General features: G+C 42.7%; 1 protein-coding gene across 1 annotated transcript; it reads right to left on the bottom strand.

Annotated features, from left to right (window-relative positions):
• Positions 1-43,682: 43,682 nt before the first annotated feature.
• Positions 43,683-126,532, bottom strand: TICRR (TOPBP1 interacting checkpoint and replication regulator). The gene is made up of 22 exons (XM_075858181.1): positions 125,705-126,532; positions 117,487-117,736; positions 113,081-113,319; positions 103,949-104,171; positions 101,691-101,820; positions 79,400-79,533; positions 79,009-79,194; positions 75,990-76,141; positions 75,811-75,908; positions 75,631-75,721; positions 71,561-71,640; positions 68,732-68,965; positions 68,542-68,629; positions 67,658-67,739; positions 64,552-64,692; positions 63,705-63,795; positions 62,904-62,965; positions 57,513-57,647; positions 57,294-57,424; positions 46,265-48,383; positions 46,064-46,183; positions 43,683-44,376 (listed from the first exon to the last, which is right to left on the bottom strand). The coding sequence occupies exons 1-22, from the start codon at positions 126,410-126,412 to the stop codon at positions 44,237-44,239; spliced, it is 5,634 nt and encodes a 1,877-aa protein (XP_075714296.1). The 5' UTR covers positions 126,413-126,532; the 3' UTR covers positions 43,683-44,236.
• Positions 126,533-144,179: the final 17,647 nt, after the last annotated feature.

The following is a 144,179-nucleotide window of genomic DNA, read 5'->3' as shown; positions in this document are numbered from 1 at the left end:
TATTCTACCTCTCACTGGTAAAATTAACCTAGCCTAAAAATTCTAGACTGTTCATGACTTTGACAGTGGGCAAACTTACAAAATCAGCAAGGGATCAAATACTTATTTCCTTCACTGTATATAACTCCACTACTTTGACAATTAATGGATTGCCTGATCTCATAGGTTTTACCATCAAAGGGATTACAGAAGTTTTTCACTGCAGGGTTAAGGGTACAAAAGGAGTATCTTCCACAGGGATGAGATCCTATAACTGGAGATTTGAGCCAGATATTCCGTGGCAAAAATTGTCTAGAATAGTGACTATGTACTAGAAAATCCCACAGATTTTTACCTCAGCAGTACGTGATACTAGGAGTAGTTGAAATTGCATTCCTAAGGTTTGGATCAGCATGAAGAATAGGCCAGTGTTTTTTTATTATCTTAGAGACCTGGGAGGAACCTGCATCAAAGGTTCCTATGCACCTTATAGTGGGAGAGGGCTTAATGGATTTAAGACTTGCCATACAGAAGTTAGTCACCCGGCCCTGGCATAGGCCATGTGTAGGCTCTTTTTAGGGTATCCACGAGCTAGAAACTTTTGATAAAGACTGTCAAGTTCAAGTTGAAAAGATTGCTCATCAGAGCAATTTCTCTTGGCCCTTGATTTTTAAATCTGTAGTACGTGATACTAGGAGTAGTTGAAATTGCATTCCTAAGGTCTGAATCAGCATGAAGAATAGGCCAGTGTTTTTGTAATATCTTAGAGACCACATTCGAGTTGAAAAGATTGCTCATCAGAGCAATTTCTCTTGGCCCTTAGGCATTGTCCTATCCGGATTCCTTTCTTTAGCGCCGGTGGATGTAAACTATCCCAATGTAAAAAAAACTGTAGCTGTGGCCTTTACGTAAAATGTCTGTATGGACACTGCCACCAGGGTCCAGGGAGATTTTGAGAGCGAGAAAATTAACTACTTTATCGTGACTCTCATGGGTAAATTTCATTCCGACAGAGTTGTTATTGAGTATGACCATGAAATCTGAAAACAATGACAGGTCCCCATCCCAAAGTATAAGAATGTCGTCAATGTATCTACCCCAAAATAACATGTGACAGGTAAAACAAAGTAAATCATCAGTGAAAACAATAGTGTCTTCCCACCACCCTAAAAATAAATTGGCATACGTGGGTGCACAAAGAGTACCCATGGCAGTCCCTTTTAATTGGTGATAGAATTTGCCGTCAAAAATAAAATAATTGTGTGTGAGCAAAAACTTAAGTAGTGATAACTTTGGTGCTCAAAAAATGTTTAACGGCATGAAGGCCGAAGCTGTGCTGAATATTTGTATACAAGGGTTCAATGTCAATACTCGCTATCAATGTAGTGGGGGTAACATTAATCTTCTGGACCCTGGTGACAGTGTTCTTTGTATCCCTCAGGAAAGAAGGCAAGGATGTTACAAAGGATGAGAGCATCTCATCTACATATAAACTGATACCTTGTGTGAGATTTTCATTGCCAGACACAATGGGCCTGCCAGGGACAGGGCGAGAGGCCTTATGAATCTTAGGCAAGGCATAAAAGGTTGATAAGGTATGACTCGGGTTGTACATGCATTTGAATTCATCTTGTGTGATCAGGTTTTGTGTTTTAGCCTCAGTTAGGCGAAGATGTAGTTCAGACAGAAAGGAATCAGTTGGAATCCCTTCTAAAATGATGTATGTAGCAGTGTCATCCAGTATTCTATGGACCATGTGGACATAGTCGACATGGCCCATGACCACAATGTTGCCCCCTTTGATGGAGGGCATTAGGATTATTTCTTGATTTTTACATAATTTATCTAATGCCAATATCTAAAATTTACTGAGGTTACCAAAATCTTTGGATTTACTAGATTTCAATTTTTGCAGGTGTGCACTGAACATTTTGCTAAAAATATCAATGTGGCCGTACTGTGAGAATAGAGGAGTCAGTTTAGAGTTAGGGTGTAATGTAGAAAAGGGGCCAGTGGCACTGACAGCTCCAAATTCATTTTCATTTAGTAAGTCCTCAAGGTCTCTAAGGGTATCAGATTCTTCACGATTCGGGTATGTTACATCCTGTGTAAAATTCTTGAAATATTTGTGTAGGGCAAGCTTCCTGGCAAACAGATTTATGTCCTTAGTCCAGGTGAATTTGTCAAAGACTGGAGTGGTGGTGTACAATAAACTCCTCCATAATAACATTTCTTGATGGGAACTCAACTGGACAGAGGACATATTATAGATCTGAATTTCATCTCCCCTAGTGTCCCCACATGGTATTGTTGTTGTCATTATTGGTTTTGACCCCATCATAGGTTGGGTGGCTCTAAAAAAGGGAATTTGAGGTAACCCATAGATGAATTGACGATACTCGTCAGGCATGTAGTGTTCCCTCCATCCTGGATTATATTCGTGCCCATAGCGTAGGGGGTTGTTGGCATAGTTTGAGTATTAGATGTAGGTAAGGAGAGAGAGAATGAAGAAGTAGAAATAGGGACAGCAGAGAAGCCTGCCTGTGTATGGTTTCCCTGACATACTGAATGGGATGACCAAGTGATATTGGAGTTCTTTTTGAAAAGTTATGTCTGCTGTTCTTGATTTTGCGTTTGGTACCTAGTCTAGAATTGTCACTAGGCTGCCTAGGTTCTTCCGTACCCGAAACGTCAGATTCTGAAAAATTGGTTGATCTGGTGTCACGTGTATAAGTGGGATATACTCGTGCTTTATAAGTATAGGCTTGGCCTGTATCAAAATCTCTACGATCGTATATATTTACGCTATTTTCTCTCTTTGATTTAATCTTGTTATATTTCAATATTTTTTTTGTAGTTTAATTTCACAATTACTAAGTTCAGGCAAGGAGTTAAATACTTGAATGTCCACTATTTCTTTTTCTAATTGGAGACGGGACTTATTGAGGTCACATTTTTCAATTTCCAAAAGGGAAATGCGTAGGGAATTGTCTGTTAGGAGTTCATCTCGGCCCTTTGTAAAGACCACCACATAAGACACCAGTACAATAAATTGCACATGGTAAGTGGAAAGCCCCATTACAGATTTTGCATTGGAGCTTCAAGTTATGCTTCTGTGTTCCTTATTAGTCAAGCAATTTTTAGAAACTAGTTTGAGTGGTTTCATTTAAATACAAGTACTAAAAAACAATAAACAGGTTCCATTAGAGAATTTATATGTTGTAGGAAGAATTGTCCTTTGATGAGAACTATCCACAAACCCAAATAGTACCAGGAATGAAAGTCACATAGATCTCCCTGTGTTTGTGTGTTTATTCACAAAACATATGCAGAGGTTACCGCTTTCTACTAATCTTATCATATCTTGTTTGAGTTCGGATCATAAGTACCAATAAAACTGTAGCCAACCCAGTCATATCCTACCAAAGCGATCGCAAACCATACACCAAGTTTTCATCAGTACAAGAATAAGGACCAAAATGTACTGCTGCCCTTGTGCTTTTACAAGCAATAGGTTGGTTTTCTAGACTTTTTGTATTATATTAAATTTTTTATAAATAATCCTTAATTCAGGTGGCAGTTAATGTGAAATTTACTGTGTGTGCATTATAATAACAATATGTTTAAACATGGCTTTAAAATGTTGTCATGTGAAAAGATGCAGTTTAAACCACTCAAACGTTTATTAAAGAAAATGCAAATTTCAATTTTGATAAACAAATAATGTAGTGAAATCCTCCATACCCAATTGTGCAGCAATTCAGTCAGAAGCGTTACGGCCCTACCTCACAGTGGACTGGTAAGAGAAATACAAGCGCAGTCTCACCAACAGGGGTGTATGCAGGATGTTGTCCAGCGAGGTATCACGAACACACGTCCAAACACAGACATGTGTTTGATCTTCAATCAGTGCCCCTAAAACATTCCCAGCCATAGCCAGTGCCATTTTAAAGGTGTCAGCCACTACTCAATAACGCCATGAGCCACATGGCCGCAATACAGTACCTGCTAATTACCACCTCCAGCTCCTCTTCCCTTCACCGCTAATCGGAAGTTATGAGTGAGCAGTCAGGCCAGAACAGGAAACTCACATGTAACTTTCTCTTCAGAGTGGAGTAGCACTGCAGAGAATGTTTTACCTACAAAAGCAATCTAACGTTGCCCAAACAGTGTAGTGTTGGCTAGTAGTCTCAGTTTAGGAAGATTAGCTTAAAATCGAATGTGTATGGGAGCATCCCAACTGTACCATGACGGCAGATGTTGGGGGAAGCGAGGATCGGGCATGTTGGGTTTTTTCTGCCAGGACATATGCCACTATCAGAAACGTCTGGTAGTTGCTTGTCTCTCTTCCCCCATATTGGGGAGGTTGGGGAAGATAGCTGTTGGTTAGTGTATTGCCAGCCTAGTGTATTGCATCTACAGAGACAAAGGCATTGTGTCCTGAGCCATCGCAACAGTTCTGAACCCAATACTGTCCTGGTGACCCTATAACTTAACTAAATCTCTTAACCCTATATCTATTTTAGCTTATGGGTAGGAGGCATAAATAGAATTCCAAGACTCCTTTTTGTTTATTTTTTAAATGTTTAGTATTGCACATAGGATCACTAATTTGATCCCTTGTTTTATGTTTAAATATGCTCTAGAAAAATGAAACCTTAAATCTGGTTTCTGTGGGCAACCCAATACCATATGTAATGTGGGCTATGTGAGTTACTTTATCACCATGGGTTTATGTCTGTAAGGAGCATGTACTATTATTAGCTTATATTCACATTTGGATTAGTGCATACAGTGCTATTTTTGCAAAACAATGGAAACATTGACAAAACCCCAACAGACCCCGTTATAAATCAACAGGGTTTATCGGGCACCATTTGGTTCCATAATATAACGGATCTGGCAAAACTTCATGGCCTCCATTATAAATGGAAGCCATGAGGCCATTGTGAACAACGCCTTATTTATTTAAAAAGCACCATAAACTTTCACGGCACTGTACATGTGAAATAGAGTGGGAGCAATACATAAATGAGCATACTCATATAGCAGTTAAATGAGCTTATACAGTAGAGCCAAGCGCTAGGCAGCGATAGCTACAAGTACCATCTACATTTACAGATTGTGCTGCTGATAATGATCATTTTAAGGCGACATGGTTGATCAAGATTAACTAAACACTAGTTTTATTATTTATCGCTTATCGTTTCCTGCATCCACACTGCCCATTTATTATTACAAGCAAGCAAATCATGCCAACATATGATCTGGTATCTGGAGATGAGGGCAGATATGTATGGAGGGACTAGCTTGTGAAGCGCTTTTTATATATCATTGTACTGAATTTTACAATGTATTCGCTTGGCGATGGGCAGGGCCGGACTGGCCATCTGGCAGTTCTGGCAAATGCCAGATTGGCTGGTGCACAGTGGTATGTTGGCTGCCACTCAAGCATTTCTTTTAAATTATATCTGCGGATTAAAGCCTATTCACACTGGGTGTCTGATCAAGCTTATCTGTTAGCGGCTGTAAACCAGACAGTTTGACGGAAAAAAATAGTGGTACTTGTTGCATTATTTTTTCTTTCATAATGATGAACACCACGCCACAGCCCGATAAATCTCATTATTTGTCAATGTCCTAGGTTTAAGTGTCGGTTGTGCGGCATGTGTCCCAGGTTATTCATGCGTAAAGTTTATATGGTGGGATTATTCATGTGTATAGTATATAAAGCAGTACAGGATTCACTTAATATTGATAACATCTAGCTTAGATGTAATCGATATTAGGTGGGTCATGTGTGTCAGAGACTAAACTGAACTGTTGGAATGGGCTAAAAGAGAATGATACAGATTCTATGTATACAGGATATGTAGAAGCTGTATCGTAAAAAGTAAAAAAATATTTTAATAAAAGTAAATGAGAAAATTGCTTCAAAACGCAAATCATAAGAATTAAATACAAAAAAAAAATCCATTCATAGGTTAAAATAACCTTTAAATTCATCCACCTAGTAATTAAAGGGTACCTACACTTTCACTGAAGAACTATTATAGGGCAGAAGTGTGCACTATAATAACTTTTCTAAATAACTTGTATTACTGATTTGGCTTCTAGCAGCAGCATGGATTGTGTATAGTCCATGCAGACAGCAGCTCATAACTCTGCAGTGGGAGACAGAGCGCCCTTCTCGTCCACATGGCTCCCGTATACAGAATGGTCGCCGGCTTTACAGGATTCTATAGTGCTGGCAGCCGTTCTGCATATGGAAAGTGGAGGCATGCCTTAAATAATATCTCATTTATCTTTACAGCCAAAAATTTATTTAGTAAATGAATTACGAACACATTATATATCCTGGTGGTGTATGATGTATTATATTTATCGCACAAATATTTTTTTTAATATTTCTGCAATATTCTATTTATTACTAGAAATGGAAATATGATTGGGAAGAGTTTTTTCTCCGGGTACTGTCACCATCTCGAGTATGCTTCATTCCTGCTGTACTTCTCCTGTGCTGCTCAAACATTTTATAACGGATAATCAGTCACCGTTCCTGTATGTGAGTCGTGACCGGTGTATACATTCAGCCCATCACATGCTGCACAGTTTTGTTGGATTTATGGATTTATGAAATATCAGAATTCCACAAAAGGAAGGCAGCATTTCAAGGAGCATCAGACACAATGTACAATGTTTTTGTATATATGGAGGGTGGGCTCGCAATTGCGCATACAGTTGGACAGTAGATGGGCCTGTGTGTTTTAAAATGCCAGGACTTTTTATGTCCCAGTCCGGGCCTGGCAATGGGTAACTAGTGAAGGAAGTGGCAGAGAGGAGAGAGAGGAGAGATGGGTCCTGTGGTTTCCGTTTGCCTTTCTGTTAATGGGTTCCTCCGACAGAAAGCTCAGACGGAACGTATCAATGGAAACCGAACGCTGATGTGAACAGGCCCTTATTTAGGGCAAAAATAGCGAAATGTAAAACGAGAAGGTATTGAAATACCAAGTCACCACATTGCCCTCTTGTGGCATACAAAATATCTGCAGTTTTTAAGTAACAAGACTGCAATTCATGGTTCCTACAGTGGTTAATCTTGGAAAATGGTATGTAGTATGTATAAAAAAAATAAATGCATGGATTAAGAACAGAACAATCTTTCAGAAGAGAATACAGACGTGTTTTCAGGACTGGCAGGCTGGCTCCAAAAGGAAACCCCAACTATGTCTACAACTCTGCAGTTTCAAACAGCTTGGCATCTCTGACCTGGAACAGTCATTGAAAATTCTGGATACAAAGTATGAAAAACGCTCTTGGTTAAATAAGAGTATGTGTTTCCCCTCACAACGTCCATCTGTAACACAGATTCACAATGTATGCAAAAAGAAACGTGTGATAAATGGAGTCCTTCCATCCCACAAACATTGATTCATACCTAGACCTCAGAGCACTTCAACCCTACTATAAAATACTTGGCCGATAGGCTTCTGAATGTGCTTTACTAGACTTGATATTACTCGCATTATCATAGACTCGGACATGACCTGTACATTTATATCAAATTTGGGCACAAAATCTGGTTGCCTTGAACAAATTTGTTTAACACTGAATGCATATTCCACAGGGCAGTAAAGTAATAATATACGGAAATCTTAAGGCTGGGTTCACACGACCTATTTTCAGACATAAACGAGGCGTATTATGCCTCGTTTTACGCCTGAAAATAGGGCTACAATACGTCGGCAAACATCTGCCCATTCATTTGAATGGGTTTGCCGACGTACTGTGCAGACGACCTGTCATTTACGCGTCGTCTTTTGACAGCTGTCAAACGACGTCGCGTAAAAATACAGCCTCATCAAAAGAAGTACAGGACACTTCTTTCAGACGTAATTTGAGCCGTACTTCATTGAACTCAATGAAGGGCAGCTCAAAATTTACGGCTGTCAGACAAGCCTCGCAAAATGCGAGGAGGAGGAATTACGGCTGAAACGAGGCAGCTGTTTTCTCCTGAAAACAGTCTGTCATTTCAGACGTAAAAGCCTCTCATCGTGTGCACATACCCTAAGCACTTCAATGCTGGACTATACATACCCTCTTATAGGTTCCTGTTGTACAAACAGCAACATCTCTTTACAAATCGTTGGGGGTCACATAAAATCTATGGGCACTTCCAGTTAAATTGCTGTAAAAAGTTTAGAAATAATTATTTTAAAACAGAGGTATGGAGTGTAAAATATTTTCTCCAAGTTAAAGAAGTTATCTTACTGAACATTATAGGAGTATATTCCATGATGAGACAAAATACAAGCAGACAGGTACTTTATTATAGTAGATCTATAGTCCAGTGTCTATTGTTCAACAGGGTAACTTTGACTCTGAACTGAATTTAGTTAGGGAACCTCTATAAGTAATTTTCAATATCATACTTCCAACATTATTGGCCCTTAGAGTCAATCATAGACCCTCTAAACAAAGGTAAAAACTGCTCATTTAGTAAATATTTCCATATTACAGATACATCTTTGTCATCTGTGGCATACTTAGAAGACAAGGGGCACCATAGCAAAGATCAACATGGGCCCCCCAATTTTGGCTTTGGATCTTGTCACTCAGAATAGAAGGGCCTGCTATCTTTGTTCTTAAAGCCCTTTTTAAGACCAGTGGGCCAATTTCCCCATTATGCAGCGCCTCTGGAAAGTTAAGTCCTGATGTAATGTACTTACTTCTGTGCGGTTCATTGCCATCCTTCCCTGCCAGTCGCCGCATTGAAACTCTTGTTGGGGTCGGCAGGGATGTTGGGCGATGCAATAATCTGCTGGGGAACCCATGCAAACTGGGGTTACGATACCCACAACTGAACGAGCAGCTTCTACTATGGTGAGACTGGACACCAAATCATCACCTATTCTAGACGACAACAGGCAGGACTTCAACACTTGGGTAAGTCCAGGGAAGCTTACCTAGGCGCACAGGTATTCCCTAATAATAATTCAAGAATTCTATTGCCTGTCAAGCTGTCACAGAACTCTAATTTGGTTTAATTAGGGCAGTGGCATAGTTATAGGAGTCACAGTGGTCACAGTTACGACTGGGCCCTGAAGCCACGTCTGTCCACAGTTATTGTATTAACTGGAGACACTGCAGTAAACTACACAGGCCCCTGTTACTCCATATACTTACCCTCCTTGCTCCTGAGTTGGGTGCTCTTCGATTTGGGGCGCAGCGATGGGTCCTGATGGTGTTCAGCGTCAGAACGTTGTATGCTCGATGCACATAGCGTCGTGTATGAGGTAGGTCAAAACATATGTCTTGGGGTTTGTGCCCCATATCATTTAAGACCCTAGCAATGCCCATGGCTGCAAGTGAAACTTACAGGTGGGCTTCAGCCGTCAGTCATAAAGAGAAGTTAGGAGGGGCTCAAAAATAACTTTTGCACCTGGGCCTATGAGCCTTTAGCTACGCCCCTGCACCAGCCATGCAATCTCCTCAGATCAACATTGCTTGTAGTATGGGTACTGAAGAGCTCAGTAACTCAACTATAGGGGCTCCCTCACACTTGCTACGGATAATTTTGATCCAATACGGATGAGGAATACAGCTTTTTTTTTTTACAATTTGTTGTTTTTGTTTCTGCATTGTATCTGTTTTTTTCTTTATTTTGTTAGTTATTCGTATTTTATCTGTAATTGTTACATTGTTTTTGTTAAAGGATTTACTATTTTTTTTGCCGTTTTTGTAATGTTGCTGAATTACAGATATAAAAACGGAAACAAATACGCACATGTGAACTATGCAAAAAACGAATGTCTTTTTAGAATCAACCAATTGACTTCTATGGGCTAAACGGGATGCAAGCACATAAACAAACGTGATAATCAAAAATGGAAATGTGAATAAAACCATTTAAATGTATTGCCACTGCTTTTCAATAAAAAGCGACTTGTCTCATTTAGGTGTCGTTTGGATGCTGCAAAGCCTAAATCGCATGTGATTCGCAACCAAATTGTATTCTTAAATAGCCGCACGACAGCAAGACACAGACAAATCAAACATTATTCTGCTGCGCAACTTACATGCGACCGAAGACGACTGATAGCCCTAGCCTCATAAACATTGGACCAACTGCTAACCCCACCAGATTCAGACAAACATTGTAGAGCTCCATATTCTGCTCCCTAATCACAAAAAATGTACACAGATGGAGCAAGGTAAACTACCCCAAAGGAAGGTTGAAAACTTGTTTGTCTGGAATCATAATGCATCAAAAGAAAAGGACCAAAATTCATAGTGGAGTGAGAGGTTATGTCAGAACAGATCGCAACTTTATGTGCAGTATAAGGCCGGGTGCCCACGGTTCGGATTTGCTGTGTAAAACTACGTAGCATATCCGACCTGGAACCCGCAGTAAAGCAGCTGTAGAAAAGAGAAAAAAAGATTCATACGTACCATGGCCGTTGTCATGGTGACGCGTCCCTCCTTTGATGTCCAGTCCAGCCTCCCTGGATGACGCTGCTGCTATGTGACCTGTGATTGGCTGCAGCAGTCACATGGGATGAAATGTCATCCCAGGAGGCCGAACTGGAGGAAAAAGCAGGGAGTTCTGGGTAAGTATAAACTTTTTTTTTTTCTGAGTTGCGACAAAATTTGCATCACTTGGCTATTCATTGCAGGTTTTTCATGGGGAATGGGGAAAACCTGCAACAGAAAAGCAACGAAAATGCAGCATATGTTGACATGCTGCAGATTTAAATTCCACACCGCAGGAATTTATTAATGTTTTCAATTTATTGATTTATTCAGTTCATTAACGTTTACGCTGTGTGGGCATGACATTTTCAAAATCTCATCCACTTTGCTGCTACTGTAAATGCTGCGGAATTTCTGCACAGAATTCCGTAGCGTTTATGCTACGTGGAAACCCGGCCTTTATGTATTGGTGTTAGAGAGGTTGAATGTGCTTACTTAGCAACTGACAAAAGTTTGATCCCCAGATCAAAACTTAAATTTAAAAGTGGGAAATGAAAAAACATTTCTGGCAGTCAGGGTACAAAATAACAGCCTCCACTTTATTACAAGTCACTGAAATATTCCACATCTATTTATCATCTCCTAGAACCTCGAGAAGGTTGTGCTGGCTAAATATGTGCAGATTGAGTGTCCTGAATTACCCAAACCCCTCTAGTAATAGAGCAGCAGTGCCACCAGATAGTCAGGAAAGGGGACCTGTTGCAGATTGAAAAAAAATGGTGTGAGCAGCTGTTGATAGTGACTGTTAACGCAATCATGGGCCAAAATATATTAGACTGAAATTAGTAATGGGTGTAATGTCCGTGGCTGCGGGCTGTCAGCTCCAGCCTCCCGCTGACAGCTGCAGCCACGAGTCGGCAAGCGCTGGCCCCAGCCTCCTCCTCAGGAGACGCCAGCGCTTGCATCCACTCACCACCGCCGGAGCCCGCAGGGTGCGCGCGCACGCTCCTCCCCGCTCTTAAAGGGGCAGCGCGCGCACCGGACATCTTGAACGACCTTTGACCCATGAGTACCCTGGGCTATAAGAGGGGTACAGCCCCCTAGTTCGATGCCTGAGCGTTGTTAGTTTTCCCAGTCTGTCTTGCAAATGGTCCCTTAGTGTTTCCCGTTCCTGTTGTTACCCATACCTTGTTCCCCGTTCCGGTTTCCCGTGCTTTGCCCTAGTATCTAGTCGTGCCACGTCCTGTGTCATCTGCCACGTCCAGAGGAATCTGCCACGTCCTGTGTCATCTGCCACGTCTGGAGGAATCCGCTACTTTCTGTGTCATCTGCCACGTCCGGAGGAATCTGCCACGTCCTGTGTCATCTGCCACGTCCGGAGGAATGCGCCACGTCCTGTGTCATCTGCCACGTCCGGAGGAATCCGCCACGTCCGGAGGAATCCACCACGTCCTGTGTTATCTGCCACATCCGGAGGAATCCGCCACGTCTGGCGCAACTTGCGGCTCCTGTGTCATCTGCCACGTTTGGCGCCATCTGCTGCACCCATCTCATCTGTGCCAGAGCTGCGGCCACCATCTGGACTATTCAGGTACCCTTGTGCGGGACATTGTATTTCTGGGGTGTCCTGTTGTTTGGCCAGCTGCCTCCCCGCTGCGGCGGTACGGCCTAGTGGGTCCACTAACCCGCTTCGTGACAATGGGTATGTCAACCGATACCCACCCTCCAGTGATTTATCCAGTTTCCAAATCATAGGTAATAGATATATATATCTGAGAGAAAAGATGACACAAGAGACCATGCTTGTATGCTCAAAATCCTTCTCTGCTCTTTATTGATCCAAACAAGTATATAAGTATAATGACAGGAAAGGTGTAGGCTTTGGTTTCAGCCAATCATCTACAATATGATAATGACTCTGATTCAGCCAATGAGAATATTTCAATGCATTATAATAATTCTTCACCCTCCAAGCCAGAGGTGGCCTGAACTTTGTCCTATGGGAAGACACACATTTCAGATACACAAGTTAATTTGTCTCTACTTCTTATCTCACTAGAGAATGGAGACTGCAGAGAAGTTTAAATTAATTAAACAGAGCACTTCTTCCAGGGCTGAATCCCCTCCCTCTGGTAAACAATGTCATTGTCCATTCGGCCAAGGCTATTTGATCTGCTCCTTACAAGAGTAATAAAACATTCAATTCAAGAACACATAACATAGAATTGCTTCAGGACATCTGCTGACATTTACTTTTTACTTATTAATCTCAAGATGGCTCCTTCAGGCCAAAAGATGGATTCCAACTATCCAAAATGGACGCCTACCATACAAGATGGAGTCCATGCAAAATGTTATCTTTTAAACATATTCTAATCACTTTCACATTTCCCACCTTTTGTTTATATGAGGACATTTTGCATCTACGCCAGCTACTTAAAGGAGAGCTTAAACCCCCTTGAGGACTTACCTAACCATTTTACCTCATCCCCTGGGCATGTCAACAAAATTCCTTCCCATAATTGTTTCACTCATAGGGTACACTTAATCAAAAGATCCAGGATGGGGGGTAATCATTTTAGCCTTTACTGCGAAGCATTGCCAAAGTTTTGTCAGGCCTCAAAATATGAGCCTCAGAAGCAAATATAATGCAATACATAATAAACCTGCAGGACACTCTGGAGCAGACCCATTACCCATCCCCCAACACCCTTAATAGAGTTAGAGGGATTGAGTCATGACAACCAACCGGGCCACTCCAGGGTCCAATCATCTTTAGAATTGGCTTTCCTGAACTCTTCCTTTATTTTCTCAGCTTTATCTATGTCTTACTCGTCCTGCATAATGCCAGTAGGGTCTATATAATGGCAACAGGCTGTATCAACTACTTGGCACATGCACATTCCCCCTTGGGCAGCATTCAAAACATCAAACACATAATCTGTAACAGTGTCCAATCTGTCGGCCACTTACTCTATATTATGAGCATTCTTTACTGTTAAACCTACTAATATTGGCAATAATCCAAACTTCTCCTCCACGGCACTTGTTTTGGTCATAATTGTCGCAATGTCACTTACTGTCCTAATGGGACTTTTACCCCTGCAGATAAAACAGGTCGTGGGCAGCATCTTTCTCAAACCTAAATACACCCAAGTCACATAACCTCCGGGCTATCATTGCTGCCATGTACTTCTTACATATGAGTGACAACAACCAGTGACCTTCACCTCACACCTCCACATAAAACTCCTCAGATTGTTATTTGCAGTACCGTGGCATGTTTACACACATTATAACTATAAACCTCAGACAATATAAACAATAGGGCCTCAACTAATAAAATAATACTATAACCAATCTCATGCTAGTCAGACCGCACAGTGGTGTCCAGTGGGGGATTTATTATTATCCTCCACCTGGTCACTTACTTATTAAAACACTTGATACTGCTGACGGATTCGCTCAGGTCTTTGGTCTTTGCTTTGATCTTTGCTGATGTCATCAGGACTTGGTTTGGTCCTTCTCATCTGCCAGACACTGTCTCTTTTAGTATACGTCACCGGGCTGTACATAGCACCTCATGCTGTGAGCCTGGGGTGAGTTCCCACGTAGACGGATTAGTGGAGTTTTATTGTGACTACCACAAACCCTCCGTATCTGTCCTCTTCCTCTGGCAAGTTACTTGTCTGCACGGCTGCTTAGAATTGTGACACTGCCGTCAGTTCAGGACAGGCGCGTTGTACTGGCTCAGGCTGCGCCTGCCGCATCTCAGTGATGGAGTTCATCATATTAAAAGTCTTCTAGTTCATGTTTACTGGCACTTGCTGGGGACCCAACCCTTGTCAATTGTTAAAATAAATGCTAATCTGGTGATAACATAATCCGCATACATTATAAAAGTTGTTCTAAGTACATACAATAATAATAACAGGCCCTTAAACTACATCAAACCAACACCTTTATGTAAGAAAAACTTCTCTCTTCCACTGGACAGGGCACCTAGAAGATGTGTAGTTACTGGGTACATTTTATGTCGCACTTGGGGTTACACATTTCAGCAGGATTTATATCTTATTCTCAGCTAATTACCTTTAACAGCTCCAACTCACAGAAATAAATACAGATACCATACGTTTTATCCGACAAGTGTCTCAAACCAATTTTTCTTACTCTAATTTGTATTGCATGGGAAGGCCTCTCAAGGTCTCTTCTCTTTGTGGGAGGCGGGTATGATAAGGTTGGCACCGGTCTGCCAGGACTGTTCTGTAGGCAAATCAAACAGATCTAACAGAATTTAACAGCAACAGATGTAAAGCCTGGGACATACCAATTAGATCTTACCAAATCAATCCTTGCAGTCTTTGGGCATATGTGAGGTCACACACCATCAATGCAAGTGCCATCAAGAATGCCTTGGGTGCTACCGGTTTACCTTCCTTTATCCGTCCACATTCTGTTAGAATCTGGTTTTCACGCCTTCCGCTCCCAGTTGGACTCTTCCTGTGGAGAACAATCTTTTTCATCGGATAATCATTAATTGATCTTAATCAGATAATTCAATTGAAGAAAAACTTTAACAATTACATATTTATGTTTAACGTTCACACTGGGCAGTAACTAAAACTGATACATACAAACTGATTCTTCTTCTTTATATATTTTTACTGCACAGAATCCTTTCACAACAAAAATATTTTCAAATGGGAATCTTCTTGCACTAAGAAGTTATCATTTACACAAAAATAATACTGACACATGCCTCCAATAGTCGAATACTAAGGCATGCTGATCCAGAACTTTACATAAAACGTAACCTCAGTATTTAATATTCCCACAACACTTCTTGAATACCCTTATTAAACAAACTAACTTTGGGATATCATCTGGAGAACTGCTGACATCTTATCATTGTACAAACACCAGGTCAATACTTTGGATAACACTGTCCCCCTGTCACTACACACAACGTCTGCAGTGGGGAAGATACCGGCCGGGCTTCAGTCCTCCCTGAGAACAGGTCTACACACACGAGCACTTTGTCATACATTTCTATCTCGGGTAGTTGTATGTTCTGCAGTCGCTGGGATGGGTAATCTGGCCGGGCTGCACTTTTCATAGGTACCTTTGCTGTTTTACCTATGTCATGCAGTGCGCACATCATGCACTCTGCTACAAACCTAGTGGTGGCATTATTGAATCCAGGGACAAGCCAATTTACTGACACCTGGCTGCACATACCCCTGTTGTCAGGTCTGTCTTCTCTTGCTCTCTCTAATGGCTTACCCAATGATCCAATAAAGTTCCTACTACCAATTGGCCCATAATCGTGGGCGATGCCAAAAGCGTACCTAGAGTCAGTGTAAATGTCGGCCGTCTTACCTTCTGCCAGGTTACAAGCCTCAGCGAGCACCTCCAACTCCGCTCCTTGAGATGAACAAGAAGGTGAGAGTGGTTTCTGGGTAATTTACCTGGTGCCTCGTATCCTGTCTTGCACATACTGTATGAAGTATTTCTATATTACAAATTTACATTAAAAACCCATGTCACATATAGATAGAACATTTCAAAGGGGTGGCGTCTTCATTCTCAAAAATAAAACAAATGTTATACACTTCTCCACACTCATCTGATAATCCAGAACACTTGAGAATCCCACCCCCATCAGATCCTATAGATACCTGATTAATACCACAATAAAAAATATTTTTACTAAAAATCTTGCATAAAATTATCAATGTTCAGATCATTTTCACCTCCTTCCCTACTAAATCTGTAAAGACTCATCTGTGAGTGACCTCGGCCTCTTGTGTAAATTTGCTGGAGGGGGATGGTCTCTTACACAATACCTCATATTGAGTGGATACTACAGCACAGCATACCCAGTGCCATATTTACCATTCTGGAAGGATCTACACAGAAAAACCTCAACATTTTAGGTTACTCTCATACACATTTCATCTGGATTACTCATTGGGGTCTCATACAAATTTTGTAGACCTCCTCGAACCAAATTCATTAATTCCAAACAAAATAAAATTGTACCTGATCAGTTCCCTCCTACTCCCTCCTTTTTGGACTCTGCGAAAGTAATATAGCAGGGTTCAAAACTACATATCTCAACCTAATAAGGTTGGGCACTCTATCTGTGCGGCACTCGTTTGGCCTCCTATAATACACAATAGCCTGAAATAAAAACGTCCTCCTGACAAAACAGCATGTTCTTTTAGATACCTTGCAACCATTTACTTTTAAAACCTCATACATTTAAAAAAAAATAATTTAGGCAGTACTATACCACTTCCTATGCATATGTAAAAACAAAAATAACAACTATAATTCTTTATCCAATAAAACAGAAAATAATATATCTGCTAATATTAATTACTGCAAACCAATAAACTATATGTGGTAGTAGGGAACAGTAGGGGTACATACATCTTAAAGACTCCGTGTCTCACAATATCTGTATTTTAATTCATTTGAATTAAGTTCAAAACATTACGACATTAAATCTTATCACATTGTAACACATAAATATGCAGAGTAACTTTTATCTTTTATGCAGACAAATTCTGACATAATATTTTACACACTCGGTACTTACGGACAACAGCGCATACGCAAAGATAAGAAACATTCCTAACCACTGCAACCAGCGAGCGGCCTTCTCCTGTCTCACACACAAAACCCCCTTTCCTTCAGACCAATGCTTCCTAAAATGACTCCACTTTACCCCTATACACAAAACACTAAAAATTGGACACAGTACTGCTATTAAAAATGAGAACATACAATATAGATCTGCTTTATTGTGGCCACTAGTTTCAAACTTCACACATGTTACATTACACACATCACACATATGTCACATAACACCTGTTCACATTACACTCCCCCCGTTCTGACCCACATTAGTCACTGCAATGTACCCGGCTGCTCCGTTTTCTTCACTCTTCCAATAAAAATTTACACCAGTATTCAAATTGTTCTTTCTCACATCAACTTACTTGTAACCACCTGTAATCACCTACTTTGTCCTTTTAACTTCTCAACTTTCCACAAACCATTCTATTTATCACATGCAAACATCCATCTTACGGCTGCCAGCCTCTTCAACAATTTTTTTTACAGTGTGTTATTTTGCCTACACATACTTTACAATTGAAGCCCCAGCTCCTTTTGCTCATTCTACTATAATGATGGCCGGGACCCGTGCCCCAAAGCATTTTTGTCTCATTTCCTCCTGACCCCATGGTCGGAGAGCAATTAGGGTGATTTCCGCTAAATCCCCCACCTCCAGGCAAACTGGCCACGTTTGCCGACAGATATCTCAGACCAGTCTATCTCCTAGACTGTCTTACCAATACGATATCAAAAGTCGTTCCTCCAGACATTCTAGCAGTAGGATCCTCTGATCCTTCACTGTATGGAACATCAAGAACAGACAAAATGCTGCCAATCAACAATTACAAGAGAAAATTCTTCAACACAATCGACATTCATGAACCTCCATTGATTCAAGCAGGAGTTGGTCACATTCATTTATGCAGAACACTTGCTGCCGGGGTGTGTCTTTCGGTTCATACAGCCTGTGATGTAGCATATATCCCAAACTCTTTCCTCTAGCACTTTGCAATGGTTTCACATGCAAATTATATTTGGTAACATATATGTTATCCTCCCCGCTCAGCCATTCTTTGCTTTGAACACAGATTGTTATGTTACAACAGTATTCATTTCCACCGGTGTTATATTAATACAGACTGACTGACTTGGATGTTATGCTACATCAAAAGCCCATGCCGGATTATAAAACGCGTGCTAGAAATCAGTCTGTACTGATCCCCACCTTATGCCAGTCTGACAATGCATACAACTGGTTGTTGTTAAGGACCCTTACACATAATATTTCAAGCTGGCAGTGTGTGCTAAAAGTGTATCAATGATTATTCAAAACAACATTCAAAGTTTCCCCTATTACTGGGTAATGGTACATACACCCTTATCACACGTCTCACATGCACTTTCATATATATTCATTTGACTACTACAATCCTGACAAAGAACCTGATTATTACAGAACCCCTTTTAGTTGTTATAGCGTTATCCTCCCCTGTTTGTCACAATAATCTTTGGCTGTATATCACACTACGGAGCTTCCCCTGTTGCTCTGCTCTCCAAGTTCTCCATTATCAGGACTTAACCGCAGAAGTCCTAATGATACTACTGGATATCACCTCTGAATATCCAACTTTTCTATCCGCGACTCTCTGCTATACACGCGCAGTCTGTCGATGTTCGCAACTCTCTGCTATAAACGCGCAGTCTGTCTATTCGAACAGTTGCCAAGTCAGGCGTCCCTGATACTCGGCTCCCTCAGAACAACCAGGCAGCAGAAAAACATTCCCCTTTGCACAACAGCCAAATAATAAATACAATTTTCAACAGACCTATAACAATTCACAGTTCATTGCAGGTTCACTACAGCATTCAGCTTCCTCATCTTACACAGACAGATGTACGCCATGGATTCACACTACTTCTACACACGTTTCTCTCTTTTTTTTTTTTTTCTTCCACGTCATCACATTCCACAGGAGGGGGTCACGCACTCACTCCTTACATCTTCTGTTCTTAATCCTTACAATTTCAATGCCGGCAAAAATTCTCCCATACCATGAACCTCCAAGATTCACACATTTGTACAACAACTCAAGATAACGTACGTATCTGCAATCATTCATCACACTAAAAGCTTGGATAAACACTGCGTCTCAGGAGATGTGACGTCATGACCGCTAATTCCGGCCTCGGCAATGAATGAGTGAACCATGTTTGTAAGAATAAGCTTCTTACATACCCGCCGGTTTTTGATATTCACTGATGCAAATACCGTCAGGCCTCCAGCAACAGCGTATCAGACGAGCAATCTCCTGCATTTTCGGCACCAAAAACTGTTAACGCAATCATGGGCCAAAATATATTAGACTGAAATTTGTAATGGGTATGTCAACCAATACCCGCCCTCCAGTGATTTATCCAGTTTCCAAATCATAGGTAATAGATATATATATCTGAGAGAAAAGATGACACAAGAGTCCATGCTTGTATGCTCAAAATCCTTCTCTGCTCTTTATTGATCCAAACAAGTATATAAGTATAATGACAGGCTTTGGTTTCAGCCAATCATCTACAATATGATAATGACTCTGATTCAGCCAATGAGAATATTTCAATGCATTATAATAATTCTTCACCCTCCAAGCCAGAGGTGGCCTGAACCTTGTCCTATGGGAAGACACACATTTCAGAGACACAAGTTAATTTGTCTCTACTTCTTATCTCACTAGAGAATGGAGACTGCAGAGAAGTTTAAATTAATTAAACAGAGCGCTTCTTCCAGGGCTGAATCCCCTCCCTCTGGTAAACAATGTCATTGTCCTTTCGGCCAAGGCTATTTGATCTGCTTCTTACAAGAGTAATAAAACATTCAATTCAAGAACACATAACATAGAATTGCTTCAGGACATCTGCTGACATTTACTTTGTACTTATTAATCTCAAGATGGCTCCTTCAGGCCAAAAGATTGATTCCAACTATCCAAAATGGACGCCTACCATACAAGATGGAGTCCATGCAAAATGTTATCTTTTAAACATATTCTAATCACTTTCACAGTGACCTTCCTGAGTACTCTGAGGGATCGTGTACACCCTAATACCAGCTGAAAGTGCCTAAAGTGCCTGCGTGTGTACGCTTTGTTCTTATATCTTCCCTTATATTTACAGAACACAAACGGTGACCTGTGACTGTGCTGCTATTTTTGTCATTGCACAGTGTGTTGTCTTTTTTTTTTTTTATGTAATCTATATTTTCCTTTTATAAAATTGAAATACCATATACAATATAATTATCATAAGGGGAAAAACATAGAAAGAAAGAGGACTTAAATAATTTGGAACACAGTAAGGCCTTATTTACACGAGCGTGTGCGTTTTGCGCACACAGTTCCGTGTGTCATAAGTGTTTGGTGCGTGGCTGCGTGATTTTCACGCATATGCCATCGTTATGACATGCGGGTTTGAGGTTTAGAAAAATAAATTAATACGGTGGTTTTACTTTTCCTTTCATTTCTTGATCTATTGTTGCACGAATGACGTGCAGCACACGGAAGTGCGGCCGTGTGCTGCGCGTGATTTTCACACACCCATTGACTTCAATGGGTGCGTGATGCGCAAAAAACCCTCAAGTATAGGACTTGTGAGTTTCACGCAGCGGACACACGCTGCATGAAAAACACGGAATGTCTGAATGTCCCCATTGACTTACACAGGTCTGTGCGACGCGCGTGATTTTCACGCGCATATCACGGACGTGAAATACGTTCGTGTAAATAAGGCCTGAATGTAGCATTTCTGAGGATTGCACTGACCCCTCAGCTTTAAAAGAACACTCATAATTATAAATGTTACACAAATGTAAGCCAAGCTTCACATGTTAATAAATGGGTGGGTATCCATTTTCTCGCTATAAGAAGCCTTGCCAAAAAAAAGTCTTGTGACTATTTTCTTTTCATGTGTAGAGTTAAAGGACAATTCAGACTTATCACCTAAAAGATAAATCTGAGATATTAAAATTAGTTTAAAGAGGACCAGTCTCCTGGCCAAAAAACTGCAGCTGACATCTTAGCTAGATTGGATGGGCCTCACAGATTCTGCCGCTTTTTATTTCTTTCTTGTAGCCCCCACTGTTCCTGAGATATCGGTGCCGTTAGTTTTGGTGTCCGATATGCAGAAAAGGCCTTTGACTGTGAAGTGGGCGGTTACCTTTTATCAAGTGACAGGTGTTACCCGCCCACTTGACAGTCAAAGGCCTTATTTGCATATCGGGCACCAAAACTAACGGCATCTGTGAGGCGCCTGCAATCTAACTGAGATGTCAGCTGAAGTTTTTTGGGCAGGTGACAGGTTCTCTGTAATAAGACTTACATAAATCAAATTGTAATGTACTTATCTTAGTAATTCTGTGCCATTCCTACACCGCAGGTACTTGCCTGTTCCCAGTCCTCTCTGTTTACCTTTCTTACACAATGACGTGATGTGTTCATGTCACATGATTGTGGCAGCCAGTCACTGCCGTACTAAGTAAGGGTTCTGGCGGTGTGGGAACAGCACAGTATTTACAGTAAACACAAATACAATTACCTTTATTTTTAAAGTTCTAGCCCTATTGAACCTAATTTAAATGGAATCTGACACCAGGTTTATGCTGCCCTATCCTATAAAGTAGTGCCGGAAACCCTGATTTCATTGATGTGTCACTTGTCAATATGGTGTAGTTGTCAGAAAATCAGATTATTAGGTTCAGCACGAGCCAAGCCAGGAGTCCTCCTAATGATGTGCACGAGCGAAGTCTGGAGCTAATTCTCCATATTCATTATATGCAGGCTAATCACACCCACCGCTGTTGATTGACAGCTTTCTTCTCTACGCACAGTAATAGGGACATAGCTGTCAATCAGCAGCAGGGGGAGCACGCTGCGCTCAGCTTGCCCTGCAACTGGTAAACAGTAATTTTCTGAAACCTACACGATATTGACAAGTGATAGACCCCTGAAATCAGGTTGTCTGGCGAGCCCTGAAGACTCTCACCTAGCTTTTTAATAAACTTGTATTACATAGTGACGCAATCAAATCACATGACATTGCTAAGTTCACCATGGAGATGGAGACAGCGGCTGGAGCCTGGGTGGGCCTGGGTGCAGGAGCATAGCTAATGGCTCCTGGGCCCCTATGCAAAAGTCCTTCTTGGGCCCCCCCCCACCTTTTTCTCATGGCCGACAGCCCACAGCTTTCAGCTGCATCGCTGGGTCTCCTAAGTGACCCAGCAATGCAGCACTGGCAGCCAGGGACGTCACTAAGATCTTAACCCTTTCAGGGCGCAGACATTTTTTTGATTTTTGTTTTAATTTTTTCCTCCCCACGTTCCAAAAGCCATAACGTTTTTATTTTCCGTCGATATAGCCATATGAGGGCTTGTTTTCTGCGGAACGAGTTGTATTTTTTCACGGCACAACTTATTGTACCATATTATGTATTGGGAAACTGAAAAAAAATTCCTTGTCGGGTGGAATAACAAAAAAACAGCGATTCCTCAATCTTTTGAGGGGTTTTGTTTTTACGGCTTTCACCATACAGTAAAAACGGTATGTTGACTTCATTCTACCGGTCAATATGATTACGGCGATACCAAATTTATAGAGTTTTTTTGTATGTTTTACAACTTTTACAGGGAAGAAACTAATTGTTAAAAATAAAATGTGTTTTCTTGCCACATTCTGAGAGCCATAACTTTTTTATTTTTACGTTGATTGAGCAGTATGAGGGCTTATTTCCTGCGGGGCGAGCTATTGATTCTATGGGTACCATTTTGGACTACATGAGACTCTCTGATCACTTTTTATTTCATTTTTTTGTGGGATATGAAGTGACCAAAAAATTGCGATTCTGGCGTTTTATATTTTTTTATTTTTACGGCGTTAACCGTGCACATTTAATAATGGTATATTGTAATAGTTCTTACTTTTATGGATGCAGTGATACCAATTTTGTATATTTTTTATATTACTTCAGAGGAAAATTTTTTGTAACTTTAAATTTTTTTTACACTACTAGAAACTTTATTTAACTTGTTTTTACACATTTCATTAGTCCCCCTAGGGGATTTGAACCAGCGATCATTATACTAATGTATTGCAGTATATTGTAGTTTTTACAGGCTCCTGTTAGGCCCTGCTAGAGGCAGGGCTTAACAGGAGATGAAGAAAGGCAGTCCTGGGGGCCTTCATTAGGCCCCTGGGCTGTCATGACAAACCTTGGCGCCCCTCGATGGTGTTGCGGGGGGGGGGGGCAATGAGCTGTCATACGGGGGCACCCCCTCTTTCTAACATCTTAGATGCTGCGATCGTGGTTGATCGCAGCATCTAAGGGTTTAAACGGCCAGGAACAGCGTGATCGCTGTTCCTGGCCGTTAGTCCCGGGTGTCAGCTGTAAAACACAGCCGACCACTGCTGCGTACGGAGCGGGCTCAGCAGATGAGCCTGCTCCAAACATCACCCACCACACCACGACGCAATAGTACGTCGTGGTGCGTGAAACGGTTAAAAGTCACGGGAGACCGCATATCTCTAGTACTAGGGCTTCGTTCACATCTGCGTCACAGCTCCGTTCTGACGTTCCGTCTGAGCTTTCCGTAAGGAATGGAGCCCTGACTGAAACAAACGGAAACCGTAGGTATTTTATTTATTTATTTCAATGGTGACGGATCTGGTGCAAATAGTTTCCGTTTATCTCAGTTGTGCAAAGGTTCCGTCGTTTTAACGGAAGCAATGCCGTAGTAGACTACGGTATTCATTCCGTTAAAACGACGGAACCCTTGCACAGCTGAGACATACGGAAGCGGTATTGCTTCTATCATAACGCTGGAACCCTTGCACAACTGAGACAAACGGAAAATCATTTGTACCGGATCTGTCACTATTGAAATCAATGGTGATGCAAACTATGGTTTCCGTTTGTTTCAGTCAGGATTCCGTTCTGACAAGAAGCTCTGACGGAACACCAGAACGGAGCCCTGACACAGATGTGAACGAAGCCTAAGACCCTATAGCTATGGATAGTATTAGATACAGCGGTTCAGTAGACTTTATCACATATGCTAGGCAAAGATATAAGGTCCAGCTGGGTGACATTGCAGTTCCAGTGCTGGACCCAGGAAAGGTAAGTATAATAATTGCTTTGCTTTTTTATGTGTTACAATTTATTTTTTTGTTTTGAGTTTTTTTACTGGTTCGGTTGTTGGACTTCGTCGAATTCTAGGACTACTTCGATGATGTTTGTTTTTTTATTTTCAATGGTTAACGAGGATTGTGTGTGGGTTTTTTATTTCAATAAAATAATTTTGTCTCTATTTTTTTAAACTTTATTACTAACGCCTTAGTAATGGCCGATGGCTGATTTACAGTGTCCATTACTAAGGCGGGGCTTAATGTCAACCGATGAAACGGCTAGCACTAACCACCATTATTACCCAGGTACCCACCACCACCACCAGGGTTTTTGGGAAGGGCTGGGTACGATCCAGTACCTGACCATCTGTAGTGATGGACAGGCACTCGGACGGCCGCAGGCTGGTATTACTAGACTGGGAAAGGCCAGAAACCTTGGTCATTCCAATCCTGGTAATGCTAGCCTGCTGCTGCTATGTTGTATCTGGCTGGTTATGAAAAACGGGGGGGACCCCAACATCGTTTTTTTCCAATTATTATTATTATTATTTTTTAATTACGTGGGGTCTCCCCCATTTTCAGTACAGTGCCTATCAGACAGGACCCCACATGGGCCATGTATCTAAGCCGACCATGTGGTAGGCTTAGATACAGGGCCCATCAGACAGGATCACACATGGGCCATGTATCTAAGCCTACCATGTTGTAGGCTTAGATAAAGGGCACAGCAGGCAGTAATCTTATACAGTATAAGATTACTGTCTGCTGGAGCCCTGTATCTAAGCCTATCATGTGGTAGGCTTAGATACAGGGTACATCTGACAGGATCACACATGGGCCATGTATCTTAGCCTACTATGTGGTAGGCTTAGATACAGGGCCCACATGTGATACTGTCTATTGGATCCTGTATCTAAGCCTGCCACAAGGTAGGCTTGGGTACAGGTCCCAGCAGAAGGATCACACAATGTGTGATCCTGTCTGATAGGCCCCGTATCTAAGCCTACCACATGGTAGCCTTAGATACAAGGCCCCAGCGTACAGTAACATGATACTTACCTTCCTCTTCATCGGCCCCAGGCGAAGTGGAGGTCCTGACGCCATCCAGCATTGTGACGTTGTGCGCGGCGCACAGCGTCGTGACGTCACAGACTTCAGGACCTCAGCTGCGCTGGGAATGAGGAGGCTAAGTATACTGTTACTGTAACGTCTATGGCCACGGCCCGTCATTCTGACTTAAACCTCGACGGCCGTGGCCATGTACATCTTACCTGCGTGCAGCGTCGTCCTCCTGTGAGGCGCCGGCACTCACTTCCGGACATCGAGACTATTTCCGGGGGGCCAGTGCGCGCATTTAGCAGGAAGTCTGCAATCTAGCCCAGGATGCCCTGGGCTATAAAAAGGGCTCTGCTCTCTTGCTCTGTGCAAGAGCGTTGTTTGTTACCCATAGTTTGTCGTGCTGATGGTCTCCCAGTGTCTTCCAGTTTCCCAGTGTACCTTGTTCCTGTATCCCGTATCCTGTTTCCGTGTTACCCAGTTCTAGTGCCGTGCTGTGCTGTTGCCGTGCTGTGCTACAGTCTACGCTTGATTTGCTACGCCTCACCTGACGTCTTCCCGCCGCCTGGTCCAGGATATGCCTTCCTCGCTACTGTCTACATTGCCTCAGGTATCCTCGCTGAACTATTGAACTCTGTACTTTACCTGTTTGGCCAGCTGCCATCCCGCTACGCGGTACGGCCCAGTGGGTCCACACCCCGCTTCGTGACAGTTACTATAGTGGCTATGGGGCCCGGTCGCAATTGCGACCCCTATAGCTACGCCTCCAGCGGTCGCGGCGGGACCCTGTTAGCCCTGGCCCCTGATGTGGGCCTGTACTGACTTGATGGCGGCCCTGAATAGGAGCATGACCCCGATAAGACAAAGTGCCGAAGCTGTGAGGCCAGGAAATATTTCAGGGATCCAAGATGTCCCCAAATCTTGTGTAAGCTCATACTCCAATAAATAAATATTTGTGCAACCACAGAGTTTTACTGCAAGATATCTGAACAATAGAAGAGCCAGGTAGATACAGCCCCTTTACATACTAAGAGGTAACATCATGTGATGTCAATGTAACCATTAGTAGCAGCTGATTATTTGATATTCCTTCACACTCTTTTAACAACAATAGAATAACAGGATTTTTTCAGAACTCTTCATAAAATCCTTTTCTTGTCCAGTTCATTGGGGGATACAGACCGTGGGTATATGCTGTTGCCAGTAGGAGGCTTGACACTGAGAAATAAAGTGGCTCTGCTTACAGGTTATACCCTGCCTATAGACACTGAACTCAGGGGCGTAGCTAAAGGCTCATGGGCCCGGGTGCAAAAATTTAGCTTGGGCCCCCCTACCCCTCCCCAACACCACCATCATCAGACCCCTGCGCGCGCCTATGCCCAGACGCCTTGCCCAACAGCCCCCATAGTATAATGCCCCCACACAGTATAATGCTCCCATAACTGCCCCCACAGTATAATGCCCCACAAAGTATAATGCCCCCCATAACAGCCCCATACAGTATAATGCTACCCATATCAACCCCCACAGTATAATGCCCCACATAGCTGCCCCCATATAGTATAATGCCCCACATAGCTGCCCCCATAAAGTATAGTGCCCCCCATATCAGCCCCCATGCAGTATAATGCCCCCCATATCAGCTCCCCATACAGTATAATGCCCCTATATTAGCTCCCCATACAGTAAAATCCCCCCCCCCCATATGAGTTCCCCATAGTTACATAGTTACATAGTTACATAGTTAGTACGGCTGAAAAAAGACACATGTCCATCAAGTTCAACCAAGGGACGGGAAAAGGGAAGGAAAAATTTCTACACATAGGAGCTAATATTTTTTTGTTCTAGGAAATTATCTAACCCTTTTTTAAAGCCATCTACTGTCCCTGCTGTGACCAGCTCCTGCGGTAGGCTATTCCATAGATTCACAGTTCTCACGGTAAAGAAGCCTTGTCGCCTCTGCAGCTTGAACCTTTTTTTCTCCAGACGGAGGGAGTGCCCCCTTGTTTTTTGAGGGGGTTTTACAAGGAACAGGATTTCACCATATTTTTTGTATGTGCCATTAATATATTTATATAAGTTAATCATGTCCCCCCTTAGTCGTCTTTTTTCAAGGCTAAATAGGTTTAATTCTTTCAATCTTTCCTCATAACTTAAATTCTCCAAGCCCCTAATTAGTTTTGTTGCTCTTCTTTGTATTTTTTCCAACTCCAGGGCATCCATTCTATGAACTGGAGCCCAGAACTGAACTGCATATTCTAGATGAGGCCTCACTAATGCTTTGTAAAGTGGCAATATTACATCCCTGTCCCGTGAGTCCATGCCTCTTTTAATACACGACAATATCCTGCTGGCCTTTGAAGCAGCTGATTGACACTGCATGCTGTTATTGCGTTTATGATTTACAAGAACACCCAGATCCTTCTCAACAAGTGAATCCGCAAGTGTAGCTCCCCCTAGGACATATGATGCATGCAGGTTGTTGGTACCCAGATGGATAACTTTACATTTATCTACATTAAACTTCATCTGCCAAGTGGACGCCCAAACACTTAGTTTGTTTAAATCTGCTTGCAATTCATGAACATCTTCCATAGACTGAACTATATTACATAGCTTGGTGTCATCTGCAAAAATAGAAATAGTGCTATTAATCCCATCCTCTATATCATTAATAAATAAGTTGAATAATAGTGGTTCCAGCACTGAACCCTGGGGTACACCACTTATTACCGGGGACCATTCAGAGTAAGAATCATTGACCACAACTCTCTGGATACGGTCCTTGAGCCAATTCTCAATCCAATTACAAACTATATTTTCTAAACCTATAGTCCTTAATTTATCCATTAGACGTCTATGAGGGACAGTGTCAAATGCCTTTGCAAAGTCCAAAAACACTAAATCCACAGCGGCCCCTCTGTCTATACAGTATAATACCCCCCATATGTGCTTCCCATACAGTATAATACCCCCATATCAGCTCCCCATACAGTATAATGCCCCCATATGAGCTCCCCATACAGTATAATGCCCCTCCATATCAGCTCCCCATACAGTATAATGCCCCCATATCAGCCCCCCCATACAGTATAATGTCCCCCATATCAGCTCCCCATACAGTATAATGCCCCTATATTAGCTCCCCATACAGTAAAATGCCCCCCATATGAGCTCCCCATACAGTATAATGCCCCCCCATATGTGCTTCCCATACAGTATAATGCCCCCAAATCAGCTCCCCATACAGTATAATGCCCCCATATGAGCTCCCCATACAGTATAATGCCCCTCCATATCAGCTCCCCATACAGTATAATGCCCCCATATCAGCCCCCCCATACAGTATAATGCCCCCAATATCAGCTCCCCATACAATAGTGTCCCCCATATCAGCCCCCATACAGTATAATGCCCCCCATATCAGCTCCCCATACAGTATAATGCACCTCCATATCAGCTCCCCATACAGTATAACCCCCCCATATCAGTTCCCCATACAGTATAATGCCCCCCCCCCATATTAGCTCCCCATACAGTATAATGCCCCCATATCAGCTCCCCATACAGTATAATGCCCCCCCATATCAGCTCCCCATACAGTATAATGCCCCCATATCAGCTCCCCATACAGTATAATGCCCCCCCATATCAGCTCCCATGCAGTATAATGCCCCCCATTTTATCAGCCCCCATGCCATATCAGCCCCCCATGCAGTATAATGCCCCCCCCGTGCCATAACAGCCCCCCATACAGTATAATGACCCCCCTGCCATATCAGCCCCCATACAGTATAATGCCCCCATATGTGCATAATAGAAAAATAGCATAATTACTTACATATCCCCGTTCCCACGCCGGGTGGAGGATCCTTCGCCTCCTCCGGTGTGTGCTATGAGTGACTCGGCGCAGACAGGCGCGATGATGTCGCTACATCCCACCTGCCTGCGTCGAGACACTCAGGGCACAGCGAATGCTGGAGCAAGGAGACGTCAGCTCGTTGCTCCAGCATTGAATGGAACCGGGACCTCGGTGAGTGACTCGCGACCCCCCCGGAGGTCTTCACACGACCCCCCAGGGGGAAGCGACCCACAGTTTGTAATGTGTTGTATTGTGCAGTTTGCAGTGGAGAGAGGAGGGGGGGGCTGTCATTTAACGGGCCCCCCCTCTCCACCACAAACATCACAATATAACACAAAACATTACAAGACAACACAATACATTACATTACAAGACAACACAATACATTACATTACAATACATTACAAGACAACACAATACATTACAATACAGACTCTGCAGCTCACCTGGGGTCCTCCGCACCGACTCTTCCACTGCACTGGCTGGAAGACGTCACGTGACAACACGGTCACATGGTACACTAAGTGTACCATGTGACCGTAACCAGGAAGTGCCGGCTTCACGGCACAGAAAATTTATTTAACAAGAATGCTGTATGGTAACGGGGGCCCGTGGGCCCCCCAGGCTTAGGGGCTCGGTCGCAACTGCGACCCCTATAGCTACGCCACTGACTGAACTATTCTGTGTGTCTGCAAGCAGTAAGAGAAGCAGATACAAGGTAAGATAAGTATGTCAAACACTAGAGGGGAATACCTCAAACTGACAACCGTGAACAAAAACAACCTTGAAAGAATGGGTGAGATCTGTGAACTGGACAAGAAAAAGATTTTGATGGTGAGTACTCAAAAAATCCTGCTTTCTTATTCGTTAGATTGGGGGACACAATGGAACCGTGGGACATCCTAGAGAGGGGGGGGGGGGACAGAACGCAGGACATGGTCAGCTATATCACAGATGCCTGCATGACCTTGCCTCCTAGGGAAGCATTTGCAGAAGCAAAGGTGTCCACCTGGTAGAACTTGACAAAGGTGTGCAAAGAAGACCACGTGGCCAATTGCACAATTGTAGTGCAGAGGCCTGATGACGCACAGCCGAGGAAGCCCCAACCGCTCTGATAGAGTGGGCCATGACCCGGAAAGGGGAAATCTTTCCCGAACTTGATAAGACTCGCAAACAATGATTTGAATCCAGCGAACAATGGTGGCCTCGGAGGCTGCCAAACCCTTCCTGGGACACTCCGGGAGCATGAACAGGCAATCCATTCACCGAAAAAAGCAATGACAGAAAGGTAAGTTCGCAGGGCGCGGACGACATCCAGTTTGTGGAGGGAACACTTCTTCGGATGACTGGGAGAAGGACAAAATGACGGCAAGACAATATCCTCATTCATGTGGAAGGCCGAAACAACTTTAGGCAAAAAGAGAGGGCACCATGCGGTAAAGGGTCTTGTCTTGGTAAACGGTCAGAAACAGAGAACGACACGAGAGCCGCCAACTCAGAGACCTGCAGGTCACTGCAGCCTAAAAAAACACCTTCCAGGACAGAAAACAAAGAGAGATCTCTCGCAATGGTTCAAAAGGAGTAGATTGTAAGACATCAAAGACCAAATTCAGATTCCAAGATCACATCCAAGAGGGGATCGGAGGACAAAAAAAGTCTTAACGTCAGCTTTAGACGCCAATGGGCGACCGAACAAAATGGAAAGTGCAGACACCTGCCTCTTCAAGGTGCTGCATATCAAACCTTGATCCAGACCACTTTGTAAAAAGGAGGGAATTCTGGACAAAGAAAAATGGAAGCCTGCGATCCTCACACTAACGAAGAGAGGCCTTCCATATACGATCGTAAATGTGGGCTGAAGGCTTCCTAGCCTTAAGCATAGTGAGAATAACGCTCTCCGAAAGACCACGAACCCTCATAATGGCGGCCTAAACAGCCACGCTGTTAAACGTAGCGACCTTAAATTATGGTAGAAGTGAGGTCGCTGAAAGAGAAGGACAGGACGGAGAGGCAAGGGCCACGAGCTTCACATACCAACAATAGCATGGCCAATCCAGGGCTACCAGAATGGCCAGGATCTCTTCTGCCTTGAGCCGTCGGAGGAGCCCCGGCATTAGAGGCACAAGAGGGAAGACGTACAAAAGACGAATATCGGACCACGGCGCCACAAGAGCATCCACGGTGCAGGCTTCCAGGGGATGAAGCAGGGGACTTGTTTATTGAACCTGGAGGCCATCAGGTCCATGTCTGTATCACCCCCAGGTGAAAGAAAGCCCTAAGGAATAAGCTGGTCCATTACAGCTACAGTATACAACGGTGGCCCGGGGGGGTTGGTTAAAGAAACACTTACCCTGCTCTCCATCTCCCAGATGTACTGACCAGCAGAAGCACCCCCTCAGTGTTACCAGCTTTACTAAGAGGACACTGGCGGGAGAATTAGTAGTGGTGGTCCTTAGGCTCGTGGGTGACAGAGGAGCTGATGCTCTTGTCCCACTTGTATTCATAGGTAGGTTGGGCAACCAACATTTCACATAAGACACTATGCGCCTGCCAACAGGGGAACACAGGGAGACAAAGTCAAACCTGTGCCCCTAGTTCTTCTTAATAAAAAAAAACTAAAAAACTGAAAAAACCTTGGCAGAAGTGTCTACCTCCTACAGCACAAAGCTCAGACTGAATAGCCTCCCATGTCTGTGGGCAAGGTACATCCTGTGGGAGGTGTCACTTTTTTATTTCTTAGTGTCAAGGCTCCAAGTGGCAACGGCATATACCCCCGGTCTGTGTCCCCCTCTGGTCAGCGCCGCGGCACTGACGGGTTCAGTGACAGAAACTTCTGCATGAAATAGATATGCAGGTGCTAATCTGTCGTGACTAATGTATTACCAGTAATAAGAAAATGCAGATGCACACTGCAGGCGCTAAGATGTATATATATACACACACACTTATTGTTTATTATGCATTTTTATTGCATTACTGCTATAGTTATTATGTTAATAAATGTGAGGTTTTTAGCGCTCAGTTTGATCAAAATGTGCAAGCCCACCTGCCACGACAATGCGACCTCTATCAGGGGGTCCGTACACTGAACATTGTATCCCTATTTTGGAGACTTTCCTCTCTCTCTCTTGGGCTGAGCCCACAGTCTTAGTGCCTGCGGTGTGCATTTGCATTTTCTTGTTACTGGTAGAACATTAGTCACGGCAGATTAGCACCTGCATATCTGTTTCATGTTTTAGGAGGAGCTAACCAACTCTTTTTGTTGGTAGTATTTGCATGGGGGCGGTGATTGTTTCCATTTTGGTCGTGCTCTCCACCCACCTGTCCTGGGCTGTTTTTAATTAGAACAGAATATATTTGGTTCCTACCTGTCCTGAGCTCACTGTGGGCTCAGTCCAAGAGAGAGAGGTGCGAGCCCACCTGCCACGAGAAGGCGACCTCTATCAGGGGGTCCCTCCACTGAACATTGTATGCATATTTTGGAGACTTACCTCTCTCTCTCTCTTGGGCTGAGCCCACAGTGGTCAGCTCCTCCTAAAACATGAAATAGATATGCAGGTGCTAATCTGCCGTGACTAATGCACGTGGTGGACACGCGGCAGAGCTCAGAAGGGAAGGAGCGCCATGTGACTTTTGAAGCTCATGTTTTGCTGCAATGATTTTCGGGTGCCAAGTCGCATTTTCAAAGCCCCTGTGAGGCCAACACAGTGGAAAACCCCAAAAAGTTTACCCCATTTAGGAAACTACACACTTCAAGGAATTTATAGAGGGGTATAATAAGCATTTTGAACCCACAAGTTTTTGGCTGACTTTAGGGGAATTAGGCAGTGAAAATGAAAATCTACGTGTTTTTTTTTAGAATAAAATGTAGTTTTAGCTCAGATTTTTCCATTTTCACAATAAACTAAGCAGAAAAAGCACCCCAAAATTTGGAAAGCAACCTCTTCTGAGCACAGCAATACCCTATATGTGGCAATAAACTGCTGTGTGGACCCATGGCAGAGCATAGAATGGAAGGAGCACCATTTGGCTTTTGGAACTCAAATTTTCCTGGAATGGTTCGCGGTGCCATGTCACATTTGCAAAGCCCCTGCGGGACCAAATCAGTGGAAACGCCGAAAAGTTATCCCATTTGGGAAGCTACACCCCTGAAGGAATTTATCTAGGGATATAGGGAGCATTTTGACCCCACAGGTTTTTTGCTGAATTTAGTGGAATTAGGCCATGAAATTGAAAAGCTACATTTATTCCGATAAAACGTGGACATTTTAAATTTTTACAAGGAATAAAGGAGAAAAAGCACCCCAACATTTGTAAAGCAATTTCTCCCGATTATGGCAATGCCCCATAAGTGGTCATAAACTGCTGTTTGGACACACTCCAGGGCTCAGAAGGGAAGGAGCGCCATTTGGAGCTCAAATTTAGCTGGAATGGTTTTCGGGTGCCATGCCACATTTCAAAAGCCCCTGCGGAGCCAAAATAGTAGGGGCCCCCCAAAAGTAACCCCATTTGTGAAAATACATACCTTGAGGAATCTATCTAGGGGTACAGTGAGCATTTAAACCTCACAGGTTTTTTGCAGAATTTAGTGGAATTAGGCCATGAAATTGAAAAGCTAAATTTTTCCGATAAAACGTGGACATTTTAATTTTGTACAAGGAATAAAGGAGAAAAAGCACCCTAACATTTGTAAAGCAATATTTGTAAAGCAATTTCTCAGGGTATATGAAAGATGGGCAAAGTACATCAGGGTATATGTAAGCTGGGCAGAGTACATCAGGGTATATATAAGCTGGGCGGAGTACATCAGGGTATATGTAAACTGGGCTGAGTACATCAGGGTATATGTAAACTGGACGGAGTACATCAGGGTACATGTAAGCTGTGCGGAGTACATCAGGGTATATGAAAGCTGTGCGAAGTACATCAGGGTATATGTAAGCTGTGCAGAGTACATCAGGGTATATGTTAGCTGGGCGGAGTTCATCAGGATAATTGCAAGCTGGGCGGAGTGCATCAGGGCATAATAGGATGATGGTATAATGGGGTGAATAATAAAATTAATAATCCATGGATTGTTGCAGTACGCTTTGAACCAATCCTTTATGCACAGGACAAGTTTTTAGGTTATTATACAAAATATCTGCGCTCCGGTCCCGATTCACCTACCAAAAAGTTTATTTCTATTAGTGAAACGACTTCTTTCCTCCTTTTTGTGGAACCAGCGTAGACCACGCTTGTCTTATAAGATGCTATCACAAAGGAAGGATAGGGGTGGATTGGGCCTGCCAGATGTGGAGGTGTACTATAAGGCCATTCACCTACAGAGATGGTTTGATTAGATATCACCGGGTGAGTTAACGTGGTGCACGTCAGCAGAGACAACTGCTCTGGGGAAGGACTCCTTGAGAATATTATGGTTACCAGATCATAGGGACTTAAAATCTATTACAAATCCTCTCTTGAAAGGCACCCTATCGGTTTGGAATTCCTATAAAACTTTGGCTAATACCTGATCTCTTCACCAATAATGCCAGCCTCTTTAATCCCCTATACTATCAAACATATGGACACTCCACCGGAGGACATATGGAAAATATTCCAACATGTGACCTTCTAGAGGATAATAAAGTTCCTTCCTATGCAAGGATCCGATCCCTAACAATTTAAACTTTCTACAACTTGAGCACGTACATGTTTGCACTTCTTTCCTCGCCGACCAGAAAGGGATTAGGGATTTTAGTGACCTGGAAAAGCTACTTCTTGCCAAATCAGTGACGAAACGCGAATTATCCAAACTGTACGCTTTATTACTTAGTGGTGGTTCACCCTCGACTCCCACCTTTATATTGTCTTGGGAGACGGAGCTGAATAGGCAGTTTACGGAGGCAGATAAAAAATGGATTCTGAGATATTCCATGGGTTCTCCAGGTGTATTAAACTGCAGGGGAGTCATTATAAACTACGTACAGGGTGGTATAAGACGCTGGAACGTATGTTTTATCTCGGTTTGTCAGATTCTAAGCTGTGTTGGCGTTGTCAGAGGGCCACAGGAACACTGTCTCACATATTGTGGTACTGTCTGCTGGTTACGGATTCCTGGACGTAAGTGAGCCTTGAGATTAATAGGATTTGCAAATCTAATATTTCACTCTCTATGGGATGGATTGCTCTAGCATTACCTTCTACAGATTTCAAACCTTCTAAATTGCACCTAGCAACACATTTGATAGCTGCTGCCAAATACTTAGGGTATGTTCACACGCTTAGCAAAAAACGTCTGAAAATACGGAGCTGATTTCAGAGAAAACAGCCTCTGATTTTCAGGCGTTTTTGAAGCTGAAAATGAAGCTTCTTTTAATTTGAAGCTTCTTTTGAGGTGTTTTGTGAGGCGTTTCTCATAGTGTTCAATGGAAAATCAGCTCCAAAAAATGCCTCAAGAAGGGACATGCTACTTCTTTTTACGGAGCGTCTTTTTACGCTCCCTTTTTTAAAACAGAGGCGTAAAAAGACGCCCCGTATGAACTAAATGCTGTTTTTCCCAATGATTTCAATGGGTAGATGTCTGTAGGCGTTCAGCTTCCTTTTTTTTCAGGCGTAAACGCCCCAAAATACGCCTGAAAACACTGCGTGTGAACATACCCTTAATCCCACTTTGTTGGCTTCAGACTTCTTCTCCATCTAAAACACAATGGATCGAGAAGGTTCATCAGATTTGTAGACTTGAGGAGTTGACCAGCTGGCAAGACTATAGACACACACACAATTTCTGAGTATTTGGAATCCATGGATGGAATATAGTTCCAGATTGCTTTGATTTACTGCATGTTAGGCCTTAAGGTATGTTCACACGTGCACGTCCGTTACGGCTGAAATTACGGAGCTGTTTTCAAGAAAATTTCAAATTGCGATTTTTACAAGGACCAGTTCAGTTCTGAAGTGGCTTTGAGGGCCTTATATATTAGAAAGTCCCCATAAATCACCCCATTTTGAAAACTGCACCCCTCAAAGTATTAAGAATTAAAGCAAAGTAGAGGTGAAAGTTACAAATTTAATTTTTTTTTTTACAAAATTCATTTGTAATACATTTTTTTCTATACCGCAGAAGGTTCTACCCAAGAAATGTAACTTATTATTTATTGCCCAGATTCTGCAGTTTTTAGAAATACCCCACATGTGTCCCTAGTGCGGTCATGGACTGAAACACCGGCCTCAGAAGCAAAGGAGCACCTAGTGGATTTTGGGACCTCCTTTTTTTTTTAGCATATATTTTAGGTACCATGTCAGGTTTGAAGAGGTCTTGTGGGGCCAAAACAATAAAGACCCCCAAAAGTGACCTCATTTTGGAAACTACACCTCTCAGGGAATTTATCTAGGGGTATAGTTAGCATTTTTAACCCACAGTTTTTTTGCTAAATTTATTTGAATTAGTTTGTGAAGATGAAAATCTACTTTTTTTCTGAAAAAACGTAGACATTTTAAATTTTTTCAAGGAATAAAAGAGAAAAACACCCCAACATATGTAAAGCAATTTCTCCTGATTATAGCAATACCCCATATGTGGTAATAAACTGCTGTTTGGACCCACAGCAGGACTCAGAAGGGAAGGAGCACCATTTGGATTTTTAAATTCTGATTTTGCTGGAATAGTTTTCAGTGCCATGTCGCGTTTGAAATTCACTGGAGGGAACAAAATAGTGGAAACCCCCAGAAAGTGACCCCATTTTGGAAACTACACTCATCAAGTTATTTTTCTAGGGGTAAAGTTAGCATTTTGACCCCATGGTTGTTTTGCTGAATTCATTGGAATTATTCTGTAAAGGTAAAAATCGACTTTTTTTCTGAAAAAAGGTAGCCATTTTTAATTTTTACAAGGAATAAAGGAGAAAAAGCACCCCAAAATTTGTAAAACAATTTCTCCCGATTACGGAAATATGCCATATGTGGTAATAAACTACTGTTTGGACCCACAGCAAGGCTTAGAAGGGAAGGAGCGCTATTTGGCTTTTGGAGCTCAAATTTAGCTGAAATGGTTTTTGGGTGCCATGTCGCATTTGCAAAGCCCCTGAGAGGCCAAAACAGTGGAAACCCCCCAAAAGTGGAAATTACACCACTTAAAGAATCTATCTAGGGATATAGTGGGCATTTAGACCCCACAAGTCTTTTGCAGGATTTATTAGAATTAGGCAGTGAAAATGAATATCAACATTTCTTCCACTAAAATGTTGCATTTTTTCAATTTCACAAAGGATAAAGGGGGAAAAAGCTGCCCAACATTTGTAAAGCAATTTCTCCCGAGTACGGCAATACCCCACGTGCGGGCATAAATGGTTTTTCATTAGAAAGTAATTAATCCTTTCTGGACTGATCCATTTTTTTATTTTCCTTTCAGTTTTTTCTCTCCCCGCGTTCCAAGAGCCATAACTTTTTTATTTTTCAGTCAATAGAGCGGTATGAGGGCTTATTTATTGAGGGACGAGCGTTCGTTTTTATTGGTACCATTTTTTGGTACATACAACTTTTTGAACACTTTTTATTAAATTTTTAGGTAGAGACAAGATGACCAAAAAAACAGCGATTTTGACGTTTTAAATTCTTTATTTTTCACGTGAGACGCTCCATACATCACCCCCCATAGTAAGACATGCTATGTTGTGGTGCGCGAAGGGGTTAATGCGTAGCGCATGGTGCGGAGTGAAAATTTAAATTTTCCACTCATATGCCATTTTAGTGCACTACATGTTATGTCCAGTTTGTGCCACTGAAGACAAATACCTCATAAAATATTAACCGGGTTCTCCCGGGTATGGCGATGCCATATCTGTGGACGTAAACTGGTGTTTAGGCACGCTGCAGGGCTCAGAAGGGAGGGACGCCATTTGGCTTTTGGGGCGCAGATGTAGCTTGGTAGTTGTTCTGTTTGGGGTTTTACTGGGGTTTCAGTTTATAATGTGGGGGTACATGTTATCTGTGCGGGGTACATCAGGGTATAATAAGAGGGTATAATAATGCAGTAAATAAATAATAATCCGCAGATGTGTGGCCGGTGTCGCACTGATAAATGGCACCCGATCTTATCTGCTTTTGGAACACTCCGCACATTTTGCAGCGCCATATTCTGGGAGCCAGAACTTTTTTATTTTTTCACCACCGGAGCCGTGTGAGGGTTTATTCTTTGCGAGACAATCTGTAGATTTCATTGGGGTACGAGAAATTTTTTTGATCACGTTTTATTCCATTTTTTGCCAAGCAAGGTGACCAAAAACCATCAATTCTGACAATGTTTTCTATTCGGTTTTTTTATGGCCTTCACCCTGGGCTATAAATGACCATTATACTTTATTCTGCGGGTCGATACGATTACAGCGATACCAGATGTATATAATTTTTTTATGTTTTGCAGCGTTTGTGCAATAAAATCACTTCTTTATAAAATAAATAAATTTTTGTGTCACCATATTCTGAGCGATAAAGTTTTTATTTTTCAGTCAAAAAAGCGGTGTAAGGGCTTGTTTTTTGCGGGACCGGATGTAGTTTGTATTGGTACCATTTTGGCGTACATGCGACTTTTTGATCACTTTTTATTATATATTTTGGGAGGGGTGGTGACCAAAAAATTGTGATTCGGCACTGTTTTTCCTTTATTTTTTTCGCGGTGTTCACCGTGCGGGAAAAATAATATTACAGTTTTATAGTTGGGGTCGTTACGAACGCGGCGATTCCAAATATGTGTACTTTTTTTTTCCTATAATAAAAGACTTATTATAGGAAATAAAGCATTCTTTGTTTATGTCACTTATAACTTTTATTTTTACACTTTTTAAAAACATTTTTATTATCTTTTTTTACTTGTCCCACTAGGGGACACTTAGACTTGCAGCTCTGATCGCTGCTGGAACACATTACACTACACACGTAGTGTAATGTGTTCTAACTGTCATTGTGACGTGACAGTCACACTGAGAGGAAGCATCGGAGGACCGGCCGGAGGCTGATCCTCCGAGGCTTCCGTACATGGCAACCCGTAGGTCATTGTCTGGCCTCTGGTTGCCATGATAAGGATCGCCAGCCCCCGCAAATACATGTGGGGGGCTGCCGATGCGCTGTAAACCTCTTCGATGTGGTGATCGCAATTGACCACCGCATCTAAGGGGCTAATTGGCGATTTCAGCGGCGACAGGCCGCTGATCGGCAACGGGGAGGGCAGGGCTGACACCCTGCACAGTTAACCGCTGCTGCGGTGTAGCGCCGCGCGGTGGTTAACTGTTAAAGCGCGGACGTAACTGCACGCCCAGGTGCGCGAAGTTACTGCTCACCTGGACGTGCATTTACGCCAAGGTGCGGGAAGGGGTTAAAATAAGTCTCCATGCATAATATACACATACGGTATTGGCGCAATCGTAATAACCTGCACAACAAATTTTGTGTGTCATTTATGATGTGTACTCTGTAAAAAAAAAAAACTAAAATAAAACTTAGTGAGGCACGAGGTGTGATGAATTTAACCTCCATGTGCCTCACATTAATAGCAATTAACCCCATCATGTACCTTACACATTTAGGACCCATGCACACAAACTTATTTTTTTTCCTCCCGTAAATACGGGTCCATTGTCACCAGTATTCCATCCGTATTTACAGACCCGTTTTCTCTGCAATAATCGGCAGCCCCTTCTCTCTATCAGGATAGAGAGAAGCGGCAGCCCTTTCGGGCAGTTTCCGCAGCGTTTGAAAGTAAAAAAAAGTTCAGACGTATCCCTGCCGTTGTCTTGGTGAAGCATCCCTCTTTTGACGTCCAGTCCGACCTCCCCGGATGACGCGGCAGTCCATGTGACCGCTGCAGCCGGTGATTAGCCCCATTTTAATCCCCCGAGGACGCTGTGTTTACAGCGAAACGTGTCGGGGGGGGGGGCTAAGATACTTTTAATAGCTAAGCCAGACTAGCCTCTATACCTGGTTTCACCAACATACTCACGCATTATCAAGCAGTCTGCAGCTGCTGCCTTATGCAGTTATATCGTTGTACTTACGACACTCTATCCGGTCACAGACCGGACATAGCAGATAGAGTCAGTGCCAGCTGGCTTTGGCCACATTTTTAACCACAATGCGTTATACAGTTATATTTTATTGTTGGTTAAATAGTAGTTGGGATATTGGGTGCCTCCAGCACAACACATTTTTTTGTATTTCAATTATACACCTGCCAACTACTAGGGTCTTCCATTTTCTCTATTTAGATTATAAATCACTATAACTACAGCATCCCATTTGTCCAGACTTTTATTTTCCTCTTGATAAAAACAAATCAGGCTGGTTGGACAACTTCTGTCCTTAGTAAATCTCTGCTTGCTGTCAATTATAATACTATTTTCTGTCACATACTCCTGTATATAGTCCCTTAAATGGACTCTGTCACCAGTTTATCAATTCCCTATTTCCTAACTAGCCTAATAGGCGCTATGATGCTGATAACTAGTGTGATTTGTTTTTGTTTGTTTAAAAACGTTTATTTGCAAAGTTATGAGCATTTATCTATATATATATATATATATATATATATACACTAATGTATACGACTTTGGGTACCATGACTCCTCTGGGTCTTAATGAACAACTAAGCTTTGCAGCTTTCCTTTGATGTCTCTTACCTACTCTATTTTACTATTTTTAAATATGTCTTTTATTCTGATAGTGTTTTTTTATTTCCATTTTTATTTATACCTAGATCTGGATAATCCTTTCGATTGTTATTTCCATTCGGCCTTTTCGAATATATATCTACGTCATTACAGCCGATTTAAGAGAAAGAGCAAAGGGAATATTATTGTACTTCCTCTTCTTTCACGTGTTTTTGTGTTTCTTATCATGTTATCTATTTGTGCATTAATATTTGTATCTTGGTGGATACATGCAATAGATAATAATAGCTGTGTCCCACCAATGTGGTAGTTATTTTTATAAATTTTCTGTATATAGAATTTATCTATCGATTTATTATATATTTTTTACTCATCAGTATCACACTAGAATAGTTTTCTTATATGTATGTATATATATTTGTTATATTTCACTAGACACTTTGTGCCTCTTTTTTATTTGGCACCGTAATATTGTATTTTTGCGTACTATGTACTGCCCTAACCACAATTTTGTGTTTCTTGTACATATTGGTAACATTATTTGGTATTTTTATTCTACTTTAATGAAATTTTTTGAATTTTACTCTTGAAAGATATAGTTGTATGGATATAAATTCTTTACATTTATATACTTCTATTTTTATTATTTTTTGTGTATTGCATTCTGATATATTGCTCCATATTTTCTCACTTTTTCCTTTCACAACTTTGTCTTTATTGCTATGTTCAATTAATCCACAAGATGGCACCAACATACACTTTTTTTAAACTGGCACATAAATACACATTTATTATATTTTAAACAACATGTGAAACAGGAGGGGATTTCTTCTTTCATTTTGTACATATCGGTTGTACTTAAGTTTTTGTATCCTCATCGGGGTGCGCATGAGCTGCGATGGGGGGGGGGGACGGGTCTTCTCCGTTGGACGCCAAACACGCTCTATGCGCCTGCGCTGTCTCCCTGGTGACGCGTCTTGGGATTCACGCATGCGCTGATGAGCGATGGCGTCCGTCGGTGGAGATCTTGCGTCTCCCTGGAAAATCGCGCACATGCGCCGCAACTCCCGGTGGTGATTGGCCAGCGATACACCACATGATTACCAGGGTCTAGGATTTAAATGGGGTCCGGACATGGAAACAATACCCCCTGAAGAAGCGATACTCAAAACGCGCGTTGGGGCACCACTTTATCTACTGGGTCATACCACTACACCACTGAATATGGGTAAGCATTTGACTATGACTTTGTAAGGCTTCATTGAAAACTAGGACACTATGTTTATTAGACGTGAATTGTGACTATTTACATCTTACTCTCACTTTCTTTTTTCTTTCTGTCCTGACATATGCCCACCTACATTAGTATGTTTCTAGGAGTAATCTCTTTACATCATACATCACTTGTATTGAACCTCTATCTTTGTCATGCATTACCTGTATCCAATTCTTATCAAATGTATTTCCATTGTTGATCTAGTTAAATATTGCATTTTAGATTCCTGTGTTGATCAATAAAGATTTTGTATTTTCTTAAACATTTAGATACTTTGGACTCTTTTTTTTCTCTAGTTTATATATTATTGTTTGGAGTCCGTATCTCCGAAATATTGTGGGTGGTTGAGACTCTATATCCCACCCTTATTCTGTTGTGTCCTGTGAGACTTCTTTTGTTTAACTAGCCTGTGATTGGCTGCAGTGGTCACATGGGATGAAACGTCATCCCGGGAGGCCGGACTGGAGGAGGAAGAAGAAGAGTTCTGGGTAAGTTAACTTTTAATACTATTAACTCCAGCGGTAGTCACTGTCCCGGGTGCTGAAAGTGTTACTGCCGATCAGTTAACTTTCAGCACCCTGGACAGTGACTATCCCCTGAAGTCGCCTCGCAACGCTCCCGTAATTACAGGAGCCCCATAGACTTCTATGGGCCTGCCCGTGCCGTAATTACGGCCTGAAATAGGACATGTTCCATATTTTTCAACGGCCCGAGATTGGCTGCAGGAAGGACTGGGGCACTTCACATAATTTTCCTTCCTCATAATGCCTTATATTTTGTGGAGATATCAAAGCAACTTTTCAAGACCTCAGCCAGGAAGTTAAAGCTTAGGCGCAAATGGCTCTTTCAAACGGACAATGACCCAAGCATACCTATAAAAGTTATGGTAAACAGCTTAAGGACAACAAAGGGAAGATTTTGAAGTGGCCATTACAAAGCCCTGACCTCAATTCCATAGAAAATTTATGCGCAGAACCAGAAAAAGCATGTGTGATCTAGGAGACCTACAGACCTGACTGTTACACCAGTCAGTCAGGAGGAATGGGCAAAAATTCCAGCAACTTGTTAGAAGCTTGTGGAAGGCTACCAAAAACGCGTGACCCAAGTTAGACAATTTATAGGCAATGCTTCCAAATACTAACCACATGTATGAAACCTTCTGAGCCGCTGTTCATGTAATAGAAGAATACTAAAAAGACAATGATTTCTCAGCTTTTCTTTTGATACGTAACATCACTACTAGATTTCAAGAATGTGGATAGATAGAAAAAGTCTATGAATAAATGTCAGGAATTGTAAAACAGCTTTAATGAATGGGGGTTAGACTTTGTACACACATTTGATGTACAATGAGCATGTATATTGATATATATATATTTATCTTTTACACAATGAGACCCTATGAGCAATGTATCTCACTTTATGCCTATACAGTGGGATACGTTTCAGCCTCCCGTCAGGCATACATCGGGAGTCCTCCTGACTTATACCTCCAATGTAGGCTGCAAAATGTGTTGTTCACAGAGTCTAAGGTGTATGTTACATTATTTTGTATGTACAAGAAGTTATTATATTTATCCATGCCACAAAGAAAAGAGACAGTATTCTTCAAAAGATAGTTTATTGTTACAAAAGTACCTTATTCAAAAGTATTTTCATCTCAAATATGGTACACACATTTTAATACTGCTTTATACAAAACTACACATTAGGCGCAAAACATGAACAATTCTGACAAAGAAAACACACATTTATACATTTACATATATACATCCACCAAGTTCAGATATTTACACATTTTCAGATCCTCGGTGGTAAAATAAGACGTTATACAGGAGATAAAACAAACCTCTGCAAAAAGGAGGGTGCTAGTCCTCATGCATTTAGAGTATACATTATTTTACCATGTATATTTAGGATTACGTGTCTTTTACAGTTTAACTTCCATTGCCTTATAGCATCATAAGTCTAGCCTTCGACATCCGATTTTTCTCCGTGAATCTACTTACAATCGGAGCGATAATTCGGCCGGCAGCTATTCCATTTTTATAGCCATCCTATCTCCTCTCCTGACCTCTGAAGTGCTGCTTTAGCAGTGGTTTTCCACTGACTTATTGCTGAATTTAGACAGATTCAGTGGTAAACAATTCAACGTATGTCAAGTTATGAGCTTTTTCCGTGTATATGTTCGGGTTATGGAACGCTTTGCAGATACTTGGCTGAAAGGAGAGTCCTCCATGTTGACAGCCTGATGGGCTGACCTTTTCATTTCTGGGGTGCTATTCTGGGATTCACAATCTGCAAAAACACAACATTTAACTGCAGTAGATTTAGTTATAGAAGTGCCAACACTCAAGAGTACGCGGAAATTGTGGTTCTTTTGTTTTAAACCTATTTCTTATATGGATATTTTGTAAATATGGTGGTTTACAATACGTTATAGGAGCTTTCTAGTTTGAAGAAGTTGACGGCTTATCCCCAGGAAAGGTCATCAATATCTGATCACTGGGGGTCCGACAACCGGTAACCCCGCCGACCAGCTGTTTTGAAGGGGCTGCAGTGCTCATGCGAGCGTTGCTTCCTCTTAATTTCTTACCTGCTCCGGTACTGTGAATCGCCGACATTTGAAGCGTGAGAAGGCTGCAATTATGTGAACCACCGCTACAAAATGTGAGCAGGACAGGCCCACAATTTTTTCTGAATGGAAAACCCCTTTAACCATTTCAATAATTTGCTATAGTCTAGTTTAAAGATATAGAATTTATTTATTTTTTTGTAGCGCCAATTAGTAGATAAGACTAGCAATCGAGATGACAGTTCAGTGAGTATTTTTCAAGCAGTTTAGATGCAAATGGCAGTAGTAATATAGGTAGCAGCAATGGGCTAAGGTGGTAAGAGATGGTTTCTGGATTGTCTTTGTAATTGCCATATGTTTGAAAGAACGATACTGTGCGTAATAGGGCCTTAGACGTGAATGAGCCCTTCGTTTGAATCAGACAAAAAAAAATAAAAAAAATTGTGCCTTGTTCCATGGGATTCAATGTGGACAATCTCCCCAAGAAGCATTGCTTTGTGTACTGCCAGACCGGTGACTCTACCATGTCAATGAACCCATAAAAATAAGGGAAGATATTCAACGTATCAACAAGCATATTCACTTCACAACAAAGTTATACAATTTTCTAATGAGCTTTGCGTTTCATTTCCTCAGTTATTTAGATTTCTGTTTAAAGTTTTCCATTTCCCGGTAGATAAAGATCTGTTCTCTGGCCTTGTGACGATCACACACACGTGCATGGCTCAGATAGGGATCTTAGAACTGTACTGTAAAACTAGGACACTGCGGTAACAGAGTTGCCTGTGATTACTGCTAAATCCATGGCATTCCAGCAAATCACACACAACTTCAATGTTTACCTAAGGAAAACCAGACCAGAAACTTTCTCTTCCCCATAGGAAACCATTGAAATGGTACAGGTCGAGGTGTTGCTGCAATGTTCCCAAAACTCATGGGCAACCAAAAATTTCACTGTGAAGCACTCGGCCTAACTGCACTGAGCCGTGAATTGGAAAACTAAAACAATGACTATGCTAGATTTGCTGAAACCTTGTGGAAAAAAAATGTAAAGGCTTAATTCTCACTGCAGTTCTTTCTTATTTTTTGCCTGTGCGCCAGCGAGTGTAGATTTCAGCTATAAATTTATAGCACTTTCTGATGTACATTATAATAAATGCAGCAGGTCACGGCACTGCCCCTTCGGCTAAGCCACGCCTACTTAAAAAAAAAAAAAAAAGGCTGACGCGGTAGAAATGTCTCAAACGTCGCAATTTTTGCAACTTCTGAGCAGTTTGCGATTTTGATAAAGTTCCCATTGTTTTTTGTTTTGACAGATCAACTAACAAAACTGCACCATTTAATACTGGCCTAAAGCAAATATATCCCATGCAGAATGGTCAAGCATTTCTCAGTGAATCATGTGCTCACCTTGTTTCTCTCTCTTGGATGAAGGGGTTTTCCCCTTAAACAGCATTGGTGACTGTGTTAGGGCGAAAATACCACTTGCAGACAAAGAATTTTTCAGTACTTTTTGTGGTGGGGTGAAGGCTAAAGAAAAAAAAAAAAAACTTCAAACCAATTGTAATATTTTCAATCAAAATGTAGAGGAGGAATAGAGCAATAGTTTACCTGAAATATTGAAGACTTCATCTTCACAAGAGCTTTGCTGTGAGGAGCTCATGTCCGATGACCGCGTTTGACTTGATGAGACAACACATTCTTCCATATCCTCGCAGGCACCACTCCATGTGCAGGATCGCTTGGAGCTAGGCATGTCTTTTGTGGGAGACAAGAAATCAAAGCCCCTTTTTCTAGATTTCAAGTTCATAGCTCCAATTTCACTTTTACCTTTCCATTCGAAGACTGGAGACTGCTCAAGAAGTTTGGAAACCCCTTCTACTATGAGGTCTCCCAAGGGGGAGGTCTTATTTGCTTCTTGCTTTTGGCTGCCTTCCTCTCCTGATGGAGCACTGCCTGCATAGTCCTGATTCTTCTCTTGCCTAAGAACACAAGCAGATTTGACATGAGATGCATTTTTCTTCCTGGGCCAGTTATTAATTACATCGCTGCCATTTTTATCCTTGTATTTCGGTGACGGCGTCCAAGGACTTAAAGCCTCTGCCTGTGATGGGGAAGCAGTATTAGAGCTCCTTTTTGGTGTGTAGGTCTGGCAGATTAATGTCTGCAGTCCACTTTTTCCAGGTGTATTATGTGAAGATCTTAGGCAAGGAGAAGCACAAGCAGATTCTAACTTAAGAGCATGCTTGTTACACCACGTCTCCCCAAAAGGGCTTTCATTTCCTTTTTTACTTCGAGGCCCATTTGGAGACTCTGTAGTTCTGGGTAAGGTACCCAGATCAACAGTAGAACTAGAGTCTGTCCTTTTAAAACGAAGTTTGGGTAATCCAGATGCTTGCATCTCAAGTTCAACTTCATAAACTGGAGGAGGGTTAGGTTTCTTTTGACTTTTTGGAGTTGAGAATTTTGCAGGAATCTGTGGTGTTCCAAGACGTGCTTCAGCTTCTCTTTGTCTTCTGTCAATAGTGCAACGTAGTCCATAAGGTGAGGGTGAAACTGTGTCTCCTCCACCCTTAGATGTGGTTGGCAAGCGGTTCAATAAACCTGCATCAGACGACTTCCTCTTGAATAAAACTTTCATCTTCAGATCACCGCTCTCTGATGGCACAACCTTAGCTTCAGTTATGTCAATACTTTCATCTGTTTGGGAGGTATTGACAAGAGAATCTGTACCCTCTGAGCTCTCCAAAAAGGACACATCTAACTTTTCACACAAGACAATAGACTCACCTCTTCCATTAGGTGACAGAATTTTGTATATAGAAGAGCTTTGTAGACTTGGAGACAGAACCTTAGCAGCTTCACAAGCGTTTTGCAGAATGGAGGTAGATGGGGAACTTAAGTTAAGTGGACCTTCATCGGCTTCCTTCAGGGGTTTTCTGTTCATTGAGTGAAAAAGGAAGTCACACTTATCTGTATCTTCCTGAGCACAACTAGATTTAACATCTTTATGGCTAGATTTTCTAGATTGACATGGTGCCATGTCCAAATCAGTTGTTTTAATAGATTGTGAATAGTCTGTAGTTTTGCTAGGAGAGGATACATTTGCCTTTTCAGGAGTACATTCTACTGTATATGGCAACATAGATGCACCATTTCTACCAAATTTCTTTGGCGTTGTTGTTTCCAACTCCTGCTGTGGTTTTTGAAGTAAGTATCTTGTTGGTGTAACACACTGTGCGCTTGAACTCTGCAACCTAGGAGACTTTCTGGGTGTGCAAGAAAGATGCGTGATCTTTGCAGGTGTGTTGGCACTCGGAGGCGTTTTCTGTGGACTTTTGAAAACTTGATCCTGAGATCGGTCCACCCAGTCCTTTCGAGGTGTAAATGGCTGCCTTATAGTTTTTAATGGCGAAACCAAACACATCACTGGTGAGGCAATATTTTTAGGTGTTGTCTGAGCCAAACGCTCGCTTCTTCTTTCAGAGGATTTAGGGGGGGTATTTTCCTCAATTTTAGATGGTGAAAACAATTTTCCCAGGTTTTTAGCAGCACTTTTTTTCTCCCCTGGAGTTTTGGAGGGAGTCTTTAATGTTTTAGGTGTACACACTGAAGTCCGTGGTGTACGGGGAGACCTTCGTAGAAATCTGTTATTCTCAGTTGGTTGCTCACATTTTGGAAGGGATTTCTTCATTTTCCTAGGCGTAAATTTTAGTGACTTTTCCAATACCTAAAGAATAAATAAATACATTTGAATTAAAGTACTGAAAAAAAAATAAAAAAATACACAGATCAATGATCGGGGACGAGTGTTAGTTTTAATAGCATTAGTTTTATATTTACATATGTAGGGACTGTGTAATAATATTGTAGCACTACAAGACCTGTGACTGATCGAAGACCATCATCAAGAGGCAGTCAAAATGTGTGGGATTATGTGAAGAAGCAGTAAAGATCCTTTTACTCGGGCCACATTGCCATGTGTAAACATGGCAACAAATCAGCCAACGAACAAGCAAACACTTGTTCATCAGCGTATCGTTTATGCAGCACCAAATATTATCGTTGTCCGCAGCAGAGGATGACTTGGGGGGGCTCAGGGAGCGAGTCGGGGTAAGAGGGTCACGGCCTCAGAGATGAAATTGAGGCAAATTTAATTTTACGGAAGAAAATATGGAGGAGCATAGGAAAAACGAAATTCTCCCTACTTTAATGAACCATGTAGAGTACAGTTCAAAGAGCCATTCAAAAAATGCAAGTAGAACTGAATGACCAAAAAGAAAAAAGGTGGAACAACTAGAACATAAAATTATAACTATGGAGGATGAGATAAAACTATATACAAAGCTACAGGAGACAAAAAAAAAAGAGAATGGGGTACTACATGAAAGGGTTAATGAGCTAAAACAGGGGTCTCAAACGCCGCCAGAAAAAAATGTGAAGTTGACGGGCCGCATTACTTTCAAATTTGATTCAATACAAAATTACTGTTAAAGGGGTTTTCCGACGAGGGACACTTGACATATCCACAGGATATGTCAAACGCCAGATAGATGCGGGGGTCCCACCTGAGACCCCCTCCTATCTCTAGAACGGGGCCCCCTAAACACCGTTCTAGCTTTGTCTGCTATCGCTGACTCCTGGCCACTTCCTGACTTTATGGTCGGGAGTTATTAAAACAGCGTAGCTCGCTGAGCTACGCGGTTTCCGTAATTCCCATAGTAGTGAGTAGCAGTTACGGAAGCAGCGTAGCATGCGAGCTACGCTGTTTCCGTAACTCCCATTCAGTTATATGGGGCTTACGAAAACAGTGTAGCTCAGCAAGCTACGCTGTTTTCACCTTCATGGTCGTAAATCAGCCGACACACAAACAGGTAGAACGGGGTTTAGGGGCCCCGTTCTAGAGATAGGTGCGGGTCCATCTATCTGACATGTCGTGTGGATATGTCATAAATGTCCCTCGTGGGAAAAACCCTTTAATCAATTAGTTATTCGTACTAGTATAACAATACTACATTACTATAACACTGCTACACTACTATAATAATAGTGCTAGGTTTAAACTTAACTGAAAATTGAGAGTTTACCCCACATGCTTATTTTAACAATCCACTTTTCCATTTTAAGTGTCACTAAATGCAGTCTGGCTGCTCAATTGGCAACGTTTGGCAGACGCAAGAATATCAAGATTGGGCATCCCCTTTTTAGATCATGCCATAGTGCCCTCTCTAGATAGTGCCACATCGCCCTATAGATATGCCCCCCACACTCCCTATAGATAGCTCCATTGGGGCTGCCTCTAGGAGCAGGATCCCCAGACAGAGGGTTGCCGATGCTCTGGCCAGGGTTTCCTCTACTGGAGGAGCCCCTGAAGGCACTGTCCATATATGGACAGGGAGGTCAGAAGATCCTCCTGGACTGGATTCCCCGGCCAGAGCGCTGACGACACTCGGGCCAGGGATTCTTATGCTGGAGGAGCACCAGAAGTCACTGTCCATATATGCACTGTCCGTCGGCAATGCTCTGGCTGGGGATTCCACTCCTAGGGGGAGCCCCAAAAGGAAGGGGGGGTGTAGCGCTGTCAACAGGGTGGAGTGTGCGTGGGGCGCTATCTACAGGGGGGGGGTGTTGCATTATCTACAGGAGCTGTGAGGCCATTGCTCACCTACCACCAACGAATCAACAGTGTGGGAAAGGGACTAAACTCCTTCACAATGTCATGAAGGAGCACCCGCACGCTGATACTTCGGCCTGCTCTTTCGTCTTCCGAGAGAGCTTCGGTGCTCCGCAGGCCGCAAATGACAGCCTCAGGGGCCGCGTGTTTGACACCCCTGAGTTAGAGAATAGATCTAGACAGAATAACATACGTATAGTGAGTATACTAGAGATGGTGCCTGTAACAGAGTTGCGAAACTTGGTGTCCAAAGAAACCCCAGAAGTTTTGGGCTTACAGGAAGAAATCAAAATTGAAAAAGAAAAGACAGATTAAGACCCCCTAGAGAAGAGGTAATTTAAAAAAAAAAAAAAAAGTAGTAGGCCTGTATATTGCAAGAATCCTGAACTTTCAGGATAAATCGGATTTAATAAAAGCGTATAAAAGCATGGGACAATTGGAGGTAGGGAGTAATAAGCTCCTCATGTTTTCTGATTATTAAGTAGAGACTAACACAAAAAGGCGTCGATAATTCATACCAATATATACAGAGTTGTTTAATAATTAGATCAGATTTAGGCTACTATAGCCAGCAACGTTAAAACAGGATTTTTGCACTTACTTGTAGAATCGCTCTTTCATTGAATTCACTAGGGGACACAGTACCATGGGTATAGGCCGCCGACACTAGGTAAATATATATATTAAAAAAAATAAAAAAATAAAAAAATAAAGTAGTGTGGCTCTGCTCAGTGGGCTATACCCTCTGCTAAGCACTCCGCTCCTCAGTTTGAACCAAGTTCAGTAGGAGAACAGAGTAGGTTTAACACAATGTTTCCAATGAGAAAATAAACTTCAAGAAGCCCAAAAACGGAACAATAAAGAAATAGAGCGGGACTGTATCCCCCAGTGAATTCAACTAGAAATGTATTTTACTGGTAAGTACAAAAGTCCTGTTTTCTCATTAAAAGTATTCACTGGGGGACACAGTACCATGGCATGTCTTAAAGCAGTCCCATAGGGTGGGAAAAGACTAATCATAGCCATGTGAACAGCCTAAACAACGGCTGCTTGCAACACCATCCGACCCAAACTGGCATCGGCAGAGACCAAAGAATGGATTCGGTAAACTCCAGGTGGTGGTTTTACAGACCTGAAGGGCAGAAGCCTGATGACACACTGCCCAGTCGTCTCTAAATTCTCTCGTAGAATGAGCAGAGACCCGGAAGAGAAGTTCCCTACATTTGCAGTGTAGGCAGTTTTAATGGCCATCCGTATCATGCTAGCAATGGTGGCCTTTGAAGCCGGGCCACCCTTACAAGGGACCACTGTAACTACAAAATAGGGAGTCGGTCTTCTGGAAGGACTACGTAGCTGTAGGGCTCTAACGACATCCAAGCAACGTAAGGCATGTTCACGTGGAAGAAAAAGTTTAGGACAAAACAAAGAAAGGACACTGTCCTCATTAAGATGGAAGGAAGAATGGCACCAAACGTAGAACCACCTCGTCTTTATGAAAAACCATAAACTGAGGTTTGCAGGGCAAGACTGCCAGCTCAGAAATTCTATGGATAGCCCCAAGAAAAACTACCTTCCTGAATAAGATCCTGAAAGAATCTTCCCGCAAATGTTCGAAAGGTGCAGCCCGGAGAGCGTCAAAGACCAGATTGAGATCCCAAGTTTCCAGAGGGGACTGATGAGAGCACAATATGCGACTACCTGCAAAAAAGTCTTAATTGGAGTGTGGAAAGCCTAAATGCATTGGAAAAGAATAGTTAGGGTTGAAACCTGTCCCCTTAGAGTAGCCAATCTGAGAAGCTGATCCATATCGACCTGGAGGAATGCCAAACAACGCAGCATGGAAAAACCAAGGGGTTGGAACGGATGGGATTCACACCACCTAAAATAAGCCAAGTGCAATGGTAAATCCTTTAGGATGGAGTCTTCTGGGCCTTAATCACCGTCTGAATGACCGGATTAGAGAAACCTTCGAACTTCAAAACCGCGGGATACATATTGAAATGTTGAGCGATCATGGTTCTGCTGACATTTGTCAGCGTAACCATGATCACATAACATTCAATATATAGCCTCTACCATCCATTTGCACCAAAATTTACAAAGCCCCACTTGCTTTATTATAACTAATGCAGTGTATTTGCCAGCAATTTTTTTTTTTCATACTTAACCTCTAACCCTTTTGACAGCCTTTTTTTTAATATATATATATATATATATATATATATATATATATATATATATATATATATATATATATATATATATAAATAATTCTGGCTCTTCAACATCATATGTTTGTTAAGCCTGATTAAGAGATCGGTCCGATCTCTAAACGCGTTACTGTATCGACACTGTAATGAACATATCTACTTTTAGTATATTTTGTTTCCACGACTTTTATAGGGGTACTCTTTTGGAAAACATTCCCAAAAAGAGCACCACCGCTACGCCAGTGAAAGCAACTACACTACTAACGATGGGACATCGCTGAGAAAAGTTAATCCAGTTTTTTCCTCTCCTTCTACAGGGCCAGGGAGATGGCCCTCAGCTCCAAGATGTTGATCTGGAGCTGAGCCTCCAGGTCGGGCTAGGTGCCCTGGACTGTGAGGCAGACTAAGACCGCCCCCCAGCCAGACAAACTTGCGTTCGTTGTGATGACATGCCAGTATTGAGCTGTGGAGGATATTCCCTGAGAGATGTTGGGGAAAGACAACCACTACAGCAGGTCCTTCTTTACTGAAGGGGGGGGGGGGGAAGAGATGGATCATCAGATCCAAGGAGTCTAGAGACTTGTCCCAGCGAGATAGAATTGCCAGCTGTAGAGATCGGGAGTGAAAGAGCAAGTGGTACAGTCTCGAAGGTGGAGACTATTGTCCCCAGTACTTTCATGCAGAAGCGGATAGAGCAAGGAGAATTCCTGCAGAGTGCGGTCAATCCCTGTCTGAGAAAGGTGATCTTATCCTTGGTTAGGAATACCCTTGCCATCTATGTATCCAGGACCATCCCTAGAAACTCTATTCTCCGAAAAGGAGCGAGAGAGGACTGTGCTGCTGATCAGCCATCCGAATCTGCAAAGACAATCCAATGTAATGTTGAGACTGTCCAAGTTGTCCTGTTTGGAAGGTGCCTTCACCAGAAGATCGTCCATGTATGGGATAACCGCTATCCCCTGGATCTGAGGAGAGCCATGGGTGCAGTCATGATCTTGGTGAAGACCCTTTGAAGTGTGGCCAGCCCGAAGGAGAGGGACAAAAACTGGAAAATCTAAAGACCTACTGCAAAACGCAGGAAACGCTGATGTACTTAAGCAACAGGAACATGAAGCTAAGCATCCTTGTTGTCTATTGAAGACAGGAACTCATCAACCTCCAAGGAAACGACCACCGATCACAGAGACTCCATATGAAACCTTTGAATCTTCACATGTCGATTCAGACGTTTTAGATCCAGAATGGGATGAAGAGATCAGTCCTTTTGTACTGTGAAAAGGTTTGAATAAAACCCTTTGAACAGTTCTGGAGTTGGTACTGGGACAATCACTCCTTGATGGAGGAGGCTTTGAATGGCTTGAGAAAAAGGCTGGTCCCCGAGAGGGCATTGACATGAAAAACCTCCTGGGAGGGCGAGAAGAAAACTTACTTTGTAGCCTGTCGACACAACCTCCCGCACCCAGGCGTTTGACGTTTTCTAGCCAGGTCTCCTGTAAGGAGAGCAGCCATTCCCCCACCCAAGGAAGCAACTCGGATGAGGGCAAATTTTCAGGCTGCGGAAGCCCACTGCGCCAGAGCAGGTCTAGCGGGTGTGTTGCAGGGCTGCCAGGAGCTTCTGGACCGGAAGGAAGGTCTCTGAACTTGAAAGGGACAGGTTTTAGGCGAGTTCTGCCTCTGACGTGGAACAGAGTACCAAAATGAACGAAACCACCTTTTTCTTCTGACTGAGGGAACTTGGTGTCGTTGTGGAAGTAAAGTGGTCTTTCCTCCTGTAGCCTCAGTAATGAGTTGGACCAGGTAAGGGCCATAAAGGAGATCCTGGGCAAATGGAAGGGTGAAAACCTACTTCCTAGAGGCACTGTCATTATCCCAGTTCCTAGTCCAAACAGCCCAGCGGACAGCTACCGCATTAGCCATAGCCTGTCCATAGCAGTGACACGCCCCCTTGCCAGTTCGGCAGAAGACTGATCTTGTCAGCTGAAGAGTGAGTGTGTGCGCGCGCGCGTCCGGAAGTGCAGAAGAGCGCTGAACGAACAGGACGTCATCAGAAGTCCAAAATTCCGACGGGGACGGTGTCAAGTGACCGGAGTGGTGTTGAGCACAATTCAAGATCTTTAAAAAGGTAAGTATATTAGAAAGTTTGTTTAACAGCTATTTTCTATGTGTTTGTAAATAGTCATTGGAAAGTAGAAAACCCCTTCCCGCCGCAGCCCTTTTTCAGATTTTCATTTTCTTTTTTTCCTCCCCAACTTCCAAAAGCCATAACGTCTTTATTTTTCCGTCGATATAGTCCTAGGAGGGCTTGATTTTTGCGGGACGAGTTGTAGTTTTTCGTAGCACCATTTATTTTGCCATATAATGTACTAGGAAATGGGGAAAAATTATTTGTTGAGTAGAAAATGAAAAAAACAGCGATTCCTCCCTGGTTTTTTGCACGCCGTTTTTACGGAATTCACTGTGCAATTAAAACATGTTAAAGTGACTGTCACCACATTATAAGTGCCCTATCTCCTACATAAGGAGATTGGCGCTATAATGTAGGTGACCGCAGTGCTTTTTATTTAAAAAAAAAACGATAATTTTTCACCACTTTATTAGCGATTTTAGTTTTATGCTAATGAGTTTCTCAATGGACAACTGGGCGTGTTTTACTATTGACCAAGTGGGCGTTGTACAGAGGAGTGTATGACGCTGACCAATCAGCGTCATACACTTCTCTCCATTCAGTCAGCGCATAGGGATCCTTTTAGATCACTATGTGCTGTCTTATACGAACACATTAACGATACTGAAGGGTTTAGACAGTGAATAGACATTCCACGGGATGTCTATTCACAATCCCTGCACTTCGTTACTCTGTCTGTGGTAGTTACAGCAGAGGAAGCGTAATCTCGTGTAAATGACAGGTTACAACGAGATTACGCTTGCTCTGCTGTAAGTACCACAGACACATTAACGAAGTGCAGGGATTGTGATTAGACATCCCATGGAATGTCTATTCACTGTCTAAACACTTCAGTATCGTTAATGTGTTAGTATAAGACAGCACATAGTGATCTAAAAGGATCCCTATGTGCTGAGGAAATAAATGGAGAGAAGTGTATGACGCGATTGCATTGCAGGGGGCACGATGAGCTGTTAGAAAGAGGGGGCTACCCCCTCTAACGATTTAAATGCTGCGGTCGTTATTAACCGCAGCATTTAACGAGTTAAACGAGCGGGATCGCGCTTGAGCGCGATGCCGCTACTCTGAAGTGTCTGCTGTAACAAACAGCTGACACCGGCATCGTATGGAGCGGGTTCACTCCGTGAGCCCGTTCCATACTTCCCCTACCCGACTTTGGCGTATGGATATGTCAAATGTCGGAAAGGGGTTAATGGTCGATTGAGATCTGACCTGGTAGGAGGCTCTAGGTTTGGATAAGGGGACTTTAGTCTTTTTCCAATATAGAATATGGAACGGGTTTCCCCATTATATGTGGTAAGATTTTCAAAAGATGGGTAGAACAATTTGATGTTTGAGGAAGGTGGTGAAGGCAGTAGAAGCGGAATCATGGAGAGATGCAGTGGAAGCTGATCTCTAGAGCATTTAACATCCCGATGGGGAAACATTACCCAATTTTTTTAATTGGAACGCTCCAAATATGGCTGGAAAACGGTGGATCTGTTCCACTACTTCTGGAAGTGTCCAGGAATTAGAAAGTATTGGGATCAAATTGTAATAAATTATACATAACAAAATAAAAGGAAGGTGTGATGAGTGGATGTGTTTATTCCATAATATTGAAATTGTTACAGATAAAATCCTAAAACAGTCCATACACTTGGCCTTATTGGTGGCAAAAAAAGTTACTGTTAAAATGGTTAAGTCCAGATGTTGCAAATACGACCCCCTTCCATGGCATATTGAAAATCGCCAATATATCTGGAATGGAGAGCTTTGAATGAAAGTGGAAAAAAAGTAGGGGAGGGGAAAATGGAGGGGGAATGATTAATAAATTGTTCTCAGAAATGGAAATTAGAGAACTATATACGTATATGAATTTTTCCTGAAAGATTGTGGGTGAAAGGAGGGCAGACCTAGGGAATGAGAGACAGTGGAGGGGGATGGTGCGTTATAGATAAAGTATTGTAACTTTGGTATTTGTATACAAAATATTTGGGAGACCAAGACATGTTTTATGTATGTAATTTGAAATAATAAAATAAAAAAATAAAAAGCCTTTTATCGGTTCTATAACAAATTGTCAGTTTTCACTACAATGAGCTACAGAGGGGCAGGAGACTAGCTTTGATCATGTCTGCCGCAACAGGACAGACATATTGAAGTTGCAGCAGCATGGAGGACATTATACAGCAGTAATGAGCAGTGGAGCTGAGAACCCAGGACCAAGGTGAGATTTAAACCTTACTAGAAGCTTAACAGCGTCTGTGTCTCTCCCTCTCTTCTCCCCCTCCCCTTTATAGTCTCCTATGGGCAGCAGATGTAACCTGATCTCTCACTGAACGGATTCCTGTGTACGGATTATACCAGTAAATTAAGAGCGAGTGATCAGTGGCTGGGAGATTCTAATACGAGAATAGGCATTTTTCTGTAATAAGATATATTTCCAAGTTTCTTGAAAATCGCTTGTACTGTAAAATTACAGAAAAAAAAGTAAGAGAAAAAAAAAGTGTAGGTACTCCTAGCGCTTCCTTTTATTTAGGTTTTTATTTCATAAGAGTAAAAGGAAAAAAAAAAACACAGCCACTCTACCTCATTGCTACCAGGATCTGTTTCAGTCAACAGCTTTCTTCTCGCTCGCCGTGTTTGAGGACTATTGAGCCCCAAAACTTCTCCAAACAGCAAACTTTTTGGGGTTTTCACTTCAGGCTGGCTTGTACTGCCTACAAATGAAACGTTACACCCATGAATGCAGCATATTTTGTCAGAAGCAACCCCTGTCCCCCACCTCTGGGAGGCCACCACCTTTACCTCCACTAAGAATCTGCTGGGTGGCAGAGTTGACTCTCTCCAGATTACGGGATTTTGGCTGTGGTGCATAAAAACAAGAGTTTCTCCTTGTGATTGCCAGCTGCTTAATACGAGGGCTTCTCCGTACATCAAGTTCTGCAAGTAAGAGTTAACCTTAATCAGTAAGAAGCACTTGTTAGTTTAAAAATAAAAACATTTCTTTCTGGCTATTTTTAGAATTTGTTTCTCAGCGACAGGTCCTCTTTAAATTGGTAGTGAACAAAGTAATAAAAGTTGAACTGGTTATGTGACCTGAATAAGCACGGTCTCTCGGTTTCCAGCGCCATTTGTTTTTTTTCCTGGACCTCCCATTTCAGAGATATGGTCCCCCTGTTGTATTTGTGCATTATATGCTAATTTGCTGTAGTTAGCCAATGGGGCATGAGCTACACTCATTCTCCAGAGGTAAGGCTAGCTTCCCTGCCTGACACTGACCAATCTGCACGAGGCAGCTTCAGAGCTGCCAGGCACAGCGTGATCTTGCCAGAACAGCCATAAAACGTGATGGAATCAGGGAGAGAGCTCTATTCACATCAGATAACCAGTTCAACTTATGTGACTTGGTAATAGGTCCTCGAAGTAAACGTACAGAGTGCATAAGAGAGAGTTAAAAAAGATATTATAAGTTTACAAAACAAAGATTTGGATATTACAACAGATCAGTGCTGGAACTACAGACTACGATCGCTAGATATTCTTTATAATGGATGTGCAGGCTTCTATAAGCAAGTTTATAGGCGGTCAAGACACAGTAAAGGCTGTGTTCACATTTGCGTTAAAGGCTGTTAGGATCTGGTCAAACATGTCTGATAAAGTGACGGACGCTATGACGGAAATCCGACGGATCCCATTATATAGTCAACAAGGGCCGTCTGGTGCCTGTCATTCAAAAGATCTAGTTTCATTATTTGGCTCCTATGACTGAGCAGAACAGACATGACCAGTGCAGATGTGAACAGAGCCCAAATACCTTGATGCACACCATATTGTGGTGATTCAATTAGCACACCACAAACTACACAAAATCAAACATACGAAATAGGGAGGGGTGAGGTAGTAAGGGAATAGCGATGTGATGTTTTGTTTAAATAAATCAATGTTTTAAGTTATTTTAAACAACTTTGAAATTGACTTCTTAAACTTTATTTTTACTTTTTAAGATACAGCTTCTATGTATCCTGTAGACCAGGGGTCTCAAACTCAGGCAGCTAAGTGGGCCACATATAGAAAAAAAAATGTGAAGTTGACGGGCCCCATTACTTTAAAATTTGATACAATACAAAATTATTGTTAATCAATTAGTTATTTTAACTACTATAACCATACTACATTACTATAACAATACTACATTACTATAATAATAGCGCTAGGTTTAAACTTAATGGAAATTTGCGAGATTTCTCCACGTGCTTATTTCAACAATCCAGTTTAAGTGTCGCTAAATGCAGTACGGCGGCTCAGTTGGCAGACACACAAATGTCAAGATTGGGCAGCCCCTTTTTAGATAGTGCCACAGTGCCCTCTGTAGGTGCTGCGACACCCCCCCCCCCCAGTAGATGGCATCATTGGGGCTGCCTCTAGGAGTGGAATCCCCAGCCAGAGATTTACCGACACTTTCGGTAGGGATTCCTCTGCTGGAGCAGCCCCTGACGTCACTGTCCATACACAGTGACGTCAGGGGACCCTCCTGGACCAGAATGTGATGTCAGGGGCAACCCCAGAGCTGGGTGTTCCAGAACATTGTACTAGTTTAGGCTCTGATCTGAAACTCTGGGGAAGCCACTGATATCAGTGTCCATATATGGACAGTGATGTCAGGGGCTTGCCCAGAGCTGGAGTCCCGGAGCAGAGCCGCTTCTAGCACTCTGCCTGGGATTCCTGCTCTGCTCCTGACATCACTGTTTATATACGGACAGAGATGTCAGGGGCAACCCCAGAGCTGGAGTCCCGTGCAGAGCGCTAGTAGCGCTTCTTTCTGGGACTGCAGCTGTGCTCCTGACATCACTGTCCAGCTCTGGGGCAGCCCTAGACATCGCTGTCCATATGTGGACAGCGACGTCAGGGGATTCCACAGAGTCCTGGAGCAGAGCCTATACTAGCACTATTCCCGGGACTCCGGCTCTGGGGAAGCCCCAGACATCGCGTGACCATATATGGACAGTGATATCAGGGGATACCACAGAGTCCAGGAGCAGAGCCTATACTAGCGCTCTGCCTGGGACTCCGCTCTGGGGCAGCCCTAGACATCACTGTCCATATATGGACAGAGATGTCAGGGAATTCCAGAGTCCCGGAGCAGAGCCTATACTACGGCTCTGTGTCCCGCAGATGACAGCCTCAGGGGCCGCATGCGGCCCGCGTGCTTGAGACCCCTGATGTATACTATACATAGCTGCATCGTTCCGTCAAAGCCGGTTCATCAACTTAGAGGTGATCATTATTAGTAGGATCCTGCGTGAGACAAGCAGGAAATGCTTCCAGCACAGCGGTCTGTACAGCTGAACTGAAATTTTTATATAAAAGTCAATTTAAAAAAATCTGTTTCAAATCCCATAAATAATTAAAAAAATAAAAAATAAAAAAAAGGTTTTTTTTTTAGCTTCAATGGTGTACATATGCCTTTAAGGTTAAGTTTTAATACACTTTGAACACATCACTATTCCCTTACTTCTGCAAGTCTGTGTCCATACACTAGTGATTTTAAAGTCACCCACTATCACAAAATATGTGTTAACTTATTGGACATAGCCAAGCTGACATACACTATATGGACAAAAAGTATTGGGACACCTACATGAAATTTTATGACATCCTATTCTAAATTCTTAGGCATTAATATGGGGTTGGTCCCCCCCTTTACAGCTAAAAATGCTTCCACTCTTCTAATAAGGCATTCTACAAGATTTTGGAGTGTGTCTGTAGACATTTTTGCCAATTCCTTCAAGAAGAGCGTTTGTGAGGTCAGACATGTTGGATGAGAAGGTCTGGCTCACAATCTCCGTTCTAGTTCATCCCAAAGGTGTTTGATGGGGTTGCGGTCAGGGCTCTGTGTGGGCCAGTCAAGTTCTTCCACACCAAACTCACCCAACGATGACTTTATGGACCTTGCTTTGTGCACTGGGCAGTCATGCTAATACAGAAAGGGCCTTCCCCAAACTGTTCTCACAAAGTTGGAAGCTACAATTGTCCAACATGTCTTAGCATACTACAGCATTAAAGAGGCTCTGTCACCAGATTTTGCAACCCCTATCTGCTATTGCACCAGATAGGCGCTGCAATGTAGATTACAGTAAAGTTTTTATTTTTAAAAAACGAGCATTTTTGGCCAAGTTATGGCCATTTTTGTATTTATGCAAATGAGCCTTGCAAAAGTACAACTGGGCGTGTATTGTGTGCGTACATCGGGGCGTGTTTACTACTATTACTAGCTGGGCGTTCTGATGAGAAGTATCATCCACTTCTCTTCACAACGCCCAGCTTCTGGCAGTGCAGATCTGTAACGTCACTCACAGGTCCTGCATCGTGTCGGCCACATCGGCACCAGAGGCTACAGTTGATTCTGCAGCAGCATCAGTGTTTGCAGGTAAGTAGCTACATCGACTTACCTGCTAACGCCGATGCTGCTGCAGAATCTGTAGCCTCTGGTGCCGGCTCGTCTGACACGATGCAGGACCTGGGGAAGTGACGTCACAGCGTGATCTCTCGAGAACACGGCTGTGTCTGCACTGCCAGAAGCTGGGCGTTCTGAAGAGAAGTGGATGATACTTCTCATCAGAACGCCCAGCTAGTAAAAGTAGTAAACACGCCCCGATGTACGCACATAATACACGCCCAGTTGTACTTTTACTTTTCAACACGCCCAGTTGTACTTTTGCAAGCCTCATTTGCATAAATACAAAAATGGCCATAACTTGGCCAAAAATGCTCGTTTTTAAAAAATAAAAACGTTACTGTAATCTACATTGCAGCGCCTATCTGCTGCAATAGCAGATAGGGATTGCAAAATCTGGTGACAGAGCCTCTTTAAGATTTCCCTTCACTGGAACGAAGGGGCCTAGACCAACCTCTGAAAAAACAACTCCATAGCGTTATTCCTTCTCCAAACATTGCAGTTGGCACAATGCAGTCAGACAGGTAGTGTTCATCTGGCAGTCACCAAACCAAGACTTGGTCAGACCACCAAATAGAGAAGGGTGATTAGTCACTCCACAGAACACATTTCCATTGCTCCAGAGGCGGCGTGCTTTACACCACTCCATCCGACGCTTGGCATTGTGCTTGGTGATGTAAGGGTATGTTCACACGCTTACTAAAAAAAGTCTGAAAACAGCTCCTGATTGTCAGCCGGTTTTTTAATTACCTAGCGTTTTTTCTATAAAATCAATGAAAAACGGCTCAAGAAGTGACGTGCATTGCTTTTTCGCGGGCGTTTAACGCGGCCGCTTTTCAAAACGGTCGCGTAAAAAAAACGCCCTGTCGGAACAGAACACTATTTTTTCTCATTGAAATCAATGGGCAGATGTTTGGAGGCGTTCTGCTTCCGATTTTCAGCAGTTTACGGCCCGAAAATAAGCCGTGTGAACATAGCCTAAGGCTTGCATATAGCTTCTCGGCCCTAGAAACCCATGCCATGAAGCTCCCGGTGCACATTTTTTGCTTGGATATGAATACCAGAGGCGGCTTGGAACTCTGCAGTTATTGAGTCAGAGCGTTTGCAACTTTTATGCACTATGCACTTCAGCACTCGGCGACTCCACTAACTTTACGTTGTCTGCCACTTTGCGGCTGAGCTGCTGTGGTTCCTAAACGCTTCCACTTTGCAGTAATACCACGCATAGTTGATCATAGAATATCGAAGTGGGAAGAAATTTCACAAACGGACTTGTTACAAAAGTGGCATCCTACTACAGTACCACACTAATTCAGTGAGCTCTTTACAATGACCCATTCCTTCACTAATGTTTGTAAAGGCGACTGCATGGCGAGGTGCTGGATTTTATACATCTGTGGCAATAAGACTGTAGGAAACACCTGAATTCAATGATTAAGAGGAGAGACCTAATAATTTTGTCCATAAAGTGGAAGTTAATGCACAATTTATTTTTCCCCCCAAATTTTTTACGTAGAAGCAGATTTCCATATTTTAGGCGATAAATCATTACGTAATCGGTTACCATCGTCTGCTTTGCCAATCAATGCTGTATGACAAGGAACAAAGAGTCGGTAGTTGTTCTGCCCTTCAAAATCAATGCATGGCCAGCTTTACTCAGGTTTAATAAAACCCACACCACTTATTTGATACCGATAAGATTAAGGTGCAGATTCTCTATAGTAGAATAAAACAGTTGTTACCTTTCAAATCCTTTTCTGGAGATTCTTCAACAATACTGACATTCAATGTAGATTCACTGTGCCTGAAAAAGCAAGGAGTGAATCTTACAAATGTTTAGAGTCAAAAGTATGAATGGATATACTTTCCTAGGAGGTTGTACCACAAAGGACATTTATCACATATACACAGCGCAGTACTTGGCTGTGTCAGTCAGCCCAATAGACATTGAATGAAGATGCAGGGTCACATGTGTGATCACCACTCCATTCAAGTTCCTTCTCACCAGGATCGCGCAGTGAGTAGGAATGGGGGGGCTGTTCTAGTGATAATTGGCGGCAGCAGCAGCGGTGGGGCCCCTAGAAATCAGACCGTTATCACTTATCCTGTGGATAGGCGAGAAACGTCTTTCGTAGGACAACCCCTTTTATGGTTATGTGATATTCCTTTAGAGTTCAGTTTTACACCCTGTCAAGACTCATTCATGGCTATAAAAGTTGTGATTGTGCATGTAAAATTATTTCCTTGCAGAGATCACATTTCCAGTCTAATAATTCAAAAGAAGCTTTGACATTGTTTGAAACGGATGACAATGTAGAAATGGACCCATAGATATTTATACACAAACATGTAATCTGGCTACTGGCAGCTGAGAGCAGGGAGATTTGACGCTCCCTGCTCTGTTTACTTTATCCTGATGCAGTGCCGTAAAAAGGCATATGCATCAGAATAAAGCCCGTTAGTGGCCGCCGGTAAAAGGCGTATTGGCGGTCACTAACGGGTTAACGTAAAAAAAAAAACAAAAAAAAAAAAAAAACACTAACCGGCCTTTAATCTGTCTGTAAAGTAGTCTTTTAGACATTTGTTTGTGTGTCGGCGTTTCTGTAACTTTCTTTGTCAGTAGTTTGTAATGATCTAAAAATGAGAAAGAAACCAGCTTAAATTAGTGAATACATATATGCTAAATACCATGTAAATGCTGCATTATAATCCTGTATATCTGCTACAATATATTACTTTATTCGTAATATTTGTCCTGGAGTGCACACTATTTATAAACCACTCTTGTAGACGATTTAGATCAAAAGGATAAAGATTATTCATGCTTCTGGACCAACTGTTTTTACAGTATGCACTCCTATCCCTATCAAAGTTAGGGTATGCTCCAATATAATGGGAAGCATGAAGACAGATAAAATGTAGTTTGAAATGGTGGATTTAGGGGTCCTAGCCTACAGGACATCTAAAACTAGATGGACCCAAGTCAGTAATATTATTGAATTAGATCTAGTTTAATCATATTACTCCCATGCCACTCGGGATTCAGTCGTTACAAAATACAGCAAATTAAGCAGTCAAAACGACTGTACATACACTGATCTCCAGTGGTGGTAAGACTCGGCAGCAGACCAAGAACATTTTTGCACTGGTTATCTGAAGGATTCCCTAATGTATTACTATAGAGGAAAAACACGATTTAAAAAAAAAACAGGCTGCTTTATTTTCTAATGAATACAGCTAAAAATCAGGAACAAGTCTCAAACTGAGAACATTTTCAGTGAAATTGGTTTCCAAGGATCTACTAACATGGATTTACTAGGCAGACCTTTATAATTAACTGAATAAGAAGGAAGCAGTTGAACAAAACATAAATAACTTGTAATAAGTCACCTTTAGTGCTATCATGACTCTTGCAGCGCTTATGCTTCAGGCCCTCGACAGCGGATACAGACTGGCTCCGTGACATCTTACTGCCTCTCCTGGTGGGAGAGCAATTATCTTGGACAAATAAATTTCTTCTTACTTTCGTAGCTAAAAAAAAAAACAAAACAAGAGGATCCAAATTACTAAAAAGAACAGTAAAGTCCTTTGTAAATTCTTCTGGTGCCACCGCTCCTATTCATCAGCAGCAGAATAGCCGGTCACACAAACCAACAGTGAGTGGTTGCACAGTCCTGGTTTTATAACGAACCGAACTGTAAAAGGTTAATATATGGTCATTTGATAATTAATTGGAGTCTTGCAATTTGTATTTTTATAGAGATCTGAAACTCTTATGTTTAGCTTTGTTTTGTTTTTTTATTTGCACATAAAAAACAAGAAATATAGACATTACTACACTACGGCCATCAATATAATCAATCATCTGTATCAGGTATAATATTAGATAAGCACAAACAACTTGTGCTAATCTAATATTATACCTGATGCAGATGAACTTTGTAATTTGCTTAGGCCTCATGCACACGACCGTAATAGTTCTTACTGTCCGCAAATATGGATCGGACGGCTACACATCCGTAGCCGTCTGCAATGGCAGACTTCAATGGGCAAGTCGGTGCCGCAGTCGCGGACAGGAATAGGAGATGTTCTACATTTTAGATCATTTTTACGGCCTGGATACACATCTGTAAATATACGGAAAGGTGTTCGTGGCCAATAGAAATGAATGGGTCCGCAATTTCATCCACAGTCACGGATTCCATAATTACAGATGACAAATTAGCATTGTGTGCATGAGGCCTGTTAAAATTTTGTTTTTTTTATCCAAATTCTGTGTGCATTTACTGCCACTATGTCTTTTCCTGTAATCTGCTGTTCACCACCTGTTGTCAAGCAAAATCCATCCTTCGTTAAAGAGCAGAGGAAACAGATTACAGAAAGTGGGGGCGTGTCTCTTCACTGCCTGTCAATACAAGTCTATGGAGAGTGGGGGGAGCAGGCACAGAGAGGAGACATAGGCTGCTGGGAATATTGATACCTCACCCCGATGCTGGATTTCCAGCTACACTGCTCAGTACTGCTGAATAATCTCCTCCATGCTCTATATATAGATATGGTAGCAGTTGGGCTCCGCCCACTAGCTTAGAGAATTAGAGATATAAGCTGTAGAGGGGAAAATTGCTACAGAATGGAGGACACAAGTCATATAATGGTCAGGTATCGTGTTGTTCCTCATGTACACAACTAAAGAAAGGAAAAATCAAAACATTTATCGAATTGAGGCAGAGAGGTTACAGGCTATGTACACCTTTTGAAATTTTTTTATTTTTTAAAATAAAATATTGTATAAGTACAACTTTCTATTAGAAATAATTTTTACTTTTTCAGATACAGGAGCATTGTATACTGTATAGAGAGCAGCTGTATCTAGTGCTGAAACCTGTATCCGTCAGGTCTGTGGGACTGACTGGTTCAGTGACAGCGGATCCTGAGTGTCTGACATGCAGGATTGAGCCCATAAAGGCGCAGAGACCCCTCACTACCACATTAACATATAACTTCTATTATTTATTGATTTAGTAAGTAAAAAGTGTGCACTTTTTAGAATGTTAAAGAGACTCTGTCACCACATTATAAGTGCCCTGTCTCCTACATAAGGAGATGGGCGCTGTAATGTAGGTGACAGTAATGCTTTTTATTTAGAAAAAGGATCTTTTTTCACAACGTTAGGAGCGATTTTGGTTTATGCTAATGAGCTTTCTTAATGCCCAAGTGGGCGTACTTTTACTTTCGACCAAGTGGGCGTTGTACAGAGGAGTGCATGATGCTGACCAATCGGCATCATGCACTCCTCTCCATTCATTTACACTGCACTAGCGATATAGCTATATCACTATGTGCAGCCTCATACTCAAGCCCTAACATTACTAGTGTCCTGATAATGAATACACCTGAAATCCAGCCTGGACGTCATGTGTACTCAGAATCCTGACACTTCTGACTCTTTTTTGTGAGATTCCAGCAACGGATACGAAATCGAGATTTGGTTTCACTTGCCGGAATCTCACAAAAAAAGATTCAGAAGTGTCAGGATTCTGAGTACACATGACGTCCAGGCTGGATGGTCATGTGTATTCATTATCAGGACACTGTAGTAACGTTAGGGCTTGTGTATGAGGCTGCACATAACGATATATCTATATCGCTAGTGCAGTGTAAATGAATGGAGAGGAGTGCATGATGCTGATTGGTCAGCGTCATGCACTCCTCTGTACAACGCCCACTTGGTCGAAAGTAAAAGTACGCCCACTTGGGCATTAAGAAACTCATTAGCATAAACCAAAATCGCTCCTAACGTTGTGAAAAAAGATTGTTTTTTTAAATAAAAAGCATTACTGTCACCTACATTACAGCGCCGATCTCCTTATGTAGGAGATAGGGCACTTATAATGTGGTGACAGAGCCTCTTTAAATTTAATACACTTGCTGCCCAGACCAATAAGTGACATATCCTTGCCGTTAGCTTTACAGCAACTTGAATAATTCATAAATCGACTACCAATATATGACCCTAAATAGTACAGTATATTAGCATATATACGTAATGATATTTCCTAAGGATGCTAAATAGCATTAACAGCGTAAATCTGAGGTTGTGCAAATACTGCATTAGGTCATAAATAGACAGCTGAACTGGTGGCCACTAGTATCAACAAGTCACAAGGCTGAGCAGAAACTTGTTAAAATGTAGACAGCATGCCCCCCCCCCCCCCCATGACATGTTTCGCCAACACATTGGCATCTTTAGTTGTCCATTCAAAGCCTACGGGACTGACAGAGACCACCGAGTACAGCGTTTTGCTGTTTACGTTAGTCCCGCAAACATTGAATGTAGTTGCAGGTCGTAACTATAGCCATAGGTGTGGGCGGCGGGCAGCAATCAGACATTCATTACCTACCCTGTGGATAGGTCATAAATGTCTATCTTGGCACAACCCCTACCAGAAATATTTTTGTTTATTTAGGGGATACAATGTAAAGAATGACTCCTTACCTTCACCATCTTTCTGTGTCTGTGCGGTTAAAGGTAACTTTAATCTTTCGACCATTACAACAGGATTAACACCAGAGCTCTCCTAAAAAAAATAAAAATAAAAGAAAATCATACAATGAAATAAAGAAATTGCACTTTGTTGTACTTAAACTGAGCCACAGCAGAAGAAATGTATAGAAGTCCAAAGATATAGCGCTAGGTTTATGCTAAACTTGGCATACTGATATTTTACTGCAATGCTGTGTTGCACCAGCCCAATGCTGGAAGTTAAAGGTCTAAAGCATTATTATGTCCATTAACATGTCCTGATTTCTATCAGATGCAGTCTCATCTTGGAAACCTTGTAGGGATTCAAATATTCCACATCAATGTTCACATATACATATTTGCCACCGTTCAAGCCAGTTAAGACCTATATATTGATGTAGATAGTAAAAACACTGCCTATGTCAGATCAGAGGGAGGGGGGGCATGCGGTCATATGAACCTCATAGTAGAGATGCATGTAATAAAAGGCAAAAAAAAAAAGGGAAAAACTGATTTGCTTTGTCATAATGCCTATGGAAGAACAGCATGTTAAAATGCATGAAGCTACCAGCAGCTATAATTTTGGTATTTAAGCCGTTCTCTGTGGAGGATGCACAGAATAAGTTGACATTGGCGTTTTTAATTTCAATTGCTCTAATCCGTCATAGGTGCAGAACGAAAATGACAGTGGTGACTGATCCTTCAAATAACGGACACCAAAGGCTGGGTACAGGACCAATTGTTTTAGGCCCTAGCCTATGGGTGAAGTGTGAACAGAGGGTCAACAACAAGTTAGGGACAAGTGTCAAAATGCATATTCTCATTTGCTAAAAATTACTCCATTATGTGGTTCTTACCCTATTAAGTAGCTTCTTTGGAAGTTCAATCTGCCTCAAACTCTGTGAGGATTCTGCTATACTTCTGTGTCTTGCCATAGTGCTTGATCTTTAGAACCAAAGATGACAAAAAATTATCCAGGTTTAAAGGTTACAAAATATAATGTTAAAATAATTATTTATAGTCGCACTACACTCAACAGAAGCCTACCGCCTTTTCTTGGCTGATCTGGTTCGAAGCTCTTCTAGTTGATCCTCTTCATTTGCAGCCTGAGGCACACTTGGAACCCTTGAGATAGACGGCTGAGAATACATGGGAGTTTTCCCTTCTAGCATAAAGGAGTCATCTCCATCTACAGGAAGAACCAATTTCAACTCTTCTGGAATCTGTGTTCCAAGACAAAAATAGATCTCTGCCAAGATTCTGGGTATGCTCCCTATGTACCTGCAAGTAGAATACAGAAATTAAAAGGCGCAGTTAATTAAACTTTGGCATGCAAAAGTTGAATACCTAAATAATTACAGTTTGTGATTTAAAGTATGTTCACCATTGGACACTATTCTACACAGAATCTACAAAAAACATTCATAAACTGTAGATACATTGCAAGGCATTATAATCTAGTGCTGCATTCACAATTCTGCAAGCGTCAGATCCACAATATCCTAAGCTCCCTCCCATTTGTTTCTTATAGTGGATTCGTTGTTTGTCCTGGAGGCCCCAACCGCCCTAGTGTAATAGGCCATAATCTGGAATGGTGGTTCCCTTCTCCTTGACCGGTATCCCTCGTGAATAAATCAAACAAATCTAGTGGGCGATAGTAGACTTAGGAGGCCGACAAACCCTACTTAGGACCTTGCAGAACAATAAAAGGAATCAGACCTGTGGAAGGAGGAAGCGTGGGATTAGCAAACCCACAAGGCACGGACAACATAAAGTGAAGGGAGTGTTCCTTGGGATAAACCGGGGACGGCCAGAAGGACAGTAAGACTATATCCTTGTTAATGTGGAAGGAGAACACCTTGGACAACAAAGGCACTGTACATGGCACCGCTTTATCCTGATGTAGCAGGGAACCAGACGGGGCTGTTAGTTCCGATACCCTCTGGATAGAGGTCACCGCAATAAGGAACACAGGAGATGTAAGAAGATCTCCCATAGTGGTTTAAAAAGAGCTAATTGCAGAGCGGCCAGAACCAAGGTCAAGTCCCATGTAGAAGTGGGTGAGCAGAGAGGCAGAAACCGCGTGAGCAACCCCTTTTAAGAAAGTCCTAACATCAGACTTGGACACCAGTGGTCTGTTGAAGAGCACAGATAAAGCAGATACCTGACCCTTAAGGGAACTTGGGGCAAGACCTTCTTGGAGAAACAGAATCCTGCATAGAGAAAAACCAAGTTAGGAAGAATCCGATCCTTACACTAGCGTAAGTAGTTCTTTCAAGTACAGTGGTAAATGCGGGCAGATGAAGGCTTACTGGCCTTTAACATTGTCGGATTACCTGCTCCGACAAGCCCCGTGCTCTCAGAACTGAAGCTTCAGCAGCCATGCCATTTAACGTAGCAACTGAAAATTTAGGCTAGGGGGGTTACAAAAGGTCAGTGAGAGAGCAGATCAGGCCAGAAAGGAAATGGCCAGGGAACATCGGCAAGCAGAGGCACCACATCAGCGTAGCAACATTGATGCGGCCAAACCAGAACCACAAGGATGGTGGGAACAGCCTTGGTCCTCCTGAGAAGGGGTAGGAGGAGGGTAGAAATAAATCTGGTTGAATTGGTCCCATGGAGCAACTAGAGCATCAACTACGCATGCATCGGGATCTCGAACTCGAGATATAAATCAGGGAATTTGCGGCTGAACCTGGACGCCATCAAGTCTGCATCCGGCCTGCTCCACCCGGAGCATATTTGGGGGCTCTCCTGGGGTCGTCCCATTTGCGACTGAGGAAATCTGCAACCCAATTGTCGACCCCTGGTTTATGCACTGCCGAGAGGGCAGGAATGAGAGCTTCATCCATATCTGGAGAAAGAAACACACTCACCGACAGGGTGCTGAACATCATACCTAATGTGGTAATCCTTTAACAAGGGGACAGGCAAGACTTGGAGCGGTTGAATATCCAGCTGAATCTAGTCAGGGTATACAGAGTATACAGGGTTATCTGGAGACTGGTCAGGTTGTCCTCCCTGAAATGTCCTCTCTAATGTCGTTCAAGTAGGGCCATAAGCACAGAGAGGATTTTGATGAAGATCCATGGGGCCGTTGCCAGGCCAGACAGGAGTACCAGAAATTGGTCATGGGGGGGGGGAGGGGGGGGGGGGTGTCACACCATAAAGCCCATGAAACACCGATGGGATTGGGCTAATGGGGACCAGAGAGGTACTTGACCCCACAAAAAAAACCTCCCCCTGGTCGCTGGAGATGATCACTGATCACAGGGACTCCATGTGGAAATCAGGGAACTTGACAGAAGAATTCAAACGTTTGAGTTCCAAGATAGGACAAAGTGACCTGTTCTTTTTTGGAACGACAGAGATTGGAGTAAAAACCTTAATCTCTCTGATCTGGTGTAACAGAGCAGATTACGCCTTGACTCAGAAACGAATGCCTGAAAAAAAGGGCTTCACTGGAAGGCGACCGAGGAAGCGTGCACTGAAAGAACTATTTTGTACCCAGAGGATACGACTTCCTGCACCCAAACATCTGAACGTGAGAGCCAGACATCCTTGATGCACAATAGCCTGCCTCCCACCTTGAAAATGCATGGTAACGATCGGTCGTCCCCATATGTTGCCGACAATTTCTCCTTGGAAATGGAGCCAACGAGTGCCGATCGACGTGCTGTGTCGTCGATCGCGCTAGTTTTCACGGCCAGTATTGAGCCGTCTAAGAGGACCTTAAGATAGTGGCTTCTACAGAACGTTCTAATTGTGTGGACGTATTACATGCAAGAAACTATGACTAAAATGTGTTAATAAATTGCAATAGAGTGAAGCAGTCAGCTGCATATTACAGCAGTACAAATAACCATAAGCACATACTCTGTCAAGACTCCTGACAAAAACGTGGTCAAATATGAGGGATCTTCTGTCAAGGAAATAATTCGGAGCATATCTGTAATCTGAAACAAAGAAATGAAAATAAACGCTTTTGGGTACACAACTAACAGACCACACGTAGTATTTGAAGGGGATATTAAGATCGGTATTTCATTATTAACCTCTAGACAATTTAACACCTTCAGGACTGAGCCATTTTTTTTATATTTACGTTTTTCACTCCCTGCCTTCCAAGAGCCATAACTTTTTTTATTTTTCTGTCAAAAGAGTGGTGTGGGGGCTTATTTTTAGCAAGAGGAGTTGTAGCTTCTATTGGTAGCATTTAAAAAAAAAACATATAATGTACTGGGAAACTGATAAAACTATTTTCGGGCTGAAATTGGAAAAAAAATAATGATTCCTCTAGGTTTTATTGGGTTTCATTTTTACAGCTTTCACCGTGCGGTAAAAACGGCAACTTTACTTTATTCTGCGGCTCAATGCGATTACGGTGATACCAAATTTATATATATTTTTTTTATTTTACTACTTCTTTTGTAAAAAACATAAATAAATTGTTTCGTTTCGCCACATTCTGAAAGCCATAACTTTATTTTCTTTATCTATAAGCCGCCACACTGCTCAATTTTTTTTCAGTACCATTTTTGGGTACATACAATTTGTATTATATTTTTTTTAAGAGTCAAGTTGACTAAAAAACAGTTTACATTTTTTACACTGTCAACTGCACGCGTTAAATAACGCTATATTGTAATATTAGGGACGCAAACATACCAATTTTGTTTACTTTTGACATTATTTTAGAGGAAAAATGGGAAAAGTTTTTTTCCGATCTTAGTATTTTTTTCTTTTCACTACTAAATACTTAAATCTCCCCCCAGTTTATTACCCCCCCCCCCCCCAGGGGACTTGAACCAGCGATTGGATCGCCGGTACAATAGACTGCAATACTATTGTATTGCAGTATATTGTCATTTTTACAGGCTACTGTTAAGCCCTGTTAAAATTTATGAGTGAAGGCAGTCCTGGGGGCCTTCATTAGGCCCCTGGGCTGCCATGACAACCATCGTTACCCCATCTCATTGCAGGGGGGGGGTGGCTGTGAGCTGTCGGAGGGGGCCGCCAACCTCTTTTCAACACCTCAGATGCTGCGGTCGCGATTTACCGCAGCATCTGAAGAGTTAACCAGTTAGTGACCGCCCATTAGTGTTTTTACGGCGCTGCATCGAAATAAATAGAGCAGGGAGCCGTTAAATCTCCTTGTTCTCAGAGGTAGCTGAGAGCAGCCCTGCTCTGACAGGCAAGATCGATATCCCTATCGATCTTGCTCGTTTAACCCCTCAGATGCGGCGCTCAATAGCGAGCGTCGCAGCGGAGTGGTTTTGGAGAGAGGGAGGGATAGCAAGGTGTCTGTGGTTTCTATGGCAGCCGGTGGGGGGCCAAATAAAGGCCCCCCAAGTCTGCCACTAGTCATGCCTGCTAGGCCATGCCAGAGGCATGACCTAGCAGATGCCTGCCCGTTTTACACAGACAGGCACTAATGCACTGCAATACAAAAGTATTGCAGCGTATGGAAAAATAAAAAAAAGAAATGAATAACCCACTTTTTCCCCTTACAAAATGCTTTATTATTATAAAAAAAAAAAACATGTTACACATATTTGGTATCGCCGCGTCCGTAACGACCCCAACTATAAAGTTATTACATTATTTAACGCGCACGGTGAACTCCAAAATGGTACCAATAAAAACAACAAGTCCTTCCGAAAAAAAAAAAGCCCTCATACAGCTGCATCGGCAGAAAATATGGAGACGCAGAAACAAATAAATAGAAAAAAAAAAAAAGGGTTTTCACTGTGTAAAAGTAGTAAAACATACAAAATCTATGTAAACTTGGTATCGTTGCAATCGTAACGACCCGCTGAATAAAGTTATTGTTATTTAAACCACACGGTAAACTGTGTAAATTTAGGACGCAAAAAAATGTGGTGAAATTGCTGTTTTTTTCTATCCCCCCAAAAAAGTTAATCAATACATTTTATGTACCCCAAAATCAGGCTATTAAAAAATACAACTTGTCCCGCAAAAAAAAAAAAGACCTTATATAGTTATGTAGACGCAAAAATAAAAAAGTTCTAACTCTTTGAATTGGACGATGGAAAAATTAAAAAAAAACATAGCTTGGTGATTAAGGCATAAAATAGGCAGGTCACTAAGGGGTTAGACAGCCAGGAACAGCGCGACCCTGTTCCTGGCTGTTCGGTCCGGGTGTCAGCTGTAAAACACAGCCGACACCCTCTGCATATGGAGAACGCTCCAAACATCACACCCTACACACAGATGCAATGGCACGTCCAGGTGTGCAAAGGGGTTAAAATAACCCTTCCCCAAACGCTGACCAGAAGCGCTTTATAGAAAGAGGGCTGAGTTAGGGACGCCCCCTCTGACTACCATATTGTCTTTAAAATGGACCTATGATCAGGGATTGTCAAGTTGGAACAAAACCTTTCTTTAAGGACTTGTTCATACAGTGAAGATTTGCTACAGATTTTGAATATAATGTTAAGCTAAAAACAGAACCTAAAAAGAATGTATAAAAGGTAGGCCTTATGTCTACTCTCCTGGATACAATTTTGGCTTAAAAATCTATTGCAAATCTGTACTTTTTGAACAATGCCTTATTCACACGACAGTGAAAACGTCCTTGTGACGGCCGTTCTTTTAACTATCCTATGGGTGTATACACAGGGAGTCTGTGTGGCATCCTACACAGGGAGTCTGGGTGGCATCCTACACAGGGAGTCTGTGTGGCATCCTACACAGGGAGTCTGTGTGGCATCCTACACAGGGAGTCTGTGTGGCATCCTACACAGGGAGTCTGTGTGGCATCCTACACAGGGAGTCTGTGTGGCATCCTACACAGGGAGTCTGTGTGGCATCCTACACAGGGAGTCTGTGTGACCTTCCTTTGGATGTTTTCAGGGGGCTGGGACAAAAAAAGCCCGACCAATGAAATTCATCAGTTTTTTTAACGGCCATGAAAAACGGATGCAAAACCGAGTGGAAATGGATGAAAGTTTAGAGACACACGGATGCAAAATGGGCATGAAAAACTGACAGTTGATCAGTTTTAATGGACATTTTTTTCCACTGTCGTGTGAATATAGCCTTAGGCCTCATTCACACGACAGGGTTTCCCGGCCGGGTGCCGGCCGTTCATAAATCGGCCGTCACCTGGCTGCATTAGGAATAATAGACCCCTAATGGGGCTATTCACATGACCGTTTTTTTGACGGCCGGGAAAACCGGGCGTCAAAAAATGGGACATGCTCTATTTTCGGCCGGGTACCCGGCCGCCCGGCTCCCATAGAAGTCTATGGGGCCGGGTAATACACGGCCATCACCGGAATGTGTCCCGAGTGATGGCCGGGTTTTCCGTCGCTTGCTATCTATCTCCTCCTCCTCACAGCGCAGAGTGCATGTGAGGAGGAGGAGTTGATGCCATTCGGACGAATGGCTGTACGCTGTGTGGCAGGGCCGGGGTGTAAAGCAGGTGGAAGGGAGCGCTGCGCTGGCTCCCTTCCCCTGCATGTTTTAAAAGCGCCCTAGCCCGGCGACACCTTCCATGGCACCGCTAGCAGCTGCTGCTACTACTGTAGTGACGCCACTATAGCAGAGCAGAGAGGTATCTCCCCGCTCTGCTATGTGCTAGCCCCACTTTAGCTCCTTGAAGGAGCGGAATCCCTGTGTTTTCGGGCATACCGCTCCTAGAAAGAGCGCTTGATGTCTCGGTCCATATCTGGGCAGTGACATCAGGGGAAACTCCTGAAGCGGAATCCCCGAACACATGGGGATTCCCCTTCAGGAGTTGCCGCTGATGTCACTGTCCAGATCTGCCCGGCCCGGATGCAAAACTTTATGCAAACCGGCCGGGCAAAATGGCCGATTTTACCGGCCGACACTCAGGCTCGGGCGGGACCCGGTCGTGTGAACCCAGCCTTAAGGCTAAGAAAAGCACACAGGCAGCCCATTTCATCATCTTTTGAAGTTACCTCTTCAACTTGCTCCAGTTCATCTTCATTAGTTTGCACTAAACGACACTGTACACAATTTTCCAGTCTGAGCAAAGCTTGAATTTGACATCTAAAATAAAAGACACAAATATTTAATAAAACAAAAAACAAAGTGGATTACCAATTGCAAAATGGTGGAGCAGCAGCATATATACTTACTCTCGAATTTTAGCTTTTTTGTTTTGATTTTGCCCATAAAATTGTCTGATCATCTTGCTGGTCTTCAACAGGAGCTTGATTTTGTCCGTGCAGTCCGTCTGCAGAATATAAGAAACATGCTGCTCACAACCACTTCTTCACTTACTTTAAGATTATGGAAACAAAAATTTGATATTCACCTCTATAGGTTTGCTGTTGGCTGATTTCAAGTAGGACTTTATGGAGGTTAAAGTATTCCTGACACATGAAAGCAACGAATTGTCTTCGCCGGACACCATTTTATTATAGTCCTCTATTAAAAAGGAATTAAGCTCCTCCTCCGACTTGAAACCTATAAAAGAGAGGCATTTACACGAAACTGTAGTCAAGATATTAAGAGTATTAGATATATCTCCAATTTTTTTTCTAAGATGGCTGTACAGCCAGATGTCATGTTACCGATAAACCCCTGAGGAAGCTACTCTTGTGGTGATATGCGTGGGCACTCTGTGGACCCTTTCTCTAACCCTGGCAGAATAGTGATACCTATTGCTTAACCCAATGAATTTCTGATATTTTGGTTAGGCACATGACTATTCGACTTTATTGGGATTGATTAAATACATTCTTGGTTGAATTTTGATGATAAAATTGTTCATGCGGATCGACAGGAAATTTCTTATCGGGCGCACCGGGCTGGGGGGGGGGGGGGGGGGGGAGGTGGTTGGGCTATGTTTAGACTAGGGATGCACGGTGCATCGAAACTTCGATACTGTTTCGATACTGTGCATCCCTAAACTGTTCGATACCGCTATTTCCTGTATTTCGATACGGAGCTGCGCAGCCGCACAGCTGAGTATAGTAATACATGAATGTATGGGAGCGGGGCTGCGGCTGTGTGATACAGTCACTGCCCCGCTCCTGAGTAATGATAAGTTCACGCCGTCAGGATAATGAGATGCGGTCGGCGCTGCACTAATGATCTGCGGCACTGAAGACAGAACATGGCGGGCGCTCTACAAAACACCCCCATGTTCTGTCTCCAGTGCCTGAACCGCCGCTCATTAGTGCAGCGCCGGCCGCACCTCCTTATGCTGACCGCGCGCGCACTTATATCAGGAGCGGGGCAATGGCTGTATTACACAGCCGCAGCCCCGCTCTAACGGCGGAGATCAGAGAAACCTCTCATCTCCGCCGTTATTCCCCTGAATGCTGCGATCACAGCTGACTGCAGCATTCAGGGGAAAATGAGAAGGGGGGATGCCCGTGGATCGCGTCACAGGGAATTCCTGTGACGCAATCGAGGGCCATACCATATATGGGCAGACAGCCCAGGGTCTATTGACGGACCCCAGGTCTGTCTTACCATATTTCCTGTTGTTAGGGCATACTTGGGTATGTCCTAACAACAGCCTGTGTGCTATCCGTCCACAGGCTAATGTACTGGCATATATCTGATATATGTCACTACATTAAAGTTTAAAAATAAAGTAAAAACAAAGTATTGTTAAATTTAAAAAAAAATACACATTCACCTTTTTTACATTAAACATTAAAATAAGTCTCAATACATAAAATATACACATTCAGTAATGGCGCGCACAACAATTTTTTTGCATCATTTATGACGTGTACGCTGTAAAAAAATAAAATAAACACGGCTTTCTATCACTTATTAATGTGAGGCGCGAAGATGAATTTAACCTCCATGTGCCTCACATTAATAGTAATTAACCCCATCATGTACCTCGCACATTAACCCATTATGACTGAGAAACATGATGGGGTTAATAACTATTAATGTGAGGCGCGTTCAAAATTCATCACACGGAATTCATCAGAAAACGGAAGCATTTTTTTTTTTTATTACTGTTGGCAAAGTATTGAAATTGGTATCGAAATCACAATACTAAACGAAGTATCGGCATCGAAGTCCAAATTCTGGTATCGTGACATCCCTAGTTTAGACGTGTGTGTTTCTCTCACTGCATGTACTTATAAGTGCTTGTAGGGGGTGGAATGCGCTAGTATTGTGTAAAATTTTGTTTGTTTTAATAAAAAGTTACTCGATTTAAAAAAAAAAAAAAAAAATACTTTCTTGTTTGATCCCAAATTGTATGTGCCTCTTATGCTCGATTTATACTGTGTTTTACGTTAACAGAGATCTGGTCTGGGCGGGCACTACTTATGGTATATACCACACCCCCTGCATTATTTATGTACTGTATTAGGCCTCATGCACACAAACGTATTTATTTCCTCCCGTAAATACGGGTCCTTTGTCACACGTATTCGACCTGTATTCCACCAGTATTTACGGACCTGTGCCCGTAAATACGCGTCCGGTGTCACCAGTATTCCACCCGTATTTACGGACCCGTTTTCTCTGCACTAATCGGCTGTCCCTTCTCTCTATCAGTGCTGGAAAGAGAGAAGGGGCTGTCCTTTCGAGCAGAGTTTCCGCAGCGATTGAAAGTAGTGGTGACGCGTCCCCCTTTTGACATCCAGTTCGACCTCCCTGGATGACGCGGCAGTTCATGTGACTGCTGCAGCCTGTGATTGGTGATTGGTCTGGGTGGCCGGACTGGAGGAAGTAGCAGGTAAGTTAACTTTTAATACTATTAACTCCAGTGGTAGTCACGGTCCTGGGTGCTGAAAGAGTTACTGCCGATCAGTTAACTCTTTCAGCACCCTGGACAGTGACTATCCCCTGACGTCGCCAAGCAACGCCCCCGTAATTACGATTTCTATGGGCTGCCCGTGCCGTAATTACGGCCTGAAAAAGGACATGTTCCATATTTTTCAACGGCACGGGCACCTTCCCATAAGCATACGGGAAGGTACCCGTGGCCAATAGAAGTCTATGGGCCCGTAATTACGGGCGTTTTTACGTTCGTGTGCATGGGGCCTTAGTGCGGTTTAATGTTCTTAATTGATTTTCTTGTGTTTCTGCATGTGGATACAAAAAAAATAAAAAATTTACATAGCTCTTGTACTATGGATCGTATTTGAGTGCATTATTTGCCTGATATACACCACTCTTTCCTCTTTTGAACCATCATCAGCCATAGGTGTGTGTGTGTGGCATTTGTTGCATAATTTGTGATTGTGTTGCCAGTCATTTCTTGATTATAAAAGTTACTGATAAACCCCTTTAGTATGAACATTAATATTGTCAGGCATAGAATCACATTTGAATAAGTACGAGGAGTCACTGACTTGTTGGCTTTCTTGCCTTTCCATCAGGCTTCTCGGACGATTTCCTCTTTGCCTGGGAACTCTTTTCCACAGGGGCACCTTCTGGTTGTAACTTCTGAGCCTTTGAATTTAACCTAGCAGCATTTAACATCTGCAGTGCACGAGGCATGGTTTTCATCTTCTGTCTCACAGGAGTACGAGGAAGACCTAAATATATAATACATATAAACATTCAGCTTTCTATTTCAATTACCAGTCATGAAGCAAATAGGCACATCCCAGAAGTGGAGCCAAGAAATTTGATTGCATTTTTTCTTTTTAGCAGGTTAACAAAGGCACCTACATAAGAATTAATCAAAAAGAAAAGAAGTGTAAAAGTATACAAATAATGCAAGGAGTATGACAAACATACGCTTCTTTTGGTTTTCCCCCTGTAGTGTATTGCCAGACTCTTCAGTTTTCTTCTGGTAGGACTCGGATAGGTAATGTGTTACTTCTTGATCACTTTTCTGGTCATCTTGATCATAGGTTTCTGCACTTATCAACCTGCAATTAAATATCGAAACAGAAAACTGGTTTGTTTGTTACTCTAAGTGTAAATAGTTTATCCTCCACAGGATAGGTTTCCACGGCAAACTAAAAACGGCCGTAAAATACAGAGCTGTTTTCAAGGGAAACCAGCCCCTGATTTTCAGCCGTTTTTGAAGCAAAGTGCGTAATACGGACGTTTTTGGAGTGGTTTTTTATTGAGACAATAAAAAAAGGGCTCAATGGACATGCACTTCTTTTTTCGCGCAGTTTTTACAAACAGCCACGTAAAAAAACGCCTCGGTCGTAATCAAACACAGTTTTTCCAATTGAAATCAATGGGTAGATGTTTGGAGGCGTTTAGCCCCCCGTATTTTCAGCCATTTTTCAGTGCGTTTACAGCCCAAAAATTAGCTGAAAATAAGCCGTGTAAACATACCCACAAAGTTTTCTTTTCCTTGGTATAAGTCAATCGGACGTATATTTGTATGGCGAAGTACACACTTGTGTTGTATAATCCGTTACTCTGTTCCGTTTATAGATCAGAATAAAAGGATAAAATCAGATTTGTTAAAAAACCCATTGAAATCAATGAGATTTTTTAATTGCAACCGTTTGTGTCAGGTTTTTTTAAGGAGATAAAAGAGCAGAGTACAGGACTTGTCAATGTGAAACTGATACAAACTAATTGTAATCCGTTTGCATCTGTTATTTTAATTTCAATGGTATTTTTAACGGATCCGTTGTTATCCTTATTCTGATCTTAAAACGAAATCAAAATAATTAATTATACAAACACAAGTGTGAACTAAGCCGAAGGGTCGCAGCTTAAAGAGATTGAACCAATAATTATTACATTTCTCTGTTACCACACAAAACGTACCAACATTTTAATTGGAATCACTTTTAAAAAATGCTCCTAGAGGCCGTTAACGCTTTTCTCGCTACTAGGGGGTCGGAGCTTAGTGAAAGGGGGGCCCCGCAGTCTATATTTCACACAAGGTCCTGATATGTGACACAGAACAACATCCTGACGTCACGTGCGGAGTCGTATTTAACGTTCTGATGCTTCTCTTGAACAGGAGCAGAGCTGCAGTTCTGCAGAACGGCCGCTACGAAGTGGTCAGTGCCACCTGTTTACAGCTCCAACTACTGCATACCGTTCAAAACATCCGGGCCCAAAGGCAGCCGGAACAGCTGATCGGTGCGGGGTCCGGGTGTTGGACCCGCACCGATCATATACTGATGACCTATCCGGTAGACAGGTCATCAGTTGTCCGGTCGTGGACAACCCCTTTAACATAACTGGTATCGCCACATCCGGAGAAGTCCAAACTATTACAATATAAAAACATTTAATCAGCTCGGTGAACGCAGTGAACAAAAAAAAAAAAAAAAAAAAAAATAAAAAATGCCCAAACTGCTGTTTTTTGGTCACCTTAGCTCCCCCCAAAAAATGAAGAATAAAGTAATCAAAAAGTCACGTGTACCCCAAAACGGCAAATATAAACGACAGGTCGCCCCGCAAAAAATAAGTGGTAATTCATAAGAAAAACAAAAAAACAACATACATTTGGTATCACCGTAATCGTATCGACCTGTAGAATAAAGTGAACATGTCGATTTTACTGCACGATAAACGTAGTAGTAAAAAAAAAAAAAAAAAAAAAAAAAACAAAAAAAAAAACGCAACAGCTTTCTGCTTATTTCACCCCACAAATAATTATTTTTTCGGTTTCCCAGTACATTATACGGTGCCATGAAAAACTAAAACTTGTCCCGCAAAAAGCAAGCCCTCATACGGCTAGGTCGACAAAGAAATAAAAAAAATTAAGGCTTTTGGAAGTCGGGGAGGAAAACACAAAAATTGGCCGTGTCATTAATGAGGAAAACCTGATCAACTGATCAGTAGGAGGAAGGTTTTACACGAGCGTGTGCGTTTTGCGCATGCAAATAACGCTGCGTTTTGCGCGCGCAAAAGTCACTTAACAGCTCCGTGTGTCATCGCCATATGATGCGCGGCTGTGTGATTTTCACGCAGCCGCCATCATTATGACACTATGTTTGTGAACAGAAAATGGGTTCAATGACTTGAATGGGTGCGTGATGCGTGAACAGCGCAGAAATATAGGACATGTCGTGCGTTTCACGCAGCGGACACACACTGAGTGAAAACGGCCCAATAGGCCCGTGCGACGCGCGTGAAAATCCTCCCTTAGGGCGAGTGAGTTTTGGGTGAAATAAGAAAAATGTTCAAAGACCAGAGAAGGAAGTTTACTACTGGGCGCAGGGCCGTTTTAAACACTCTGGCAGACCCAGTGTAAAAGTTTAATGAGTGGGTCCCCCCAACTTCTGAACAGATTGGAGCGCTGAGGACTTTTATGATCTTTGTTTCGCAGTGATCGGGCTGCACTGAGGGTTGTACCAGTGCTGTGCTATACTAGGGTTGTCACGATACCAGAATTTGGACTTCGATACCGATACTGTGTAGTATTGCGATTCTCGATACCAAAACGATACTGAATAAAAAATAAAAGTTCTTCCATTATCTGATGTGAGGCATGTGGTGGAATGAATTTTAAACATCCATGTGCCTCACATTTTATAGTAATTAACACCATCATGTTTCTTAGTGATAATGGACAACTTTGGGTTAATGTGTGAGGTACATGATTGGGTTAATGACTATTAGGCAAGATTCACACGAGCGTTTCCATTTTGCGTCCGCAAAAAACAGTGTTTAACTCCATTGCAGTACCGTGTGGCGACCGTGTACGGTGTGCTGTTTTTTTTTACATCTCAAAAAAAAAACGAAGGAAGTGATTTTTTTTCCTCATTCCTTTGCCAACGGATGCGTGAATCACAGACAGCACACGGATGACGTCCGTGCGCTGTCCGTTGTAATCATACACCCATTGACTTCACTGGGCTGCAAAAATCGCACAAAAATAGGGCCTGCAGGAAGTTTCACGCAGAGGAAACGCCGCGTGAAAAACAACGCATGTCTGAATAGCCCCATTGAAATACATAGGTCTGTGAGACGGCCGTTGTTTTAACATCCGTAATACGGACGTAAAATACACACGTGTGAATCAGGCCTTAACCCCTTCCCGCTCCTTGACGTACTATTAGGTCATGGTAAGTGCATCGTTCGCGCTCCATGACCTAACAGTACATCACGGGAGGATCAGCCATTTCAGCCGTCCTCCCGATACATACAGGAGCTGTGATGACTGCTGTCTCGTACAGCAGTTGCCGCGGCTTTCAGTGGGGACTGATTGCGGTGTCCCCGCTGGTTAACCCTAGAAGCCGGGTTCAATAGCGATCGTGGTTTCTAAGGGGTTAAACCACAATCGATGTCCCGCTACATGAGAGGGCGGCGATGGTTGCTATGGCAACCAGAAGCCTAACAATGGCCTCCGGCTATGCTACCTAGGGTAGCCTAGTGGGTCCTGACTAAGTCGGGACCCACTATGCTTGCTGTCAGTTCTAATAGTAGTGCAGTGTATTAGAATTGCGATCAGGGCCTCCTGCCTTCAAGCCCCCTAGTAGGACAAAATAAAAAAGATCAAAAAAAGTTGTGTTAAAAATAAAAAAATAAAAAAAAAGTGTTAAGGGAAAAAGGGGGATTTTTATTACTTTATCAGTCCTTTATTATTAAAATAAACTATAAATAATTGGTAGCGCCGCGTACGTAACGGCCTGAACGACAAAAGTATTTAGTTATTTATCCCGGGCGGTGAACGCCATAAAAGAAAATAAATCATAGCAGAATCACAATTTTTCGGTCACTTCACCTCCCAAAAAAATGGAATAAAAAATTATCAAAAAGTCGAATGTACCCAAAAACGGTATGGAAAAAACAAGCCACGGACTTCTTGATGGAAAAATAAAAAAAAGTTATGGCTCTTAGAATATGGCCAATAAGTAAATGATTTTTTTAATAAAAAGTATGTTATTGTGCAAACACCATAAGACATAAAAAAAATTATAAACATATAATAAGGCCGTAATCATATCGCCCCGCAGAATAAAGTGAATATGTCATTTATAGCGCACGGTGAACGCTGTAATAAAAAAAAACTATAGTACAATTGCTGTTTTTTAGTCACCACACTTCTTAAAAATAGAACAAAAAACTGATCAAAAAGTCGCATGCACCCCATGAAAACTCCAATGAATTTCTCAAGGGGTCTAGTTTCCAAAACGGAGTCACTTTTAGGGGTTTTTCCTGTACTGGTACCTCAGAAGCTCTACAAAAGTGACATGGCGCCCAGAAACCAATCCAGTAAAATCTACATGCCAAGTAGCGCTCCTTCCCTTCTGAGCTCTGACGTTTGCCCAACCAGCAGTTTATGACAACATATGGGGTATTGCCGTTATCGGGAGAAATTGCTTTACAAATTTTGGGGTGCTTTTTCTCCTTTATTCCTTGTAAAAAATAAAAATGTGTACCTTTTATCGGAAAAATTTTGATTTTCAATTGCACAGCCTAATTCCACAAAATGCAGCAAAAGACCTGTGGGGTCTAAATGCTCACTTTACCTCTCGATAAGTTCCTTGAGGGGTGTAATTTGCCAAATAGGGTCACTTTTGGGGGTTTCCACTGTTTTGGCACCACAAGACCTCTGCAAACCGGACATGGTGCGTAATAAAAAGGAGGCCTCAAAATCCACTAGCTGCTCCTTTGCTTCTGAAGCCGATGCTTCAGTCCATTAACACACTAGGGCCACATGTTGGATATTTCTAAAAACTGCAGAATCTTGGCAATAAATATTGAGTTGCGTTTCTCTGGTAAAACCTTCTGATTTAAAGAAAAAAAAATTGAATAAAAAGGATTTTCTGACAAAAAAAAAAATGAAATTTGTAAATTTCCCCTCTGCTTTAAATTCCTGTGAAACGCCTAAAGGGTTAAGAAACATTCTAAATGCGGCTTTGAATACTTTGAGGGGTCTAGATTTTAAAATGGGGTGTTTTATGGGGTTTTAAGGCGTTCAAAACCACTTCAGAACTGAAGTACCCCAAAAAAAAAAAAAAAAGGCTTGACATTTTCTTCTAAATATAAGAAATTGCTGCTTATGTTCTAAGCCTTGTAACATCCTAGAAAAATAAAAGAATGTTCAAAAAGTGATGCCAACATATAGTAGACATGGGAAATGTGAACTAGTCACTATTTTGTGTGGTATTACTATGTCTTACAACCAGATACATTTCAATTCTGAAAAATTCTATTTTTTACAAATAAACACTCAATACATCTACCAAATGTTACCACTAACAAAGCCCAATGTGTTACGAGAAAACAATCTCCGAAACGCTTGGATAGGTATAAGCATGCCTGAGTTATTACGACAAAGTGAAATATATGTCAGATTTGAAAAATGGGCTCGGAGCCTTAAGGCCAAAACTAGGCTGCGTCCTTAACCCGTTAGTGACCGCCAATACGCCTTTTCGCGTCGGCCACTAATGGGCTTTATTCTGATGCATAAGCCTTTTTATGGCACTGCATTAGGATAAATAAACAAGAGGTAGCTGAGGGCGTCCCTGCTCGAACAGGTGAGATCGATATTAGTATCGATCTCACCCGTTTAACCCTTCAGATGCGGTGCTCAATAGCGTGCACCGCATGTGAGTGGTTTTGGAGAGAGGGAGGGAGCTCCTTCTCTCCCCCACCGACACCCGGCGATAAGATCGCGAGTGTCTGTGTCTGTGATGGCAGCCGGGGGCCTAATAAAGCCCCCAGGTCTGCCTGTAGTGAATGCCTGCTAGGTCATGCCAGAGGCATGGCCTAGCAGATGCCTGTCCGTTTTAAACAGACAGGTAGTAATACACCGCAATACAAAAGTATTGCAGTGTGTTATAATAGCGATCGGACAATCGCATATTAACCCCTTAACGCTCCAGGACATACTATTATGTCATGGTAAGTGCATCGTTCGCGCTCCATGACATAATAGTATGTCATGGAGTAAACACGGCGCCGTTCGCGCGGGGCGCGTTCATGAGCTGTGATAGCTGCTGTTTCCGACAGCAGACTATCACTGCTCAATGTGCCGGGACCGATCGCGGAGCTCAACCGCCGATTAACCCCTCAGAAGCCGCGTTCAATAGCGATCGCGGATTCTTAGGGGTTAATCCGCCATCGCCGGCCTGCTACACGATAGCGGCCGGCGATAGTGACTATGGCAACCGGACACCAAACAATGGCGTCCGGCTATGCCATAGACGGAAGCCTAGTGGGTCCTGACAACGTCAGGACCCACTATGCTTGCTGTCAGTGAGTAGCTGACAGTTCTAATACACTGCACTACGCATGTAGTGCAGTGTATTAGAATAGCGATCAGAGCCTCCTGCCCGCATGTCCCCTAGTGGGACAAAGTAATAAAGTAAAAAAAAAGTTAAAAAAAGTTGTGTAAAAATAAGAAAATAAAAGTTTTAAAAGTATTAACCCCTTCCCGACATTTGCCGTACATGTACGTCATGGAAAGCATTGACTTCCCGCATCTTGCCGTACATGTACGCCGAATGTTTGGGACCGGCTCAGAAGCTGAGCCGGTGCCATCATCACCGGATCTCAGCTGTATCTTACAGCTGACATCCGGCTGTAACGGCGGGGACCGAAATTAGCTTCGATCCCCGCCATTAACCCCTTAAGTGCAGCGCTCAAACGCGATCGCTGCACTTAAGGTGTTTGCAGCTCATCGGAACCCCAGTAATGAAATTGCCGGGGTTCCGGTGGCTGCAATGGCAACCGGAGGCCTAATACTGGCCTCCCGGTCTGCCTAGCACCGAAGCCGGTCAAGATCCGCCCGGCGGCGGAGCCTGATCGGCTTCCGTAGCTGCCGGCAAGATGGCGCCGGGTCAGGAGCTGATCCGGCGTCATCAGCGGTGGAAGTCAGCTGTACTGTACAGCTGACATCCACCTGTAACGGCAGGAACCGGAGCTAGCTCCGATCCCTGCCATTAACCCCTTCGATGCAGCAATCGAAAGCGATTGCTGCATCGTAGCGGTTACTAGCAGATCGCCAGCCCTGACAGGCAATCAGGACTGGCGACTGCTGTTATGGCAACAGGAGACACAATAGTCTCCTGCTCTGCCATTACGGAAGCCGATTTAGGCCCCGCCGGGAGGCGAAGCCTAATCGGCTTGCTGTCAGTGAATGACTGACAGATCTAATACATTGCACTACATAGGTAGTGCAATGTATTAGAAAAAAAAAAATCTGACCGTTGGAACTTCAAGTCCCCTAGTGGGACTTGAGAAAAAGTGTAAAAAAAGTATAAAAAAAGTATAAAAAAAAAAGTGTAAAAAAAAAGTGCAAATAATGAAAGTTTGAAAACAATAAAAGTTTCAAGTAATCAAATAAAACACAATCCCCCTTTTACTCTTATCAAGTCATTTGGTATCGCCGCGACCGTAACGACCTGAGGTATCAAAATATTATATTATTTATTGCACGCGGTGAACAGCGTAAAAAAAACCGTAAAAAACGTTACCAGAGTTTCTGTTTTTTAGTCACTTTGCCCTACAAATGTTAGAATAAAAAGTGATCAAAAAGTCGCACGTATCCAAAAATGGTACCTATAAAAACTATAGCTCGTCCTGCAAAAAACAAGCCCTCATACACCTCCGTCAACAAAAAAATTAAAACGTTATGGTTCTCACAACTTGGCGACAGAAAAAATACATTCTTTCTACAAAAGTAATTTTATTGTGCAAAAAGTTGTAAAACATAAAAAAGTGCTATAAATTAGGTATCACCGGAATCGTAGTGACCCACAGAATAAAGTTAACATGTAGTTTATAATGCGTGGTGAACGCTGTATAAAAAAAAACAAAAAAAGCTGTGCCAGTATTGCATTTTTTTGTTTACCTGGCATCCCAAAAAATAGGATAAAAGGTGATCAAAAAGTTGCATGTACCCCAAAATGGTACCAATAATAACTACAGCTCGTCCCGCAACAAACCAGCCCTCATACCGCTACGTCTATGAAAAATAAAATTAGTTATGGCTCCAATAAGTCAGGAAATAAAAAAATATGCAGTTGTGCCCGAGGGGAACATTTCTTCTGTTTGAAGAGACGATTTATCAAGGACCTAAAATTAGGGAACCAGGAAAGGGAGGGCCCAAACATATCCGCTGGAAGCGACGGTGCCCGTATTATACCAGGACAACACTTCCTAGCAAAATTCCCCAAACTACAAAGGCGCGGAGTGTGGACCAAAAGGGGGATAATAAAGGACGCCATATATCAGTGCGACACCGGCCTGTGCAGAAATGATTGTGTCACAGCGTAACACACATCTATGGATCATTTTATTGTTTTTTTTTACCCCATTATTATACCACCTGACTATGCCCCTTATATACTCCGCCCGGCTTACATATGCCCCCACATTATAAACGGAAACACCAGTAAGACTCCAAACAAAACTACTACCAAGCAAAATCCACGCTCCAAAAGCCAAATGGCATTTCCTCCCATCTGAACCCTACAGCGTCCCCAAACAGCAGTTTCCTTCCACATATATGGCACAGTCATACCCGGGAGAACCCTTTTAGCAATTTTTGGGGTGTGTGTCTCCAGTGGCATAAGCTGGGCACGACATATTTGCCACTGAATGGCATATCTAGGGAAAAATATAAATTTTTAATTTGCACCATCCACAGCGCATTCATTTATGGAAAAGACCTGTGGGGTGAAAATGCTTACTACACCCCTTAATAAATGCCTTGAGGGGTGCAGTTTCCAAATGGGGTCACTTCTCAGGGGTTTATTTTTATTATTTCACATCAGAGCCTCTGCAGTTGTGAACCAATACTTTGTAAATCGCCAAATTAGGCCTCAATTTTACATGGTACGCTTTCACTCCTGAGCCTGGTCGACTGTCCAGGCAAGAGATTAGGGCCACATGTAGGGTGTTTCTAAAACCAGGAAACCCAGCATAATAATTAGAGAGCTGTCTTGTTATGGTGGCACAAGCCGGGCACCACATATTGTCCACATATCTGTGGAAAAAATCCTATTTTCACTCTGCAACATCGAGTTCACACTAATTTCTACAAAACACCTGCAGGGTTAAAATGCTCACTACACCCCTAGGTAAATGCATTGAGGGGTGTAGTTTCCAAAATTGGGTCACTTCTGGGGGGTTTCCACTGTTTTGGGCCCACAGGCGCCCAAAAACCAATCCAGCAACATCTGCACTCCAAATGGCGGTCCTTCCCTTCTGAGCCCTGCCGTTTGCCCAAACAGCAGTTTATGACCACATATGGGGTATTGCCGTACTCGGTAGAAATTGCTTTACAAATGTTGGGTTCTTTTTTTTTCCTTTATTTGTTGCGAAAATGAAAAAAATTGCGCTAAAGCTACGTCTTATTGAAGAAAAAGGATTGTTTTTATTTTCACTGCCCAATTCTAATCAATTCTATGAAACATCTGTGGGGTCAAAATGCTCACTACGCCCCTAGATGAATTCCTCAAGAGGTGTAGTTTCCTAAATGGTGTCACTTTTTGGGCGTTTTCATTGTTTTTTCCCCTCAGGGGCTTTGCAAATGTGGCATGGCCTCCGCAAACCATTCCTGCTCAATGTGATCTCCAAAAGCCAAATAGCGCTCTTTCCCTTCTAAGCCACGCCGTGTCTCCAAACAGCCGTTTATTACCACATGTGGGGCATTGTTTTACTCGGGAGAAATTGCTTTACAAATTTTGTGGTGCTTTTTCCTCCTTCAGTCCTTGTGGAAATGAGTAAAAATAAGCTAAACCTAAATTTTCTTTGAAAAAATGTTGATTTTTATTTTCAGGGCCTACTTCCAATAATTTCTGCAAAAAACCTATGGGGTCAAATCGCTCACTATACCCCTAGATAATTTCCTCAATGGGTGTAGTCTCCAAAATGGGGTCACTTGTGGGGGGTTTCCACTGTTTTGTCTCCTCAGGGACTTCGTAAATGTGACATGGCCTCCGCAAACCATTCCTGCTAAACTTGAGCTCCAAAAGCCATATAGCGCTCTTTCCCTTCTCAGCCCTGCCGTGTCTCCAAACAACCGTTTATTACCACATGTGGGGTATTGTTTTACTCGGGAGAGATTGGTTTACAAATTTTACGGTGCTTTTTCTCCTTCAGTCCTTGTGGAAATGAGAAAAAATTAGCTAAACCTACATTTTCTTTGAAGAAATGTTGATTTTAATTTTCACGGCCTACTTCCAATAATTTCTGTAAAAAAACTCTCACTGTACCCCTAGATAATTTCCTTGAGGTGTGTAGTTTCCCAGATGGGGTCACTTTTGGGGGATTTTGACTGTTTTGGCACTGCAAGAGCCCTTCAAACCTGACATGGTGCCTAAAATTTATTCTAACAAAAATAAGGCCCCAAAATCCACTAGGTGTTCCTTTGCTTCTGAGGCCGGTGCTTCAGTCCAGTAGCACACTAGGGCCACATGTTGGATATTTCCTAAAACTGCAGAAACTGGGCAACAAATATTGAGTTGCATTTCTCTGGTAAAACCTTCTGTGTTATAAAAAAAATTGTACTAAAAATTTATTTCTGCAAAAAAATATGAAATTTGTAAATTTCACCTCTACTTTGCTTTAATTCCTGTGACATGTGTAAAGGGTTAAGACATTTTCTAAATGCTGTTTTGAATACTTTGAGGGGTGAAGTTTTTAAAATGGGGTTACTTTTTGGGGGTTTCTAATATATAAGGCCCTCAAAACCACTTCACAACTGAACTGGCCCCTGTAAAAATGGCCTTTTGAAATTTTCTTGAAAATGTGAGAAATTGCTGCTAAAGTTCTAAGCCTTGTGATGTCATAGAAAAATAAAAGGATGTTCAAAAAACGATGCCAATCTAAAGTAGACATATGGGGGATGTTAATTAGCAACAATTTTGTGTGGTATAACTGCCTGTCTTACAAGCAGATACATTTAAATTGGGAAAAATGCTAATTTTTGCAATTTTTCGCTAAATTTTGGTGTTTTTCACAATTAAATACTGAACATATCGAGCAAATTTTGCCAGTAACTTAAAGTCCAATGTGTCACGAGAAAACAATCTCAGAATCGCTTGGATAGGTAAAAGCATTCCAGAGTTATTACGGCATAAAGTGACATGTCAGATTTGAAAAATGAGGCCCGGTCAGGAAGGTCAAAAGTGGCTAAAGAGGGAAGGGGTTAAAAGTAAAAATCCCCCTTTTTCCCTTATCAGTCATTTATTATTAATAAAAATATATAAACAAACAAATAAACTATACATAATTGGTATCGCCGCGTCCGTAACGGCCTGAACTACAAAATTATTTCGTTATTTATCCCGCACGGTGAACGCCGTAAAAAAAATAAATAATAAACCGTACCACAACAACAATTGTTTGGTCACTTCACCTCCCAAAAAATGGAATAAAAAGAGATCAAAAAGTAGCATGTACCTAAAAATGGTCCTGATCGAAACTACAGTTCGTTACGCAAAAAATAAGTCCTCGCACGGCTTTATTGATTGAAAAATAAAAACGTTCTGGCTCTTAGAATAAGGTAACACAAAAAGTAAATGATTGTTTACAAAACGTATTTTATTGTGCAAACGCCATAAGACATAAAAAAAACTATAAACATCTTGTATCGCCGTAATCGTATCGCCCCGCAGAATAAAGTGAATATGTCATTTATAGCGCACGGTGAACGCTGTAAAAAAAATAGAATAAAAAAACAATAGTAGAATTGCTGTTTATTAGTCACCACGCCTCTTAAAAATAGAATAAAAACTGATCAAAAAGCCGCATGCACCCCAAGAAAACTACAATGGATTCCTCAAGGGGTCTAGTTTCCAAATTGGGGTCACTTTTGGGGGGTTTCCAATGTTTTTGCACCACAAGACCTCTTCAAACCAGACATGGTGCCTAATAAAAAAGAGGCCTCAAAATCCACTAGGTGATCCTTTGCTTCGGAGGCCGGCGCTTCAGTCCATTACCGCACTAGGGCCACATGTGGGATATTTCTAAAAATTGCAGAATCTGGGCAATACCTATTAAGTTGCGTTTCTCTGATAAATCCTTTTGTGTTATAAAAAAAATGGTATAAAGAGGATTTTCTGACAAAAAAAAAAAAAGTTAATTTCACCTCTACTTTGCTCTAAATTTCTGTGAAACACCTAAAGGGTTCATAAACTTTCTAAATGCTGTTGTGAATACTTTGAGGGGTCTAGTTTCTAAAATGGGGTGTTTGATAGGGGTTTCTAATATATGGGCCCCTCAAAGCAACTTCAGAACTGAACTGGAACCTAAAAAAATAACTAAATGAGGCAATACTTCGCTTCTTACATTATACTGATAATGAACTGTGCCCACCCCGAGATGGCCCCAGTTTTGACCGTTTGTATAAACGGAGACCCCTATTAGACCGTTCCAGTGCCCGGTTTTCCCAAGCATACACCCCCGAGAAGTGTATTTCTATTGATGAGTCCCTGGTACATTTTAAAGGGAGGATTCAATTCCGCCAGTACCTGCCGGGTAAGAGGGCAAGGTATGGCGTGAAGATGTATAAGCTGTGCGAGAGTGCATCAGGGTATACCTACAGATTTAGGATATATGAAGGAAAGGCCACCCCCAAACCAGACTGCATCCTGGACTACAATAGGTACATGGGAGGTGTGGACTTGTCAAATCAAGTCCTGAAGCCCTACAGTGCCATGCGGTGTGATATAAGAAGCTGGCCGGGCACATCATACAGATGGCTTTGTACAATGCGTACGTGCTACGTCGATGTGCAGGCCAGAGGGGAACTTTCCTGGAATTTCAAGATCTAATCTTTAGGGACCAGGAAGGGGGGGCACCCAGTACTTCTGGAAGCGAGGCCACACGCATCGTACCAGGGTAACACTTTCCAGGAGAAGTTCCCCAAACTGGTGGAAAGGGAAAGAGTCAAAAGAGGTGAAGAGTCTGCTATAAGAGGGGGATAAGGAAGAACACAATATACCAATGTGACACGTGTCCCGAAAAACCAGGGCTCTGTATAAAAGATTGTTTTAAAATGTATCATACATCCCTTGATTTTTAATTTACCCTGATGCACTCCGCACAGCTTACCCCCCTCATCTTTCCCTTCTGAGCCCTGCCGTATGCCCAGGCAGCTGATAACAGCCACATGTAGGGTATTGTCGTACCCAGGAGAACCCACATTACAATTTAAGGGGTGTATATCTCCGGTGGCGCATGCTGGGCACACTATATCGGACACTGACATGCCATATATATATATATATAAAATTGCAAATCTCACTCTGCACCATCTGCTGCGCATTATCTTTTACACAGTTCCTGTGGGGTCAAAATGCTCACTACACCTCTAGATGAATGTCTTAAGGGGTGTCGTTTTTAAAATGGGGTCACTTCTCGGGGGTTTCAACTCTACTGGTACCTCAGGGGCTTCTGCATACATGACTTAGCACCAGAAAAGCTCCAGTAGGCCAAATGGTGGTCCTTTCCTTCTGAGCCCTCCCATGGGCTCAAACGGCAGTTTATCACCACAAATGGGGTATTGCCGCACTAAGGACAAATTGGGCAACAAAATGGGGTATGTTGTTCATTGTGAAAATAAGAAATTTTGATCAAAAATGACATCTTATTGGAAAAAATATCATTTTTTTCATTTCACAGCCCAATTCAAATAGGTGCTGTGAAAAAACTGTGCGGTCAAAATGATAACAAAAACCATAAATTAATTCCTTGAGGGGTGTAGTTTCCAAAATGGGGTCACTTCTGGTGGGTTTCTATTGCTTTGATACTTCTGGGGCTCTGCAAATGCGACATGGCACCCGAAAACCAATCCAGCAAAATCTGGACTCCAACAAACACATAGCGCTCCTTTCCTTCTGAGCCCTCCCATGGGCCCAAACGGCAGTTTATCACCACAAATGGGGTATTGCCGCACTAAGGACAAATTGGGCAACAAAATGGGGTATGTTGTTCCTTGTGAAAATAAGAAATTTTGATCAAAAATGACATCTTATTGGAAAAAATATCATTTTTTTCATTTCACAGCCCAATTCAAATAGGTGCTGTGAAAAAACTGTGCGGTCAAAATGATAACAAAAACCATAAATTAATTCCTTGAGGGGTGTAATTTCCAAAATGGGGTCACTTCTGGTGGGTTTCCATTGTTTTGATACCTCAACACCTCTTCAAACCTGGCATGCTGCCTAAAATATATTCTAATAAAAAAGAGGCCTCAAAATGCACTAGGTGCTTCCTTGCTTCTAGGGCTTGTGTTTTAGTCCACGAGCGCAGTAGGGCCACATGTGGGACATTTCTAAAAACTGCAGAATCTGGACAATACATATTTAGTAGTATTTCTCTGGTAAAACCTTCTCTGTTACAGAAATTTTTTTAATAAAATTGAAATTCAGCAGAAAAAATGAAATTTGCAAATTTCATTTCCACTTTGCTTTAATTCCTGTGAAATGCCTGAAGGGTTAAAAAACTTTCTATATGCTGTTTTGAATACTTTGAGGGGTCTAGTTTTTAAAATGGGGTGTTTTATGGGGGTTTCTAATACATAGGCCCCTCAAATCCACTTCAGAACTCAAGAGGTACCTTCAAAAAAAGGCTTTTGAAATTTTCTTAAGAATATGAGAAATTGCTGTTTATGTTCTAAGCCTTGTAACGTCCAAGAAAAATAAAAGAATGTTCAAAAAACTATGCCAATCTAAAGTAGACATATGGTAAATGTGAACTAGTAACTATTTTGGGTGGTATAACCGTCTGTTTTTCAAGCAGATGCATTTAAATTCTGAAAAATTCTATTTTTTGTAAATTTTCTCTAAATTTTGCAATTTTTCACAAATAAAGACTAAATATATCGAACAAATTTTACCACGAACATGAAGCCCAAAGTGTCACGAGAAAACAATCTCAGAATCGCTTGGGTAGGTTTAAGCATTCCGACGTTATTACCACATAAATTGAAATATGTCAGATTTGAAAAATGGGCTCTGAGCCTTCAGGCCAAAACTAGGCTGCGTCCTTAAGGGGTTAAAGTCCCCTAGTGGGACTAGTAAAAATAAAGTTTAAGTTAATAATAAAAAAAATGTGGAAAAAAAATGAAAAACCCACTTTTTCCCCAAACTGCTTTACTATTGAAAAAACAAAATAAAAGTAAAAAAGTTACGCATATTTGGCATCGCCGCGTCCGTAACGACCCGACTATAAATGTATTACATTATTTAATCCACACAGTGAACGCTGATAAAAATTAATTAAAAAACTATGGAAAAACGGCTGTTTTCTGTGAATCCGGACTTAAATTTTTTTTAATAAAAAGCGATCAAAAAGTCGCATCTACTCCAAAATGGTACCAATAAAAACTACAAGTCGTCCCGCAAAAAAAAAAGCCCTCATACAACTGCATCGGCGGAATAAAAAAAAGTTATGGCTCTTCAAATATGGAGACACAAAAACAAATAATTTTGAAAAAAAAGCGTTTTTACTGTGTAAAAGTAGTAAAACATACAAAATCGATACAAATTTGGTATCGTTGCAATCGTAACAACCCGCCGAATAAAGATAGTGTTATTTATACCACGCGGTAAACGGCGTAGATTTAGGACGTGAAAAAGAGTGGCGAAATTTCCGGTTTTTTTTTCTATTCCTCCCCAAAAAAAAGTTAATCAATAAATTATATGTACCTCAAAATGGTGCTATTAAAAACTATTACTTTTCCCGCGAAAAAAAAGACTTTATACAGCTATGTCGACGCAAAAATAAAAAAAAGTTATAGCTCGTGGAATGCGACGATGGAAAAACGTAAAAAATGGCTTGGTCATTAAGGTTTAAAATAGGCTGGTCATTAAGGGGTTAAAGGAGGCTCTGTCATCACATTATAAGTGCCCTATCTCCTACATAAGGCGCTATAATGTAGATAACAGCAGTGCTTTTTATTTAGAAAAACTATATTTTTACCACTTTGCGAGTCATTTTTAGCTTTATGCGAATTAGTTTCTTAATCCCCAAGTGGGCGTGTTTTTACTTTAGACCAAGTGGGCGTTGTACAGAGGAGTGTATGACGCTGACCAATAAGAGTCATTCACATCTCTCCATTCATTTACACTGCACTAGCGATATAGCTATATCGCTATGTGCAGCCACATAAACACACTAACATTACTGCAGTGTCCTGACAATTAATATACATTACCTCCAGCCAGGACGTGATGTGTATTCAGAATCCTGACACTTGTGAATAGTTTCTGTGAGATTACCAGCAAGGCAAACTTAATCTCGCGAGATTACTCTGTAAACTGTCTTTTAAAACGAGATTACGTTTGCCTTGCTGGAAATCTCACAGAAAAGATTCAGAAGTGTCAGGATTCTGAATACACATGACGTCCAGGCTGGAGGTAATGTATACTCATTGTCAGGACACTGCAGTAACGTTATAGTGTGTGTATGATGCTGCACATAGCGATATAGCTATATTGCTAGTACTGTGTAAATAAATGGAGAGAAGTGTATGACGCTGATTGGTCACCGATTGGTCAGCGTCATACACTCCTCTGTACAACGCCCACTTGGTCGTAAGTAAAAACACGCCCACTTGGGCATTAAGAAACTCATTAGCATAAAGCTAAAAATCGCTCAAAGTGTTAAAAATAGATTGTTTTTCTAAATAAAAAGCACTGCTGTCACCTACATTACAGCGCCCATCTCCTTATGTAGGAGATCGGACACTTAGGCTATGTTCACACGGAGTATTTTGGGGGAGGAATATCTGCCTCAAAATTCCGTTTGGAACTTTGAGGCAGATATTCCTCTCCCTGCACGCCGATTTTCGCGGCAATTATCGCGCCGTTTTTCGCCCGCGGCCATTGAGCGCCGCGGGCATAAAACAGCGAGATATACGCTTTTTCCTGCCTCCCATTGAAGTCAATGGGAGGTCGGAGGCGGAAGCGCCCGAAGATAGGGCATGTCGCTTCTTTTTCCCGCGAGGCAGTTTTACTGCTCGCGGGAAAAAGACGCCGACGCCTCCCATTGAAATCAATGGGAGGCGTTCTCGGGCCGTTTCTGCTGAGTTTTGCGACGCGGTTTCCGCATCAAAAAACTCGGCAAAATACCCCGTGTGAACATAGCCTTATAATGTGGTGACAGAGTCTCTTTAAGAGGTTAATCTGAGGAACATAGAGGTACTAAGTTCATAACACCTCATGCCTCACATTAATAAGTCAAAGAAAAAACAGTCATATTATAAATGACACACTAAATTTGTTGTGCAGGTTATTATGGTCGCGACTATACCAAATGTGTATATGTTATGTATTGAGACTTAATTTAATGACTTGTAAAAAAGGTGTCTTTTTTTCTCATTTTTTATTTAACATTACTTTGTTTATTTTTTTACTTTTAAACTTTAATGTACTGCAATATATCTATATGCCAGTACATTAGCCTGTGTACTGATAGTACACAGGCAGTTGTTAGGACATACCCAAGCATGCCCTAACAGGAAATATTGTCAGATAGCCCTGGGGTCCTTCAATGGACCCTGGGCTGTCTGCCCATATATGGTATGTCCCTTGACCGCATCACAGGGATTCCCTGTGATGTGATCCAAGGGGCAACCCACTTCTCATTTTCTCCTTGAATGCTGCGGTCAGATTTGATTGCAGCATTCAGGGGAATAGCGGCGGAGAGGAGAGGCTTCTCTGATCCCCACCGTTAGAATAACGTTATTGCCCCGCTCCTGACCATAATAATAATAATACAGCCATTGCCCCGCAACAGTAATACAGCCATTGCCATGCTCCTGACAACAGTTGCGCGGTCAGCGCTGCACTAATGTGCAGCGACGTCAGCCCTGAAGACAGAACATGGGGGTGCTTTGCAGTGCGCCCGCCATGTTCTCAGTCTTCAGTGCCAGCGCTCATTAGTACAACGTATCGCCTCATGCTGACCGCGCGCACACTTGTCAGGAGCAGGACAATGGCTGTATTACACAGCCGCAGCCCTGCTCTGACTAAATTCATGTGTTACAATACTAAGCTGTGCGGCCGCACATTTACTTCCCTATCCCCGTTCCCACAACGGGTGGAGGATCCTTCTCTTCCAGTCTGTGACTGGGCGCATACAGGCACGATGACGTCACAACATCGCGCCTGCCTGCGCCACGCCGCTCACGGCAGAGTGAATGCTGCGGCAAGGAGCCGTCACTCTTGCTCCAGCATTCAATTCAACTGTATCTGCAGCTTAAGGATGCAGATGCAGTTGGAACTGGGACCAGCGGGTCACATGGGATGAAACAACATCCCAGGAGGCCAGCCTGCATAACGTTAATGCAAACGACATGTTAACTTTATTCTTTTGGTTAATAGGATTACGTTATTGCTTCTTACGATTTGCTACTTTTTACTACAATACTAATGTATTGCAGTATATCCTGCTTCTGACAGGCTTCTATTATTAGGAGTACAAAGATGGCAGACCTGCAAGCCTTTATTAGGCCCCCGGGCTGCCATGCCAACCAGTGCCACCTTGTGATTGCGTTACATGGGAGCACCCCCTCTTTCCAAAGCTTTAGATACCATGGTCACTATTGACCATGACATCTAAGGGGTTAGACGAGCGGGATAATAAGCCGACACTCATATTGTATGGAGCAGGCCCAGCCCGTGAGCCTGCTCCATACTTCCCCTACCCGATTATGATGAGAGTTTTCGTCAAACTGTCGGGAGGAGGTTAAAGCAGCCCTGAACGGGCGTGGCTGAAGTAATCTCAGAACCGCTAGAGAGAACAGGAAAAAAAGCATTAAAGGCAAGTACTTCATATAGCAGATACACTTTTTAAATATTTTATTCCCATTCATACTTTCACATAATTTCCAGGACATATACATATATGGTATCCATATATGTGGGGTTAGTGACTGCCTCCACTTGTTGTTCTTGCACTCCTCCCATTCTGCCCTGGGTGATTTTAATCAGTTCAATGCTGGATCCTACCATCCCCAGGTATATATGTAGGCTTAGTCCCAGTTCTGGGTGTATGTGCAGCGTAGGTTCCCACCTTACAGAGGTCGCCTTGTCGTGGCAGGTGGGCGAACACTTTTTGATCAAAATGTGCACTAAGAACCTCCCTATTTGTAGGTAGATTTAGCTTTAGTGCATATTTATTTATATTTAGTGGTTTAGGTGGCATTAGTGTTCGCAGTGTGCTGACACCATTCTATGTTTGCCATTATATATATATATAAATATCTGCATAAAGTTATCGGAGTGCACACAGCTCTCTCTCTTCTTACATTACCAACTGCACATATATTTATACACATCGAGCAGACAACCAGGCTTATACAGTACATGAGCCATTTATGAAGGAGTCGACTCAGAAGTTTGGCTTACCAACTTCACAGCCCTGCGCCTATATGTGCTTTTTGAAAACCGATGTAAACTGAATGCGGAACATGGTTTACTGAAAAATTGTTTACGGACTTTTTTTTTAGATTCCTCCTCAGTGGACTATATACTTCGTAGGAGTCAGGGCAAAAGAACAAAACAGACACTCCGTATACAATGCCCTACCCTTCTAAACCAGTTTCTATGCTCCATAAGAGCAAAAGTAGAAAGAGACCTAACAAAAAGCAGTAGTCATACCCAGGTAGGGTTGCACGATGCATCGAAATATTGATACTATTTCGATACCATGCACCCTCAAACTGTTCAATACACTTAATTCATGTATTTCGATAGTAAGCTGTTTGGCTGCACAGCATAGTAGCGTAACACATGAATGTAGTCAGAGCGGGGCTGCGGCTGTATAATACAGCCATTGCCCTGCACCTGACAAGTGTGCGCGCGTGGTCAGCATGATGTGATGCGGCTGGCGAGGAACTAATAAGCGCCAGCACTGAAGACAGAGAACATGGAGGGCGCATTGCAACGCACCTCCATGTTATGTCTTCAGTGCCGGCACTCATTAGTGCAGCATCGGCCGCATCACATCATGTTGACCACGCGCGCACACTTGTTAGGGGTGGGGCAATCACTGTAAAACACAGCTGCAGCCCCGCTCTAACGGCGGAGATCAGAGAAACCTCTCATCTCCGCCGCTATTCCCTTGAATGCTGGGATCAAAGTTGACCACAGCATTCAAGGAGAAAATGAGAAGGGGGATGCCCCTTGGATCGCTTCCCTGTGACAGGATCGAGGGACATACCATATATCAGCAGACTGCTCAGCGTCCATTGAAGGACCCCAGGGCTGTCTGACCATATTTCCTGTTATGTCATACTTAATTATATCCTAACAACTGCCTGTGTACTATCAGTATATAGGTATATGCCAGTACATTAAAATGTAAAAATAAAAGTCAAAAAAATAAATTAAAAGTAAAATATTTAAAAAAAAACATTTTTTACAATAAAACTTTAACCTGTTAACGCTGAAGGATGGATATATCCGTCCTCTGCAGCTGCTAGTTCGCGCAGGACGACGGATATATCCGTCCTATGATCGCGTGGGTACTGCCAGTTTACCCACGCGATTAGCAGCAGGAGCACAGCTGTTATACACAGCCTGGCTCCTGCGCGCTCCGATTCTGGCAGTTTAACCCATTAAATGCCGCGGTCAATAGAGACAGCGACATCTAATGTGTATGACAGAGGGAACCCCGCGGGTCGCCATCGGGTTTCCATGGCAGCCGGGGGCCTAACAAAGACACGGCCTAATAGATTGCCTGTCAGTATTACACGGACATGCAATAATGCTTTGGTATACTAAGTATACCAAAGCATTATATATGCGATCAGCAGATCACATAGAGAAGTCCCCTGGTGGGACTAAAAAAAAAATAAATAATGTAAAGCAGTTAAATAAAGTTTGTGAAAAAATAAATTAAAAAAATTAGTCAAAATCCCAAAAAGTGGTTTTATTTAGTAAAAGTGCCAAAACAAATAACACACACACATATATATATGATATCCCCGCGATCGTAACGACTTGAACAATAAAATCAACACATTAAACCGCTGGATGAACGGCGTCCAAAAAAAAAACAACGGCAAAATTCTCTTTTCTCCCATTACCCCCATAAAAAATGAAATAAAAGTTAATCTAGAAGTCCTATGTACCCCAAAATAGTACGAATGAAAACTACACATTGGCCCGCAAAAATCAAGCCCACATACGGCCACATTGACGGAAAAATAAAAAAACAATACGTCTCTTGGAATGCGGCGATGGAAAAACAAGTAATTTTTTTCTAAAAAGGGTTTTTATTGTGCAAACGTAGGAAAACATAAAACCTATACATATTTGGTATCCCTGTAATCGTGCCGACCCATAGAATAAAGTTACCATGTTATTTACTCTGCATAGTAAACGGCGTAAATTTATAGCGTGAAAATTAATGCTGGAATAGCTGCTTATTTTCAATTCTCTCCTAAAATAAAGTTAATAAAAGTTCATCGATATATTATAAGCATCTAAAAATGGTACAATTACAAAATACAACTAATCCCGCAAAAAACAAGCCCTGATACGACTACGTCGACGGAATAAAAAAAAAGTTACGACACTTGGAATGCGACCGTGAAAAAACAAAAAACAATCCTTGGTCTTTAACGCGCAAAATGGCCTGGTCATTAAGGGGTTAAAATAAGTCTCAATACATAAAATATACACATTCGGTATCGTCGCGATCGGAGTAACCTGCACAACAAATTTATAATGTGAACGATGTAAAAAAAATAATAAAAACGGCTTTCACTTATTAATGTGAGGCACGAGATGTGAATTTGGTACCTCCATGTGCCTCACATTGATAGTAATTAACCCCATCATGTACCTCACACATTAACCCAATGTTTTCCAGAGAAGCATGATGGGGTTAATTACCATTAATGAGAGGCACATGGAGGTTCAGAATTCATCACACCACGCGCCTCACATCAGAAAATGGAAGAACTTTTTTTTTCATATTATTGTTGGCAAAGAATCGCTTTGGTATCGAGAATCGCACACTACACAAAGTATCGGTATCGAAGTCCAAACTCTGGTATCGTGACAACCCGGTTCCTAGGTAAGTGGATTTGAAGATACTTAAAGCAAGATTCCAAACAAACAGTCACACTATTGGCCAGTGTGAACTCAGCGCAAGAAGAAGTAAAAACTGGAGCTGGTAGTTTCCTTACCGAAATGATTCCATCAGATTAGTGCTGGCACCAGACAATCCAGATAATGGGTACCATCTTTCGATAACCGAGGATCCCCAATGAGTACTTTGAGACAGTTCTTGTTTAACCCACTCTGGCATTAAGACTTCTAAAGAAAAGTTTTAAAGTATGAATTCATGATCGGGAAATCTGTTAACTGGTCCCAAGTAATAAACACAGATTTATTTTTAATATTCCAAGTAAACCATCAAGGGAAATGTATGACCACTTGCACCTTCTAACAGCTGACGGTCAGGGGCTCAAGACTTGTTGCCAGAGACATGACCAGTATTTGCAAGTTACATTGGCCAAAAAGTTGCCATAGTCCAAAACATACACAATCTGCAATTACCTTGATATTGTTTTGTATAATAAGATCTGTTCTAAAGATCAAAGTAAAATAAAGAACTCCGGATAGACAATATTTCATGGAGCAGAGGTATAATACTGTGTGGGGGGCATAGTATATACAGTAGTATACAGCAGGGGGATATACGTTCAATGGCGTGACATGCCAATAGGGGGCGTGGCATGCCAATGGGGCGTGGTATGTCAATAGGGGGCAAATGATCATTCATTAATTGTAAGCAAGGTCGTGATTTTCATAATCGCCCAGCCATACCACGAGTTAAATGTTTACTGGCATCTGGATCAAGGAGATTGTTGGTCTCTTCAGTTCTGGTGAATACGTGCATATAGAGACATATCTTATTTTTCGGACTATAAGACGCACTCAGGTTTTAGACAACAAAAAAATTAGAATTTTTGTACATACGATTTTTTTTTATTTCATTTCTTTTTTTTTTTACATTGTGCTTGGGGCAAAATGGGAAAAGGTTTTTGTTTTTATAACTTTTTTACACTCCTGAAAATTTATCTAACTTGTTTTTTTTTTTTTTTTTTACACAATTTAATAGTTTCCCTAGGGAACTTGAACCAGCTATCATTAGATCGCTGGTACAATACACTGCAATACATGGATGAGTTACAGAAACAGCCTAACTTGCTGAGCTACGCTGTTTCCGTAACTCCCATAGTAGTTAATGGCTGTTACAGAAGCAGCGTAGCATGCTACGCGGTTTCTGTAACTACTATTAAGTTCTACGGGAGTTCCGGAAACAGCGTAGCTCAGAGAGTTACGCCGTTTCCGTAACTCGACCATGTACGCAGCTTTCGGAGCTACCGAGTTCTCATAACTCCCATTCACTTCTATGGGAGTTATGGAAACAGCGTAGCTCAGCGAGCACTCGGCCGTTTACGCAACTCCCGACCACCTAACCAGGAAGTGGCCGGGAGACAGCGGAGCGAGTAAGATAGAACGGCGTTTATGGGACCCCGTTCAAGAGATAGATGCGGGTCCCACTTCTGGGACCCACACCTAACTAACATTTATGACATACCTTGTGGATGCTTCATAAATGTCCTTCATGGGAAAACCCGGTATTGAGCACGGCATTGAACTAGTTAAACGGCCAGGAACAGCGCCTTCGCTGTTCCTGGTCGGTAGAGCAGCGTGTCAGCTGCTGACACCTGCAGTGTATGTAGTGGGCCCAGCGAGGGAGCCCGCTCCGCTCCAAACATCATCCCCTCCCCATGATGTGCCGGCACATCATGGGTCGGGAAGAGGTTAAGTAAGAAGCGGTCAGGGGGCCCATCGCTGCCGGGTCCCTTGACTGCCGACTAGAAGAAGACGCACTGACTTTTTAGCAAGATTTATTCTTGCTAAAAACGGCGTCTTATAGTCCAAAAAATCCATTAAGTGGTTTGTAGGAACTCTGTACATCATGAACTTTTAGTTATAGGTGCTGTGCATCCAATACTCTACTTGGGTGAAACTTATTTTTACGAAATATTATGCTTTGATGCAAAGTTGCATGAAGGCACCCATCAGTGTAAACTGGCATTTTTACAAGTCAGGTATCTACTTTCAAAAAGAATATGAGTATGGAGGTACTAGATCATTTCTGTTTTAATTCAGGTTTTATTTGTGTACATAAGTGTGTAAACTGCCCTGAAAACCATGGCAGCAGAAGGGCAGGCACTGTACAAGGAGCCAGTTAAACATTTTAAACCCAAAATAGTAAGGACCAAAGGGCATTTTTTAGGTGTATTGGCTACCTGGCTCCCGGGATTAATAATCCAGCCCCAAGTTACAGGACAGATCAGAATGTGTTTCCTAGAGGTTTGCACAAAGATCCAACCAAAAGATTTCTGAATATAGTGCAAAAAAAAATTACCAGGTGATGTAGTGTTTTCATTACAGCCAAGAACAGAGTTTACAATATCCTGGGGATCCCAACAGACACCTTGATTATTTTCTCCAATAGTTTTATCACAGAGTTTGTGAAACTCAACTGATAGGTCACGACAGATCACACTAAGGACAGCAGCATTTTCAGAAATGGGGGAGAGGATGCCTGTTCTGGGTAGCAAATCTTCAGCAATAGATATATCAGCAACCTGGAAAAGTAAGTAAAGTAATTATGGAAACAGAGAAAATCAAAATGACACGGTGGTTAAAGAATCTAAACAGCACTTTAGAGTTCACATGTAAGGCTTCGTTAACATCTGCATCGGAGGCTCCGTCAGGGGTCTCCATCACTTATCGAGTAAAAAATGGTGGAAAATTTAGTGCAGCACAACGGAAACCCGACGGAATCCATTAGAGGTCAATGGGTTAGATCAGGCGCCGATTGTGCCTGTCATGCAACAGATTCGGCGCTTCCGGTATTTTCGTTGCTCTGCTCCTATGACAGAGCAAAGCAAGGGAAACACTAAGCGCAGATGTGAACGAAGCCCAAGTTTAACCTACACAAACATTAAGTAACTTTGAAAATACACTGCTTTACTTATCATCGGATACTGGTTCTCACAAATTAAGGCACACCCATAAGGGTCTATTCACACAGTGTGGTCAAATTGGAGCAGTGTCGCAAAAAACGCCAGAACCATCATTCAAGCTTCAAAATTTCCAATATGCAAATGCTAAGGAGCGGTCATCATGCACAATTTTATCTTTAAGCGCAGTGGTAAAGACGACGCACCTTCACCCGTTGTCCAGATATTTGCCTTAAACCTGCTGGTGGATGCTAATGAGCTTGACTACAATGAACCTTAAAAATACGGCCCTCCAGAAAATCAGCCTCACAGAACACCAAAAAATAAATGCCCCCAAAAGTCTTTTCTGACCTCTTGTAGGACAAGCTGTAAGAAAATAATACAAATGCTCACTAACAAAACCACTAATAATTCCTGCCAACTAAGCACATAGTAAAACTCATTTTTTAAATGGACTCTACACAAACGACAAAACAAAAACCAAGCGGTGGAATGTGTTAGGCCTTATTCACACGACTGTGATAACGGCCGTGTGACAGGCATTCTTTTAACGGCCGTCACACGGCCGTTTTCAGAACAATGATGTTCTATGGGTGTATTCACAAGGCCTTTTTTTTTTTTCTTAACAGCCTGTGAATAATGGCCGTCAAAAAATAGGACATGTCCTATTTTTGGCCGTTTTAAAGGCCTGACGGCCCCCATAGAGGTCAATGGATCAGTTTTTAATGGCTGTCAATACATGTTACAACCGTTAAAAACGTATCTGTGACATGGGGATTTGCAAGGGAACTACTAGTTCCCTTACTGGCTATCGGCGGCGTGACGACACATACTCACAGATTCACCGATGCAGTGCCGACTTCTTCTGGTCTGGTCGCTAGTCTCGCGGGTTCTGCGAAGGCAGCGCGAGGACATCATCGCCTTCGCAGATCCCATGAGAATAGCGACCAGACCAGGAGAAGTCGGTGCTGCATCGGTGAGTATGTGGGGCATCCTATACAGGGGGGGGCTGTGTGGCATCCTATACAGGGGGGGGGGGGGGGGGCTGTAAATAGTGTCTAGGTGAAAAGCCTGACCAATGAAATTCATGAGTTTTTTTAACGGCCATGAAAAACTGATGCAAAACGGTTGTCAAACGGACTGGAAATGGCCAAAAATTGAGACACACTGATGCAAAATGGGCATGAAAAACAGATAGTTGATTCGTTTTTAACCCCTTCCCTCTTTGGCCACTTTTGACCTCCCTGAAAGAGCCACATTTTTCAAATCTGACATGTGTCACTTTATGTGGTAATAACTCCGGAATGCTTTCACCTATCCAAGCGATTCTGAGATTGTTTTCTCGTGACACATTGGACTTTAAGTTACTGGCAAAATTTGCTCGATATGTTCAGTATTTAATTGTGAAAAACACCAAAATTTAGCGAAAAATTGCAAAAATTAGCATTTTTCTCAATTTAAATGTATCTGCTTGTAAGACAGGCAGTTATACCACACAAAATTGTTGCTAATTAACATCCCCCATATGTCTACTTTAGATTGGCATCGTTTTTTGAACATCCTTTTATTTTTCTAGGAGGTTACAAGGCTTAGAACTTTAGCAGTAATTGCTCACATTTTCAAGAAAATTTCAAAAGGCTATTTTTACAGGGGGCAGTTCAGTTCTGAAGTGGCTATGAGTGCCTTCTATATTACAAACCCAAAAAGTCACCCCATTTTAAAAACTTCACCCCTCAAAGTATTCAAAACAGCATTTAGAAAATGTCTTAACCCTTTAGACATTTCACAGGAATTAAAGCAAAGTAGAGGTGAAATTTACAAATGTCATATTTTTCTGCAGAAATACATTTTGAATACAATTTTTTTCTATACCACAAAAGGTTTTACCAGAGAAATGCAACTCAATATTTATTGCCCAGGTTCTGAAGTTTTAGGAAATATCCCACATGTGGCCGTAGCGTGCTACTAGACTGAAGCACCGGCCTCCGAAGCAAAGGAGCACCTAGGGGATTTTGGGGCCTTATTTTTATTAGAATATATTTTAGGCACCATGTCAGGTTTGAAGGGCTCTTGTGGTGCCAAAACAGTGAAAATCCCCCAAAAGTGACCCCATTTGGGAAACTACACACCTCAAGGAAATTATCTAGGGGTGTAGTGAGCATTTTGACTGCACAGGTTTTTTACAGAAATTATTGGAAATAGGCCGTGAAAATTAAAATCATTTTTTCATGAAAAGAAAATGTAGGTTTAGCGATTTTTTTTCTCATTTCCACAAGGACTGAAGGAAAAAAAGCAGAGCGCTATTTGGCTTTTGGAGATCACATTTAGCAGGAGGCCAGGTCGCATTTACAGAGCCCCTGAGGGGACAAAACAATGAAAACGCCCAAAAAATGACTCCATTTAGGAAACTACACCCCTTGAGGAATTGATCTAGGGGTGTAGTGGGCATTTTGACCCCACAGATGTTTCATAGAATTTATTAGAATTGGGCAGTGAAAATAAAAACAATCCTTTTTCTTCAATAAGACGTAGCTAATTTTTCATTTTCTCAACAAATAAAGGAAAAAAAAGAACCCAACATTTGTAAAGCTATTTCTCCCGAGTACGGCAATACCCCATATGTGGTCATAAACTGCTGTTTGGGCACACGGCAGGGCTCAGAAGGGAAGGAGCGCCATTTGGAGTGCAGATGTTGCTGGATTGGTTTCTGGGCGCCTCGGAGCCCAAAATAGTGGAAACCCCCCAGAAGTGACCCCATTTTGGAAACCACACCCCTCAATGCATTTACCTAGGGGTGTAGTAAGCATTTTAACCCTGCAGGTGTTTTGTAGAAATTAGTGTGCACTCGATGTTGCAGAGTGAAAATGTTTTTTTTTCCATAGATATGCAAATATATGGTGCCCAGCTTGTGCCACCATAACAAGGCAGCTCTCTAATTATTATGCAGTGTTTCCCAATTTTAGAAACACCCTACATGGGGCCCTAATCTTTTGCCTGGACATTCGACCAGGCTCAGGAGTGAAAGTGTACCATGTAAAATGGAGGCTTAATTTGTCGATTTACAAAGTATTGGTTCACAATTGCAGAGGCTCAGATGTGAAATAATAAAAAGAAACCCCTGAGAAGTGACCCTATTTGGAAACTGCACCCCTCAAGGCATTTATTAAGGGGTGTAGTGAGCATTTTCACCCCACAGGTCTTTTCCATAAATGAATGCGCTGCGGATGGTGCAAATTAAAAATGTATATTTTTCCCTAGATATGCCATTTCAGTGACAAATATGTCATGCCCAGCTTATGCCACTGGAGACACACACCCCAAAAATTGTTAAAAGGGTTCTCCCGGGTATGACGATGCCATATACAGTATATGTGGAAGGAAACTGCTGTTTGGGCACATTGTAGGGTTCAGAGCGGAGGGAGCGCCATTTGGTTTTGGAGAGCGTATTTTGCTTGGTAGTAGGTTTGAATTATGCTGGTGTTTCCATTTATAATGTGGGGGTACATGTAAGCTGGGCAGAGTACATTAGGGACATAGTCAGGTGGTATAATAATGGGGTAAACAATAAAATGATCCATAGATGTGTGTTACGCTGTGAAGCAATCCTTTCTGCACAGGCCGGTGTCGCACTGATCTATGGCATCTTTTCTTATCCCCCTTTTGGTCCACACTCCGCACCTTTGCAGTTTGGGGAATTTTGCTGGGAAAGTGTTGCCTGGTATAATACGGCCACCCTCGCTTTTAGCAGATATGTTTGGGCCCTCCCCTTCCTGGTTCCCTAATTTTAGGTCGTTGATAAATCGCCTCTTGAAACAGACGAAATGCTCCCCTCTGATCTGCACAACTGCATTTTTTTTTTATTTCCTGACTTATTAGAGCCTGAACTAATTTTATTTTTTCATAGACGTAGTGGTATGAGGGCTTTTTTTGCGGGACGAGCTGTAGTTATTATTGGTACCATTTTGGGGTACATGCGACTTTTTGATCACCTTTTATCCTATTTTTTTTGGGAGGCCAGGTAAACAAAAAAACGCAATTCTGCCATAGTTTTTTTTTATCCAGTGTTCACCAAGCGTTATAAATTACATGTTAACTTTGTTCTGCGGGTCAGTACGAATCCGGCGATACCTAATTTATAGCACTTTTGTGTGTTTTACAACGTTTTGCACGATAAAATTACTTTTGTAAAAAGAATGTATTTTTTCTGTCGCCAAGTTGTAAGAACCATAACTTATTAATTCTTTTGTCGACGGAGCTGTATGAGGGCTTGTTTTTTGCGAGACGATAGTTTTTATAGGTACCATTTTTGGATACATGCGACTTTTTGATCACTTTTTATTCCAATATTTGTAGGTCAAAGTGACCAAAAAACAGAAACTCTGGTAAAGTTTTTTACGTTTTTTTTTTACACTGTTCACCGCGTGCAATAAATATAATATTTTGATACCTCAGGTCGTTATGGTCGCGGTGATACCAAATACGTATGGTTTACTATTATTTTTCAATAATAAAGGACTTGATGAGAGAAAAAGTGCGATTGGGTTTTATTTTATTACTTGAAACTTTTATTGTTTTCAAACTTGTTTTATTTCACTTTTTTTTTTTTACACTTTTTCTCAAGTCCCACTAGGGGACTTGACGATCCAACTGTCAAATTTTTTTTTCTAATACATTGCACTACCTACGTAGTGCAATGTATTAGATCTGTCAGTTATTCACTGACAGCAAGCCGATTAGGCTTCCATAATGGCAGAGCAGGAGGCCACTGTGTCTCCTGGTGCCATAGCAGCAGTCGCCAGTCCCGATTGCCCGTCAGGGCTGGCGATCTGCTATCAACCGCTAAGATGCAGAAATCGCTTTCGATTGCTGCATCGAAGGGGTTAACGGCAGGGATCGGAGCTAGCTCCGGTTCCTGCCATTACAGGTGGATGTCCGCTGTAACATACAGCGGACTTCCACCGCTGATGACGCCGGATCAGCTCCTGAGCCGGCGCCATCTTGCCGGTGGCTACGGAAGCCGATTAGGCTCCGTCGCCGGGCGGATCTTGACCGGCTTCCATGCTAGGCAGACCGGTAGGCCAGTATTAGGCCTCCGGTTGCCATTGCAGCCACCGGAACTCCGGCAATTTCATTGCTGGGGTTCCGATGAGCTGCAAACAGCTTAAATGTAGCGATCACATTTGAACGCAGCATTGAAGGGGTTAATGGCAGGGATCGAAGCTAATTTCGGTCTCCGCCATTACAGCCAGATGTCAGCTATCAGATACAGCTGACATCCGGGGATGATGGCACCGACTCGGCTTCTGAGCCGGTGCCAAACATTTGGCGTAAGTATACAACATTTTGCGGGAAGCACTGGCTTTCCATGTCGTATACTTACGACAAATGTCGGGAAGGGGTTAATGGACATTTTTTTTCACACTGTCGTGTGAATATAGCCTAAGGCCTCTTTCACACGACAGTGAAAAACGGCCATGTGATGGCCGTCCTTTTAACGGCTTTCACATGGCCGTTTTCAGAACAATGATGTTCTATGGGTGCATTCACACGGCCGTTTTTTTAACGGCCCGTGAATAATGGCCGTCAAAAAATAGGACATGTCCTATTTTTGGCCGTTTTAACGGCCTGACGGCCCCCATAGAAGTCAATGGATCCGTTTTTAACGGCTGTCAATACATGTAACAACCGTTAAAAACGGATCTGTTACATGGGGACTGGCAAGGGAACTACTAGTTCCCTTGCTGGCTATCGTTGGCATACTCACGTTTGCGGCGCTTCTTCAGGTGTGGTCACTCGTCTGTGGTCACTCGGGTTTGAAGGCGCCTCGATGACGTCACCGCCCCGTCGCACTGCCTTGCCAGATCCCGTGCAGACGAGTGACCACAAGTGAAGAAGAGGAGAGACGGCGCTGCTCTCGTGAGTATGTGGCACGATCTATAGGCAGGCTGGTGTGGCATCTACAGGGAGGCTGGTGTGGCATCTACAGGCAGGCTGGTGTGGCATCTACAGGGAGGCTGGTGTGGCATCATGTACAGGGAGGCTGGTGTGGCATTTACAGGGAGGCTGGTGTGGCATCTACAGGGAGGCTGGTGTGGCATCTACAGGGAGGCTGGTGTGGCATCTACAAGGAGGCTGGTGTGGCATCTACAGGGAGGCTGGTGTGGCACGATCTACAGGGAGGCTGGTGTGGCACGATCTACAGGGAGGCTGGTGTGGCACGATCTACAGGGAGGCTGGTGTGGCACGATCTACAGGGAGGCTGGTGTGGCACGATCTACAGGGAGGCTGGTGTGGCATCATCTACAGGGAGGCGTGTGGCATCATCTACATGGAGGCGTGTGGCATCATCTACAGGGAGGCGTGTGGCATCATCTACAGGGAGGCGTGTGGCATCATCTACAGGGAGGCTGGTGTGGCATCATCTACAGGGAGGCTGGTGTGGCATCATCTACAGGGAGGCGTGTGGCATCACATACAGGGAGGCGTGTGGCATCACATACAGGGAGGCGTGTGGCATCATATACAGGGAGGCGTGTGGCATCATATACAGGGAGGCGTGTGGCATCATATACAGGGAGGCGTGTGGCATCATATACAGGGAGGCGTGTGGCATCATATACAGGGAGGCGTGTGGCATCATATACAGGGAGGCGTGTGGCATCATATACAGGGAGGCGTGTGGCATCATATACAGGGAGGCGTGTGGCATCATCTACAGGGAGGCTGTAAATAGTGTCTAGGTGAACATGTGACCTTCCTTTGGTTGTTTTCAGGGGGTTGGGACAAAAAAAGCCGGACCAATGAAATTCATCAGTTTTTTTAACGGCCATGAAAAACTGATGCAAAATGGATGTCAAACGGCCATTAAAAACGGACAGACGGACTGGAAATGGATGAAAATTTAGAGACACACTGATGCAAAATGGCCATGAAAAACTGACAGTTGATCAGTTTTAAATGGACATTTTTTTTCACTGTCGTGTGAATAAGGCCTTAGGCTACATTTACACGACAGTGAAAAAAAATGGCCATTAAAAACCGATCAACTGTCAGTTTTTCATGCCCATTTTGCATCAGTGTGTCTCCAAATTTTCGCCCATTTCCAGTCCGCCTGTCCGTTTTTAATGGCCATTTGTCATCAGTTTTTCATGGGCGTTAAAAAAAAACCAAAAAATGGATTTCATTTGTCAGTTTTTTTTTGTCCCAACCCTGAAATCACTACGCCCATGTAGATAGTGCTGAAATGTCCCTGTAGATCGTGCCACCTGTAGCTAATGCTCAGATAGGGCCACAGTGAACACTGTAGATAGTGCCCATTTAGAAATGCCAGTGTCCCCTGTAGATAGTGTCAAACCCCCATATAGCACCCGCACGGTAGATAGCACCACCCCTTGTACATACCACCCCCTCCCCTGTAGATAGCGCCACTGTAGCTCACTGTAGGAGCGGAATCCCTCCAGCGGGTGATTCCTCATAGACGGAGCCCCTGACGTCTATGTCCATATATGGACAGTGACGTCAGGAGAGTGGAATCACGACAGAGAAGACCAGGGACTCCGCTCTAGGAGTAACACCATGACTTCACTGTCCATATATGGAAAGTGACGCCGGGGACTTCTCCAGGAGCTACAGTGGCGCTATCTACGGGGGATGCTCTGGCTGGGGATTCAATTGTTGAAAGCCCAACATCACTGTCCTATGGACAGTAATGTCAAGGGCTTCCCCGGGCTCAGCATTCAAAGTAGACCAGGTAGATCAGGTAAAAACGTATCCATTGACTTCTATGGGAGCCGTCCGGCAATGAAAACGGCCAAAAATAGGACATGTCCTATTTTTTGACGCCAATATACAAAGGCCATTAAAAAAAAAACGGCCATGTGACTACACCCATAGAACTTCATCGTTCTGAATGTAGGCTTAAAAGGCCTTCCAATGATCAATGATTATCTAAGTCACCGATATTAAATCAAGCAATGATCAATACAATTCCAGGGCTCTAGCACACAACGACACTGTGGTTTTCAGAGTATACCATGTTAAGGGTATGTTCACACGCAAAATCCAAAACTGAAAATTACGGATTTTACGATTTTCAACCTTAAATTTTTTTTTCTATCCATTTTTGGAGGGGTTTTTCTATTGACACTATGAAAGACAGCTCCAAAAACAGCTCAAGAAGTGACATGCTCCTTTTTACAGAGCGTTTTTTTACACGCCTTGCTTTAAAAAAAAAAAAAAAACTGCATAAAAAAACACCCCATCTGAACTTTCCGGCGTGTTTCCAATGGATTTCAATAAGCAGATGTTTAAGTGTTCAGCTACCGATTTTTCAGGTGTATTTCGAGGCGCTTACGACCCGAAATACGCGTGATAAAAAAACTGAGCGTGAACATGCCCTTAGACTGAAGACGAGGAGAATAACAAATGCAACAAGTGCAATACTGAATGCCAAAATGAACATCCTGTAAGAAATATTCCTGTGTGTACAGATCCACTAAGCTATTACACATAAGGAAAAGTTTTTACTTTACCAGGAACAGTCCATTAGATAAACTCGCGTTCAGAAGCTGTTTAAAGTGCAGGCATGAAGAATGGCAGCTGTCGGGCAAACTCTGCAACAACCAACTTTCCACTGTTAGTGGCCCAACTTGATTTGGATTCCAGTTTTGGGTGGTTCCTTTCAAATGGATAGTCATTACATTTTTAATATGCTTTTGAGATGATGAAATTGGTTCCAAGGTGACTGCACATTCCCATTGTTCTATTACACCTGAAAAAAAAAGCAAGAAGAGGGATTATATGTTGTTAACAAGACTTAGAACTAAATATTAAAGGGGTAGGTAGGCCCTTCCATATGCCATACTAGTGGGTAATAGTAGAGAGTTCTCCAGCTCTGGACCATCTATATTAGGCCCCATGCATATGGCTGCAATTTTGATCCGCAATTAGTCTCGACCCATTCATTTCTATTGCAAACGGACACATTCCCGTATATTTATGGGAAGGTGTCCGGGCTGTAAATACTTTGCATTTGCGGGCCGTGCTCCCATTATAAACGACAGTCCACAGCCGTTTGTAGCCGTAATCACGGAACGGGAATTCAGATACTGCGTGTGCAGAGGGCCTTAGTTAGAGGAAAAAGCTGCTTAGTAAAGGGCGGCTTCTGATCTAGGCGTCGTGAAATGTTACATTCCCCATGCACAGTGTGAGTGCTTTAGCAGCCAAATCCAAGGTGAGGACTTCATCCACTGGGAATTAGATTTCCGTTCACCAACTCTTCCTTACAAACCAACAGTGAAATAGTTGCGCAACATTCCCCGTATTGTCTGCCCGGCTTCTGATAACCCCATAAACCCAACTCCCCATCTCAGGGCAGACACTTCTCATTTCTTAACAGTGGAGCAGCACTGAAGGAGCGATAGACTGGTCCTAAAACATCTGTATCTGACTTCAGAAGTGATGTCACACAGATAGTTTGTAAATGGACCGTGAATGAGGGTATTGGGCAGCAGGGGATATTGGGTCATTAGTCAGTAACTGAATTCTAGGATGCCGACCACCTCTTAGGACAACCCAGCAATCTGTCCTAAGGTTGTTTTCAGACCCCTCCTGCAAACGTTAAACATACAATACTCGCACGAGTTACAAGATTACTATTATACCCTTTCTGGGTAAGTGATGTATATGCCGTAAATAACAAAAACACATGAATGTAAACATCCTGTAAAAATGCATTTTCTCATGCTGCAAATAAAAGAACAGCAATTCCTCGGATACAAAAATAACTTTAGAAAATCATCATACAAGAATATAAATATACTTTTTTTACCATTTTCAGCCTTAGTCAGTCATTCAGACAACAGCCCACATGTAATAAAGGCTTATTACGCCCCAATGAAATTGCAGTGGGTAGTTGGCATGCATTGTTCCCAATTTATTAAAAGATGCGAACATCTTATTAAACTCGGATGTATTTGGCATTGTCTATGTGAACTTCTTTTCATATCTGCTATGTGCTTGCCTCCCGTCTGAAATCTGCCTCTGAATTTGCAGATAAAGAGCTGCGAATGATCTTCACGGGTGAGTGCTGTGCATTATTTCTATACCATACATTTCACTACTCTTGCGAACAGACCCCAAAATATACAGCCTTTCCAAAATCGTGTTAACGTTTATAGGGCTTTTCCAATTGTCAGTTAACCTATAAACAGTTAATATAATGCTAGTGCTGCATTAATTTTTCTGCAGGTCAGAGCTCCACAATACCTGCCCCGTATGCAATGCTCTGTTCACACCTGTAGCAGAGCCTCAGTCACAGATCCCATCCGATTTGAAAGGAAGAAGAGCGTAACATGCAGCGATAGTCTTCCTGTCAAATAGGTGGAAACCAAAACAGAACCCGAAGTCAATGGGGTCCGTTGGCATTCGTGGTCAATGGATCCGGCACTGCGTCGTCGTTTCCGCTTTAAACGGAAACCAATATGCAGATGTGAGCAGAGCCTAAACAGTATGTCCAGATGAGGTCACATCCAGGGATCTCATGATCTAATCAAGTGACTATTCTACTTAAAGAGGCTCTGTCACCAGATTTTGCAGCCCCTATCTGCTATTGCAGCAGATAGGCGCTGCAATGTAGATTACAGTAACGTTTTTATTTTTCAAAAACGAGCATTTTTGGCCAAGTTATGACCATTTTTGTAGTTATGCAAATGAGGCTTGCAAAAGTACAACTGGGCGTGTTGAAAAGTAAAAGTACAACTGGGCGTGTATTATGTGCGTACATCGGGCCGTTTTTACTACTTTTACTAGCTGGGCGATCTGATGAGAAGTATCATCCACTTCTCTTCAGAACGCCCAGCTTCTGGCAGTGCAGACACACAGCGTGTTCTCGAGAGATCACGCTGTGACGTCACTCACAGGTCCTGCATCGTGTCAGTCGAGCGAGGACACATCGGCACCAGAGGCTTCAGTTGATTCTGCAGCAGCATCGGCGTTAGCAGGTAAGTCGATGTAGCTACTTACCTGCAAACGCTGATACTGCTGCAGAATCAACTGTAGCCTCTGGTGCCGGTGTCCTCGCTCGTCTGACACGATGCAGGACCTGTGAGTGACGTCACAGCGTGATCTCTCGAGAACACGCTGTGTCTGCACTGCCAGAAGCTGGGCGTTCTGAAGAGAAGTGGATGATACTTCTCATCAGAGCGCCCAGCTAGTAAAAGTATTAAAAACGCCCCGATGTACGCACCTAATACACGCCCACTTGGACTTTTACTTTTAAACACACCCACTTGGACTTTTGCAAGCCTCATTTGCATAACTACAAAAATGGTCATAACTTGGCCAAAAATGCTCGTTTTTTAATAAATAAAAACGTTACTGTAATCTACATTGCAGCGCCGATCTGCTGCAATAGCAGATAGGGGTTGCAAAATCTGGTGACAGAGCCTCTTTAAGCCCAGCTCAGATCACTAGTAGAGCCTCCCACACTTGGGTGTACAGAACCTGGGTCCTTGGATGATGGCTGCACACGATGTCAGAGGGACAAGCTTACACACAGCCATATCATTTACATACAGCACTGGCTATTCTGGAGCGGTCAATTAATAATTGCTTCTTAAAGGCTATGTACACCTTTGAAAAAGTTGTTTTTTTTGTGTTTGGTGCAACTTTATTACTTTTTATTTGAAATTAACATATGTTCATTACGTGTCATTTTTCCTTTGGTTATTCCGAACAAGGACAGCCAATTTGGTGTTAATTTTTTCCGTAGCTACCATTATATAAGTGGAGCCCTTTATCTGTGATTTTTTATTGCATACTAGAGTTTGTGCATTACTGCAAGCTATGTATACTTTGTTTTATCATTAATATAGGAGAGGCAACAGCTCTATTTAAAGGGGTTTTACTATCAGGGACATTTATGACATATCCACAGGATATGTCATAGATGTCAGATAGGTGCAGGTCCCACATCTATCTCTAGCACGGGGCCCCCTAAACCTCGTTCTACTGCTCTGTGTTCCCGCTGAAGCGTGTGATTTCTGACTGTGTTCGATGAAAACAGCGTAGCTCGCTGAGCTACGCTGTTTCCGTAAGTCCCATAGAAGTGTATAAGAGTTACGGAAACAGCGCAGCTCAGCGACCCACACTGTTTTCATCTAACATGGTCGTAAATCACACACCTCAGCAGGAACATGCTAGGGGGGGGGGGGGAGAATTTGTTGAATGTTTTTAAAACATACCATCAGCTCAGAATCAATTCTGGGATAGAGGTCTGCTCTAGCATAGCCAGTATATTAATTCTATTGCCATTAGCAGAGACTGACGATTACATCTATATGAGTGATAACGTTTCTGGGCTTATGTCGTTTTTAGAATATAGGATACGTGCCTTTAATAAAGGTCATTTTGATTATTAGGAATGATGTAAATAGAACAATTTAATGCCTGTTTAATGAACAAGTTAATTCTGTTAGTAGCCTGGAAAATAGGATTAGTTGCCTCATAGGCAAATTGGGTATGGTCATGTTGGATTTTTACGATCGTATTTCAGGTGCAGTCCTTGGAAAGTCGTTCATTCTAAACGACAGATCTGCATGCCATTAGCAGAAGCTTAAACCCGGCCACAGATCAAGGCAGATATCGAGCAGCAATTAATAGTTTTAACAATGTCATCCAGAATGACAAACTTCACAGAGCAACAATGAACGACAAGTCGATGAAAAAACGGCCTCTCTCAAATCTCTAGTGTATGGCCAACTTTAGGTTCTCTGTGCCCATTTAGGGCAGAAAATGTCCAAAAGTGCAGCTATATAAAGGGCATATACATAAATATAGAAATTGTGATCTTGTCCACTAAAAAAGAAACTGGCTCCTTGATTGTCTTCTAAGATCTACAATAATTAGTTCATGCCTCGTCTATATCGGTCTCTCTTACCAGGTGTCATGAAGGACACTACTCCATCATGATGCGGAAACCAGGACCTGTACTCCAGCTCACTGCTGAGAAGTGAACACAGCACGGAATCAAAGGGAATCTTCAAAGACACCCTGGAGGAGAAGAGTTGGTCTGTTGCTTGTTGGCATGAAGATTCCAGTAAACACTCAGATGGTATTATCCTGCCACCAACATGTGGCATTAGTTCAACCATTTTCCAGTATCCAAAATGATCACAAGACCGCCACACCTAAAGACAAAAACAATAATAAATATATTAAAAACAAAATGTGGACATTTTAGTGACACAAGCATGGCCATTTACAAAACTGCTCACATCTGCAGATCCGTTAGGAGCCTGTCGCAGATTCCATAGTATTGTCAGGCAAAATGACGGAAATTAAAGTCAATGGGTTATGTCGGGCGCCAGTTCATCTATGACAAGCCCTGACAGATGTGAACAGAGCCTAAATCGTATTTACGTACATCTGTCATGTGGTACCAGGATTTATTTTCATAGTTTTTTTGCACACAGCCACCTGTCCCACTATTGCAATATGTGAATATAATCGTATGTGGCTGGACAGGAGGAAAACCACTAAGACTTTTCAGTCCACTTTTTCTACATTTAAGGCTATTATAGTCAATGAATGAAATAGGAGTATACCGTTTTCAAACTGCACCCAGAGAACTCAGAAGCAGTACTGAGCCCCACACTCACATTCAGTAGTACAGATTACAGACCTACAGAGTGACATATGGTACCAGATTTCCAATAGTCATCACCTTTTTTGCTGTGCTTGTTGGTCGCAGCTTTTGTCTCTATCAGAAGTTAGTTAGGCAGCATAGAAGCAAGTTTAACTCCTTCCCGACATCCGCCGTATATACGGCGCACGTCGGGTTGGTGGGGGGAGTGGGGAGTATAGAGCGGGCTCACCCAAACTCTATAGAGCGATTGTCGGCTGTGTGTTATAGCCGACACTTCCGGGTAACAAGCGGGATCCCGTTTGTTTAACCCGTTAAATGCCGCGATCAATAGCGACCGCAGCATTTAAATGACTAAAAACAGGGCGCGACCCCCTGTAAAGTTCCAATGCCCCCCTCCGCGGTGAGATTGAGGGGTGCCGTTGGTTGGCATGGCAGCGCTTCATAGGAGGCAGTCAGAATCACGATATACTGCAATACGTTAGTATATCGTGCAAGCGATCGCTGGTTAAAGTCCCCTAGGGGGACAAGTAAAAACAGTCAAATAAAGTTTTTAATAAATAAAAAAAAAATTAAAAGTTCCAAAAAAAACTTTTCCCACAAGCAAAATGCAAAATAAATAAAAAGCTAATATAACTGGTATCGACGCATCCGTAAAAGTCTGAACTATAACAATATATCATTATTTATTCCGCACGATGAACGCCGTAAAAAATAAAAACCATCAAAATTGCTGTTTTTTGGTCCCTTCATCTCACACAAAAAATTAATAAAAAGTGATCAAAAAGTCTCACATACCCCAAAATGCTACCAATATAAACTGCAGCTCGCCCCGCAAAAAATTAGCCCTCATACCACTAAATCAACGGAAATATAAAAACGTTATGGCTCTCAGAATGTGGCAACAAAACTCACATTTTATTTTTAACAATCAGTTTTTTCCTTGTAAAAGTAGTAAAACAAAGAAAACTATATAAATTTGGTATCGCTGTAATCGTATTGACCTGCAGAATAAAAGGTAACATGGCGTTTTTACCACACAGTGAACGCTGTAAAAACAAAACCACCCAAAATATTGAGGAATCACTGTTTTTTTCCCTATTCCACCCTATATATATTTTTTTCTCATTTCCCACTAATTATATGGTACAAAAAATGGTGCTGTGAAAATGTACAACTCGTCCCGCAAAAAACAAGCCCTCATATGGCAATATTGATCAAAAAATAAGAGTTATGTCTTTTGGAAGGTGGGGAGTAAAAAACAAAAGTGAAAATCAGAAAAATGGCTGCGGAAGGAAAGGGTTAAACATGATCATACATATCTATGTTGTCGATTATTCTGCTAGCATAACTGAGAAAACTAAAGTTTTAATCACTAAGCCCTTATTCAAACGACAGGCTTTCCCGGCCGGGTGACAGCCGTTCATAAAACGGCTGTCACCCGGCTGCAGTAGGAACAATAAACCCCTAATGGGGCTATTCACACGACCGATTTTTTGACGGGCCGGGAAAACCGGCCGTCCAAAAATGGGACATGCCCTATTTTCGGCCATTCACCCGGTCGCCCGGCTCCCATAGAAGTCTATGGGGCTGGGTAATACACGGCCATCACCGGAATGTATCACGAGTGACAGCCGTGTCTACCGTCGCTCGCTCTCTCCTCACAGCGCAGAGTGCATGTGAGGAGGAGTTTATGCCATTCGAACCAATCGCTGTACGCAAGTTCCTACAATGTAGGGGTGCTGTATACAGGGGTACTGTGTGGCAGGGCCCGGGTGTACAGCAGGTGGAAGGGATCACTGCGCTGGCTCCCTTCCCATGCTTGTTTTAAAAGCGCCCTGGCCCGGCGACACCTCCCATGGCCGATGGCGCCGCTAGCAGCTGCTGTGGCTGCTACCGCTGTAGCGACGCCACTATAGCAGAGCAGGGAGGTATCTCCCTGCTCTGCTATGTGATAGCCCCACTTTAACCAAGGAGCGGAATCCCCGTGTGTTTGGGGATTCCGCTCCTGGACAGAGCGCTTGATGTCTCTGTCCATATATGGACAGTGACATCAGGGGAAACTCCTGAAGCAGAATCCCCGAACACTCTGTGACCGGGGATTCCACAGCAGGCGAAGCCAGTAACGTTCAGTGTCCATAAATGGACACAGACGACAGGCTTTCCCTGAAGTGGAATCACCGGCCACATGGGGATTCCCCTTCAGGAGTTGCCCCTGATGTCACTGTCCAGATATGCCCGGCCCGGATGCAAAACGGCCGACACTCTGACTCGGTCGGGACTCTGTCGTGTGAATAAGGCATTACGTGCCATATGATAATTAGATGCTAAGTGTCTGACAGTCGTTCTTCAACCAGGGAAGTCTCCTGGTTTTTTCCTCTAACTACCTCTCCCCTTTGCTCGAGTGACGGCTCTAGCAGTCCCCTCCGTCATACGACGTGTAATCTAAACTCTGTCACTCAAAAGCAGAGGGATGGATTTGGACACTTCCCTGGTTAAGGAACGACCAGCGGACACTCAATCTAATTAGCATACATCACGAGTGATTAAAATGTTCTCAATAATGCAGTCAGTATGATCGCCAACATTGGTATGTTTAATCTCGTTTTCATGTCGCCTATCTAGCGGTGTTAGAAGTTGGGGGGGGGACAAAACTGTCGACAAACTCACTTTAATTGGGTTTTGCCACTTGAGACAGAAAAAGCTATAAACAGCTGAAAAGGTGGGGGTACTGCCATCTACCAGAGGAACGTGCTGTTTTAACCCCTTCAGGACTGAGCCTGTTTTGGCCTTCAGGACGAAGCCGATTTTTCAAATCTGACATGTGTCCCTTTATGTGGTGATAACTCCGGAATGCTTTTGCCTATCAAAGTGATTCTGAGATTGTTTTCTCGTGACATATTGTACTTTATGTTACGGAAAAAATTTGGTCGATAAATTCAATATTTATTTGTAAAAAACACCAAAATTTGAAGAAAATTTGCAAAAATTAGCATTTTTCTAAATTTAAATGTATCTGCTTGTAAAACAGATAGTAATACCACACAAAATAGTTACTAGTTAACATCCCCCATATGTCTACTTTAGTTTGGCATCGTTTTTTGAACATTATTTTATTTTTCTAGGACGTTACAAGACTTAGAACTTTAGCAGCGATTTCTCATATTTTGAAGAAAATTTCAAAAGCCGATTTTTACAGGGGCCAGTTCAGTTCTGAAGTGGCTTTGAGGGTCTTATTTATTAGAAAGTCCCCATAAATCACCCCATTTTGAAAACTGCACCCCTCAAAGTATTCAAAACAGCATTCAGAAAGTGTTTTAACCCTTTAGGCGTTTCACAGGAATTAAAGCAAAGTAGAGGTGAAAGTTACAAATGTCATTTTTTTTTTACAAAATTCATTTGTAATAAAAAAAATTCTATACCACAGAAGTTTTTACCCGAGAAATGGAACTTATTATTTATTGCCCAGATTCTGCAGTTTTTAGAAATATCCCACATGTGGCCCTAGTGCGCTAATTTACTGAAATACAGGCCTCAGAAGCAAAGGAGCACCTAGTGGATTTTGTGGCCTCCTTTTTTTTAGCATATATTTTAGGTATCATGTCAGGTTTGAAGAGGTCTTGTGGGGCCAAAACAATAAAAACCCCCAAAAGTGACCTCATTTTGGAGACTACACCTCTCAGGGAATTTATCTAGGGGTATAGTTAGCATTTTGAACCCACAGTTTTTTTGCAAAATGTATTTGAATTAGTATGTGAAGATGAAAATCTACTTTTTTTCTGAAAAAAACGTAGAATTTTTTTATTTTTTCAAGGAATAAAAGAGAAAAAACACCCCAACATATGTAAAGCAATTTCTCCCGATTACAGCAATACCCCATATGTGGTAATAAACTGCAGTTTGGACCCACAGCAGGACTCAGAAGGAAAGGAGCACCATTTGGATTTTGAAATTCTGATTTTGCTGGAATAGTTTTCAGTGCCGTGTCGCGTTTGAATTGCACTGGAGGGAACAAAATAGTGGAAACCCCCGGAAAGTGACCCCATTTTGGAAACTACACTCATCAAGGAATTTTTCTAGGGGTAAAGTTAGCATTTTGATGCCACAGTTGTTTTGCTGAATTCATTGGAATTATTCTGTAAAGGTAAAAATCTACTTTTTTTCTGAAAAAAGGTAGCCATTTTTAATTTTTACAAGGAATAAAGGAGAAAAAGCACCCCAACATTTGTAAAACAATTTCTCCCGATTACGGAAATATGCCATATGTGGTAATAAACGGCTGTTTGGACCCACAGCAGAGCTTAGAAGGGAAGGAGCGCTATTTGTCTTTTGGAGATCAAATTTAGCTGAAATGGTTTTTGGGTGCCATGTCGCATTTGCAAAGCCCCTGAGAGGCCAAAACAGTGGAACCCCCCAAAAGTGGAAATTACACCACTTAAAGAATCTATCTAGGGATATAGTGGGCATTTAGACCCCACAAGTCTTTTGCAGGATTTATTAGAATTAGGCCGTGAAAATGAATATCAACATTTCTTCCACTAAAATGTTGTCTTTTTTCAATTTCACAAAGGATAAAGGAGAAAATGCTGCCCAACATTTGTAAAGCAATCTCTCCCGAGTACGGCGATACCCCACGTGTGGTCATAAATGGTTTTTCATTAGAAAGTAATTAACCCTTTCTGGACTGATCCATTTTTTTCTTTTCCTTTTTAGTTTTTTCCTCCCCGCGTTCCAAGAGCCACAACTTTTTTATTTTTCAGTCAATAGAGCGGTGTCAGGGCTTATTTATTGAGGGACGAGCGGTCGTTTTTATTGGTACCATTTTTTGGTACATACAACTTTTTGAGCACTTTTTATTACATTTTTAGGTAGAGCCAAGGTGACCAAAAAACAGTGATTTTGCCGTTTTAAATGCTTTATTTTTCACGTGAGACGCTCCATGCATCACCCCCCCCCCCCCACACTACGACATGCTATGTTGTGGTGTGCGCAGGGGTTAATGTGCAGCGGATGGTGCAGAGTAAAAATTACAATTTTCCACTCATATGCCATTTTAGTGCACTACATGTTATGCCCAGTTTGTGCCACTGAAGACGAATACCTCATAAAATATTAAGGGGGTTCTCCTGGGTATGGCGATGCCATATCTATGGGCGTAAACTGGTGTTTGGGCACGCTGCAGGGCTCAGAAGGGAGGGAGCAGCATTTGGCTTTTGGGGCGCAGATGTAGCTTGGTAGTAGTTCTGTTTGGGGTTTTACTGGTGTCTCAATATATAATGTGGGGGCATATGTAATCTGTGCGGGGTACATCAGGGTACATGTTATCTGTGCGGAGTACATCAGGGTACATGTTATCTGTGCGGAGTACATCAGGGTACATGTCATCTGTGCGGGGTACATCAGGGTATAATAAGAGGGTATAATAATGCAGTAAATAAATAATCCGCAGATATGTGGCCGGTGTCGCACTGATAAAAGGCGCCCGATCTTATCTGCTTTTGGAACACTGCACATTTTGCATCGCCATATTCTGAGAGCCAGAACGGTTTTATTTTTTTTCCACCGGAGCTGGGTGAGGGTTTATTCTTTGCGGGACAATCTGTAGTTTTCATTGGTACCATTTTGGGGTACTAGAAATTTTTTTGATCACGTTTTATTCAATTTTTTGGCAAGCAAGGTGACCAAAAACCATCAATTCTGAAACTGTTTTTTATGGCGTTCACCCTGGGCTATAAATTACCATTATATTTTATACCTCGGGTCGATACGATTACAGCGATACCATACGTATATAACTTTTTGATGTTTTGCAGCGTTTGTGCAATAAAATCACTTATTTATAAAATAAATTCTTTTTTGTGTCACCGTATTCTGAGAGCGACAACTTTTTTTATTTTTCAGTCAAAAATGCGGTGTAAGGGCTTGTTTTTTGCGGGACGGGTTGTAGTTTGTATTGGTACCATTTTGGCGTACATGCGACTTTTTGATCACTTTTTATTGTCGATTTTGGGAGGGGTGGTAACCAAAAAATTGTGATTCGGGCACTGTTTTTCGTTTATTTTTTTCGCGGTGTTCACCGTGCGGGAAAAATAATATTACAGTTTTATAGTCGGGATCGTTACGAACGCGGTGATACCAAATATGTGTACTTTTTTTATCGTGTTCATTTTTTTCCTATAATAAAAGACTTATTTTAGGAAAAAAAGCATTCTTTGTTTATATCACTTCTAACTTTTATTTTTACACTTTTTCAAAACATTTTTATTATCTTTTTTTTACTTTTTTTACTTGTCCCACTAGGGGACACTTAGACTTGCAGCTCTGATCGCTGCTGGAACACATTACACTACACACGTAGTGTAATGTGTTCTAACTGTCATTGTGACGTAACTGTCACACTGACATGAAGCAGAGGAGGAACGGCCGCAGGCTGATCCTCCGAGGCTTCCGTACATGGCAACCCGGAGGTCATTGTCTGGCCTCTGGTTGCCGTGAGAAGGATCGCCAGCCCCCGCAAATACATGTGGGGGGCTGCCGATCCGCTGTAAACCTCTTCAATGTGGGGATCGCAATCGACCACCGCATCGAAGGGGTTAATTGCCGATTTCAGCGGCGACAGGCCGCTGATCGGCAACAGGGAGAGCAGGGCTGACACCCTGCACAGTTAACCGCCGCTGCGGTGTAGCGCCGCGCGGCGGTTAACTGTCAAAGCACTGACGTTAATGAACGTCAAGGTGCGCGAAGTTACTGCACACATTGACGTTTATTAACGTCAAGGTGCGGGAAGGGGTTAAATACAAAATGTAAACAAGGTATTTGTCCAGTTGATTTGTCACTAACATTGCATAAGGGCAGATTTTTTGCCAGGTAAACTAGCAATACAGCATGTCATTCCGTACACGTTTGCTCCATTTAAACGTAGCGATGATCAGACTTATGGGGATAAACACTCGTTTACACAAGGCAACGACAGGGAAAGAGCAGCACAACTATGACTCATGTGTGATGTCACACAGTGCATGTCATCTAGTACAGGATCACGACATCACAAGCCATCATATAGTACAGGATCACGACATCAGACAGCGCATGTCATCTAGTACACATCATGACATCACACAGCGCATGTCATCTAGTACACATCGTGACATCACACAGCGCATATCATCTAGTACACATGACATCACACAGCGCATATCATCTAGTACACATGACATCACACAGCGCATGCCACCATCTAGTACAGGATCACGACATCACACAGTGCATGTCATCTAGTACAGGATCATCCCATCACACAGCGCATATCATCTAGTACACATGATGACATCACACAGCGCATGTCAACATCATGACATCACACAGCGCATGCCATCATCCAGTATGCATCATGACATCACACTGCGCATGCCACCATCTAGTACAGGATCATGACATCACAGCTCATGTCATCTAGTACAGAATCATGACATCATCTAGTACAAGCATCATGAGAGCACATGCCAGCTATCACCTCTGCCCAGTCGGAGGTGTCCAGCCAGTACAGGGTGACCCTCTTGTTGCTGACGATGTTCTGCAGCCCCCTGGACAGCAGCTTGTCCATCACTTGCTGGAGCCCCACGTCACCACCGGTGGCTGTGAAGTCTCTGAGCTGTGCCCGGGAATGGGGGCAGGGAGAGAGGATGAACACCGCGTTTTTACACCCCGAGCTGGCCGTCATCTCTGAGGGAGAGTCGGCTTTCTGGGGCTCATCTGCAGGGATCAGTCGTCCTCCTCGGCGGCTCCTCAGCACAGCTGGCTTGGCTGGAGAGGTGATGTCCGGCCTGTCCCACTGGAAATCAGACAACGTTTCCATCAAGGCGGTGTGGGTCAGGGTGGCCCGGCAGCTTGGAGTACTTGAACTTCGGCTAATACGTGCCCGCTCCCAACAGGCCTCCAGCTCCTCCTCAAACTCAGCCCAACTGCGGGGGCCCAGTTCCCGGAGGTCGGAGCGTCGCGGCGGCCTACAGCGGCCCCCTAGTGAGTTCAAGAAGCGGTAACTCCAGCGGACCTGGCCGAGGCCTGCACGGCATGTCAAGAAGTTCAGCAGCCGCAGCGACAACAGTTTAATCCTGTCTTTCAGGGCCGAGTCCGCTGCGTCTACCAGTAACACCACATTGTGAGAGGACGCCATTTCTGAACCCGATGTACGCGCTGCGAAGACCGGGTCAGTACGCCTCATCCACCGACTTCGCCATTTTCTTCTTTCTCAGTCACTGCGATCAAACCGGCCGCGCGCTATACTAACGTAAAATCTGATTGGCCGGTAGCATGTTGTGCTCGCACTTAATTGGTCAATCTGTCAATGGAGTTAAAACGCGAGAACAGGAAGAAACACATGACTGAAGTGTTCGCTGATGCGTGCTGATTGGTTAGAGCTTATGACACACTTCACTGATGCTCTTTGATTGGCCGAGGTTCATATTTAAACTTTTAAAGGGTTCTGTGATGTAACTGGAAGAAGGCCGGTGCTGATTTTATGATACGTTGTTGGTGGCGCGTGTACGTGAAGACTAGAGATAAGCATTCGGTTATAGACGCGAATTTTATTATTATTATTATTATGTGTTTTATAGCTAAACTACCTTGAAGAGACATGAGAGTTTATGATGATATGACCTTTAGCCGGCTAATACTGTTATTATTCTGCATCTGTGCCTGACCCCTTAATGACCAGCCTATTTTGGACCTTAAAGAGGCTCTGTCACCAGATTTTGCAACCCCTATCTGCTATTGCAGCAGATCGGCGCTGCAATGTAGATTACAGTAACGTTTTTATTTTTAAAAAACGAGCATTTTTGGCCAAGTTATGACCATTTTTGTATTTATGCAAATGAGGCTTGCAAAAGTACAACTGGGCGTGTTTACAGTAAAAGTCCAACTGGGCGTGTATTATGTGCGTACATCGGGGCGTGTTTACTAGCTGGGCGTTCTGACGAGAAGTATCATCCACTGTATCGGCGATTCCACAGAATAAATTGACATGCGGCTTAAAAAGTCACACGGCAGGTCCATTTTTTTTGCAGCGTGTGAATGAGATTTGTTCTAATCTCATCCACTCTGCTGCGACTGTAATACGCTGTGGATTTTCCACAATAAAATGTGTTGCATAAAATCCGCAGTGTTCATGCCTAGTGTGTTCCTACCCTAAGGCCGGATTTACACGAGCGTGTGCTTTTTGCGCGCGCAAAATACGTGGCATTTTGCACATGCAAAAGGTCATAACCGCTCCGTGTGTCAGCAGCGTATGATGCGTGGCTGCGTGATTTTCGCGCAGCCGCCATCATTATGACACTCTGTTTGTATGTTTGTAGCACGTGGTGCTTTTCTGTTTTCATTCATAGTTCATACGGCTGCGGAAGTGCTGGGCGTGATTTTCACGCACCCATTGACTTCAATGTGTGCGTGATGCGCGAACAATGCACAAATATCGGACATGTCGTCAGTTTTACGCAGCGGACACACGGACACACACTGCGTGAAAATCACTGACAGTCTGCACGGCCCCATAGAGTAACATAGGTCCGTGCGAGGCGCGTGAAAATCACCCGCGTTGCACGGATGTATTACACGTTCGTCTGAATAAGCCCTAACAATAAGGCCCAGTTCACACAGTTTTTGGGCCTTGATATTGACTCGGACACTGCGTCAGAATCAGCACCAAAAAACTTCCAAAACCGCCTCCCATTGATTTAATCTGAAATCAATGGGAGCCAGTCGCGGAAAAAAGAAAAAGCAGCATGTCCTTTCTTGCTGCGGTTCCGCCTCTGACCTCCCATCGAAATCAATGGGAGGCAGAAAATGCATTTTTCCCTGCGTTTTTTGTCTGCTGTCCTCAATCGCCGCGGGCAAAAAAACGCGGCAAGATAGTGTGGGCAGGTCAAAATCTGCCTCAAAATTCGGTGCGCGGTTCCAGGCGGTCGCGGGTGCGCATGCGCGGGAGTTTGCGGGTGCGCATGCGCGGGAGTTTGCGGGTGCGCGCGATCGGTCGCACGGGCGGCGGTGTTTGACGACCCCCATGCTACCCAGGGCCGCCATCAGGGGGGGTATTAGGGGTACTGATGTGAGAGGCCCGGCCAAACCTAATTGAAAGGGGGGCCCGCAGCTCACGACATTCTTTTGGTGAAAAAAACGGGCCCCATTGCAGGGGCCTGTTTTCTTTTTCTACCAAAGGCAAGTCGCGGCAGTTTGCCGGGCCCCCCTTTCAATTAGGTTTGGCCGGGCCTCTCACATCAGTACCCATAATACCCCCCCTGATGGCGGCCCTGGGTACCATGATATAGTGCTGGACGGAGTACCGTTAACAGGCGGTGCCACGGTAGGGGGGCCCAGAAAATTTAGCTGTAGGGGGCCCTGAAATTCCTGAGAGGAGAGAGGAATGATGGGAGCTGTAGTCTTTTACATTGTAATTCCCGCCCAGAGCAAGCTCTAACAAAATGAAGACATCAGTGCTACAGAGAGTGGGTACGTGGACCACTTTATCACCAGCATCTGGACATCTAGAACAACATTCCCTGTACTACTCTGCAACTACTGAGCAGAACAGTTTGAGAGCTGGGAAATGTTCTGTCCGTAAACCACGCATAAGACTGCTGCATGCACCGTTGGGATAAATTTGATGCAGTTTGTGGCATTTTCACACCTAAACGCATGGATCCTACAACAATATTAATACATTTCCCCATGTCTGACTGACTCGTTGGTACCCCCATGCATCTTACTTGTATCCAATTATCTCCTAGTGCTTCAATAGTATCCCCAGATTTCTAATTAATACTCCTTCATGTGTTTGCTTTTAGTACCTTCATGAGTCTCACATTAGGGTGTATTCACATGGTAAATACATGTACAAGTTTTAACTCAATTGCGGTAATTGCAATCATATTAATACACGTCAGAAAACATAACATTTGGGGGGCGTGGCTAGCTGAGGACCGGAGCGGACGCATCCCTGTAGAGCTCCTGACTCCACAGAGTGCAGCCCGGGGCATCCGTCCCGCTGACCTACACTACCGACTCACCGGTAGGAGCATCCCTCCCCCTGCACCGCCACGCGCAGTTTGAGCCCTCTCTGGCCTCATTAGGCCTCCGGAAATCTTGCGGACCAGCGACGCGAGGGAAGCCGCGGCCTAGATTACAATAGGCGCGGCGGTCGCGCATCAGATACCCTCTCCCGACGCACTCACCGGAGCTTCCTTCGCCCTTCCTTCGCGCCCTCCATCCTCATCCCGGGCTTGGTGGCCTTGGGAATCCCTGACTTGGAAGCTCCGGACAGGGCTGCGGTTCAAAATCTGGCCAATCTACCATCGTTGCCTCCTCACACACCCTGGGAAACTGCCGTTCCACACAAGATGGCCAAGAATCGTAAAGGATCTGGGAAATCTGCGCCTGGCAGAGTCTCCATGGACACTACTTGAACCCTTGGACTTCAGGGGATACCAGCAGTTCCATGTATCCTTTTTCATATTAAGGCTCTTGTTTCCTTGTATAAGCAGTTACGCTTCGGCACTTTTTTAGAACCCCGTTATATGCACTCTGCGGGTTCACACCCTCTCCAGATTGCTTTCTAATGTTAGACCACTGCATACTTAGCTTTACTGTAATTTTGAATGTTACCATTGCATAGCACTATCTAAAACCTACTATTTTGGTTTGTCGATCTGAGATGTACTGTTATTATGGTACATACTTTGCCTATCTCCAGGCTTTTGTTCTGTTTTGTCATATCATTTTGTTTTATGATACCAGTTTTAATCCTGTATCTTTCAATTTTCGAGTTGTTTTTTGTACCCGTTGAGATACTGAAGTCTCCACAGGATAGTGTGATGTCTCTGCTTGCTGTCCTCCAGCTGTTTATTTCTCGCCTCTATGCCATTTGGCCACCAGGTGGCCCTATTCCTCTGTCTTCACCACTTATACTTATCTATGACTAGTTCAGATATTTGTGTAATCTCACTAAACCCCAAAGGCCTGAATGATCCCAGGAAAAGGAGTCAAATTTTAGCGCTCCTGAAAAAGGAGAGGGCTGATGTCATTCTTTTGCAGGAAACCCACTTTAAATTCCTAAGGCTACCCACTCTCTCACATTACCATTACACAACATGGTTTCATAGCACTCATCCTTCCTCCTCCTCTAAAGGGGTTAGCATAGCTTTTAAAAAGAACATACCCTACATAGTAGATTCCTTTTCATTAAGGGAACTCTTTCTGGCTCACCCATCTCCTTTGCTAATTTATATGCTCCAAATCAGGGACAGCCTCAGTGGTTAATTAAAACTTTAAACTTATTTAAAGAATTTGCAGAGGGACTTTTGGTGGTGGGGGGAGATTTTAATGTTTCACTAGATCCCCTGCTAGATACGTCCTCCGCTAGACCGCCTATTGCGCATTCCTCCCTCAAAAGAATTAGGAGCTGCATCCAACACCTAAACTTGATAGATGCTCACAAGCGCTTGAGATACAGGGGGATTTGAGTGACTTACGGAAGAAGTTGAAGGATTTGCTTAATATTAAGTCAGATAAAATTTATCAGCGTAGCTCTTTCAAATTTTATGCACACGGGGATAGAGGTTCCAAAGTCATGTCCAAACTTCTTAAAAAAACGTGTCGAACAATCCTTTATCAAGGAGATCAAGACTCCCTCAGGTTCTCTATCTTCTGATATTGGAGATATAACAAGGGAGTTCTTGCAATACTATACATCACTATACAACTTACCCGAACCTTCGGACTCGCACACTCTCACTGATCAATTTCTGCAACATATAAATCTCCCCTCCCTCACGGACATAGATAGAGACGCTCTCACTCAGCCCTTTACATTAGACGAATTGTCCAAAGTTCTCTCCTCAATACCTAATGGTAAAAGTCCTGGACCTGATGGCTTCCCCATTAGCTACTATAAAAAATGTAAACAGATATTATTACCCAAATTCCTCACTGTATGCAATAGTCTTTTGGAGGGCTCTACTCTACCTCCGCAAGCTTTGGAAGCACATATTACCCTGTTACATAAAGAGGGTAAGGATAGTGCAGAATGTGGAAGCTATCGGCCCATCTCCCTTCTTAACACGGATCTTAAATGGTGGGCAAAACTTCTGGCCAACAGACTCAATCCTCTCCTTTCCCACTTGATCAATCCCGAACAAGTGGAGTTTGTACCCGCGAGAGAAGGCAAGCACAACACCACTAGACTTCTTAATATAATTCATTATGCCACACAGAAGGGGATCCCTTTAGTCTTACTGGGGACTGACACCGAGAAGGCTTTTGATAGGTGGTCCTTTATGCTTGCCACTCTACATAAATTTGGTTTTCCTGACAAATTTATATCTGCAGTTTTCTCTCTATACACTACACCCAAGGCTAGCTTACGCTTAAACGGCACAATCTCACCCACTTTTGACATAAATAATGGTACAAGACAAGGTTTCCCCCTCTCCCCAGCCTTATTCATCCTCACCTTAGAAACACTCATTCAGAAACTCATACAGATTACGGATATCTCAGGCATATAACTGGGGAACCACAACCACAAAACAGCTGCTTTTGCAGATGACCTATTGCTGTTGATCACTAACCCTAAGCAAGCATTTCCCTTGATACTACAAGCTTTTAATTCCTTCGGTTATGTGTCAAACTTCAAAATGAATTATTCCAAGTCAGAAGTCCTTAATGTTTCTGCGCCACTGGTGGATATACGTGACGTACAACAGCTGGCCCCGTTCCAATGGCCACAACATAACATCAAATATCTGTGCGTCAAGCTTACTAAAAAATCCTCACAACTTTATGCTGCCAATTTCGTCCCCTTACTAAACCAGATTAAAACCCAATTAAATTCCTTGCGGATTCCCTTCCTATCCTGGGTGGGGAGGAAAAACTACCTGAAGACTTACATTCTCCCTCAAATCTTATACGTGCTTCAAACCATACCCATTCATCTGCCCAATACTTTCTTTAGCTCCATCAAATCTCTATTCTCCAAATTTCTCTGGAACTCTAAAAAGCCACGACTAGCACATGATTCTCAAACCCAACTCTGGCGGTATGGGCCTCCCGGACATTTTAACTTATTATAAAGCTATACACCTTGGCAGATGGGTTTCCTTGAATAGAATCAGGGACGCATCCCCGACCCTGGATGCCCTTCTTTAAAAACTGGTCTTGCAAACTCCATAAGCCCCACGATTAAGGGCACCATTTTAGTATCTCAGAAATTTTTATGCGGTTGCGCCCCAATGACAAAAATACTACCGCTTACACCTCTCCACCTACTCCCGATACTCACAAATTGCACGGCTTACCCCGATGCTTTCTGGTCTTCTTTAAAATACAATACTGTAGTTGACACTTTCGGAGATGGACAAGTTCCCACTTTACAATCCCTTTTGCCTACAGATACACACTCGACCATCCCTTTCTTACACTCCCTGGGTTTCAGAGAAACAACCAACCTCTTTCTAAAGATGCCCCAGAGGAAGCCGGAAGGGCGAAACCCAGGGTCGGGCGAGAGTGTTTGGCGTGCCGCCTAGAAATTTTAAAGATTTTTACTTACCTTGATGCTTTTATTTCTTGTTACTTCTGAGTTCTTTGAATGTGGAGGGAGACGATAAGGAGCTTGGTGGAACTACAAGGATAAGAATTACCATCCACACCCTCATTGGATTGCGGACTGTCCACTGCATTTTTCTGGGAGAGAGTGTCTATACTGAATGATATTGGACTGTTACCAGTGCCGTCTGAGCGGTAAACTTCACTGTACTTTATCTTTCTAAAGATGTTTCCGGATATCTCAGAACTGTCCTGGTTGGAGACATATGTGTTATTACCTGCTCTTCCTAGGTGCCTAGTCTCTAAGATATATTCTGGCTTGATTCTAGATGGCTCTCCTGCCAAGCCTAGTTTTCTCCTAGCCTGGGAGAAGGAACTAGACGTCACCTTCAGTAGGGAAGATACGTCTTTTATTCTAAAACACGTATTCGGCTTCTCTAGATGTGTTCAAATTCAAGAGAACTCCTTTAAGACCACAACCAGGTGGTACAGGACTCCAGATTTCCTGTACAAAATTAATTTGATCCCATCCAACCAGTGTTGGAGATGTAATGCTGACGTGGGTAACATATCCCATATCTGGTGGGACTGCCCCTTGATCAGGCCCTCTTGGGATAAAGTGTCTGACACAATTCAGAGTTACGAAACAAATCCTCCCCCTCGGGGCTCCTCTTGTCCTCCTCTGGGCTCCATCACAACACTTCCGCCCGAAACGTAATGATCTGATAACTCAAATGATTACGGGGGCCAAACTACTGATTCCACTCCATTGGAAATCGACCGCAACCACGACTTTCCGTGAGTGGTTAGATAAGATGGACTCTATTGGCAGGATGGAGGAGCTCTTGAGCTGGGAGCTCAGAAAACATGATGGTTATCTGAAGGTGTGGACTCCGTGGTTGACTTTGCGTGCCTCTCATCCCTCCCCAACCTGAGTTTCCCCTTACCCCTCATGATCTTTGGGGGGAGGCTGGAGTTGTTTATCTTAAGATTACATAGAACCCCTCCGCATGTGGGGACCCTAACGCTACTCCTTTTCTCCCAAACCCTGTATGACATCAGACTTCTCTCTTGTATCTCCCTCTTAACTTAATTTTTCTCATGCTGTGACACGGGTACCCAGTTTATCGTTACTAACGTTCCTACTTTATTGTTTATTGTTTCTCATCCTGCATAGTCATTATTGAATAGAACTTCGGCCTGCGTGCGGTAAGCTTTCTCTGCGGTTCCCCATGATCTATGTACGGATGTTCTTTTGTTGTATATCTTGTTATATATCTTATATAAAATAAAGATTTGATTAAAAAAAAAGAAAACATACCATTCTGCACCATGCAAATAAATACACAGTAGTACTCAGATGAGACACAAGGGGCACTAACGGGGGACATGACGGTACTAATGGGAAGCACAAAGGGGTACTAATGGGAAACACTTGGGAGAATTGATGAGAAGCACATTGGGGTACTAAAGGGAGACACTTAAATAAACTAATGAAGAATGTGGAGGTACAAATGGGAAACACAAAGAGGTACTAAAGGGAGACACATGGGGGTACAAATCATGAATTGAGCCAGCGGCACAGCCCACAGAGAAAAATGAGAACAAGTCGATAAGATGCCGCGGTGTTATTCAAACCTTATCTTGTAATGTGCCCTTTGTTAACCCCTCCCTGCATGTTAGGAATATGGACCTGATCAGGTCAGAGTATTCCCATATGCGCAAAGAAAAAGGTATGATCCAGCACTTTGTTCAGCAGTGAGTAACTTGTCAGAAAGGTTGGGAACATCTAGTGTACTTGGTTTCAGTGTCGATTCCTCAAGCGTCGTGTGGTGGTAGGCAAAGTTCTTTCTGTGCTTCCTGCCCTCCCTCCTTCTTTGTTTGTTTTTTTTGCAAACGGTTACCTTTGGGATTTTTAAAATAGGAGGGATTGATACTGGAGCTATTGTCAGCTCCTTCAATCTCTGATCCATCAGTAAGTACATCTGAGGACTCTGGATCAGAGGAATTAAAGGGAATGTGTCGCTAGAATTTATAATTTTTTTTTTTTTAGTTAAACAGTGTATACATGATTAGACATTGTTCTAATTTTTTACATTTTTTCACGATTCAGGAAATATTATAAATTAGATTTTAATTTATAACATTTCCCTGTGCTGGTCACTAGAGGGAGCAATTCCCAAAATTGCAGCATTGGCATGTGGTAAAGCAACCACATTGCTTTATGCTGCAAAATTTTAGAAGACACACTCGCTCTAGCATCCTCAAACAATCCCCCCTCCTTTATCCTGGCTAGTGCCAGGAGAAAGGAGGGGATTGAATGTTCAAACCTCCTACACTGTGTGTCGCCATTTTTTGAGCGAATACAGTGTAGTAGGCTTACATACAGTGTTAATCACACACAAAAACACGAACATACACAAACATAACTTACCTGCTCCTGCCACCGCTCCCTCCGCTCCGTCCAATCGCTTCTGAACACATGTCCGGAAGCCGCGACCGGAAGTAGTCATCTTACTGTCCGGCCGCGGCTTCCGGTCCACAAGAAAATGGCGCCGGATGTCGCTCGGCCGAAGACCTTCCATTTGGACTGTGTCGGAGCGGCGCATGCGCCGTTCCCACACAGATGGCGTACACCATAGTGAATGCGAACGGCTCCTGTTCGCATTCTCTATGGGGACGTATATGCCGTATTCCATCTCTGTATGTGTCGTTAATCAATCAGTCACATACAGAGATGAAAAAAAAAATGGCAGCCCCCATAGTGAAGAAAAAGTTAGAAAAAAAAAAAAAGTAAAACAAACACACAAAAAATATATATTTTTTTAAAATAAAACACAAAGCAAATTGATATAAAATTATTTTTTTTCGCGACACCCTTCCTTTAACCCCTTCCCGCTATTGGGCGTAACTGTACGTCCGAAAACCAAGTGACTTCCGGCAGACGGGTGTACAGTTACGCCCTGCAGATAAAGCGAGCACAGGAGCTGTGCGCGCTGTATCTTCAGCGGCTGTCAGCTGTTATACACAGCTGACATGCCGCTGCGATGGCTGTTACCGCCGATCGCAGCCATTTAACCCTTTCAATGCGGCTGTCAATGATGTCCGCCGCATTGAAGTGGTTGACAGAGGGAGGGAGCTCCCTCTGCAACCCCCGGCCCCCCCCCCCCCCGCAATGGATCGCGGGTGGCGATTGTTGCTATGGCAACCAGGAAGCCGTTACTAGGCTTCCTGGTAGCCAAGGTACGGTAGCCTATTAGGTCCTGCCCGAGGCAGGACCTAATACGCTAACTGTCAAATGAAGAATGACAGTTGCGATTCACTGCACTACATAAGTAGTGCAGTGCATCGTACCGGGGATCAGAAGACCAGATCTTCAAGTCCCCAGGTCAGTGTAAAAGAAAAAGTAAAAAATGTAAAAAAAAGTTAATAAATAATAAAAACAACACTTGCCCTGTTTCCCTGATCAACTCCTTTATTATTAGAAAAAAAATGAAAATATGAAAAAAAACTATACATAATAGGTATCGCCGCGTTCGGAACGGCCTGATCTATAAAAATAATCACATTATTTTTACCGCACGGTGAACGTAAATTTTTTTAATAAAAAACAATGACAGCATTTTATTTTTTGGTCATCTTGTCTCAAAAATGTTTTAATAAGAAGTGATAAAAAAGTTGCAAGTAACGCAAAATGGTACCAATAGAAACTACAGTTCGTCACGCATAAAACAAGCCGCCCCGCAGCGATATCAACGAAAAAATTAAAAAGTTATGGCTGTCAGAATATGGCGACACTAAAACATGATTTTTTTTTAGATAAGAGTATTTTTATTGTGGGAACGTAGTGAAACGTAAACATTTTTTATACATTTGGTGTCGCTGTATTTTGTATAATACCCAATAAACCCGGCCTGTGTATAAAGGATTGCTTCAAAGCGACCACACCAATCCATGGATTATTCATTCTCCCCATTATTACATCATCCTATTATGTATGACCTGTTGCACTCCGCCCAGCTTACATATACCCTGATGTACTCCTCACAGCTTACATATACCCTGATGTACTCCTCCCAGCTTACATATACCCTGATGTACTCCGCCCAGCTTACATATACCCTGATGTACTCCGCCCAGCTTACATATACCCTGATGAACTCCGCCCAGCTTACATATACCCTGATGTACTCCGCCCAGCTTACATATACCCTGATGTACTCCGCCCAGCTTACATATACCCTGATGTACTCCGCCCAGCTTACATATACCCTGATGTACTCCGCCCAGCTTACATATACCCTGATGGTACTCCGCCCAGCTTACATATACCCTGATGTACTCCGCCCAGTTTACATATACGCTGATGTACTCCGCCCAGTTTACATATACCCTGATGTACTCCGCACAGATTACATATACCCTGTTGCACTCCGCCCAGCTTACATATAGCCTGATGTACCCGCACATATTACATATACCCTGATGTACTCCGCCCAGCTTACATATACCCTGATGTACTCCGCCCAGTTTACATATACCCTTGATGTACTCCGCCCAGCTCACATATGCCCCCACATTATAAGCTGAAATACCACTAATACACCAAGCAAAATCTGCGCTTCAAAAGCCAAATGGTGGTCCAACTGAGCCTGGCAGTGTACCCAAACGGCAATTTATGACCACATATGGGGTATTCTGGAGAACCCGCTTAACAATTTATGGGATGTGTGTCTACGGTGGTACAAGCTGGGCACAACACATTGGGCACAGAAATGGCATATTTGTTGAAAACAGCCATTTTCAATCTGCAACATCTATTGTTTACTCATTTTTGCAAAACACTTGTGCGGTCAAAATGCTCACTACACCCCTAGATCAATTCTTTGAGGGATCTAGTTTCCAAAATGGGCAAATTTTTCGGGGGGTACCACTGTACTGGTACTATAGCTCAATGCAACATGGTGTCAAAAAACGAATCATGTAAAATCTCCACTCCAAATACTAAATGGCGCTCCTTCCCTTTAGAGCCTTGCTGTGTCCAAATAGCAGTTTATGACCACGTGTGGGGTATTTCCGTACTCTGAAGATGTTGCTTTACAAATGTTATGGTGCTTTTTCTCCTTTATTTGTTGAGAAAATCAAATTTTTTTAACTAATGCTACGTCTTAGTGGAAAAAAATGACATTTTTCATGTTTACTGCCCAATTCTAATGAAATCTATGAAACACTTGGGGGGTCAAAATGCTCACTACACCCCTAGTTGAATTCCTCAAGGGGTGTAGTTTCCTAAATGGAGTCACTTTTGGGGGGTTTCCACTGTACTGCTACCTAAGGGGCTTTGCAAAAGCGACATGGCACAGAAAAACCAATCCAGCAAAATCTGCTCTCCAAAAGCCAAATGGCGCTCCTTCCCTTCTGAGCCCTGATGTGTATTCATACAGTACTTTATTACCACATATGGGGTATTTCCGTACTCTGGAGAAGTTGCTTTACAAATGTTACGGTGATTTTTCTCCTTTATTTGATGAGAAAATGAAACATTTTTACCTAAAGCTACGTCTTGGTGGAAAAAAATGACATTTTTCATGTTTACTGCCCAATTCTAATGAAATCTATGAAACACCTGTGGGGTCAAAATGCTCATTACACCCCTAGATGAATTCCTTAAGGGGTGTAGTTTCCTAAATGGAGTCACTTTTGGGGGGTTTCATCTGTACTGGTACCTTAGGAGCTTTACAAATGCGACATGGTGCAGAGAAATGAATCCAGCAAAATCAGCGCTCCAAAAGCTAAATGGCGTGCCTTCCCTTCTGAGTCCTGCCGCTTCCCCAAACAGCCGTTTATGACCACATGTTGGGTATTTCCGTACTCTGGAGAAGTTGCTTTACAAATGTTGTGGTGATTTTCATCATTTATTTGTTGAAAAAAATGAAAAATTTTGAGGTAAAGCTACATGGTATTGGAAAATAATGTAATTTTTCATTTTCACTGCCCAATTCTAATGAAATCTATGAAACACCTGTGGGGTTAAAATGCTCACTACACCCCTAGATGAATTCCTCAAGGCGTGTAGTTTCCAAAATGGGGTATTTTTTGGGGTGTTTCCTTTGTTTCGGCACCACAAGACCTCTTCTAACCTGACATGGTGCCTGAAATATAATCTGAGAAAAGGAAGGCCCTAAAATCCTCTATGTGCTCCTTTGCTTCTGAGGCCGGTATTTCAGTCCAGTAGCGCACTAGGGCCACATGTGGAATATTTCTAAAAACTGCAGAATCGGGGCAATAAATATTCAGTTGTGCTTCTCCGGTAAAAACCTTCAGTATTACAGGAAAAATGGATTAAAATGGAATTTCTTCAAAAAAAAAAGGAAATTTGTAAATTTCCCCGCTACTTTGCTTTAATTCCTGTGAAACGCCTAAAGAGTTAAAAAAAACTTTCTGAATGCTGTTTTGAATACTTTGAGGGGTGCAGTTTTTAAAGTGGGGTGATTTGTGGGGGTTTCTAATATATAAGGCCCTCAAAGCCACTTGACAACTGAACTGTTCCCTAAAAAATGGGTTTTTGAAATTTTCTTGAAAATGTGAGAAATTGCTTCTAAACTTATAAGCCTTGTAACGTCCTAGAAAAATAAAGCATGTTAAAAAAATGATGCCAATCTAAAGTAGATATATTGGTAAAGTTAGCTAGTAACTATTTTGTGTGGTATAACTATCTGTCTTACAAGCAGATACATTTGAATTTAGAAAATGCTAATTTTTTTGCAAATTTTCTCTAAATTTTAGTGTTTTTCACACAAAAATATTTACTATATCGACCAAATTTTTTCACTAACATAAAGTACAATATGTCACGAGAAAACAATCTCAGAATCGCTTGGATAGGTAAAAGCATTCCTGATTTATTACCACATAAAGTAACACACGTCAGATTAAAAAAATGAGGCTCTGTCATTTGGTCCAAAAGTGGCTCAGTCCTGAAGGGGTTAAAGCTCACATGTTGTTTGGCAAGCGATCGTTTGTTTTGTTTTCTTTATAATGGATCTTGGTGTGGTATCCGATCTCTCCTACCTCATTCATATACTTGATTATTGGCATATTCACGCAAATCATGCTGGAATTTGTTTTTTTTTAGTTGTGGTAATGAGTCCTCCAGTTTAGCAATATTATCCTCAAGCTTTTGGTGTAAATCATCATATTTTACATGATCTGTGAACGTCTCAATGGATAATTTGATGGTGGTAATTTCCTTCTGAATCTGCTTCAATTTTTGTTCCCTGTATCTGACAATCAGTCGCATCAGGCTTATTGTAATGTCTATGGCCGCGGTCCATCGTTCTAACTTACCCCTCGACGACCGCGGCCATGGACATCCTGCTGCTTTGCTGCGTCGTCCCCCTGTGAGGCGCCGGCAAACACTTCTGGGCATCGAGACTGTCTCCCGGAGGGTGCGCACGCTCGTGCCTGCTCTTAAAGGGCCAGCGCGCACACATGAAATCATCATCATTAACTCATGATTTCCTGGACTATAAGAAGGCCACCGCCCTTTTGATCCTAGCCTGAGCGTTGTTGTTTCCCAAAGTTTGTCTTGCAAATGGTCTCCTAAGTGTCTTCCAGTTCCCAGTGTTCCCCGTACCTGTATACTGTATCCTGTATACTGTATCCTGTGCTATCCAGTACTATCCTGGTCTACTGCTGTGCTGAGCTGTTGTCGTGTTGTGCTGCATTCCACGACTGTTCTGCTACTCCATGCCGGATGTCTACATGCCGCCTGCTCCCGGCCGAGCCTGCCTTGCTACTGTCTACATTGCCTCAGGTACCCTTTCTGGACTATAGACTCTGTACCATACCAGTTTGGCCAGCTGCCACCCCCTACGCTGTACGGCCCAGTGGGTCCACACCCCGCATCGTGACACTTATGGAACAGTTGGTTAATAATTTGTTCCATTCCCCTACAAATTTCTCACAATATATGTTTTTAGCAGTGGCGTAGCTATAGGAGTCGCACCGGTCGCAATTACGACCGGGCCCCAAAGCCAGGGGGACCCACTGTTCCCCTCACCACATCAATAAAAAGTTACTATAGTAACTCGGGCCGCGGGCCCCTGTTACTATAGTAACTGACAGTACTCACCCTCCTTGTTCCAGAGCGCAGCGGAGGTCCTGACGTCACAGCGCTGTGCATGACATCCCAACGCTATGCGCCGCGCACAACATCATGATCCTGGATAGAGTCAGGACAGAACTTCCGCCACGGCTGAAGAGGCGGGTAAGATTAATATCCCTGTCTGCTGAAGCTGATTGGCGGGGTCCGACTCCCGGGAGCCGGCCAATCAGCTGTTTTCGTACGAGTGCTGCGGCCCCTTCATTCCGGTCACTTGTTCACATTGTGAATCCGTGTCGGCGATTCACAGTGTGAGCGAGTAAGGGATATTAAGGGGAAGCAGCTCTCGTACAGAGTGCTGCGTCCCGTTCAAAACAGCTGATTGGCCGGCTCCCGGGAGTCGGACTGACTCCGACACATCAGCTATTGATGGCCTATCCTGAGGATAGGCCATCAATGTTTAGGGACTGGACAACCAATTTAAAGCAAAGAATGTAGCCGGCTTAGAGGGCCCATGAGACAGGATCACAGACTGAGATGCTGTCTGCTGGGCACTGTATCTAAGCCAATCACGTGGTAGGCTTAGATACATGGCCCATGTGTGATCCTGTCTGATGGGCCCTGTATTTAAGCCTACCACACGGTAGGTTTAGATACAGGGCCCCAGCACACAGTAATCTTATACTGTATAAGAATACTGTCTGCCGGACCCTGTATCTAAGCCTACCTTGTGGTAGGCTTAGATACAGGGTCCTACAGACAGTATCACACATAGGCCCTGTATCTAAGCCTAACACACATGTTACTAATCGTTTTTTGTGTGTTTTCTTACATGTTCGGTCATTGGACTACGTCGGATTCCAGGACTACTTCGATGATGGCTTTTTTTCTTATCAATAAAATGGTTAATAAGGGTTGTGTGTTTTTTTTGTTTTTTTTTTATTTCAATAAAATATTTTTTCTATGTCTTTGTGTTTTTTTTAAACTATATTACTATCGCCTTAGTAATGGCCGCCGGCTGATTGACAGCATCCATTGCTAAGGCGGGGCTTAGTGTTAGCCGGTGCAGAGGCTAACACTAACCCCCTTTATTACCCCGGTACCCACCACCACCAGGGGTGCTGGGAAGAGCCGGGTACGATCCAGTACTTGATCATCTGTAGTGATGGTCGGGCAATGGGGCGACTGCAGGCTGGTATTATCAGGCTGGGAAAGGCTAGAAACAGTGGCCCTTCCCACCCTGGTAATGCTAGGCTGCTGCTGCTGCTTTATTGTATCTGGCTGGTTATGAAAAATGGGGGGACGTCATTTAAAAAAAATAAAATAAAAAATAATTGGAAAGAACGATGTGGGGTCCCCCCCAATTTTCATAACCAACCAGATACAACACAGCAGCAGCCTAGCATTACCAGGGTGGGAAGGGCCACTGTTTTTGGTCTTCCCCAGCCTAATACTACCGGACTGCGGCCGCCCCGGTGCCTGACCGTTACTACAGATGGTTGGGTACTAGTTCGTACCCGGCTCTTCCCAGTACCCCTGGTGGCGGTGGGTACCGGGGTAATAATGGGGGTAAGTGTTAGCCTCTGCACCTGCTAACATTAAGCCCCGCCTTAGTAATGGAGGTTGTGAATCAGCCAACGGCCATTACTAAGGCGGTAATAATAAAGTTTAAAAAAATACAAGCACCTAGAAAAAATATTTTATTGAAATAAAAAAACACAACCCCCATTAACCATTTTATTGAGAATAAAAAAAAATGCTGTCATTGAAGTAGTCCAATAACCGAACACACAAAAATAATTAGTAACACATAAAGAAGCAAAACAATTATTAATCTTACCTTTCCTGGGTCCAGCGCTGGGGCGTGCCCTGACCTTTTGCTCTACAACATGTAAGTGCCGGTCTGCCTTTACTTTTGTTATACCTGACATTGCATTCTCTCTGAGTTTGTACTTCGCCTATTTACGTTGGCCGTTGCTAGGGGAGACTACTCTGGGGGTAGTGATCTGGGGCTCCTCAGCAGTGAATTCTAGATCCTAGTATAGGGGTTAAATGGTGAATACCTGGGGTCCTCTTATACTCCCCTTCCCAATTTAGCCCCACAGCAAATCCTTTGGTGACACCCTCCACTGCAGGCCCCGTGACATGCACAGATATATAAATGGAAATTTTCAAGTACTTGGCTTAAACACCATCTGGGTATCTCAAATATACGTCCCCCGAGTTAACAAACTAGTCCAGAAAGAGTGCGGACATCGGATTCTGAGACCCCAGATGGTTCTCATATTTTTAGTTCAGTGCTATCAAACCGGGAGGATACAGGAGAATATGGTGGGGTGGCAAACAGAGCACTTGGCAGAGAAAGAGGAAAGGAATATTCTTGTCCACCGAGCCACAGGAACCCTCCAAGATACCAAAGGACTCCAGTTGTTAAATATCTCCTATACTCTTTATAAAGTTTCAGGTAAAAGGTTTAGCCGATTTGTGTGTGCAGCTGTTAGCTATAGTATTGACAAGTAATTATTATTATTTATATTTTTACCGGCTATTGCCAGAGGAGGGGGTACCACAATGGGCACCAATATCTACTTATACAAGGTGAAGAGAAAATCTGTACCCAGGATTTATTTTAAGAACAGAAGTAGTGGAGGGAAGACTGGGGGGGGGGGGGGGATAGGGGAGAGGAAGGGGGGAAAAAAAACAGGCGCTGATCTTAGGTAATATTGTATGACTTAATTCAATAGATAGCAACTCATCAGCATGGGTGAGTCTGGCTGGTAAAATTGATTACTCACCATATGGAGTTGTGCAAAGTTCATCGGCCCAACTCAACTTATAAACTTCGTAGCATAGAGTATGCTGGCCCTTGGAGTAAGCATCAGTGGCAGGTAGGCACCAAATCCTCTGGTGAAAGGTAATATCCAATGGATTATGCAAAAAACAATCACTCCTTCTCGAGGCGCTACTATATGTACGTGGTATAATTCGTGTTACCCCTTCCGTTAGGCAAGGAACTTTCCATTCCCTTTCCGTTCCGGTAAAATTTCTAATTTGTTCCATATATATGATGAAACTATAAAAACAAATGAAAGCCGTTTTTTGTAAAAAAAATTTACAGTGTACACATAAATTACGCAAAAAAATTGTTATACAGGTTATTACGGCCGCGCCAATACTGAATGTGTATATTTTATGTATTGAGACTTATTTTAATGTTTATTTATGCAGAATGCTGTTCTAGAACTAGGCTGGCTTCTTTACATGTTGTTTGGCTAAGTCTAATCTGGCCTTT

Source organism: Rhinoderma darwinii, chromosome 3 (genome assembly GCF_050947455.1).
Source record: "Rhinoderma darwinii isolate aRhiDar2 chromosome 3, aRhiDar2.hap1, whole genome shotgun sequence".
NCBI lineage: Eukaryota > Metazoa > Chordata > Amphibia > Anura > Rhinodermatidae > Rhinoderma > Rhinoderma darwinii.
The sequence above is the reverse complement of the archived record's forward strand: the minus strand, read 5'-3'. Positions and strand labels throughout refer to the sequence as shown.

Excerpts from the sequence above, each read along its gene's own strand:
- TICRR (XM_075858181.1), bottom strand. The coding sequence starts at position 126,412 with ATGAGGCGTACTGACCCGGTCTTCGCAGCGCGTACATCGGGTTCAGAA. Across the intron at positions 101,821-103,948 it reads TGAAAACACTACATCACCTG|AAGTCTTAATGCCAGAGTGG; the intron begins GTAATTTTTTTT and ends ACTTTTCTTTAG. Across the intron at positions 71,641-75,630 it reads AACTGGAGCAAGTTGAAGAG|ATTACAGATATGCTCCGAAT; the intron begins GTAACTTCAAAA and ends TCTTTGTTTCAG.